The 120,000-nt window shown below is 28.3% G+C and overlaps 22 protein-coding genes across 24 annotated transcripts; 13 read left to right on the plus strand and 9 right to left on the minus strand.

Moving 5' to 3' along the window:
• Positions 1-20,061: 20,061 nt before the first annotated feature.
• On the minus strand, positions 20,062-22,517 carry LOC128960763 (N-acetylgalactosaminyltransferase 7-like). Its single transcript, XM_054306896.1, has 6 exons — positions 22,078-22,517; positions 21,639-22,013; positions 21,179-21,550; positions 20,666-21,102; positions 20,286-20,612; positions 20,062-20,221 (listed from the first exon to the last, which is right to left on the minus strand). The coding sequence occupies exons 1-6, from the start codon at positions 22,355-22,357 to the stop codon at positions 20,081-20,083; spliced, it is 1,932 nt and encodes a 643-aa protein (XP_054162871.1). The 5' UTR covers positions 22,358-22,517; the 3' UTR covers positions 20,062-20,080.
• A 337-nt stretch (positions 22,518-22,854) lies between these two features.
• LOC128960756 (Krueppel-like factor 7) lies at positions 22,855-24,258 on the minus strand. The gene is made up of 2 exons (XM_054306886.1): positions 23,361-24,258; positions 22,855-23,280 (listed from the first exon to the last, which is right to left on the minus strand). Exons 1-2 carry the CDS (start codon positions 24,229-24,231, stop codon positions 22,958-22,960), a joined length of 1,194 nt encoding a protein of 397 aa, XP_054162861.1. The 5' UTR covers positions 24,232-24,258; the 3' UTR covers positions 22,855-22,957.
• Positions 24,259-25,115: 857 nt separating this feature from the next.
• Positions 25,116-26,898, plus strand: LOC128960736 (WD repeat-containing protein 86-like). The gene is made up of 5 exons (XM_054306865.1): positions 25,116-25,374; positions 25,551-25,847; positions 25,937-26,393; positions 26,486-26,589; positions 26,701-26,898. Exons 1-5 carry the CDS (start codon positions 25,144-25,146, stop codon positions 26,896-26,898), a joined length of 1,287 nt encoding a protein of 428 aa, XP_054162840.1. The 5' UTR covers positions 25,116-25,143.
• A 284-nt stretch (positions 26,899-27,182) lies between these two features.
• On the minus strand, positions 27,183-28,935 carry LOC128960754 (KICSTOR subunit 2-like). Its single transcript, XM_054306885.1, has 2 exons — positions 28,505-28,935; positions 27,183-28,413 (listed from the first exon to the last, which is right to left on the minus strand). The coding sequence occupies exons 1-2, from the start codon at positions 28,822-28,824 to the stop codon at positions 27,183-27,185; spliced, it is 1,551 nt and encodes a 516-aa protein (XP_054162860.1). The 5' UTR covers positions 28,825-28,935.
• A 2,556-nt stretch (positions 28,936-31,491) lies between these two features.
• LOC128960757 (uncharacterized) lies at positions 31,492-32,380 on the plus strand. 2 transcript variants are annotated; one of them, XM_054306888.1, is made up of 2 exons: positions 31,492-31,822; positions 31,910-32,380. In XM_054306888.1, exons 1-2 carry the CDS (start codon positions 31,610-31,612, stop codon positions 32,195-32,197), a joined length of 501 nt encoding a protein of 166 aa, XP_054162863.1. In that variant the 5' UTR covers positions 31,492-31,609; the 3' UTR covers positions 32,198-32,380. The 2 variants fall into 2 exon arrangements, with proteins under 2 accessions (XP_054162863.1, XP_054162862.1); XM_054306887.1 differs by having other exon boundaries at positions 31,498-31,822; positions 31,907-32,380.
• A 1,656-nt stretch (positions 32,381-34,036) lies between these two features.
• On the plus strand, positions 34,037-35,232 carry LOC128960737 (venom peptide isomerase heavy chain-like). Its single transcript, XM_054306866.1, has 4 exons — positions 34,037-34,055; positions 34,140-34,398; positions 34,475-34,946; positions 35,038-35,232. The coding sequence occupies exons 2-4, from the start codon at positions 34,238-34,240 to the stop codon at positions 35,230-35,232; spliced, it is 828 nt and encodes a 275-aa protein (XP_054162841.1). The 5' UTR covers positions 34,037-34,055; positions 34,140-34,237.
• Positions 35,233-36,687: 1,455 nt separating this feature from the next.
• LOC128960738 (venom peptide isomerase heavy chain-like) lies at positions 36,688-38,935 on the plus strand. The gene is made up of 3 exons (XM_054306869.1): positions 36,688-36,899; positions 36,975-37,455; positions 38,747-38,935. The coding sequence occupies exons 1-3, from the start codon at positions 36,739-36,741 to the stop codon at positions 38,933-38,935; spliced, it is 831 nt and encodes a 276-aa protein (XP_054162844.1). The 5' UTR covers positions 36,688-36,738.
• A 6,216-nt stretch (positions 38,936-45,151) lies between these two features.
• On the plus strand, positions 45,152-48,128 carry LOC128960739 (cytolytic toxin-alpha-like). The gene is made up of 7 exons (XM_054306870.1): positions 45,152-45,210; positions 45,412-47,082; positions 47,181-47,263; positions 47,326-47,607; positions 47,674-47,798; positions 47,892-47,972; positions 48,034-48,128. The coding sequence occupies exons 2-7, from the start codon at positions 45,445-45,447 to the stop codon at positions 48,126-48,128; spliced, it is 2,304 nt and encodes a 767-aa protein (XP_054162845.1). The 5' UTR covers positions 45,152-45,210; positions 45,412-45,444.
• Positions 48,129-50,586: 2,458 nt separating this feature from the next.
• LOC128960762 (DNA N6-methyl adenine demethylase-like) lies at positions 50,587-53,599 on the plus strand. Its single transcript, XM_054306895.1, has 2 exons — positions 50,587-51,501; positions 53,531-53,599. The coding sequence occupies exons 1-2, from the start codon at positions 50,700-50,702 to the stop codon at positions 53,539-53,541; spliced, it is 813 nt and encodes a 270-aa protein (XP_054162870.1). The 5' UTR covers positions 50,587-50,699; the 3' UTR covers positions 53,542-53,599.
• Positions 53,384-55,028, minus strand: LOC128960761 (integrin-linked protein kinase homolog pat-4-like). Its single transcript, XM_054306894.1, has 3 exons — positions 54,927-55,028; positions 53,953-54,844; positions 53,384-53,882 (listed from the first exon to the last, which is right to left on the minus strand). The coding sequence occupies exons 1-3, from the start codon at positions 55,013-55,015 to the stop codon at positions 53,502-53,504; spliced, it is 1,362 nt and encodes a 453-aa protein (XP_054162869.1). The 5' UTR covers positions 55,016-55,028; the 3' UTR covers positions 53,384-53,501.
• Positions 55,029-55,798: 770 nt separating this feature from the next.
• On the plus strand, positions 55,799-57,175 carry LOC128960740 (zinc finger protein 813-like). Its single transcript, XM_054306871.1, has 2 exons — positions 55,799-56,932; positions 57,164-57,175. Exons 1-2 carry the CDS (start codon positions 55,799-55,801, stop codon positions 57,173-57,175), a joined length of 1,146 nt encoding a protein of 381 aa, XP_054162846.1.
• Positions 57,176-57,309: 134 nt separating this feature from the next.
• Positions 57,310-57,902, minus strand: LOC128960732 (ubiquitin-conjugating enzyme E2 G2). Its single transcript, XM_054306862.1, has one exon. The coding sequence runs from the start codon at positions 57,808-57,810 to the stop codon at positions 57,310-57,312; it is 501 nt and encodes a 166-aa protein (XP_054162837.1). The 5' UTR covers positions 57,811-57,902.
• An 811-nt stretch (positions 57,903-58,713) lies between these two features.
• On the plus strand, positions 58,714-63,096 carry LOC128960758 (protein diaphanous homolog 2-like). Of its 2 annotated transcripts, none has more exons than XM_054306890.1 (10): positions 58,714-58,798; positions 58,880-59,254; positions 59,325-59,720; positions 59,791-60,464; positions 60,535-61,165; positions 61,242-61,461; positions 61,527-61,723; positions 61,824-62,193; positions 62,262-62,783; positions 62,855-63,096. In XM_054306890.1, exons 1-10 carry the CDS (start codon positions 58,751-58,753, stop codon positions 62,986-62,988), a joined length of 3,567 nt encoding a protein of 1,188 aa, XP_054162865.1. In that variant the 5' UTR covers positions 58,714-58,750; the 3' UTR covers positions 62,989-63,096. The 2 variants fall into 2 exon arrangements, with proteins under 2 accessions (XP_054162865.1, XP_054162866.1); XM_054306891.1 differs by having other exon boundaries at positions 58,883-59,254.
• Positions 63,097-63,829: 733 nt separating this feature from the next.
• On the minus strand, positions 63,830-65,814 carry LOC128960759 (casein kinase I). The gene is made up of 3 exons (XM_054306892.1): positions 65,183-65,814; positions 64,737-65,086; positions 63,830-64,662 (listed from the first exon to the last, which is right to left on the minus strand). Exons 1-3 carry the CDS (start codon positions 65,416-65,418, stop codon positions 64,256-64,258), a joined length of 993 nt encoding a protein of 330 aa, XP_054162867.1. The 5' UTR covers positions 65,419-65,814; the 3' UTR covers positions 63,830-64,255.
• Positions 65,815-66,635: 821 nt separating this feature from the next.
• Positions 66,636-67,621, minus strand: LOC128960731 (ribulose-phosphate 3-epimerase-like). The gene is made up of 2 exons (XM_054306861.1): positions 66,963-67,621; positions 66,636-66,880 (listed from the first exon to the last, which is right to left on the minus strand). The coding sequence occupies exons 1-2, from the start codon at positions 67,456-67,458 to the stop codon at positions 66,636-66,638; spliced, it is 741 nt and encodes a 246-aa protein (XP_054162836.1). The 5' UTR covers positions 67,459-67,621.
• An 812-nt stretch (positions 67,622-68,433) lies between these two features.
• On the plus strand, positions 68,434-71,138 carry LOC128960766 (ubiquitin carboxyl-terminal hydrolase 33-like). The gene is made up of 3 exons (XM_054306898.1): positions 68,434-69,050; positions 69,116-70,447; positions 70,524-71,138. The coding sequence occupies exons 1-3, from the start codon at positions 68,561-68,563 to the stop codon at positions 71,117-71,119; spliced, it is 2,418 nt and encodes an 805-aa protein (XP_054162873.1). The 5' UTR covers positions 68,434-68,560; the 3' UTR covers positions 71,120-71,138.
• A 2,672-nt stretch (positions 71,139-73,810) lies between these two features.
• Positions 73,811-75,462, plus strand: LOC128960741 (uncharacterized). The gene is made up of 5 exons (XM_054306872.1): positions 73,811-74,057; positions 74,551-74,619; positions 74,723-75,004; positions 75,141-75,150; positions 75,258-75,462. The coding sequence occupies exons 1-5, from the start codon at positions 73,811-73,813 to the stop codon at positions 75,460-75,462; spliced, it is 813 nt and encodes a 270-aa protein (XP_054162847.1).
• A 1,040-nt stretch (positions 75,463-76,502) lies between these two features.
• LOC128960742 (kinesin-like protein KIF3A) lies at positions 76,503-79,284 on the minus strand. The gene is made up of 10 exons (XM_054306873.1): positions 79,198-79,284; positions 78,992-79,133; positions 78,712-78,887; positions 78,224-78,633; positions 78,048-78,121; positions 77,490-77,717; positions 77,138-77,415; positions 76,887-77,034; positions 76,705-76,805; positions 76,503-76,583 (listed from the first exon to the last, which is right to left on the minus strand). The coding sequence occupies exons 1-10, from the start codon at positions 79,282-79,284 to the stop codon at positions 76,503-76,505; spliced, it is 1,725 nt and encodes a 574-aa protein (XP_054162848.1).
• Positions 79,285-79,968: 684 nt separating this feature from the next.
• On the plus strand, positions 79,969-82,942 carry LOC128960743 (germinal-center associated nuclear protein-like). The gene has a single exon (XM_054306874.1). It carries the CDS (start codon positions 80,063-80,065, stop codon positions 82,940-82,942), a length of 2,880 nt encoding a protein of 959 aa, XP_054162849.1. The 5' UTR covers positions 79,969-80,062.
• A 939-nt stretch (positions 82,943-83,881) lies between these two features.
• LOC128960735 (putative uncharacterized protein DDB_G0286901) lies at positions 83,882-87,755 on the plus strand. The gene is made up of 3 exons (XM_054306864.1): positions 83,882-83,940; positions 85,225-86,191; positions 86,293-87,755. The coding sequence occupies exons 2-3, from the start codon at positions 85,229-85,231 to the stop codon at positions 87,736-87,738; spliced, it is 2,409 nt and encodes an 802-aa protein (XP_054162839.1). The 5' UTR covers positions 83,882-83,940; positions 85,225-85,228; the 3' UTR covers positions 87,739-87,755.
• Positions 87,756-90,962: 3,207 nt separating this feature from the next.
• Positions 90,963-93,902, plus strand: LOC128960744 (putative uncharacterized protein DDB_G0282499). Its single transcript, XM_054306875.1, has 4 exons — positions 90,963-91,591; positions 91,697-92,470; positions 92,579-93,332; positions 93,582-93,902. Exons 1-4 carry the CDS (start codon positions 90,963-90,965, stop codon positions 93,900-93,902), a joined length of 2,478 nt encoding a protein of 825 aa, XP_054162850.1.
• A 2,391-nt stretch (positions 93,903-96,293) lies between these two features.
• On the minus strand, positions 96,294-101,683 carry LOC128960733 (multidrug resistance-associated protein 1-like). Its single transcript, XM_054306863.1, has 10 exons — positions 101,647-101,683; positions 101,393-101,530; positions 101,144-101,272; positions 100,551-101,045; positions 99,885-100,071; positions 99,547-99,818; positions 99,318-99,464; positions 98,747-99,218; positions 97,150-98,678; positions 96,294-97,073 (listed from the first exon to the last, which is right to left on the minus strand). Exons 2-10 carry the CDS (start codon positions 101,450-101,452, stop codon positions 96,294-96,296), a joined length of 4,071 nt encoding a protein of 1,356 aa, XP_054162838.1. The 5' UTR covers positions 101,453-101,530; positions 101,647-101,683.
• Positions 101,684-120,000: the final 18,317 nt, after the last annotated feature.

Raw genomic sequence — 120,000 nt, forward strand, 5'->3', positions numbered from 1 at the left:
ATCTAATTAGAGTGATCAAAATCAAGTATTTGCAGTGTTTGAGTCTTCTTAAAACCTCTTACTATATGCTTACTATATGCTTACTATATGCTTACAATATACAGCAAATTGATCGAATCTTTCATCTAATAGAGTGATCAAAATCAAGTATTTTGGCAGTGTTTGAGTCTTCTTAAAAACCTCTTACTATATGCTTACTATATGCTTACTATATGCTTACAATATACAGCAAATTGATCGAATTTTTCATCTAATTAGAGTGATCAAAATCAAGTATTTGGCAGTGTTTGAGTCTTCTTAAAACCTCTTACTATATGCTTACTATATGCTTACTATATGCTTACTATATGCTTACTATATGCTTACAATATACAGCAAATTGATCGAATCTTTTCATCTAATTAGAGTGATCAAAATCAAGTATTTGGCAGTGTTTGAGTCTTCTTAAAACCTCTTACTATATGCTTACTATATGCTTACTATATGAAAAAATAGTAAGCATATAGTAAGCATATAGTAAGAGGTTTTAAGAAGACTCAAACACTGCCAAATACTTGATTTTGATCACTCTAATTAGATGAAATTCGATCAATTTGATTATTGATCAATATAGTTGCTGTATAGTAAGCATATAGTAAGCATATAGTAAGCATATAGTAAGAGGTTTTAAGAAGACTCAAACACTGCCAAATACTTGATTTTGATCACTCTAATTAGATGAAAAGATTCGATCAATTTGCTGTATATTGTAAGCATATAGTAAGCATATAGTAAGCATATAGTAAGAGGTTTTAAGAAGACTCAAACACTGCCAAATACTTGATTTTGATCACTCTAATTAGATGAAAAGATTCGATCAATTTGCTGTATATTGTAAGCATATAGTAAGCATATAGTAAGCATATAGTAAGAGGTTTTAAGAAGACTCAAACACTGCCAAATACTTGATTTTGATCACTCTAATTAGATGATAAAGCATATTCGATCAATTTGCATATAGTATTTTGTCAAACACTGCCAAATACTTGATTTTGATCACTCTATTAGATGAAAAGATTCGATCAATTTGCTGTATATTGTAAGCATATAGTAAGCATATAGTAAGCATATAGTAAGAGGTTTTAAGAAGACTCAAACACTGCCAAATACTTGATTTTGATCACTCTAATTAGATGAAAAGATTCGATCAATTTGCTGTATATTGTAAGCATATAGTAAGCATATAGTAAGCATATAGTAAGAGGTTTTAAGAAGACTCAAACACTGCCAAATACTTGATTTTGATCACTCTAATTAGATGAAAAGATTCGATCAATTTGCTGTATATTGTAAGCATATAGTAAGCATATAGTAAGCATATAGTAAGAGGTTTTAAGAAGACTCAAACACTGCCAAATACTTGATTTTGATCACTCTAATTAGATGAAAAGATTCGATCAATTTGCTGTATATTGTAAGCATATAGTAAGCATATAGTAAGCATAAGAAGACTCAAACACTGTATGATTTTGTAAGCATATAGTAAGCATATAGTAAGCATATAGTAAGAGGTTTTAAGAAGACTCAAACACTGCCAAATACTTGATTTTGATCACTCTAATTAGATGAAAAGATTCGATCAATTTGCTGTATATTGTAAGCATATAGTAAGCATATAGTAAGCATATAGTAAGAGGTTTTAAGAAGACTCAAACACTGCCAAATACTTGATTTTGATCACTCTAATTAGATGAAAAGATTCGATCAATTTGCTGTATATTAGTAAGCATATAGTAAGCATATAGTAAGCATATAGTAAGAGGTTTTAAGAAGACTCAAACACTGCCAAATACTTGATTTTGATCACTCTAATTAGATGAAAAGATTCGATCAATTTCAATTTGCTGTATATTGTAAGCATATAGTAAGCATATAGTAAGCATATAGTAAGAGGTTTTAAGAAGACTCAAACACTGCCAAATACTTGATTTTGATCACTCTAATTAGATGAAAAGATTCGATCAATTTGCTGTATATTGTAAGCATATAGTAAGCATATAGTAAGCATATAGTAAGAGGTTTTAAGAAGACTCAAACACTGCCAAATACTTGATTTTGATCACTCTAATTAGATGAAAAGATTCGATCAATTTGCTGTATATTTGTAAGCATATAGTAAGCATATAGTAAGCATATAGTAAGAGGTTTTAAGAAGACTCAAACACTGCCAAATACTTGATTTTGATCACTCTAATTAGATGAAAAGATTCGATCAATTTGCTGTATATTGTAAGCATATAGATGAAAAGATTCGATCAATTTGCTGTATATAAGCAGTAAGCATATAGTAAGCATATAGTAAGAGGTTTTAAGAAGACTCAAACAGCCAAATACTTGATTTTGATCACTCTATTAGATGAAAAAGATCAATTTGCTGTATAGGTTTAGTAAGCATATAGTAAGCATATAGTAAGCATATAGTAAGCATATAGTAAGAGGTTTTAAGAAGACTCAAACACTGCCAAATACTTGATTTTGATCACTCTAATTAGATGAAAAGATTCGATCAATTTGCTGTATATTGTAAGCATATAGTAAGCATATAGTAAGCATATAGTAAGAGGTTTTAAGAAGACTCAAACACTGCCAAATACTTGATTTTGATCACTCTAATTAGGTGAAAAGATTCGATCAATTTGCTGTATATTGTAAGCATATAGTAAGCATATAGTAAGCATATAGTAAGCATATAGTAAGAGGTTTTAAGAAGACTCAAACACTGCCAAATACTTGATTTTGATCACTCTAATTAGATGAAAAGATTCGATCAATTTGCTGTAGTAAGCATATAGTATTCAAACACTGTAAGCATATAGTAAGCATTTGCATATAGTATAGTAAGCATATAGTAAGCATATAGTAAGAGGTTTTAAGAAGACTCAAACACTGCCAAATACTTGATTTTGATCACTCTAATTAGATGAAAAGATTCGATCAATTTGCTGTATATTGTAAGCATATAGTAAGCATATAGTAAGCATATAGTAAGAGGTTTTAAGAAGACTCAAACACTGCCAAATACTTGATTTTGATCACTCTAATTAGATGAAAAGATTCGATCAATTTGCTGTATATTGTAAGCATATAGTAAGCATATAGTAAGCATATAGTAAGAGGTTTTAAGAAGACTCAAACACTGCCAAATACTTGATTTTGATCACTCTAATTAGATGAAAAGATTCGATCAATTTGCTGCATATATATAGTAAGCATATAGTAAGCATATAGTAAGCATATAGTAAGAGGTTTTAAGAAGACTCAAACACTGCCAAATACTTGATTTTGATCACTCTAATTAGATGAAAAGATTCGATCAATTTGCTGTATATATATAGTAAGCATATAGTAAGCATATAGTAAGCATATAGTAAGCATATAGTAAGAGGTTTTAAGAAGACTCAAACACTGCCAAATACTTGATTTTGATCACTCTAATTAGATGAAAAGATTCGATCAATTTGCTGTATGCCAAATACTTGATTTTGATCATTAGTAAGATCAATTTGCTGTATATTTGTAAGCATATATATAGTAAGCATATAGTAAGCATATAGTAAGCATATAGTAAGCATATAGTAAGAGGTTTTAAGAAGACTCAAACACTGCCAAATACTTGATTTTGATCACTCTAATTAGATGAAAAGATTCGATCAATTTGCTGTATATTGTAAGCATATAGTAAGCATATAGTAAGCATATATATAGTAAGCATATAGTAAGCATATAGTAAGAGGTTTTAAGAAGACTCAAACACTGCCAAATACTTGATTTTGATCACTCTAATTAGATGATTCGATCAATTTGCTGTATATTCGAGTCAATTTGCTGTATATATAGTAAGCATATAGTAAGCATATAGTAAGCATATAGTAAGAGGTTTTAAGAAGACTCAAACACTGCCAAATACTTGATTTTGATCACTCTAATTAGATGAAAAGATTCGATCAATTTGCTGTACTTGATTTTGATCATATATAGTAAGCATATAGTAAGCATATAGTAAGCATATAGTAAGCATATAGTAAGAGGTTTTAAGAAGACTCAAACACTGCCAAATACTTGATTTTGATCACTCTAATTAGATGAAAAGATTCGATCAATTTGCTGTATATTGTAAGCATATAGTAAGCATATATAAGCATATAGTAAGCATATAGTAAGAGGTTTTAAGAAGACTCAAACACTGCCAAATACTTGATTTTGATCACTCTAATTAGATGAAAAGATTCGATCAATTTGCTGTATATTGTAAGCATATAGTATATTGTAAGCATATAGTAAGCATATAGTAAGCATATAGTAAGCATATAGTAAGAGGTTTTAAGAAGACTCAAACACTGCCAAATACTTGATTTTGATCACTCTAATTAGATGAAAAGATTCGATCAATTTGCTGTATATTGTAAGCATATTGTAAGCATATAGTAAGCATATAGTAAGCATATAGTAAGCATATAGTAAGCATATAGTAAGAGGTTTTAAGAAGACTCAAACACTGCCAAATACTTGATTTTGATCACTCTAATTAGACTCTAATTAGATGAAAAGATTCGATCAATTTGCAAATATATTTTGTATATAGTAAGCATATAGTAAGCATATAGTAAGCATATAGTAAGAGGTTTTAAGAAGACTCAAACACTGCCAAATACTTGATTTTGATCACTCTAATTAGATGAAAAGATTCGATCAATTTGCTGTATATTGTAAGCATATAGTAAGCATATAGTAAGCATATAGTAAGCATATAGTAAGCATATAGTAAGCATATAGTAAGCATATAGTAAGAGGTTTTAAGAAGACTCAAACACTGCCAAATACTTGATTTTGATCACTCTAATTAGATGAAAAGATTCGATCAATTTGCTGTATATTGTGCATATTGTAAGCATATAGTAAGCATATAGTAAGCATATAGTAAGCATATAGTAAGCATATAGTAAGAGGTTTTAAGAAGACTCAAACACTGCCAAATACTTGATTTTGATCACTCTAATTAGATGAAAAGATTCGATCAATTTGCTGTATATTTAAGCATATAGTAAGCATATAGTAAGCATATAGTAAGAGGTTTTAAGAAACACTGCCAAATACTTGATTTTGATCACTCTAATTAGATGAAAAGATATAGTAAGCAGGTTTTAAGAAGACTCAAACACTGTACTTGATTTTGCTAATAGATAGTAAGCATATAGTAAGCATATAGTAAGCATATAGTAAGCATATAGTAAGAGGTTTTAAGAAGACTCAAACACTGCCAAATACTTGATTTTGATCACTCTAATTAGATGAAAAGATTCGATCAATTTGCTGTATATATAGTAAGCATATAGTAAGCATATAGTAAGCATATAGTAAGCATATAGTAAGAGGTTTTAAGAAGACTCAAACACTGCCAAATACTTGATTTTGATCACTCTAATTAGATGAAAAGATTCGATCAATTTGCTGTATAGTAAGCATATAGTAAGCATATAGTAAGCATATAGTAAGCATATAGTAAGAGGTTTTAAGAAGACTCAAACACTGCCAAATACTTGATTTTGATCACTCTAATTAGATGAAAAGATTCGATCAATTTGCTGTATATTGTAAGCATATAGTAAGCATATAGTAAGCATATAGTAAGCATATAGTAAGAGGTTTTAAGAAGACTCAAACACTGCCAAATACTTGATTTTGATCACTCTAATTAGATGAAAAGATTCGATCAATTTGCTGTATATTTGCTGCATATATATTAGTAAGCATATAGTAAGCATATAGTAAGCATATAGTAAGAGGTTTTAAGAAGACTCAAACACTGCCAAATACTTGATTTTGATCACTCTAATTAGATGAAAAGATTCGATCAATTTGCTGTATATTGTAAGCATATAGTAAGCATATAGTAAGCATATAGTAAGAGGTTTTAAGAAGACTCAAACACTGCCAAATACTTGATTTTGATCACTCTAATTAGATGAAAAGATTCTTGATTTTGATCAATTTGCATATTTGCATATAGTAAGCATATAGTAAGCATATAGTAAGCATATAGTAAGCATATAGTAAGCATATAGTAAGAGGTTTTAAGAAGACTCAAACACTGCCAAATACTTGATTTTGATCACTCTAATTAGATGAAAAGATTCGATCAATTTGCTGATCAATTTGCTGTATATTGTAAGCATATAGTAAGCATATAGTAAGCATATAGTAAGCATATAGTAAGCATATAGTAAGAGGTTTTAAGAAGACTCAAACACTGCCAAATACTTGATTTTGATCACTCTAATTAGATGAAAAGATTCGATCAATTTGCTGTATATAGTAAGCATATAGTAAGCATATAGTAGCATATAGGTTTTAAGAAGACTCAAACATATAGTAAGCATATAGTAAGCATATAGTAAGAGGTTTTAAGAAGACTCAAACACTGCCAAATACTTGATTTTGATCACTCTAATTAGATGAAAAGATTCGATCAATTTGCTGTATATTGTAAGCATATAGTAAGCATATAGTAAGCATATAGTAAGCATATAGTAAGCATATAGTAAGCATATAGTAAGCATATAGTAAGAGGTTTTAAGAAGACTCAAACACTGCCAAATACTTGATTTTGATCACTCTAATTAGATGAAAAGATTCGATCAATTTGCTTGATTTTGATATGTAAGCATATAGTAAGCATATAGTAAGCATATAGTAAGCATATAGTAAGAGGTTTTAAGAAGACTCAAACACTGCCAAATACTTGATTTTGATCACTCTAATTAGATGAAAAGATTCGATCAATTTGCTGTATATTGTAAGCATATAGTAAGCATATAGTAAGCATATAGTAAGCATATAGTAAGAGGTTTTAAGAAGACTCAAACACTGCCAAATACTTGATTTTGATCACTCTAATTAGATGAAAAGATTCGATCAATTTGCTGTATATATAGTAAGCATATAGTAAGCATATATATAGTAAGCATATAGTAAGAGGTTTTAAGAAGACTCAAACACTGCCAAATACTTGATTTTGATCACTCTAATTAGATGAAAAGATTCGATCAATTTGCTGTATATTGTAAGCATATAGTAAGCATATAGTAAGCATATAGTAAGCATATAGTAAGCATATAGTAAGAGGTTTTAAGAAGACTCAAACACTGCCAAATACTTGATTTTGATCACTCTAATTAGATGAAAAGATTCGATCAATTTGCTGTATAATTAGTAAGCATATAGTAAGCATATAGTAAGCATATAGTAAGCATATAGTAAGCATATAGTAAGCATATAGTAAGAGGTTTTAAGAAGACTCAAACACTGCCAAATACTTGATTTTGATCACTCTAATTAGATGAAAAGATTCGATCAATTTGCTGTATATTGTAAGCATATAGTAAGCATATAGTAAGCATATAGTAAGCATATAGTAAGCATATAGTAAGAGGTTTTAAGAAGACTCAAACACTGCCAAATACTTGATTTTGATCACTCTAATTAGATGAAAAGATTCGATCAATTTGCTGTATATTGTAAGCATATTAAGCATATAGTAAGCATATAGTAAGCATATAGTAAGCATATAGTAAGCATATAGTAAGCATATAGTAAGAGGTTTTAAGAAGACTCAAACACTGCCAAATACTTGATTTTGATCACTCTAATTAGATGAAAAGATTCGATCAATTTGCTGTATATTGTAAGCATATAGTAAGCATATAGTAAGCATATAGTAAGCATATAGTAAGCATATAGTAAGAGGTTTTAAGAAGACTCAAACACTGCCAAATACTTGATTTTGATCACTCTAATTAGATGAAAAGATTCGATCAATTTGCTGTATATTGTAAGCATATAGTAAGCATATAGTAAGCATATAGTAAGCATATAGTAAGCATATAGTAAGCATATAGTAAGCATATAGTAAGAGGTTTTAAGAAGACTCAAACACTGCCAAATACTTGATTTTGATCACTCTAATTAGATGAAAAGATTCGATCAATTTGCTGTATATTGTAAGCATATAGTAAGCATATAGTGTTATAAGTAGTCAGTGCCATTGCAATGATATACTGATTAATGTTTTAAAGCTATAATTATTTCAATACAAAAGTGATTTTTGTTTGTGTTTAAATTTACTAAAGTGAATTTAACACAACGCTTAGTTTTATTTTTATTTAATTAATTATATTTGCAAACCAATGTTTGCTTAATACTAAAATCTAGAATTCACTTTTAAAAATGTATTTAAGTGTTTTACAGAAAAGTGAATAGTAAACACCTACTTTTAAGCAAAGTTTTGTTTTATTTTTATTTAGTATTTCACTGTTAAAATAATGCATTGAAATGTTATACAGAACAGTGAGTAGTAAACTCCTACTTTTAAGCAAAGTTTTATTTTATTTTTACTCTGTATTTCACAGTTAAAATAATGTATTGAAATGTTATACAGAAAAATGAATAGTTTACGCCCAGGGATTAAAGCTGACTCAATACGACCTGATTATTTCTCACGTACACTTTAGTATAAATAGAGGTGTCTTTCAGACACCAAAGTGGGTTCTCTTCTGAGATCAGTTCTCAGTTCTCTTCGGAGATCTCTTCGGAGTTTCTCTGGGAGTACTACAATGTATAACTGTTTATAAGATGAAATAAAAGTATTTGCATATTACTTTGTGTGTATTACTTACTCGTCGCGGCTGGTGGTCTTGGATTGCGTCATGGATTACACTATCGATGTTATACTGATGAAAGCTGACCGCAAGAAAGATTACATCATGGATAACATTATCGATTGAGTCATGGAAGTACACCATGGATTACGTCATGGATGGTATTATGGATCACATATGGCTTCACTACAGGCCCATTGGTCCTACAGGCTCAACAGTCCTATAGGATACAGTTAACATAAAGGATAGCAATCGAACGCCGCGTCGATGGGAGTCGTCCACTTATTACGTAAGCGAATACTATATAGAAGGGAACTCCGGTACTGTGTCCGCTACACGGTAGGATCTGACTGGTCCGACCAAAGACAAGTGTTGACACGTGATGACGTTGAGTAAACCTTATCATTGAGTAACCTATTATAAGCTATGCAAAAGTAAGCGCTATGATAGGTTAACTCAGATATAGTAATAAGTCACAAGACAAACTGGTCAACTGTTATACTGACCACCTGGTCCACTGACCAAGGTCGAAGGTCGAAGGTCAGAGGTCAGAGGTCAGAGGTCAGAGGTCAGAGGTCAGAGGTCAGAGGTCAGAGGTCAGAGGTCAGAGGTCAGAGGTCAGAGGTCAGAGGTCAAGGTCACATGTCCAAGGTCAAGGTCACTCGTCCAAGGTCAAGGTCACACGTCCAAGGTCAAGGTCACATGTCCAAGGTCAAGGTCACATGTCCAAGGTCAAGGTCACCTATACAAGGTCAAGGTCATCGAGATCTGGAAATCGGGTTTTATGTACTGATACCAATGGTACTTGTTGGAGACCAGTATGACAAGTAGTTATGGAGATATCAAGGAAAACATGTTTACTAAACAGACCTTAAAACTAGACTTTGTACCAATCAGTTGGATATCCGTACGGTAGTATTATACGGATAGTTTATGCAAGAAACAGCATAAACTAAAACAGTCGGTCGACTAAATACTACACAAAACAACACATAGCTTTGTACACAACCAGTGATAGGAGATCCGCTCGCTCCTTAAGCCACACACCGATAGAGATGATAATGCTGGTACGTACAAGGCACAGTAAGGGCTTAGTCTTAAGCAATAGTAGGGTTTACATCACGGGTTAGTGGACACTCATAGTGTTCACATATAAAATAGACCCGTGATAACCCCACTTCCCTTGCATTTGGTGGCAGCGTTGGAGGATTTCGAATACCCAAAAGAAACAATACGTATATACCAAATGTCCCTTACATTTGGTTTCAGCGATGGTGGGATGCGATATTCCACAAAAAAAAACACAACACGCTTAACCACATGTTCCTTACACTTGGTTACATCGTTGGAGGATACGAAATCCTAAAAGAAACAAAATACGTTTTAACCTAATGTTGCTTACATTTGGTGGAAGCAGTGGAGGATGCAAATTTCCACAAAATACAAATTTATGGATTCACCGATATGTTATACAAACTACTGAAATGAACTAACCAAATATCCGAATAATACGTAATTACTAGAGACGTATAAACCAAAAGTCACTCGCATTTGGTGACAGTACTAAAGAATTTGAATAAAAGAGATTAACATAACCAGACTGGCGCTGAGTCCGAGCCATATGGCTTTGGGCGTAGCTGGTATATACATACATTGAATTTCAACCTTTCGTCGTGGATCGAATATACTGATTAAAGCACATTGGTAATTATTAAACCGTTTACATAATTTGGTTAAATCAGTATAGCTATACATTTGGTATATCGGTTATACATTCACGTATGTTATCGGACACATAGTTTATGACAAAACGCTAGTCTATGGGACGTGAGGCATAGTTCTATTGCACTCCCAAAATACAAAGCAAAGTAATCATAAACTATAGAACTCTATTGTAGTGGCCGATAGCGCTGTGTATACATGTATCACTGCTTATATTCAATACATTATACTGAACTGATAAACCATTTTATGTACACAATGCTCATTTAAACGCATGAGCATCAAGATGAAGCCAACACCTAACAACCACACTACGTTAAAACATAAGTAATTATTTTAATAATGGCTGACGATAACGATACCATACAACTTGTCATGAGAATAGTAAATGTAAACACGAATGCTACGAAGCCATCTACTGGTACATCAACGCAAACTACATTTCACGTACTAGTTAATTTGGACCTGCTCTTATTTGGACTTGATGTTGGTATACGACTTGGTTTAACTGTAAACTTCAGCAGTCGTAACGTTACCGCTCGCATTATGTAAACATAGACGTGTTTTCACACAGCACGACACAGACATTTGAAGAATTCTAGTTGTTAAGCACAAGATTATTACGGTTTCGCAATTTGACTCAGTCCTTACCGCTGACATTAAAATGAATACGACGTGATTGTAAAAATGATTCGAGAGAAGGCAAAGGACGTAAAATTAAGAATAGCCAGTATGCTTTCCTGGTTATTATGGTATCAAAGAAAGACGGTGGAGAACAATTAAGCATAAATTATAGAAGACAACGATATTGCTATAGATGACAAATTGCGGATGACGAATCACTGAAGTGTTAGACCGCCTTAAGGCGCTCGTTATTTTAAAACACTTGATGTGACTTGGGGTTACTGGCATATCGAAATGGTTCAGACGACTTAACAGATTTTGGCACACATGAAAACCATAATGAATATCTGCTGACATATTAGATACTAAGATACGTGAAGAAAAACTAACATTAAAGAAAAAAGCTAAACATTTTACAGCATTAACAAAGAAAGTTTTACATTTCTTTGGGGATCAAAACACGAAAAAACATTCAGAATACAATGAATGGGATTCAAAAGTGAAATAAAAGAAGCTTCATCAGACGAGATTTAATAGAAGAAGATAATCATGATTATTAAGAGATTTTAAAAGACAAATCCTAAAAGATTAACATGACAATGAGCAATCCGGAACTCAATTAGGATTTTATGACATGGAAAATTAAAAAGTTTTGAACTCACTGTGTAGACAATCATAAGTTATTAAATAACTGAGTCATGTCAGTTAAATGAAGAACTGCTGCAGCTGATGGATACCACTTATTATTTGAAATAATCGGAGCTGACATATTGGGCCGTTCCTCCGAAATAGAATTTCAAAATAAAAGATTTTAATGATTGACCTAATTTATTAAAAATGAAGACATAGTGAGAAAGAGTGCAAACCTAGTAAAGTAAAATGGTTTGTTGATGAAGTTCTGACGTGATATGGCGCCATAACGAAATAAAGTTGGTCAGATACTTCATTGAAGATTTCATTAGAAATCTTAGTTCCTCCATTTGCATACACCATATAATCAACAGTAAAATAAATTTGCGGAAAAAAATTTGAAACTGTACATCGCAATTTTATCGATATATGGATGTGAAGACTAGTACCAATAGACGTATTTTAATAAAGTCCGCGTGTATTTGCTTTTGGTATTATTATTTGGAGGATGGAAGATAATTGGTTCAAAGAAATATAATGAATGCGTTTAACGATGATAAATCCCGTTATAGCGCTGACATCGCGATGTTACACACAAGGAGTAGATTTGGTGTCTCTACACAATCCTTCGGAGTAGGGTCTTAATACCCATTTATGGAACCAATTGGTAGGCCCATACATGATTAAGAAGCGGCAAATTTATACACCATCGAGATGACAATTAAGAAAAAATGTAATTGTGTCGATCGACGAGTTTTACAATGCAATTACAAATCATTGAGAAAAATAGATCGCCGATAGAGGCAATTCAATGAGATTTAACTTTCACGTGATAAAAATGACAATTGTAAAAATAATTGTGTTGTTCGACGAGACTTGAAATGGAATAACAAAACAGTGAGAAAATAGATCGCCGATAGAGGCAATTCAATAAGATATAGATTTCACATGGCTTAGAGACCATGATGATGATTAAGAAAATAAGTTAATTTCACTCGTCGAGTTTTGCAATGAAATTACATAACATTGAGAGAATAGATCGCCGATAGAGGCAATTCAATGAGATATAATGAGAATAAACAAGTGATCACTATTTAGAATTCTAAGTTATATAAGATGAGTAAAAAAGATTTTAATAAATGAATTTGTTATAGGAATCATAAGTTAAAGAATTCGTACATTAGAACATTTATAGGCCTATTAAAATGTATAATCGTACGCAATTTAAACCATTTGATTTGTTAAAACTATAACGTCATTAGTAAAATTTATATTTAGATTTTTAATAATTAAATTTAAAGATAGAGAAAGAGATAATTGTTAACATTAGTTGTTAATTAATAAATGTTATAAAGAAATAATAAATAATAATGGTCAACCAAACGACAACCTTGGCAGATATGGGTCAAGAATCAAGCACAAGAAGCCAACGGTTAATTAAAAATCGTATTACAGATGATTTCTGTTATTTGGCTAAACCATTTAAAGCAAATGAAATGAAAAGTTGGATAATCCAAGTATACATGTTAATTGAAACTTAAAAATTAATTAATTTCGTAAAATAAGTGGATAAAGATTTTATAATTATAATAAATTCTGAAAAATAAACTGGTGAATATGTAATAATCGATGACTTGAAGATGACTGCAATATTGTTTCAAGACATTCGCAATCGAAAGAAATTGGTATTAAATACCGAATATAGAGTCGATTTATTATGGATAACGATACGAAGACCACTACAAAATAATTTATCAACATAGTCCACTTTTATAAACTGATTGAAGCATAATTTAAGGAATCCTATGAAAAACAAGTTTATTATAAATAAGAAAAAACAAGATGACATTGGTGAATTTATCAAATATAGTTGGTTTATTATAAAATGAATAAACCGATACGAAGCTGAGTAAGAAATCGAATATTATATTGGTTGATAATGGGTATGAAGATGTTGACTAGAAATTACAAATAAAATGAATAATGAAAAAGACGATAACAAACAAACGGACAGATTGTACGTCATTAATTAAAATAGCTTAAATTTATTTATGTAATGCTTGAAATTTTGAAATTTGTAATTAGTTTATAAAAATTAATTGTAAACTATTGTGTACATGAGGGGTAGTTATGAACCAGACGTAATTTCTTAATTACGCATCTGAGGACAGATGCAGACTTGAAGGGGCGGAAGTGTTATAAGTAGTCAGTGCCATTGCAATGATATACTGATTAATGTTTTAAAGCTATAATTATTTCAATACAAAAGTGATTTTTGTTTGTGTTTAAATTTACTAAAGTGAATTTAACACAACGCTTAGTTTTATTTTTATTTAATTAATTATATTTGCAAACCAATGTTTGCTTAATACTAAAATCTAGAATTCACTTTTAAAAATGTATTTAAGTGTTTTACAGAAAAGTGAATAGTAAACACCTACTTTTAAGCAAAGTTTTGTTTTATTTTTATTTAGTATTTCACTGTTAAAATAATGCATTGAAATGTTATACAGAACAGTGAGTAGTAAACTCCTACTTTTAAGCAAAGTTTTATTTTATTTTTACTCTGTATTTCACAGTTAAAATAATGTATTGAAATGTTATACAGAAAAATGAATAGTTTACGCCCAGGGATTAAAGCTGACTCAATACGACCTGATTATTTCTCACGTACACTTTAGTATAAATAGAGGTGTCTTTCAGACACCAAAGTGGGTTCTCTTCTGAGATCAGTTCTCAGTTCTCTTCGGAGATCTCTTCGGAGTTTCTCTGGGAGTACTACAATGTATAACTGTTTATAAGATGAAATAAAAGTATTTGCATATTACTTTGTGTGTATTACTTACTCGTCGCGGCTGGTGGTCTTGGATTGCGTCATGGATTACACTATCGATGTTATACTGATGAAAGCTGACCGCAAGAAAGATTACATCATGGATAACATTATCGATTGAGTCATGGAAGTACACCATGGATTACGTCATGGATGGTATTATGGATCACATATGGCTTCACTACAGGCCCATTGGTCCTACAGGCTCAACAGTCCTATAGGATACAGTTAACATAAAGGATAGCAATCGAACGCCGCGTCGATGGGAGTCGTCCACTTATTACGTAAGCGAATACTATATAGAAGGGAACTCCGGTACTGTGTCCGCTACACGGTAGGATCTGACTGGTCCGACCAAAGACAAGTGTTGACACGTGATGACGTTGAGTAAACCTTATCATTGAGTAACCTATTATAAGCTATGCAAAAGTAAGCGCTATGATAGGTTAACTCAGATATAGTAATAAGTCACAAGACAAACTGGTCAACTGTTATACTGACCACCTGGTCCACTGACCAAGGTCGAAGGTCGAAGGTCAGAGGTCAGAGGTCAGAGGTCAGAGGTCAGAGGTCAGAGGTCAGAGGTCAGAGGTCAGAGGTCAGAGGTCAGAGGTCAGAGGTCAGAGGTCAAGGTCACATGTCCAAGGTCAAGGTCACTCGTCCAAGGTCAAGGTCACACGTCCAAGGTCAAGGTCACATGTCCAAGGTCAAGGTCACATGTCCAAGGTCAAGGTCACCTATACAAGGTCAAGGTCATCGAGATCTGGAAATCGGGTTTTATGTACTGATACCAATGGTACTTGTTGGAGACCAGTATGACAAGTAGTTATGGAGATATCAAGGAAAACATGTTTACTAAACAGACCTTAAAACTAGACTTTGTACCAATCAGTTGGATATCCGTACGGTAGTATTATACGGATAGTTTATGCAAGAAACAGCATAAACTAAAACAGTCGGTCGACTAAATACACAAATCAACACATATAGCTTTGTACACAACCAGTGATAGGAGATCCGCTCGCTCCTTAAGCCACATACCGTTACAGTTAATAATGCTGGTACGTGCAGGGCAAAGTAAGGGCTTAATCTTTAAGTAATAGTAGGGTTTACATCACGGGTTAGTGGACACTCATAGTGTTCACATATAAAATAGACTGTATATTGTAAGCATATAGTAAGCATATAGTAAGCATATAGTAAGAGGTGACTCAAACATACTTGATTTTGATCACTCTCGATCAATTTGCTGTATATTGTAAGCATATAGTAAGCAAATAGTAAGCATATATATTGTAAGCATATAGTAAGCATATAGTAAGAGGTTTTAAGAAGACTCAAACACTGCCAAATACTTGATTTTGATCACTCTAATTAGATGAAAAGATTCGATCAATTTGCTGTATATTGTAAGCATATAGTAAGCATATAGTAAGCATATAGTAAGCATATAGTAAGCATATAGTAAGAGGTTTTAAGAAGACTCAAACACTGCCAAATACTTGATTTTGATCACTCTAATTAGATGAAAAGATTCGATCAATTTGCTGTATATTGTAAGCATATAGTAAGCATATAGTAAGCATATAGTAAGAGGTTTTAAGAAGTTTTAAGAAGACTCAAACACTGCCAAATACTTGATTTTGATCACTCTAATTAGATGAAAAGATTCGATCAATTTGCTGTATATTGTAAGCATATAGTAAGCATATAGTAAGCATATATAAGCATATAGTAAGCATATAGTAAGCATATAGTAAGAGGTTTTAAGAAGACTCAAACACTGCCAAATACTTGATTTTGATCACTCTAATTAGATGAAAAGATTCGATCAATTTGCTGTATATTGTAAGCATATAGTAAGCATATAGTAAGCATAAATAGTAAGCATATAGTAAGCATATAGTAAGCATATAGTAAGCATATAGTAAGAGGTTTTAAGAAGACTCAAACACTGCCAAATACTTGATTTTGATCACTCTAATTAGATGAAAAGATTCGATCAATTTGCTGTATATTGTAAGCATATAGTAAGCATATAGTAAGCATATAGTAAGCATATAGCATATAGTAAGCATATAAGCATATAGTAAGCATATAGTAAGCATATAGTAAGAGGTTTTAAGAAGACTCAAACACTGCCAAATACTTGATTTTGATCACTCTAATTAGATGAAAAGATTCGATCAATTTGCTGTATATAGTAAGCATATAGTAAGCATATAGTAAGCATATAGTAAGCATATAGTAAGCATATAGTAAGAGGTTTTAAGAAGACTCAAACACTGCCAAATACTTGATTTTGATCACTCTAATTAGATGAAAAGATTCGATCAATTTGCTGTATATTGTATATAGTAAGCATATAGTAAGCATATAGTAAGCATATAGTAAGAGGTTTTAGAAGACTCAAACACTGCCAAATACTTGATTTTGATCACTCTAATTAGATGAAAAGATTCGATCAATTTGCTGTATATTGTAAGCATATAGTAAGCATATAGTAAGTAAGCATATAGTAAGCATATAGTAAGCATATAGTAAGCATATAGTAAGCATATATAAGCATATAAGCATATAGGTCAAACACTGCCAAATACTTGATTTTGATCACTCTAATTAGATGAAAAGAGATCAATTTGCTGTATATTGTAAGCATATAGTAAGCATATAGTAAGCATATAGTAAGAGGTTTTAGACTCAAACACTGCCAAATACTTGATTTTGATCATATTAGTAAGCAATTTGCTGTATATAAGCATATAGTAAGCATATAGTAAGCATATAGTAAGAGGTTTTAAGAAGACTCAAACACTGCCAAATACTTGATTTTGATCACTCTAATTAGATGAAAAGATTCGATAATTTGCTGTATATAAGCATATAGTAAGCATATAGTAAGCATATAGTAAGCATATAGTAAGCATATAGTAAGAGGTTTTAAGAAGACTCAAACACTGCCAAATACTTGATTTTGATCACTCTAATTAGATGAAAAGATTCGATCAATTTGCTGTATATTGTAAGCATAAGCATATAGTAAGCATATAGTAAGCATATAGTAAGCATATAGTAAGCATATAGTAAGAGGTTTTAAGAAGACTCAAACACTGCCAAATACTTGATTTTGATCACTCTAATTAGATGAAAAGATTCGATCAATTTGCTGTATATTGTAAGCATATAGTAAGCATATAGTAAGCATATAGTAAGCATATAGTAAGCATATAGTAAGAGGTTTTAAGAAGACTCAAACACTGCCAAATACTTGATTTTGATCACTCTAATTAGATGAAAAGATTCGATCAATTTGCTGTATTGTAAGCATATAGTAAGCATATAGTAAGCATATAGTAAGCATATAGTAAGCATATAGTAAGAGGTTTTAAGAAGACTCAAACACTGCCAAATACTTGATTTTGATCACTCTAATTAGATGAAAAGATTCGATCAATTTGCTGTATATTGTAAGCATATAGTAAGCATATAGTAAGCATATAGTAAGAGGTTTTAAGAAGACTCAAACACTGCCAAATACTTGATTTTGATCACTCTAATTAGATGAAAAGATTCGATCAATTTGCTGTATATTGTAAATATAGTGCATATAGTAAGCATATAGTAAGCATATAGTAAGCATATAGTAAGCATATAGTAAGCATATAGTAAGCATATAGTAAGAGGTTTTAAGAAGACTCAAACACTGCCAAATACTTGATTTTGATCACTCTAATTAGATGAAAAGATTCGATCAATTTGCTGTATATTGTAAGCATATAGTAAGCATATAGTAAGCATATAGTAAGCATATAGTAAGCATATAGTAAGAGGTTTTAAGAAGACTCAAACACTGCCAAATACTTGATTTTGATCACTCTAATTAGATGAAAAGATTCGATCAATTTGCTGTATATTGTAAGCATATAGTAAGCATATAGTAAGCATATAGTAAGCATATAGTAAGCATATAGTAAGCATATAGTAAGAGGTTTTAAGAAGACTCAAACACTGCCAAATACTTGATTTTGATCACTCTAATTAGATGAAAAGATTCGATCAATTTGCTGTATATTGTAAGCATATAGTAAGCATATAGTAAGCATATAGTAAGCATATAGTAAGCATATAGTAAGCATATAGTAAGAGGTTTTAAGAAGACTCAAACACTGCCAAATACTTGATTTTGATCACTCTAATTAGATGAAAAGATTCGATCAATTTGCTGTATATTGTAAGCATATAGTAAGCATATAGTAAGCATATAGTAAGCATATAGTAAGCATATAGTAAGCATATAGTAAGCATATAGTAAGCATATAGTAAGAGGTTTTAAGAAGACTCAAACACTGCCAAATACTTGATTTTGATCACTCTAATTAGATGAAAAGATTCGATCAATTTGCTGTATATTGTAAGCATATAGTAAGCATATAGTAAGCATATAGTAAGCATATAGTAAGCATATAGTAAGAGGTTTTAAGAAGACTCAAACACTGCCAAATACTTGATTTTGATCACTCTAATTAGATGAAAAGATTCGATCAATTTGCTGTATATTGTAAGCATATAGTAAGCATATAGTAAGCATATAGTAAGCATATAGTAAGCATATAGTAAGCATATAGTAAGCATATAGTAAGCATATAATAAGCATATAGTAAGCATATAGTAAGAGGTTTTAAGAAGACTCAAACACTGCCAAATACTTGATTTTGATCACTCTAATTAGATGAAAAGATTCGATCAATTTGCTGTATATTGTAAGCATATAGTAAGCATATAGTAAGCATATAGTAAGCATATAGTAAGCATATAGTAAGCATATAGTAAGCATATAATAAGCATATAGTAAGCATATAGTAAGAGGTTTTAAGAAGACTCAAACACTGCCAAATACTTGATTTTGATCACTCTAATTAGATGAAAAGATTCGATCAATTTGCTGTATATTGTAAGCATATAGTAAGCATATAATAAGCATATAGTAAGCATATAGTAAGAGGTTTTAAGAAGACTCAAACACTGCCAAATACTTGATTTTGATCACTCTAATTAGATGAAAAGATTCGATCAATTTGCTGTATATTGTAAGCATATAGTAAGCATATAGTAAGCATATAGTAAGCATATAGTAAGCATATAGTAAGCATATAGTAAGCATATAGTAAGCATATAGTAAGCATATAGTAAGCATATAATAAGCATATAGTAAGCATATAGTAAGAGGTTTTAAGAAGACTCAAACACTGCCAAATACTTGATTTTGATCACTCTAATTAGATGAAAAGATTCGATCAATTTGCTGTATATTGTAAGCATATAGTAAGCATATACTCTAATTAGCCACTGACACGAATTTATATAAATAAATGTATTTTCATGTCATTTTTCATATGTACTGTAGAGTAAACACAATATAACTATAATTAATTTTCTTTTTTAATTTTTTAGTTCAATTTAATTAATTAAATTTTTAATTACAAAATTACAAATATTTTATTTAACAATTTAAAAATGTAATGTTTTTTCTATAAATAAATATATTAATGAATATTTATTAAAAATTTAGTTTAAAATATTAGTTTCTGGGTTTCAGTTGTTTCCATATCCAGTGTTGTGACTCATCATCGGTACGACACTCTTGGAGGTGAACTTTGCCGACTTCGGCGTCAAATGTTAGGCACAAACTTCTGTTTTTGTATCGCATTTGTTGTGTTTCCTAATAACATAATTTCCATATATTATTATTATAAGTACCGGTAACCCAATTGACTATTAACTACCTGATCATATGTCCATGGTCCATTAACAGTGCCTAACTTACAATAAATTAGTGTCATTTTATCTCGATTGGCGTCCACACACCTCTCCCCGAGACCTAACTGTCCCTTTTGGTTCAATCGGAACAATTGGTTGCCTCCGTGTCCGTGACAATGGGATAATGATATGGTTGACGGCGGTTGTGATCCGCCTGAGTCCAGACAAGTACCACTCCGAACGTGTCTGACTTCACCCCACTTAACATTCATCGGAAGTCTTGGAAAGTTTTTGAACACATCCGAGGCGTGAGATTTGACGAACCAATCAAATGATTTACAATTAAGTCGAGTCTATAATCATAAGTATTGTTAGATTTATTGGGAAAAAACAAAGCAAAGCCTACTTTGATCTCCAACTGCTTTGTTATATCTCCCGCATCGTAGAACTGGGCCATCGGTTCGCGAGCATAGAAATACTCTTTATATATGTCATCGAACCAAACTTCGATGACTCGCTTATAATTTGTCAAAACCAACGGTCCTTTTCGTTGGTTAGCCAGCGATCCGAAACTGTAAGGCATGAATGGTCTGTATATATGGCCGACCCGTGAACAGGGAACCCATTGTAGTCGTCCACCGCATTGCCATACTTTGAATGACAATTCAAAGTTTTCTCCGCCCCAAACCAATAATCCCGGATCATATCCACCCAATTCTGTGAAAAACTTCTTGGAAATAGCAAACAGTCCGCCCGCGTGTGTGGGCGAGTCGTACGGTTCGGACACTCTATGAGATATCGTATGATTCTTCATATCCAACTCTATCTCTTTGTAAAGCATTCCTATAACAAACAAAATAAATTATTAATTATTTTTCATTCAATTTTTTTTATTGTTAATTATAGTCTCATAACAAACCCCACTCCCAAATGCCTCGAAAGTGTTGATCATTTCGTGAATATACAGGTTTGTACTCGAAATGATTGGAATCAATGCCATCAATGATGGGTACAGTCATTGTGCGTTCATCGATAGCTATGGGTGCCAACAACGGCACCAACCAATTGGCGTTAACCTCGCAGTGAGCGTCCAAAAACACTATCACTTGACCTAATGCTTCTTCAGCTCCTTTAGCTCGACTTCTGATGAGTCCAGACCTCTCTTTGTTGCGAACGAGTCTCACTTTACCGGACCTATCATTCAATGACTCGAAGTCAAGGTTTTCATTGTTTGGCGACCAGTTGTACTCAAAAGCACCGAAGTGTTGCATTATATAGTCATCCAATTGTCCTAATTATCACATCATAAGACATTCAATTTTATCTATAAATATATACTGTATTTACAGTATATTGTAAAACATGTAATTGAGTCCAACCTTTAAGTGGTTCCCTATCACTGAAATCGTCGACCAAAAGAACTTCTCGTAAAAACTTTTTGGGCGAACGCAACAAAACCGAGTGAACAGTTCTCAACAACGTTGAGAAGCCTTCGTTATGGAAGACAATGACCACTGAAGCCGACGGTAAGTCTGTCGAGTAGTGCCAGTATTTGCACTCTTCGTGTCTTAAGTCGGGTACCAATCGATCCATTGGAATGCGATCGGAGGCAACAATATTCATGCCGTACTCGTTCTTCTTGGAGTTCACTTCATTCCAATCGATACCTTCGCCTTCCAACAGATATTTGTGTCCCTCATCTCCCGGTCGACGATTAGCCGGTTGTCCCGCAATAGACTTGGGCTCATAATTGCCTACAAATTGTGAAAATAATAATAATAATAATAGTTGTCATCAATAGATAAACCAATTACTAACCTAATACTCCATCTCTATAAACGGTACCTCTTGTCGACCGATCATTGACTTGAGGTCTGACCACTTGATCACCACTTTTGTCAGCACTATCATCGACTAATGGCAGAGCGTTGTTAATCAAACTATCATCACTTGACGGTTGATGATTATCACCGCCAAAGTGTGTGATTAATAACAATACAATCACTACTAAGACAATCATAGCCACCATTGGAGCCGATGGTCGCCGTAAGGCTACCATTCGTAGCCGTAGTCGACGTGGAAATAGTTTTTGAACCATTGGTTTAAATTTATGAATAGTTTTAATACAATTTTAAAAATATTTAATACTTTGTTTTTTGTATTAAATAATTGCCATAAAAAATATCACATATTATATCATAATTGTCACTAAAAATCAACAATTAATACATTCAAACATTCAAACAATTGATTTTAAACAATAAATACAGTATTATTACAAATACAGTACAATATTATTATTATTATCTAATGTTTTATTGCATTCAATTCAATACATAATGAGTTGTCATCACTTGTTTACTATTATTATTAGTACCGTATTATTGTAAACGTAATCTATTGATACATTACATTATGTCATATAATTTAATACTCTATAAACTTATTTTATTCAAATTTAATTAATTAATGTATTAATAATCAACTAATTATATAATTATATTTTATTAATATTTTATATTTGATATAAATTAATAAAAATGCATCAATACATACATAACGGGTAATATAAACATATTTCATGATATACTGTACATTACATGTCATTTACGGTAATAATAATAAATTACCGGTAATTATGATAAGCTATTAATTGAAAATATAGTTTAAATATTTGTTTTAAAGATTATAACTGTTGTTATATGTGTGTATCGGGAGAAGTAGTGGTCACCACAACATTGTCCATAGTTGAGGTTACGGTCAATGAATGTATTTTTTGATGTGATTTCAAATCTTCGGGTCGGGAAAACCTTTTGCCACAATCAACTGATTCACAAATGTATGGTTTCTCTCCAGTGTGTGTCAACATATGGCGCTTTAAATGATAGTTATCGTTGAACTGTCGGTTACACGCCGGCCATAAACAACTGTATGGCCGCTGACCAGTATGCGAATACATGTGCCGATTGAGCCGATAGGCTGATCCAAACGGTTTGTTACAGATGTCACAATTGAAGCCATCTATCAAAACATTTATACAATACAATTGATTGAGATTTTACTGTAAAATAAATATAACATTTACCAAAACTATTGGTTACCATTGGCTTTGAGGTCAACTTTGATGTCCAACTGGCTATCATTGGACTCATTATCTTTATTCATGGCTCTCTTGATTGAATTGTTAGTCATCCTCTTATGTCCGCCTGTTTTGGTCCCAATAACGACATCTCTTTTAGTTAATAATTGTTTTTCTTTATTCATTTTAATGATATTTCTTTGCAAATCAATTATCTTTAGTCTCAATCGTTTGACCTCTTGTTGTAAATCTAGACATTCATCTGTGGGTACTTTGTTATCCACTTTCTCCACATTAATGGCATTCTGAAGAACTGATAACAAATGTTTTTTATTGACTTTGATGGGTGCGAGCCATGGATCCAATTCAGACAAACAAATCCACGCCAACTCCAACATCATCTTATGCTCCGTTAGACATATCCTTTGTTTATACATAATATTCAATACCAATAGAGCCAAAGTCCACCATCTGTTCTCATCTAATGTCGACAACTCTGACTCCGATGTCACTGATGTCAACCAAACTATCAATTGATGTGAACAGTAATTGTTGAGAAGCCATAGTCGGATCGATTGTAATGTCTTTAGTATCAATTGTACATCCATTTGATTGTTGTCAATATGTTGACTGATATCACTATTATTATCCTCATTACTATTATCGTCAATGTAATTGAGTTGTTTGTGGTAATAGTGGATCAATTGAATCAATGCTAATAATATCTTGTGGTCGATATGTGGTTCTTGTTTTGCGTTCACATGATTTGATGTCTTAACTGAATCAATGCCACAGTTTGTCATACAAGACATCAGTTTATTGATTGCCTGTTTGTGATGACATCGTATTTGATGACAATATGTTTGATCCAATTGGTTGTTCATTATTATCATTGATTTACTCTTACTATTGTATTCATCGATTGTATTATAATTTATAAATAGGAATATATTTTCATATAATCACTACATATGTGTGATAACAGGTGTCACTCATACTGTTTATAACAATATAAAGAATTAATTCTATTATAATTATTCTACAATTATTCTACAAAATTAAATCATTATGACATATGATATTTAAACTAAATTTTTAATAATACTTAAATTAAACTATATAATAAAATAATTTATTTTTAAATATCTATAATTCATATTTGCAAGATTATTAAATATACAAATTTAAACTATAAGATTTTATTTATTTACTGAAAACGATTAATTTAAAGTTATTTTTATTGATATCTAAAATTATTTAAATTTATATGGAAAATAAAATATTTAATTTTATATTATAAAAATACAGTAAATTTTGTTTATTTTAAGTTATGAGTACTTTTATATAATTTTTTACTGCATTGAAATAAAGTACATTAATTAGCGGATAAATAGTATAAATCTCTAAAAATATGTTATATGTTTGTGTTACATATAATTGTTAAACAATGACCTAATTAATATATAAAAAAATCAATTTGATTTTTTTATAACTTTAATAAAATATCCAAATAAAAATATTTACATATTAAATAAATGAGTTGTTTAGTACTAAATTTATAATATATTTCATAATTGTTATAATAAATATTGGGAATAAATAATTATCATAATTCTTGATAAATAAAATGATAATTTATACACAAAAAATAATTTGTGATTAATAATTATCACAATCACTCATCTCTATGGAAATGACACTAAAGTCAACAAAAAATATGTTTCAAAGAGAAATATCACTAATAAAAGGGTGACTAATAATGAGGACACAGATTCAAGTGAATTGCTATACAATTATGAGAACTAATGGGTTGTATGCCATCAAAGTCTTGTCCTATAATACAAGTGATGAACAATACAGAAGATAAACCACAATATCTTTTGCAGACAATTCTTGATCACAATTCTGGAGTCAATTGTATTGATATTAGTGAAGACCGATCTCTGTTGATAAGTGGTGGCGAAGATTGTATGGCAAGACTGTGGAGCACACAATCACATCCCTGTGAATGTATTGGAGTTCTTGATGGACATCAAGTGAGTTAGCAATCAATTTACTTAAATAAGTAATACATATAACAAATATAGTAATATTCAAATTACTGTACTATATATACCATTCAATATGAGACTCAACTTAAATATTTAATATAATTTTAATTAAGAAGACAATTAGATAATATATTATTGTACATAAAAAATATGATATTTAGAGTTATATAACATGTTGTGCCGTTTACAAGCACCTGGTTGTGACCGGATCTGCTGACAATACAATCAAAGTTTGGACTATAGAAGAGGCACAATGTATTGCAACATTCATAGGACACCAATCAGTTGTCAATCATGTGATATGTGAGGGACAGTTGATATTATCGACATCCTATGATAAAACTGCCAGAATTTGGTCTCTTTATAATAATTTCTACAAAAACTCTTCTAATGTTATAACTAATCCAATCGGTGACAATCATCAATGCGATCAACAATATTGTGTAAAAATTTTAGAGGTAATAATAATACAATTTTTAATACACTTATATAGAATTTTTGTATATATAACCTTATATATAATAATTGATAATCAATTGAATGGTAGGGTCACGACAAAGCTGTAACTCAAGTGGCTATCATTTGTAATGATGAGTATAGGTTACAAAATGGATTGATTCATGAATTAGATCTAGTAGTGACTGCATCTACTGATACAACTGTGCGAATCTGGACATTGATTACCGGTGAGTGTCATAAAGTATTGGTTGGACACAAAGGTCCGGTCAATTGTGTTGTCTCTGATTCTAATAATAAGCGACACGTATATACCGGTGGAGCTGATGCTGTCATCAAGTGTTGGGATGTAATAACGGGTGATTTGATACGCGATCTTAAAGGACACGAATCAGCTATACTTTGTTTAACATCTCATAACAGAATCCTATATTCTGGAAGTGCTGACCAAACTGCTAGAGCCTGGGCTATGGAGTACGGAGAGTGTACTCGTGTTTATTGGAGAAATACTAATGCCGTCACTTGTGTTCAATATTATGATGGAATCGGTATTAATATTATTATTATAATAGTATATATTTATCTGATATTAACAGATAATTAAGTTATATTACATAACTGTTTTGATTTATGTCTTTAGTTTACACTGCAAGCGGCGATTGTACGGCCAGATTGTATGACGCAAACTCTGGCGCTCTTAAAAGGACGTGTTTAGGACATAATTTAGGTGTCGGTTCACTTAAGGTACAGTACTATTATTAGTAGTGTATATTATTTTATACATTCAGTAAATTTATAATTTATACAATAGAATAATACCTGTAAGTATAGTATATTTATAAAATAATTAAAAAGGTGTCGCCGGGAAAAATGTTTACCGGATCTTATGACGGAAAGGTATGTGTTTGGGACTGCACTGGTATTGTAGCCGACACTGTGTTTGGAAACAATGTGGCCAATGATGATGACAACAGTGACCAAACTTATGAGGACAGCGCTAATGTCCAAAATGCAGTCAAAGCACTCGATTGTTATATTAGGAGCTTTCGATAACATATGTAATACAGTATTAATAGACAATACATATACTGTATATATAATAGTAAAGTATATTTCAATTTTAATCAATCAAAAGTGCCTAACAATAACTAGATTTTATTGTTATTGTTTTTAATATAAATATTTATAATAGTACTGTAAATATAAAATTTCAAACAATTATCTCAGGAATTAAAAATGATAATTATTTTATAACAATATATAAATTATATTTATTATATATTTATTTTACAAATCAATAAAAATGTGATATATTATATGTATTTGTTTTTTATAAATTATTTAACTCCTGGTTTAAGACTAGCAAAGGCTTTATAACCCTTTAATTGAAGACACAAATCAAGAAGAAAACTGATTATATAATTATCTTTTTCTGATTTTCTCATTGAAAATATGGTTATAATTGTAACCCTAGGATCGGGTCGTATAAGAAAATATGTGTAATTAAGATGTGAATCATATAGAGATACCACAGAATCAGTGGCATTCAGTTCCTTAATCTTATTGTTGATAATCATAATAATCGACGGAAACAATGTCTTAGGAATGTCTGACGGATAGCTAAACATTACGGGAAAAGAGTCGATACCTTTCGGTGTTTTAAAAGCCTTGTATATGGAATGGTAACCAAAACCGGTATAACAATTATCACCAGTAATATCATACACGAGACAAATCATATGGGCATCAGTTTTGCCGTGAAATGCAATTAATTTGTTAATATAATCAACCATTTGTTTGGAACAAACAGTTTTCAAATCATTTGGACAATTATCTGACATTTGAGTACTCAATGTATTAAAAAAATATAAACTATATTTCGATATAAGACTAGATTTGAGTCGAGACATCCATTGATAAAGAGGTGGTGGAGATGGCGGCCAACCTTTGAATGTAGAGTTGCGTCTCTGAGACGGCAACTCCTTATTAAATGTTTGCTGAGACCAAGTCTGCAGTTTTGTCTGCGATTGTTGCAAATAAAATAAACTATCGATAAAAATCAAATCCTGTATCGATTGGTTGGCCATAAGCAGCGATAAGACAATATGACATTCAGTGTTAAAACTTATTTTGATTGGCATTAGTATCGGGTGATGAAAACAATTAGCATTTAATTTGATGATATCATTCAAACTGTTGATGCATTCGTGAAATAAGCAAAACTTGTTTCCAGATATTACTACTATCTTCTCGTAAATATCAATCATCAGTAGTCGTGCCCTCACGTAATCGTTTAGTTGACCGCATATATGAGCAATCAATCGGTCCAATACATCACTGGACGACTTATTAGTTGTTGTTTCAATTGATGGTGAACTCGATGTCGTCATCAGTACAGATGATAATGAAGAAGCTATCGATAAAATAGTAGACGAATTGCTTGAATAAGAAGAACCCATTAATGAAACTGAATTGTTGTCCTCATTGGTAGCCAAACTCTGGATGGCGTAAACTCTTTGTTCAAGTCTTTCAAATTCACATTTCAATAGTTCATAGAGTCCTTTGACTCTAATGATAAAGTGTGGGAAAAAAGTGGACAAATGTTATAACAATTAGTAATTATTAATAACAATCAGTCAATGAAGTCAATAGTAATTACATGTCTTTCCTGAATAATCCTTTCTGAGTGAGAAACTGGAGGTGAGTATAGTTCCTGTCGGCCAAAGCCAACTGCGACAGTGCGGCCAACAGTGAGTACTGTTGCTGTGGTTGTTGTCTATATTGTTGTCTCAGTTGATCCCTGTGTTTGTCGACCAACTCTTTTGCTTTGTCCCATTGAAAGGCCGACATCAGTAAGAAGTACTGTTCAATCAGTGTTTCCAATGACGAGTTGGTGACCACTACTTGTGCTGCTGTAGTATCGGTGGTCGTATCGGTAGTGGTGGCCATGTTGTTGGTGTCACTTATTGTGGTTGACATTATATTTCAATAAATATTACCAATTGATCCCATTATCGTATAATAATATCATAATAATCTATACATTAATAATGATTATAAAAAAACAATTTTATTTAACATATGATCATATATTTTGTTTGTTATTCAAAAATATCATACAGTAATACAATGTACAGGTATAATAAACAGTGTATTATATATACTAGAGGGAGGAACCGAAACGGTTCGGTTTCATAAAACCGAATGAAACCGGAACCGAAACGGTTTTGGTTTTTGTGTTTCGGTTCCGGTTCGGTTTCGGTTCCTGTTTTTCAGGTCCGGTTTGGTTGCGGTTCTTGATTTTAGCTTTCGGTTTTAAAACGGTTCCGGTTTTAGTGACGGTTTCGGTTTTAAAAACGGTTTAGATTTAAAACGGTTTTAATTAAAAACCGATTTGAGTTTAAATTAATAGCACAAATAATATTATCTGTAGAAATACTTTTGTTAATATAATTAAATATTTTTATTTAACTATTATTGCTTTATAATAATATAATAATAGGCTATTATTAATAGCATTTAAAAATAATTATTTATAACTTTTAATTATTATTACTTTTAATTATTATTACTTTTAATTATTATTACTTTTAATTATTATTACTTTTAATTATTTATTAACTAAATTTTTTCTATTTTTAATTAATTTAGTTATAAAATTATATTTATAAGTTTATATGTTATAATAAATATAATAATTATAACCGTATATTATAACAATAAATAAAAATATGAAAATCAATTTTTTAAATTTTAAGCCCACTTTTTACCCCTTTAATATTATTAACGTAATTTATGTAAGATTACGGTTCGGTTCCGGTTTCATTCGGTTCCTAAGTTTTAGTTACGGTTCGGTTGCGGTTCCTAAAAACTCTTCGGTTCCCCCTCTAATATATACTATGATGACTATATTCAAAATTATTTGCTCCTTTACATGTGTTAAAATGATTTATAATTTTTGTTGAAATTAAATTTCTAACTAATTAATTTATAGATATACTATATTATATATTATTAATAGAATATAAAAATGTAAAAAATTTATATTTTTAAATATCAAAGTAGCAGGGGCGGTTAAGGAAATTTTTGAAATTAATATTTTAATTGATATATTTTAATATATAATATAATTTTACACATATATATTGAATTTTATACCAATCGGATCAATATTTTTAAAGTTATTAAATAAAATAAATTTTCATTATAATGGGAGGTATACAAAAAAAGTCAAACTTTGAACCCCCAAAAAACACCCGTCCCTGGGATCAATTGTTATGAATTTTTTTTGTTGACATTATAATTATCAATAGATGTTTTTAGGAAAGTGTGGATCTGCTCCTCAAAAATAATCTTAAAATTATCAATAATTAAATTATTTATATTGAGACCGCCGGAAAGTTTAAAATTTATAAAAATTATTTTACATCACATGACAAATTAATTGACACAAAAATTAGTTTACAATATGTTACTTAACTGTACTTTATCAATAATTATTATCAAAATATAAATTACTGATTTTATTAATTATTGTTTTAATAAAAATGATTTTTAATAATTTAATGTTGCTCAACTTTGTGCAATTAAAATCTAATTTAAAAAATAATTTATATATAAGTATTATAATTTTAAAAATTATAATATTATGTTATTAAAAATCATTTTTATTAAAACAATAATTAATAAAATCTGCAATTTATATTTTGATAATAATTATTGATAGAGTACAGTTGTAAACTATATTGTAAACATATTGTAAACTAATTTTTGTGTCAATTAATTTGTCATGTGATGTAAAATAATTTTTATAAATTTTAAACTTTCCGGCGGTCTCAATATAAATAATTTAATTATTGATAATTTTAAGATTATTTTTTAGGAGCAGATCCACACTTTCCTAAAAACATCTATTGATAATTATAATGTCAACAAAAAAAATTCATAACAATTGATCCCAGGGACGGGTGTTTTTTGGGGGTTCAAAGTTTGACTTTTTTTGTATACCTCCCATTATAATGAAAATTTATTTTATTTAATAACATTAAAAATATTGATCCGATTGGTATAAAATTTAATATATATGTGTAAAATTATATTATATATTAAAATATATCAATAAAAATGTGAATTTCCAAAATTTGCTTAACCGCCCCTGCTACTTTAATTATTATAAATAGTTGGACACTCTTAAAAATACTGTACTGTACTTTACTTTACTGTAGAGTGTTGAGGCAAAATATACCTCATTGTTTTATTTTCTTGTTCCCAGTAAATTTCCAGTAAATTTCCAGTAAATTTCCACTAAATCTATTTTTATGTAATACCACCAAATGACGCACACAACTATACTGTAGTTTAATATAATTTTTGTTAAAACACATGTACAGTATTAAGTGTTATTCATAATTATCATTAAATTTATTACTAAATTTATTTTATTTATATTTGATTTTATATATTTCAATAAAAAATGTATTTTAGTATTTGAGTTTTGATTTTTTTAAATATATCCATTTTCTTATGTGAAGAAAAAGAAAAAAATAAAATTTTCTGTAAAAATTGGAGGGAATTTATTTTTTTATAAATATTCCTTCCTTTTTTTGTTAGTCTCAACTCTAATAAATATTAAGTTTTTTCCTTTAATACAAATACAATACAAATATGATATCCATATAAATATTTATGATATTATTATTGAATAGTTATTTGCTTTATATTAATAATAATTAATAATAATATTTATTGTCCATATATAACAATTATGATCAAATTGGTGACATTGGTGGTGGCCGTCATATCGGTAATGTTGGTCAATGGTGTGTCCGCTCAAAATGCTTGGGATCAGATCAAGAACGCAGTGGTCGGAACCGCTTGTCTCACAACAATCACACCCAAACTCAGCAGTGATTGTGTACAGGCTTTCAATGAAGAAGTGGATAACAGAAAGTCGACGGATAAAGACAGTGATAACAAAGTATATTATATCTGATGACTATTGATAACAATTGATTGGTTTATATATATATGATTTGATTAATAATTATATGAATACAAACAGCAGGTGTTTTGTTGCGCTTATCTATCACTTCAGTCGTGTGTATTGAAAATTGCGGAAAAGGAGTGCAAAGAAGAGGGCGAATCTGTGGCCAAAGCTTTCCTTAAGACAATCAATCGGGGAATCACTTCGGATGACTGTATAGACTATGGATATATTACATGCATTACATTGACTCAGATTATAATCGCTGCTATCATTAGTTTGCTTGTAATCGGTGTCCTATCGTGTGTTTGTTGTTGTCTTTGTCGATGTCTGTGTGGATCAAACAAACGCAGAGGTCGTGTCGTTTAAATCATAAATTGTTTTAAACAATTGAATTAGTTTTAATTACCGTATAAAACAAAATGCTCTCTAATTTTGCTATTTAACAATATAATTGTTTTATATTCAATATATTTTTTTATTTTTAAAAATAATTGAAACTAATTTATATTACACAAAGTTTTTGCCAAAATTGAAGTGATAATTGCAAAGTTATAAATTACCGTATAATACATACCGTATCTCATATATTGTATTATATTTGCAATAATTATCTTTTTTAAATTAATTTTAAACTTTGAATTATTTTTTGACTAATTAAACAAAAAAAAATATATGAATTTTATTTTATTATACTATATAGGAGTATAACATTTAGTATAATGTTAGATAATCTCTTTTTTGTACTTTAACTGCATTTTTATTCATATTATAGTAATCATAAATTTTATCATAAATTTCTATGAAAATTACAGTAATTATGATTTTTTAGGATATTTAAACAATACTATATTTTGAAGGACATTAAAATCTCTTAAATCTGAAATATAAAATTATAATAATTATAATTATGTAAATACTTTTAAATCAAATAATAACCGGTAATATTGTAATATAATAATATTATTAACTAGACATACAGTTTAGGTCATAATTGATCAGGGACAGGCAATGGTTTAGACATTCATAAATTGTATGTCTAATTAATATTATTATTATACAATTTTTATTAGTATTTGCCTTACAATAAATTTTGGCACTAATTTGTTTTTATATATAATATATTTTTAATAAAATGAATTATTAAAATATAAATTAATATAAAATTTGATAAATCATCTAAAACTTAATTACCGATAATATAATATACAAAAATAAATGTTTTAATACTCTAAATAAGTAAAATTATGAATTCATGATAATTGCAATTATTTATTGTTTTAAAACTAATGTTTGATATTTTTTCTGAAAATCCTTTATTTTTTTACTGTAATTATCTTACGATTACTTAATTATTTTATGGATAGCAAAACCAATAATACTTTTTTATTAATTTGATTAAAAAATTTGATTTTTCTATTTTAGTAAATTTATTGTTAATATTTTTTATTATATTAATTATTAATAAATACAAAAATGCTATAAAAAATTTCTAAAACTTGTAATAGCATTAGGTCTGTATATCCATGGCCTGGCCTGCAATCAGCGGGTGAGTGAGTGAGTGATAAATAATTAAAATTGATTGACTCGGATAAGTATTAATCGTATACAACAAACAACATTCTCTATATTCATGTATTGTATAAATAAATTACACTAACAGTAAGTTATGAAAATATTTGAAAAAATTATTATAACTTGCGTTCACTTTAGATTTTAGTTAATTTCTGATATAAAATTAATTCAATTAATAAAGTTTTATAACTAAATTAGTTTTTTTTACTAAGTAACTAAGTAAATTTTAATAAACATAAATGATATTATACTTAACTTATTTATTAATATTAACAAAATAATTTATTGTAAAATTATATGTAGAAAATAATATATCAAATTATATATTTGATATTTAAAAATTATATTTTATTATACAATAAATAATGATATAGTTTGTCTTAAATATGATCATGATGTTATAAATATGATATTTGTATATTATTTAATATTATTTAAGCACATACTATTATATATATTGTATTAATAAAAGTTATTTTTTGATAATAATTGAAAAAATTATAGCTCTATATAGTATTAATAAAATAAAACACAACTGATTTTAAATAAGTTTATTGTAATAAACAATAGACTAAATTAGTTGAACAAATCATCAAAAACTTCAATTAAAGTTTATTTCTATTAAATATGTTTTACTTCATAATTATTTTATGTAAATATTAGTTAATATTTATATAACTAATAGAAGTATACAATCAATAAATATTTACTATTTATTTTGTTGTATATCTTAAAGCACTTTTGGATGTTTGTTATGGCGTTGGCCTACAAATTGCTAAATACCCGAACATAACAAACACTACTGAGTGCGGTATCGGTCGTGAGTCACAACTTATGAACGACCGGTTCTTTGAATGGCATACAAGTCGTGATTTGATGTCTTCATCTATAGTCAACGGTAGAGAAGCAAAGAGGGCTGAGTTTCCATACATTGTGTACATCGAGAGATGGGACAGAAAGGATACGAATGGGAAGATCGAGGAAAAGAAAAAAGGGTTAATTCTTTGCATTTGTAATCACTTTGACCACACAGTTAGCTATGTTTTATGATTAATATATTGCTTACTATAGTCACTGTACGGGAAGTGTTATTAACGAGGACTGGATATTAACGGCAGCGCATTGTTTCAAAAGTAATACTATTAAATGTGAGGGCGTTTGCATTTATAAGGTATACGCGGGTATTATAGACAAAACACAACCGGGCGTTGATTACGGACACCAATTGATTATTCTTCACCCAAACTATACGTCACAAAACGCTGAGTATGACATCGCGTTAATCAAAGTTAAAATACCAATGATTTTCAGTGCAAACAGTGGTTATTATCGGCAGATAAACAGCATTTGTTTGCCTCCTATTGGTCACTACAACACCGACAATGAGTATGCAGTGATCGCCGGCTTCGGTGATATTTATGGAGCAAAAGATGTCAATAGACTGCTAATGGGTTGGACTCGTATACCACCGCAACAGTCAAACAGTTTAGTACTTGTTATTGACAAACAATATCCATATCCCGATGGATCGTATGTGTGTTTTGTTAGTATTTTATTTTTTATATAAATATATAATGTATGTCCCATCTGTGTGACCAAAAAAAAAAATCAAAATTTTCTAATTTTACATTTAGGGTGATTCTGGTGGTCCCCTAATACAGTATGTTAACAATAGAGCAGTGATTATAGGTGTGGCGGCTAAAGCACTTGTAAATGTATTTTACTGCACCCAATACAATGCTACCACACCTGTGATTATCACTTATGTGAGAGTGTCCGACAAAATCAATTGGATTCAAACAGAAATCAATACAAAATCAGTTAAATAATTATTAAATTTATTATAAAAAGACTATTTTTAATGTTTTTAAAAGATTTTTTTATAATACTAATTATATAAAATTTATTTATAATTAATTATAAAAACTTAATTATTTTATAATTTAAAAATATAATAAATATAAGTTTTTATTAAAATGATTTTTTTATTTAATTATAAATATAATTAATGTTTATTTACTTAATTTAGTTTATAATATATTAAAAATCATGTAAAATAAATTAAATAGCATTTAACAATTAAATACATTTAATTAGTCGACAAAATATGAACATATTTTTATTCATTATTTTTTATATTAAATTACATTAATAGTTATCAAAATATTTGAAAAGATAATTATAACTTAAGTTCATTTTAGATTTTAGTTAATTTTTGATATAAAATATTTCTGTCTTAAATATGATCTAAAATAAAAAATAATACAATTTATATATTATCATATCGTATAATATAATGCTGTATTTTAATATTAAACAATTTACAATATCAAATTATATATTTAATATTTTAAATTTATAACTTATTATACAATAACTAATAATATAGTTTGTTTTAAATATGATACAATAAATTATAATTTATTGTATAATACTATTTAAGCACATACTATATACTGTATTAATAAAACTTATTTTTTATAATAATTGAAAACATATTTATAGAGATAAAAATAGATATTTATAATGATTACTATTATAATTTTAATAAACATAAATGATATTATACTGATCTTATTTATTAATATTAACATTATAATTTTTTGTAATATTATATGTAGAAAATAATATATCAAATTATATATTTAATATTTTGAAATTATAACTTATTATACAATAACTAATAATATAGTTTGTCTTAAATATGATCCAAAATATTATAATTTATTGTATAATACTATTTAAGCACATACTAATTTATATACTGTATTAATAAAACTTATTTTTGATAACAATTGAAAACATTATACGGTTATACTCTATTAATAAAGTAAAACACAACTGATTTTAAATAAGTTTATTGTAATAAACAAAAGAAAAAATTAGGTGAAAAAATTCATCGAAAAATTTAATTAAAGTTTATTACTAATAAATATGTTTTACTTCATAATTATTTTATGTAAATATTAGTTAATATTTATATAACTAATAGAAGTATACAATCTATAAATATTTATTATTTTGTTGTATATCTTAAAGCACTTTTGGATGTTTGTTTATTAGTTTATTATATTAAACAATAGACTAAATTTGTTGAAAAAATCATTGAAAAAATTCAATTAAAGTTTATTTCTATTAAATATGTTGTATTTCATAATTATTTTATGTAATTATTAATTAAAATTTATATAAATAACAGAAGAATATTTACTATTTATTTTGTTGTATATCTTAAAGCACTTTTGGATGTTTGTTATGGCGTTGGCCTACAAATTGCTAAATACCCGAACATAACAAACACTACTGAGTGCGGTATCGGTCGTGAGTCGCAACTTATGAACGACCGGTGCTTTGAATGGCATACCAGTCGTGATTTGATGTCTTCATCTATAGTCAACGGTAGAGAAGCAAAGAGGGCTGAGTTTCCATACATTGTGTACATCGAGAGATGGGACAGAAAGGATACGAACGGGAAGATCGAGGAAAAGAAAATGGGGTCAGACTTTGTATTTGTAATCACTTTGACCGCACAGTTAGCTATGTTTTATGCTTAATATATTACTTTCAATAGTCACTGTACGGGAAGTGTTATTAACGAGAACTGGATATTAACGGCAGCCCATTGTTTCAAAAGTTATCAAATCATATGTAATGACGTTTGCTTTTATAAGGTATACGCGGGTATTATAGATATAACACAACCGGGCATTGATTACGGACACCAATTGATTATTCTTCACCCAAACTATACATATCATAACTTTCTTCACTTTGAATATGATATCGCGTTAATCAAAGTTAAGACACCAATGAGTTTCAGTGCAAACAGTGGTTACTATCGGCAGATAAACAGTATTTGTTTGCCTCCTATTGATTACTACAACACCGGCAATGAATACGCAGTGATAGCTGGTTTCGGTAAAATTAATGGGGCATACAATGTCAATAGATTGATGATGGGTTGGAATCGTATACCACCCCAACAGTCAAACAGTCTAACAATTGTTGTTAACACTCAATATCCATATCCCGGTGGAGCGTATATATGTTTTGTAAGTATTTTTACTTTTTAATACAACATTTAAACTACGAATTTATTTACTGTATGTGTATGTGTATGTGTATGTATATGTATATGTATATGTATATGTATATGTATATGTATATGTATATGTATATGTATATGTATATGTATATGTATATGTATATGTATATGTATATGTATATGTATATGTATATGTATATGTATATGTATATGTATATGTATATGTATATGTATATGTATATGTATATGTATATGTATATGTATATGTATATGTATATGTATATGTATATGTATATGTATATGTATATGTATATGTATATGTATATGTATATGTATATGTATATGTATATGTATATGTATATGTATATGTATATGTATATGTATATGTATATGTATATGTATATGTATATGTATATGTATATGTATATGTATATGTATATGTATATGTATATGTATATGTATATGTATATGTATATGTATATGTATATGTATATGTATATGTATATGTATATGTATATGTATATGTATATGTATATGTATATGTATATGTATATGTATATGTATATGTATATGTATATGTATATGTATATGTATATGTATATGTATATGTATATGTATATGTATATGTATATGTATATGTATATGTATATGTATATGTATATGTATATGTATATGTATATGTATATGTATGTGTATGTGTATGTGTATGTGTATGTGTATGTGTATGTGTATGTGTATGTGTATGTGTATGTGTATGTGTATGTGTATGTGTATGTGTATGTGTATGTGTATGTGTATGTGTATGTGTATGTGTATGTGTATGTGTATGTGTATGTGTATGTGTATGTGTATGTGTATGTGTATGTGTATGTGTATGTGTATGTGTATGTGTATGTGTATGTGTATGTGTATGTGTATGTGTATGTGTATGTGTATGTGTATGTGTATGTGTATGTGTATGTGTATGTGTATGTGTATGTGTATGTGTATGTGTATGTGTATGTGTATGTGTATGTGTATGTGTATGTGTATGTGTATGTGTATGTGTATGTGTATGTGTATGTGTATGTGTATGTGTATGTGTATGTGTATGTGTATGTGTATGTGTATGTGTATGTGTATGTGTATGTGTATGTGTATGTGTATGTGTATGTGTATGTGTATGTGTATGTGTATGTGTATGTGTATGTGTATGTGTATGTGTATGTGTATGTGTATGTGTATGTGTATGTGTATGTGTATGTGTATGTAATTATTCTGCATTTTAAATATGAATATTCTTATATTCAAACATTTAGGGTGATTCTGGTGGTCCTTTAATTCAGTATATCAATGGTAGAGCTGTGTTAATAGGTGTGACCAGTAGAATGGGTAATATGAATCTAATCTATTGTTCCCCATATGATGCTACCAAACCTGTAGAGTCAACTTATGTGAGAGTGTCCGACAAAATCAATTGGATTCTAACGCAAATCAATACAAACTAATAAAAAAATACAATAATCATTAAATTACATATAATTTTAATTATTTTGTATATACATAAAATTTTATGTTTTTAGTGTATTTTTATAATTATATTAATCATACTAAATTACTTATAAAAATTTATCTATTTAGTAGAAATATTAATAGAATATATTATAGTTATTATTAGTTTAACTAATTTTTTAAATTTTAATTATTTCTATAATGTAATAATATAATAGATATTGAGTCTGTAATTTGAAATGTTTTTAAAATACTTTTTTAGTGATATAACATGATATAAATTAGCTAATTTTAATTAATGTTTATTTGCGTAATTTTATTTATAGTATATTAAAAATCATAGCATTAATTATACAAAATATATGCATTTTGTTATTTTGTAACTTTTATTAATTATAACTATCAATAATTTATAAATTTTGTAATATTTAGCATTAAAAATATAATTTACATAAAATTATTATTTGATTTAATTAAGGCGTAAAGTCATAAATGTTATAATAATAATATTTGTTTAATAATATGAAATAACAGTATTTGTTATATTAATTTTTGTTTATAATTGTAAAATAATACTTCAGTTTATTTCACTTATTATCTTTTTAGTTTATATTATAGCAAAACATTTATTATACATTTTATTATTAAAACCAGTTGAGAATGCTAGAAAGCATTTCCACACGAATTCCTAATCATAAGTAAAAATTAAATTCAGTATGATAAAATAAAATCAACTATAGTTATGTAGGGTATCAAACGATTTAGTATGACAAAATAAACTACTATTTTCATAAAAAATAAACTTAAAAACGAAAAAAATCAAAAATCAATATTCAAAAAAATTCAAAAAAAAAATTCAAAATTTTTTTAATTAATTTTTGGACACCATTTTCTTCAATTTCCTAAAAAATACTCAAATAAGAAAAAAAACAAAAAAAATTCAAAAAAAATTTGTAGCGGATAGTGGATTCGAACCTATGTCCTCGTGGGACAGACAGACAGACCGACTTATAGAATGCATATACGTATTCCTTTCAGGATTCGTGATAATTATTTATTACTATTTTTATATAAAATTAGATTTATAATTAATGTAACTAAATATAAATAAACATTATAATTCAGAAATGTATTTTATTTTTTAAATCTAAATATTTTTTGTCTACAGTATAGCATATATTGTACAGTACATATTTGGCCTTATATCCTGTTATACTTATATAAGTGAGAGATATATTGCGCATGTGTATTATTAGCTCCAATAAAATCTCACTTATTATTTTGTGCAATAATTAAAACACGTTTTGTTTTATTAATAAATAATATTAATATAAATCTTATTATGTTTTTGTTTGTTTTGGCCATTTATTCAATTTAGTTTTTCATTTCAATGATTATTATTGTTGACGTCTATTGAAGCGATGAAACGTGTGGTTATCTTCCAAAACGGCACCGCACACAACGGCAAAGTAAGTGATAGAGATATCCATCGACTCATCCATCCATTGATTTGTTGTTTTCTTATTGATAGGCCTTTCTGGTGACCGACTCGTTGGATGAGTTGTTGGTTTCGGTGTCGGATAAGTTTGGAGTTCAATATAAACGTATTTTCACCAAAGAGGGCGGAGAGATTGATGACATTAAACTCATTAAAGACGACGATATACTATATGTATCGGACGGTCAGGACTTCGTCAAACCGACGGATACTGAGGCCAACAAAGAAAATAAAAAGTAATTTAATTGATATTTAGTAAATAATTATTAGTTATTAATGTATTATTTATTTTATTTATTTATATAAAATAGTGAAACTAATTTCAAGAGAAAAATTAATTGTAAACAATCCAAACAAACAAATACTTTAAAAGTTATCAATAGTTTGTCTACAAATGTCTCACAATTAACATCAACAATACCGACGAAAAGATCAATGGGACCACAAACTCAACAGATATTATGGCCACACAATCAATCGGTTATGACTGTTAACAATGGACTGACGGCACCTAATATATCAGTGAGTGAATCAAATGCTGGGATACTCAACATGTTTACGGGACAGACAACCAATATGTCTAAACAGGCGACCACACAATCACCACAACCTCAGACTATTGTGATACCAAATAATTCGACTTCTGTGACGAGTGCAGCGCCAGGAATGGTGATGTCTAATGCCAACAGATCGGCGCCAAACATCATATTTACACGACAACAGCCATCAATCATAGGAACACCATATCATACACAACATACTGGACAACAGTATTTTCAATTACAGACAGTCAATGGACCCGTTTTAGTGGCAATTCAAACACAACAGCAGCTCTTAACACAGACTAAGACACAACCAACACATGGTCCTAAATTTGGTAATACAATACCAATTAATGCACCGCATCTATCATCACATCTAACACCAAACCTCACAAGTATGCAAACCGCTGCACATCCAGCACTTCACGCACTTTTAACACAAACCAATAACACGAGGGGCCAAACAGTTATTCAAACTTCAGTGTCATCTGTGGCAACATCTAATACAGTGATACTAACATCTCAGCCGAAGACAATATCGCGGTCACAACTACCGATCTTTCAATGTCACGAATTGAAGGGTTCGGCGCCATCACACAATTTGGCCGTATTGCTTAAAGATCCCGAGTCGAGTCCTCCCTCTTCGCCGACCAATAACACAGACTTATCTACAGATGTTCTTCATCCCGAACTGATTCATGCGAACCCTCCCTCACAACAAAGTGTATTAATGGTACCGAATGGTCCGAATCAACCACCGAATATAATAACCCAAAGCCCTGTCGCACCCAAAGCGCCGCTTCAACTCAGACTACCCTTAAGTCCTGATGGAAATGTTATACTTCAGCCACATATAACCGCAACTACAGGTGGAATAGGTTCACAATTACAGTCACAATTCATAACCAATTCTAATAACTTAAAGTTTAATGACTCGTCTAAAGACACGGATGGATTGAGTTCTTCACAACAATCGTTTGATTCAATCACTCCTAACATTGATGCGACGTCTACTCCATCGATGACCACAACTGTTCGGCAAACATTGTCTCAAAACAGTGGTACGTCAGCCATATTGGACCCAACCGGGGTGATTCATTTGAGTCCTAATGACCAGGAGTTTCTAAAACACCTCGAATCAAAATATAAAAGTCTATTAGCGCTTAAGACACCCACTATTCAACAACAAAAATTGTTACAAGAATTGTTAACATTAAAACAGAAAATGAATATCGCAAGAAACCAAACGACAGCCGTAGATTTGCAAATCACACAAAAACAAAAGAAAAAACTTACAACAACAATAACAAAAGTTGAAGATAATGAGACAAATGATTTAAATTTATCAAACAATGAAATTATTGGTATAACTGAAGATGACTCAAACTATTCACTATTTGAACGAACGCAAATGGTTTCATTATATTATAAATATCAAAGTTATAAAAAAGCTGAACAAGCGTATAAAGAAATGTTTTTAAATAATATCAACCATCCAACAAGTATGACAATATATAGACATGTTAAGGCATTTGAACAAAGAGGCTCAGTACATAATAAAGCAAGAGTTCGTTCTAAAACAGCTACTAATTCAAACATGTCAACAGCTATAATTGCTGATTATAATACAAATCCTATTCAAGCGCCATCTAAAGTTGCTGCAAAATATGGTATATCAAGAACATCTGTAAGAAGAATATTGCGTCGCGAAAAATATCATCCGTACAAAATAAGAAACGTACAAAAGCTGTCTGAAGATGATTATGAAAAACGAGTTGAATTTGCAAATAATATGTTATCGTTTATTGAAGATGATGCAAAAGACAACAAGAATTTTTTTCAAAAACTGGCCATATTTGATGAGAAAGACTTTAAAATTAATGAAAAGCCAAATCGACAAAAATTTCGATACTACGGAAAATATGGATCAAATCCTGAATTTTTGCGTGAATCAAATTTTAGAACTGATTTAGGAGTAATGGTGTTAGCTGGTATTTGGCACGATAAGCTCTTAGGTCCATATTTTTTTACTAAACATGTGACAGGTGATTCATTTGTTGATATGCTTGAAAATCAGGTCTGGCCAGATATTATTGATAATGAAAATCATAATAATGTTATCTTCATGCTCGACGGAGCACCAGCTCATTTCTCGATGAAAGCAAGAGATTGGCTTAATGAAAAGTTGCCAAACAGATGGATTGGAAGAAATGGGCCATTTGCTAAATGGCCGCCAAGATCTCCCGACTTAACTTGTTTGGATTTTTTTCTTTGGGGTTATATACATGATATCGTATCTGAAAGAGTTATTGATACCGTTGAAGATTTGAAAAATGCAATTTGTTATGCATTTACTTTAGTTAAAAAAGAAATGTTAATAAAATGTCAAGAATCTGCAATTAGAAGATATCAATATATTATTACTGAAGATGGCCGTCATATTGAACATTTATTATAATAAGTAATTTTTTTTATAAAAAATATCAAATATTAATACAATTTTTTTTGTGCCCACAGGTGTTGTGTTTCCAAATTGACAAGAATTTCTTGCAAAAGGAGAGGTCATCGATGTCTTATTTGGTCTTATATTTGATGAATTGCTATTCATTTGTAACCGTTGTCCGCTAAACACAGAACCAGTTGTCATATTTGGCTGATTCGTGATCTTATCAAATGTTTTGTTGAAACTATAGCCAACTTTATTTGTGCCTAAATAATGATTTGATTGTCTGCCGTCAAATCGTTGATAATTTTTGTGGTAATCTATGAAATGGACTCAATTATCATATCAATGATGAAACTAAGTCCATTATAATACTTACAATGATTAGTGTTATTAGTGTTATTATTTGTGACTAAACTATCAAAAAAGTGGTCAATATTTGTGTTAATCTAACAGTTAAAGTATATAATGACCTACAAAATGGTCACCCGATGTCATACAAATCAATTGTTGTCTAAATGATAGGTCAGTGGACTATACCAACAGACATCTGGTTTTCATACAAGCAGTCGATTGGATGTCTAAAACTTTTTATACTCCCAAACAAAAGGGGTATTTTGAACACCCGATACTACCGAAGTCATTGCTTGAAAAAGAGTTTGATTATCCTGTCTTTAGGGACACATTGTTTATCTGATGGCCCGGCTATAGGTTTAAAGGAAAGTTTGTTTATGTCAAGGAAATGGAGCCACAAATAATTGTTCCCGATTTACAAGACTTATCTCAAACCATATGTGTCCTATCGATGTCCAGACATAACACAGTCTGCATTTACGGCCAGAGATCTATTTAATGCAACGCTTGCCGACAGTATAATTGAAAAGTTTAAGAATGGAGAAGATATTGACAACAATGTGACCGATGAAGACATACAAAAGGCTAAAATCAAAGCAAAACAGACGGGCGCCGACCTATTTAGTGATACAAACTTTTTTGGCATTCAATGATGTTTTGTTAAAATATAAATTACAATTTCATTTAATATTTTCTTTATTAATATATTTTGTTACTAAAATTTAAAATCTAGTCTAAATTATTTGTATTAATTTAAAAAATACAAATTTAGTCATTTAATTAAAAATTATTATTATTAATATATAAATTATTATTATATAAATTATTATTTTATAAAAATTATTATTATAACATTTATTATAATTATTATTATTATTATAACATTTATTATAATTATTATTATGACAATTATTATTATTATTATTAACTTAATTGTGATAAATATAGTCATTTTAAAGATATATTTCGTTATATTTTTTATATTTGACAATTACAAATGCAATAATTATAATTAAAAAAATTACTTTAAATTATTTCCTAAAATTATTATTTTATATAAATTATATATATTATTATTATTATTATTAAACTTAATTTATATTTATAAGTAAATAAACGTTTTATGTAATTATGTGTTACTGTATTAATAAGCGATCTGCACGCCTCTATATCTAGAAACGAGAACAATACTGTATATATATTGCATGTATTGTACATATACTGTATTTATTCTAATAAATTAAAACATTTTAATGAGTTGTAATAATTTTAATACAATATAGTTAAAATTAAGATATGGATTACAATTGATAAAAATTTGTTACTTTCATTTAAAGTTTAAAATATTTTTTAATCAATATGTATTATTACAAAATTTTAATAAAATGTGTATTAATTATTGCAACGAATTTCGGCTTAAATTTAGCTCAAGAAGTATAGCTTATAATTTAAATATCACTTTTTTATTATTATTACTATTAATTTTATAATCTTAACATTATTAAAATTAATTTTCAAAATTTAATAATAAATATTATTTTTACAATTATTATTAATAACAATCAATAATTAATTATATAAACCAATGTTTATATATTAATATAAAATATATTTATTTAATTTTCATATAAATAGTCAATCGAAGTGGACTCCATAAAGCTATCATCAATGGGTCGGGTCAAACATATTGGGGACTTCTATAACGCCCGCACCGATAGCTTCAATAATATCAATCTATTTAAGCAACAAATTCCTGAATCTGTGCTCCTTATCGATGAAACTCCTTTCACTGACCTCAAGTACACGTGCGCTACAAACATGAATGACAAGTTTGACCATGTTAATGTACAGGCACAATTGAAACTTAGTTTTATAGGCGGGTTGGTTACGGTTGAAGGTTCTGCTAAATATTTAAAAGATGAGAAAAAAAGTAGCAAAAGTGCCAGACTTTCAGTTATACAATCCGTCAAAACCCGTTACGAGTCTATAAACATATTGGACGTCTCATTCAAAGATATAATCAATTTGGATGCCCTGAAAGTCATCGATGTAACTCATATAGTGGTTGGCGTACAATATGGCGGGAGAGTAATCGCGACGTTTGAAGACAACAATGAGTTAGAAGAAAGTAAGATAAGTATTGAAGGCAATCTTAAGGCACAGATTAAAGGTATAGCTGATCAGTTGGCAGCGGCATCGGGTGCCGCTGGTGCTGGTATACAAAGCATAAATGCATCAAATGTGGCCAAGTTTAGTTTGGAAATTTTTGGTGATATATTACCCAAAAGCTTACCGCAAACTATTCCGCAAGCGATGCATTTAATTCAAATGTTGCCAACAATGCTGACTGCGGCCAACAATGGTATCGGCAGACAAATTGAGTACACATTGATATCTATTGATATTTTGAAACATTTGTGGAAACTGGAGATGAAAGCCAACACTTTTGTGAACAATATTGACAATGAAGTGATCGACAGATGTATACAACTGTTTGACGATATGAATGATATTCAGCAACAACTTAACGATTATAATGAATACTTTCAAAGACAACAACAATATATCGGCAATCAATTGATTAATGATATGAAAAACTTGAAACAAAACTATGACTACTATCGGACAAACAAAACAAAGACTTTAAATACTTTTCTCCGCAAAGTTAAGGCCGGCAATGAAACTGCAGATAAATTGATAGACGTTTTATTAGATGATATCAACAGTACCTACTCATTAGAGTCAATGAAATCAGCAATAAATAGGTTAAAACAATATAAGCAACAAAAGGTAATCGTCGATATGGTCTATAATGTCAGTGCCCTACAGGTCATCACCAAAGAGACAAATGTTTTGGATATATTGATACAAAGCGAGAAAAAAGATGTTTATGTCCTATACTATAGTTGGTACTATAGATCTCAGCACAGCATCAATGCTATCAATGCATTTAAAATGTTTATCAATGAGACGGATGTTGGCGATAACCGGTCATCAAAATACTACTTTGCCGTCAATTATGAGATCATGGAGTCGATGGACAACACGTTTATACATTCAAATCAAACAGATTATACACCACAAGTGGGACACTTTAGAAATGGTCAACTCGTTAGACTTATATCACCATTTAATATAAATTCCGGCTATATATTTGTTTGTGATAGTTATTATTCAAATGAATGTGAAAAATATAATATTCATACCAATGTCTGGCAATCAATTGCATCCATGTCCACTAAACGATATATGTTTAATTTGGTTACATTCAATCAAAAACTCTACGCTATTGGTGGTGGGAGTCCGGTAAATTAATTTTATTATTTTTTAAAAAAAAAATCATTAAAAACTAAGATATATATCTATACTAAAATATACTATTTATAAATTTTATTAAATTCAAGGACACTTCGACAAATTTTGTTGAAATCTATGACCCGCTTATTGATCAATGGATGCAAGTTTCGACACTCAATCAAAAAAGATTGTATGTTATAATACTATAACAGATATGTAATATAATGTAATATTTTTTAATACTTTAATCAGTTTATCTGCTTCGTCGACAACAAACAAAACAATCTATGTTTGCGGCGGTTTAGATGAAAATGAAAGTCCATTGGATTCGTGTGAATATTATGATTACCGAAACAATGTATGGATAACAGCAACTACACCGATGTTGACACCGCGCGACAGCTTTGTAATGGTATCTAATGAAAAGTATATCTACGTTATGGGCGGTCGGGATAATGACACTGGAAATACATTGGACCGGTTTGATTACCACAACAACAATTGGACACAAATGGATAATATGTCATACGCTAAGTATTTATCTATTTATAAAAATAATTAATAATTAATATTATTTTATTTAATGAAAATAATCAATAGATTTCAATTTGGAGGTGTCTTATTTGAAAATTATATCTATGTGTGCGGTGGACGTGATAATGATGGCAATTATTTTGATAATTGTGAAAAATATGACATAACAAACAACTTGTGGTCACCAATGGGTATCTTAAACTAATTTTTTTTTATACTAAATATTTAAATTATTAGCTTATAATTAAATAATATATTAATATAACTATAAATTTTTTCTATAGCATCAATGAATAACAAAAGATCTTGTTTTCAACTTGTTGTTTATGCTAATCATATCTATGCCATTGGAAGTTATGATTATTGTAATAATTTTTTTATTTATAAATTTATAATTAATTAAAAAACTAATTAATTTTATATTAGCTGACAAAACTATTGAGCTTTATGATATCGATACGGACAAATGGAAGTACCATACCACAATTTTATATTATCAATATGCTACAGTGGTAAATTAATTAATTATTTAATTTTCACATAGTATTAAATTTAAAAATATTATTTTCAAACAAATTTTTTTAAATTTGTTTAATGAATTCTATATATATATATATGTGTGTGTGTGTGTGTGTGTGTGTGTGTGTGTGTGTGTGTTTTGTGAATTTTGAAATTCTGATTTCAGATTCGGTTAGATCATCGAAAATAAGGTATAGGGGATCAGCATTAAAATTTTGATATCTCTTCGGGAACATAGAGAAAATGGCGGCCAAAGTAAAAAAAATTTTAGAAATTTTTTTATTAAGTATAGATTTAAATAAAGCATCAAAAACAAGCTGAAGAAATATGCATTAAAATTTTGATATCTCTTTGGGAACATAGAGAAAATGGCGGCCAAAGTAAAAAAAATTTTAGAAATTTTTTTATTAAGTATAGATTTAAATAAAGCATCAAAAACAAGCTGAAGAAATATGCATTAAAATTTTGATATCTCTTTGGGAACATAGAGAAAATGGCGGCCAAAGTAAAAAAAAATTTTAGAAATTTTTTTATTAAGTTTAGATTTGAATGAAGCATTATAAGAAAGGTATATGAATCAGAATTAAAATTTTAATATCTCTTCCGAAACAAAATGGCGACTAAAGTATAAAAAATTTTGGTTAAAAATTTTAATTTTGATTTAATTAAGTATCAAAAGTAAGGTATAGAAATCAGAATTAAAATTTTTATCTCTTCAGGAACAAAGAAAATGGTCGATAAATTTAAAATATGAGTTTGTTGTTAAAATTTAAGTTAAACATATAAATAGTTAATTCTAACAATAAATTAATATATTATAAAATGATCTATAAATCATTATAAATATACAATTACATCATCAGAAATATTGCATTACCAAAAAATCAAATATATTGTTTCAATATAAATACTTTGTCATGAAAATTGTCAATTAACGCGTTTATATATATAATATAATATAATGACTCATATGGACTAATGGTTATTAGGAATAAATATATTGTTTATAATATGACGAAAACAAGTAATTTACGGAATAAAAATTTGTTTTTGGTAATGCTTTCTAGCATTCTCAACTGGTTTTATATTAAAGGCCTCAGTTTTGTCAACTGATTAGTAATTGAATAGAAACAATGGAAAATCTATTATAATTTTTTTTATATATATATTCACTATAATTTACTGTAAATCACAATGTTTAGTATGTCTAAACAATTTTTTAATTATAATTAAGATTTGATTTTTAATTAAAATAATAATTATACATTATATACAATGTATTGCACATATTGCACTTACTATATGTATTGTATTTTTTATTCAATTTTTATTACCGTAATTTAGTTGATATTATTTTGATTCACAATAGTATCTTTATACTGTTACATATACAGGTATATTACTGTATAAAGATATCTACTGTATATTATTTAATGCACTTAATTAATAATATATTTAATTCACTTAACAATCATGTTTCAAATATGCAAAATATAAATGTAATTAAATGTATTATTTTTTATTAAATAAAAATTTTAACATTTAATTAATAACAACATTTTGGCTTTAATTTTTTAATACTATACCATAATTAATTGGACAATTTAAATAGTCTAATTTTTACTTATTTTATTAAACTTAATTAACGATAATTTAATATTTCAATAAATATTGTTTTAGTATTTTTAAAAAATACTCTATATTTCAATTGAAATTATTTTGATTAAAATATTTTACGTCTAACAAAAAATAACTTTTTTAAGTCATTTGATTACTTTATCATTTTATTGATAGTAATTTTTTGTATTAAAAAAATAATAATTAATAGTTTATATAAATTTTGTTTATATAGATATTTCATAGAAAAATTAAAAATCTAAAATATATGATTAGTTTTTTTTCTATAAATGAGTTTTATTTATAATTAATATTATTTTAATTAAAATATAATATATGTTTAGAATATGAGCTAATAATATAAAATAATTAATACTTTCTATATTTAAAAACATTTACAGTATATTTAATGTTCAAATAGTGGCGGTAATAGTATTAATAGTACAGTAAATTTATATGCAATGCATTTTTCATATCACAACTCATAAAAAACGTTACATAATATTTTTATGTATTATTACTGTTAGTGTACAGGGGGTGGTGGGGTGGGGTTATTACTACAGTATTATTATTGTTATAACTTTATTCAATAAAATGTTATTATATATGTGAACAACAAAAATCTCATTAATGATAATGACATAAAAATGACACATTAGTCTAAGTATATGCGCGTAATATTATTAAATATAATGCTTAGGGGGCGGAGTTTATAAAAAAACATATTATGTATTTTTGTCTGTATATATTAAGTGTAATCTATGTGTTTGTGGTGCGTTTGCTATTGTTTTTTATATAATATACATTACATATACACTAGTATTGCACACATTGTTTAGTACAGTATTTATCTATCAATGATTATGTAATCCATTAACAAATCATTACTTATTTATACATTAGTTATAGTTTATTGTTATTTAAGACACAATGTCTAACAGTTTTACATAAATATAATGTCAAACAAACAGTGTGTTTGTAAAGGCATCAGAAGTTGTGGCCGATGTGATGACCGAAAACCAATTGAAACCAATACTACTAATCAATTGTATGTCTATTGCGGTAAATGTCGGGACAAAGCATTTGTTCAATCACTTGTTGATCACAATCAACATCAACAACACTGTATGAAATCGTTGACCATTGATGTCGATTATGTCCGCATCGATGGTCTATATGTTGTAAATGATATAATAAGTGCCGAACAAGAGTTAGGATTAGTTGATGTCATCGATGGCATCGAGTGGTGTGACTCACAGTCCGGTCGACGCAAACAAGATTTTGGACCAAAAGTAAACTTTAAGAAACAAAAAGTACGGATCAATCAATTCACTGGTTTACCACACTTTGATGTTGAGCTCATGTCTCAAATGAAACAATCGGTAACCGATAAGACTGTACTCAACGACTTTGTTGCCGTCGAAGTCTGTCATTTGGAGTATTGTCCCGAAAATGGTTCGTCAATTGATATGCATTTCGACGACACCTGGCTATGGGGTCCGAGACTGGTCACTGTTAATCTGCTATCACCGACAGTGTTGACACTATCCAAGCCATCATACGACAACATCACGACAGATCAGTTTGTTATACGTGTAGATCTACCGCAACGGTCATTGGTGGTGGTGTCGGGCGATGCCCGCTATGTATACCAACACGCTATTGCCCGTCAAGACATTACTAGCCGCAGGATTGCCATTACGTACAGAGAGTTAAGTCAAGAGTTTCTCGCCGGAGGACAGTTGTACGACAGTGTCGGTAGAGATATAATTGAACGCTCATTGAATTCACTCGTATTTTAAATATAAATTGTTATTTATTTTGTTTTAATTTATCATAATTTAATAGGTTTTAACATAATTGTTTTGATACAGTAAAATATTATTAATAAGTTAATGATTAATAATACCGTATAGACCCGCATATAGCCCCCCCTGACGGTTTTTTAAAATTTTAAAATCAAAATTTGGTAGGGGGCTATTTTTCACATATAGCCCCCCTACTGGGGCTATATGTGAAGTCGTGGGGGAAGGAACGATTGGGGAAAGGGTTATATATATAAGATCGGTCTAATAAATAAAAAAATATGTAATGATGTGTAATAAGCTATGATTGTTATACGGATTATGTATTAAATAAATAAAATAAAACATTTATTAATCAAATAATTTTAAATATTTATAAATCAAATAATTTTAAATAATATAGAAAAAAATATTTTTAAATGTATTGCATAAATTATTAATAATGAAAAAAATATGAATTATCGGGAAATTATTTATTACAAGTATTGTACGGTAAGTATCAGTTAATAATACCGATTTCTGAACTTAAAACAAATTCTTGAAATGTTGGCCGTAATGACCGGTCTGTTGGCGTTTATAAAATCGTTGACTTGAGGACCGGCTGTCTGTAGAAGATCGGCAAATGCTGATTGACGGACACGACTAACAATAAGATCATGGCGTCACGAAAGCTGTTTTGTTTCTCAAACGGTTATCCGGGTAGTTAACAAGAACTAAATCCATGGCTATTATGGCCGCATAAATAAATAACGATGTCATCGATTTGATTGGTGTCAGCAATTGACGTGCCATCGATCTGATTTGTGGCATCATTTTACGAGTCAGCCATCTTATTGATGTCTTCATATGGCGGGCCATCGATCTGATAGATGTCTTCATTTGACGGGTCATCGATCTGTATGATTGCTTCATTTGACGGGCCGGCGGGCTGTTCAGCCAATTCAATTGTTTGATTGGGATTTTCAGTGGCCACCTGTCGATCTTCAATTTCTTTAGCTATCCGTGCTTGTTCCAACAAAAATATCAGTGGTGAACAGGGAACTCATTAATCGAAAACTTGAAGCGCTCACAGAGAACTGATCCACAAATGGCCAAATGTAATGACCGGTCTATTAATGGGAACCCCGCACCACATCCATAATCACATTTTATAACCAGTGATGAGATAATGTTGACAATTGTGGGAATTGATGTGTTCAGCACTTACGACATAATTCGACCGATCAGATGAATCAAAGTATTTGATTTGTTCAGTCATTGCTCACGTGAAGTGGTAATAACTTTGATGACAACAACAATGGAGTGCCTGAATGTATAACAGGAAAAGGAATCGTTTCTATAGTCATACATATAGTAATGCAGTCATACATGAGGTCATACATAGTTACGTAGGCATACAGTCGTGTAGTCATACAGTCATACAGTCATACAGTCATACATAGTGATGATGTCATACATAGTCATGTAGTCATACAGTCATACAGTCATACAGTCATTTAGTCATACATATATATCGGTCATAACATAAATAATGTTAACAACATTTATTAAACAAAGCATTTAAATACACTATAATAGCATTGAATTGAAAAATTATTTTAAAAAACTTAAAATTTACAGTTTATTATAATTAATAGTTTTAGTTTAGACATGACCGGTCAATAGATGGCATGAGGGGGTATATACACATTCAAAAAAAACTACAATATTTTCGATAGTGGGGCTATTTGTGATTTTATTCAAATCAACTTTTGGTGGGGGGCTATTTTTCACTTATTGCCCACATTTCCACATATAGCCCCATATGGCCATGGGGGGCTATTTGCGGGTTTATACGGTAATTATATTTTTTCAATTAAAATAACATAATATATAAAATGATTAGTTTTTTGATTATTATTTTAAAATGTCAATTATAACTAGTGGTTTGGTTTGGTTGGCACACAATATAGCTCAAGACTGTTTCATTTTGTCTAATATAGGGATCACCTGATCAAATGATGGCCGTTTGCCCGGCTCTTCATTCATACAAATTCTGATAAGTCTTGACATTTGCGGTGATATACCGGGAGGTATAGTAACCCTGAGTGCTTCGAGTGCCACTTTCATTCCCATTTCCATTGGCGACATATCGGCGAACGGCACCTGACGTGTGGACAGTTCCCATAGTAGTACAGCGAACGACCACATATCGGCCGTCTTGACATTGATGTCGGTATGTTTTTTCTGTAGGGCTTCGGGTGCCATCCAGGCAGGATTATAGACTTTGTTGCGCTCCTGAAACGAGAACTTGGCGTCGGCCATATTGATACGGGCCGTCATGTCTTCGTCAATCTAATCCGTTTGAATCATTAGATTACAATTAATAAAACTCTTACAATTAAATGTCTTGTAAATAGCATACCATAACGTGTTTGGATGATAAATAAAGGCGAGGAATGAGTGGATTAAGTGTGTGCAAGAATGCCATTCCTCTGGCAATATCGATGGCAAACTTGAGTGCTTTATGTGTGTCGACAACAATACCTGTGCCCTCATGTAATACTTGATAAAGGCTTCCGTATTGCATATATTGATTGACAACAACCAAATTGGGCGGTGAATTGACACAACCGATGACTGGCAGTACATTTGGATGAGAAAAGATACGAAGTCTTGGATACTCTTCAGAGAAATCTCTGGGTATTCTGGCAGCCATTTCGCCGACGACGGCCACAAATTTGGCACATATTTCGCTATTATTTCGCTGCCAAACACCTTTCCACGTCTCTCCCGATGGACTGTTCGATATCTTGTGCTGTAAATGCAATTCATTGAGACTGAGTCCCGAATAGCGGGATAGAGTGGCGTCACGCGATCGCGACTTAGTGCCCAACCAGGACTGCGACTTATACGGTATTTTTTTGGTCAATTCTTGTCCCAATTCAGTGGCCAATTCGTGCAGTCTCTGATGCATCTGACCCTTGCACTTGTCTAACGGTGTTTCGCCATACTTGTTGGTAATGTTGGTGAGAGCACCGGCAGTGATCAATTGTTCAGCAATGTGTTGGTAGCCCCAGAAGCAGGCGTAGTGTAGCGGTGTGTTTCCGTGTTCATTGACCGCATTCACGTCGGCCTTGTGTCGCAACAACAGATGGACCACATCCTTGTGTCCGTGAGCTCCGGCCAAATGAAGTGCCGTATCGTCGCCCATATTAGTGGCGTTAATACGGGCGCCTTTCGTTATCAACAGATCAACTAAAGCCACCCGACCGGCAAAAGCCGACCAATGAAGCGGACTAAAGCCGTGATCATCACTGATGTTAATTAAAATGACAAATACTTTAGCAATTATCAGATAAATTGGTCGACAAATAACTAAAACAGTTGAGGTCTTACCCCTGGTTCATGTCATGGGTGGTGTCGTCCAACCAAACTCTTACTTGAAATGTATTACCATCTCTACACCAATTGAATATATCATCCATAGTTATATATATATTGAACACAATTAGGTGATTATAATACTAATAATTTTTAAATATATATATATAAATATAATTAAATTTATAATATTTACTAAAAATAATTTAATAACTTTTTTTTAAAATAAAGTATTTTCAAAGACTTTCTTAAAACAGTTATTTAGATTACAATCCAAATAAGGCATTCACTTGTTATGCACTTATTTGGCACAACACTAGTAAACACACAATAACTATAGCATTAGAAAAATCATATACAATGTAATAATACATTCAATGTATAGTACAGTAGTAACAACTGTTTGTTTATGTTTTGCCATATGATTGGTGTTAACATAGAAAATACATTAATGTTTTTGAAAAGTACATTGAATTTTAAATTAATAATTTTTGTTTTTTTATATATCCTTATAAATTAATAATTATATCGCATATATTATAATATAATTTTATATAAAAAAAAATGTTTTTATTCATATAATAATTATATGAATAATTTTTATTTAAAAGTATTAATATTTAGATGTATTTCTCATATTTCAATAATATTTCATTCATTCATTATTATTATTTTTTATATAAAAGTTTTAATATAATGTGTTTTAATATTTAATAAAAATGACATTTTCTTAATACAGTGTAATAATTGTCATTACATATGCTGTAATGTATTGTTAACCTATAAATAATTGATACATTTAATCATAACATATATATACAGATAACAATATATTATAATTTATTATAATTTTTCAATTTATTATATATGATATATATTAATAAATGATGGCTACAAGTGATGCCATGGTTTGCATTTATATCAACGATCTGTTTGATGAACTGATCACTGAAAATACAAGACTAACTAATGAGTTAATGTTTGTCCATAAATATCTTAAACTTTTCAATGATATGCAAAAACATTTGACTTCAATATACAGCAAATATGAAACACTTATTGCCAGAGAAGATATAAAAGTGTGGAAAACATTAGAGCAATTAGTAGACAACAAAACTATTGATAATATCGATGAAAAACAATCATTGATACACAACATGACGATTGACAATCAAGAGTCAACAAGAAATAGTTGTACAGATTTAGTTGATTGTCGATCACAATATAATGACCAATTGGTCGATGAGTTATCATCGATGGACAGTCCGACGACTGACAAGTCATCGACTAAACAGTTGCCCAAAACCACAAGTCATAGGATAAAGAAATCAATGATAACAACTAGAAAATCGACAAAACGTTTCGATAAGATCTTAAGCGATGATAGATGTGACAAATCAGACGATCAATCAAATGGTAATCACAATTATAAATCACAACTGAAGACTAAGAAAAACAAATGCTATTTGTGTCCCATTGGCGACTGTGGCCGACAATTCACAGCCGAAGGTCGACTTAAAAAACATTTAGTTATCTCTCATTATAATCCAAAACTATACGTTTGTCGATATTCTGGTTGCGGAAAGACGTTCAACAAAAAGTTTTCATACGATAGACATACCATAATTCATACAGAAAATCGTCAGACATACCAGTGCTCTGAATGCAACAAATCGTATACCACTGAGAGAGTACTTGTCATACATAAGATGGCTATGCATTCAATGATTAAAACATTTAAATGTGGTTTCGATGGATGCGATCAATGGTTTTTCAAACCAAATCAACGTATATTCCATAGAAAGACTGTCCATAATATCATATATAGACAAACATATAGGAGCTGTCAATGGCCCGGTTGTGACTATCAGACCAATCGTAAGGGTGAATATGTGGCCCATCAGCGTATACATACCGGTGAACTACCGTTTGAGTGCCAGTGGCCGGACTGTGGTAAAAGATTTCGTAGAAAACTTGATTACCAAAAACATCGCGATTGCCATTTGAATAGTAAACGATGGGTTTGCCATTGGCCCGGATGTGACTATAGGGGCAACAGTTCGGGTAATTTGTCGACACATAAAAAGATACATCAAAGACAACAATCACAACAACAACTAATAACTAATGATAACATCAATGCAAACAAAATTTGAGAAAATACTGTATTTTGTAATATATTGATAAAACGATAAAATTAAAAAAATATTAAAAATTTATATAAATATTATATTGAATACATATTATTATAGATAAATACCTAAATAAAATGGTATATCATATACAATATATATATATAATTAACATATAATCTAAATTATTATTATAACTTATATATACTAAACATATAAATCTTAAAGAAAAACATATCAAATATGATATTTAAAAAAACAATCAATCAATTGATTTGCAGTGATTTTCTGACCAATTGTTGAGCTATGCGTTCAAATTGTGTCCGATCTTCGCGCCACATTTTGGCCGCGTCTACATTAGCCCCGCTTTCGTCGTTAGGTTCGGCCAACATCGACACCACCGACAACAATACCTTTTCGACCGATTGAACCGGTGACCAACGTTCGGCACTTGATTCGTAGCCCATCGGGTCGTCGCCGGGCGCATGTAGTATCGATATGCATACCCGACCGTCCGGATAGATATTCGGATGAAACATATCGCACGTAAACTGCATCTTCGGCGGCGATAATGGATAGTCATTGGGAAAGGTTAGCCGCGCAGCGAAAACTCCGCCATCAAAACAGGTACCCTCTGGACCAGTGATCAGTGCTTCCCATTCAAAGAAGTTTTCCTCATCTATTGGACCGGCAATTATGCCTTCCGGCGGATTAAGTGTAAGCTGTTTGTATTCGGCCATTAGTCGCCGTAGAGCTGATCCGGCCATTGATACGATAATACGATGATATGATATGATTTATGCAAATAAAAGTCAAGTCATATATTGCATACAAACTGTATATGAAATGTCAGTTTAAGTAATAATAATAATATAATAATAATAATCACAACAATCAGTGCCACATATCGTATATCAAAGTTATTACTATTTTAAATACTATTCAATAAACACTATACTATCATATATGTGACAGCATTTGCCAAAAAAATATTTTGTTACAATGTTTTTGTTACAAATCTCATATGCTTTTACATGTATATCATAATATCAATAGTACTTTATTCAAATAAATGTAGCAACTGACATTATGAAAATACAGTAATTGTATGACTACTATATTAAATAATATTGTATAAATAATTTTTTGTTATAATTTTTGCATGTTTATATTATTATTATTATTTGTCATATAATGAATCAATTATTTAACATTGGGTACTATTATTATTATTATTATTATTATTATTATTAAATATTGATATATCATATAAAAGATATGTATTTATATGATTAGACTGTAATCAAAATTATTAATACATGACATAATACACTGTATACAGTGTTTGACATTTATTATATACATAATCAATGCGGATATTACATGAATGACCCACTAATACAATACATACACATAATATATGATATGATATAATATCATATAATAATAATTAATTAATACTTTATTTTTCTGAAAATTCAATGTTTTTTTATATCGTCAGTTGATTTCCTAATAATAATAATATTTTTTTTATCAATTGATATATTTTTTGTTGTTTTGATACACACCTTATAAATTGTTATTACATTCAATTCAGTATAATATGTGATAAAATTTTTTTTGATATAAAAAAGATTTTAAATATTTTTAAATATTTTTTTAATGAAATTACCATAAAATCAAAATTATTGCAAAAATCAAAAAACAATGAGTGATTTCAAGTCTAAGGACAAGAAGAACAAGAAGAATAAGTTGGTAAGTGATGATTGTCTTTAGTTTTTTGTTTGTGTATATGAATTGATTGGTTATGATTGTTGTTGTCTTCATCATCACCAGCAGGATGTGTTGGCCGGTAGTGTTCAGACGGTATTCAAGTCGAAAAACAAGAACAGCAACAACAACAACAACGGTGGACATCATCATCAACACGTGTCGGCACGCGATAGCGTTAACACCACGGCTTATGACGGCTACGATAACAATGGTTTGTCAAGACTATCGGCGGCGGCGGCAATACAGACACATCATCTTCAGCCAACAGCCAACCAAAGTCATCACTCGTATCACAGCAGACCAAACAGTGAAGAGATGACACATCATTCGTACGAATCACAGTCTATGATGATGGCCAGCGATGACCGACACTTGTCGTTACCCAATTTGGATCAGCTAACCGATGATGATATTAACAGTCAATTTGAATCAATGCTTGTATGTGTTATTTTTGTTTAATTTGTCAATAAATTTATTAATTGATTCAATTTGTTTCTAACAAAAAAAGGATGACATGAATCTAAACGAAGAGAAGAAGCATCCATTGAGAGCTATGCCAATCGAACAGAAGAAAACAATGCTTGGCTCACATTTTAAACAAAAATTTGCCTCAAATACGACCAGTCGGTCGAGATTTGTGTCGCCAACCGATTACGTAAAGTATATTCAGGAGAACACCGACATCAACAGCGATAAGCTTTACCGATGTATCGAATCGTTACGTATTGAACTGACCAATAAACCCGTTTCTTGGGTCAAACAATTCGGCCAAAACCAAGGCCTTCAATGTTTGTTGTCGTTGCTGAACAACTGCTATCAGTCGCAGAGTTCGTCAATCGCACGACAGGCCAATAAAGTACAACACGAATGCATCAAATGCTTGAAGGCTTTGATGAATAATACGGTTAGTTTGTCTTTTTATGGGACAATAATTGAGATGTTTTACTAAATATATTGTATTTTTTTAATTAAAGGCCGGATTTAATCAAGTATTTGAACACAACGAAGCCCTAACAATACTGGCCCGATCTCTAGACCCTAATCTACAAACAGTGATGAGCGAAGTGGCCGAGATGTTGGCTGCACTTTGTCTCGTCAACAAAGATGGCATCAATGGTCACGACAAAGTACTGGAAGCGATGACCATTTGTTCCGAAATCAACAATAACAACGACAACCGTTTTGGACCGATTATCGAAGGGATGCGAAACACTTCCAACGTATCGTTACGGTTGGCGTGTATGCAATTGATTAACGCACTCATCACCAACAACGACGACTTTGACTTCAGAATGCATTTAAGGAACGAGTTTTTCAGAAACGGTTTCTATGATCTTTGGGATAATTCACTCTTACCATTGATTCAACCGCACAATGAGTCCGAAGAGATGCCAGTAGTGATGCTCAAGGGTTTGTTAACGAAGACTGCGAACGACAAGTTAATCGATATGATTAATGTGTTCAACAATGCCAAGGATGAGGACTTTGAAGAGTTGACACAACGTTATGAAAACATCCGATTCGAGTTAGAAGACATGGATGACTGTTACCATCTAATAAAAAATAGTGTTTCCAATACAACGGCTGATAGTCATCTGTTGTCAATTTTTCAACACCTTTTACTTATCAGAGACGATGCATATTCTCGGTAAGAGTTATTGCAATTAAATGTTAATCAAAAATAAATGTTTTAAATAGTATTGATTCTTAATTTAAAGACCTGCTTATTATCGACTAATTGAAGAATGTGTTTCGCAAATAGTGTTACACAGGAATGGAGTGGATCCCGATTTCAGACACAACAAGCGATTCAAAATAGAAGTCGATTACGTTATCGATCATATAGTAGAGCGATCAAAGGAAGAAGAGGACAAGATTAGCTCTGAACTGAACAAAAAACTTGAAGAAGCGTTGACTGCCAAAGAAGAAAGTGAAGCTAAAGTACAACAGTTGCAGACAAGACTACAACAATTGGAAAGTAATCAAAAGGATACTAAAGAAAAGCCAAAGCCTAGTGTAGGCATTCCTCCACCGCCGCCACCTCCACTACCCGGTGCTTCTAATATTCCTCCGCCTCCGCCACTACCAGGAATGGCTGGTTTTGGTATTCCGCCGCCACCTCCATTGCCAGGTGGCGGTCCACCGCCACCACCTCCACTACCTATGTCTGGAGGACCTCCACCCCCGCCTCCTTTACCAGGAATGGGTGGACCGCCGCCGCCACCACCTCCTGGAATGCCGTTTGGTTTTCAACCGATGGTCAACGCCAACCAAATTGAGTTTCCTTATGATATAAAGCGTAAAAAATATGAACCCAAGACACCGCTTAAGAAACCAAACTGGAAGAAGGTTTTTTCAATATATTTATATTTAGCATATATTAGAAAAATATTTGAAAATAATGTTATAATACTTTTTTTTACAGTTGACACCAACTAAAGTATGCGAAGACTCCATTTGGATTGAAGTCAAAAGCGATGAACAATTGGTTGGCGACGATGTCTTTGATTCATTGGCACAACAGTTTTCATCTGATCCAAAGGCAAGAATACAAAAAGAAGTATCAAATACTAGTGATAGAGTTATGACAACCAAAAAGACCAAAGAACTCAAAGTTCTCGATCACAAAACGGCACAAAATCTAAGTATTTAATTAATAAATCATGTTTTTTAAAGTCTATTACTTAACCACTATTTGCTATTGTTTTAGTGATACTCTTGAGCTCAGTTAAAATGTCTGCCGATGAACTCAAGAACCATATAATATCAGTGAATGAGGAAGACTTGAGTGAAACAATATTACAGCAAATACTTCGATATCTTCCACCACACGACCAACTGTTACGTCTTGAGGAGTCTCGCTGTGAAATCGATAGTCTTCATGAAGCAGAAAAGTTTGCACTAACTGTAAGTCTTAATTATGTTAATTATATTGTAATTATCGTAATATACAGTATATAGTGATTGATTTATTAAATTTATACTTATTATCTAATCGTATGTATAGTTGGGATCAATTAAAGGTTTAACCAAACGTCTGAACGCCATATCATTTAAGATGAAATTTGCTGAATCGGTTAATGACATCAAACCAGATGTGGTCAACGGTACGACTGCCTGTGAAGAGCTGAGAAAGTCAACAAAATTCAAACACATAGTTAAGGTAGTGCTGGCTATCGGCAACTTTATGAACGCCGGATCGCGTAACGCACAGGCGATTGGTTTTGAAATAAGTTTTCTACCGAAACTCAGTTCAACCAAAGCGGCCGATAATAAGACAACATTATTACACTTTTTAGCACAAGTTGTCGATGAAAAACATACCGATTGTCAAAACTTTTGGGAAGAAATTATTCACACCGATAAAGCTGCCAGAGGTTTGACATTCAATTTAATTGGATTTCAATTGTTTTTATTTATTTATTATTGTTTTTATTATATTTAGTATCACCCGAACAAATACAAAAAAATTTGAATGCAATGAGAAAAAGTATAAACGACTTGGAATTGGATCTAAAAATCTTTAAGCCATTGAACACTGAAGACAAATTCGGAGATATTATGTCCAAGTTTTTGATTGAAGCCAAAGAAAAGTTTCAGTTATTGGAACAGATGTTCAACAAAATGGATAGACTTTATAAAGAGTTGGCCCGTTATTATTCGTTTGACCAGAAAAAGTACACAATGGATGAGTTCTTCAATGATATCAAGTCGTTTAAGGATCAGTTCATCGAAGCCAAGAATGAAAACTTAAAGAAGAGAGAGATCGAAGAGAAGATGAGACGAGCCGTCAAAGCTAAAGAAATGGCCGAACGAGAGAAACTGGAGAGACAATCAAAACGAGTCAATCTGGACATCGGTAAAGAACAAGAGGGCGTTTTGGACAGTCTTTTAGAGCGACTCCAGACGGGCTCGGCTTTTGCACAACCAAAACGAAAACGACAACAACGACCTATTAATCCAAGTGGTAATTAATATGACTTTTGTTTTACCGTAATGTTTAGCCATTTAACTATAAATTATCATTAAATTTATTAGATCGACGCCAAGTATTGAATCGGACCCGATCTCGTAATTCATTTGAAACGTCGTCGACATCATTCACACCATTGTCCTCCAGTAACGTCAACAACAACAACAACAACAACACTAGAAAAATGAATTATTACTAAACCTAACGATACTTACGATACTATTTTCATTATATTGCCGTTAATTTGTTTTTGTTTTTTAAATTAATGCCTTTATTTCATCATAAAATTGGTGCCTTTTTTATTATAATTCACTTCAAATCATAGTAAAATCTTAATGAATAATATATATATATATATATATATATACCATATTGTAGTTTATTCAATGTTTATAAAATATTGTTAACCATTTAATTAATTAATTGTAAGTTTGTTTTTATAATATTTATTTATACATTAGAATACAGTATACTGTATATATATATATATTTTTTTTAAATGAATAATAAATTATTTTTCCACTTGTCATTCAACAACAAAAACAATTTGTTATTTTATTTTTTTTTAGGTAATTATTTAGTACCACTTATTTATTAGTATTATGCAATATGTATCACATTTTTACGGTAAAATATCTTATTTATACATCAATTTGATAATTTAATTGTTATTTTTCATCGATTACCGCATACACCTTATCTATAATAGACGCAAATTTACCGATAAAAACAGTACCGATATATGCAATTCATTTGATACAATTATTAGGGGCAATGATATTGATATTACCATTAAATGGCTTCAATAATCAACTATTATAAGATTTTATACAATAGTTATATCACTTTAAATACCGTTAGTAGTAATAAAAATCAGTTAATGTTTTTTTAAAGATCTTTTTATAATTACCTTAATTATATATATATATATTGCGATTAATTACATTTGTTTTTTTTGTTTAAAAAATAATATTCATTTAACTAAAATTAGTTGTTTATAATTAAATGAAGAAAATTTAATATTTTTTGTTTGTTATAATAATAATAATTAATTAATTAATAATAATAATGGCTTATTCATGTAGTTTAATAATGAGTGACTTTTATAACAACTATTTGAACAAAAAAAAAATAATAATAATTATAATCATAGAAATGTGTGGTAAAATCATGTCATTATTTGATTGGACTTCTGGTGTTCAAATAATGGCAATAATCTGTTATTTTAATTGAGTCTTAAAACGCAGAAAATAGACAACCAATACTTGAAAAAAAGATAATTATTTTAACGACAAATATCTATATATAATATATATAAGTTAATATATAATTAATAGTGAATTATAGATACAATAGAAGATACTGAGAGAAAGAGAGAGAGAGAAAGAAAGAAAAAAGAAAGATAAAGAACCAATCAATTGGTGGTCTCAATCAATTGGTTAGTGTGTTTGTGTGTGTGTGTGTGTTCAACGAGTGCCAGCGGGTCCCGTCTGAGTTAAGTTCTGTGAGGAGGAGCCGCCAGACTGTGCGGCCGATTGGGCGGCCTTTTGCTTCAACATTGTCCAGTCAAAGATATAATCGTATTGATGGTTAAGCGTTCGGAACAATATTCTGAACAATTGTCTTAAATACATGTAATCGGGCGCCTCTTCGAAGCGCAAACCTCGACAATAGTTCAGATACATTGAAAACTCTGCGGGATATCCCTTACATAACACCTCAATAGGTGTCGACATTTTCTTTTCCGATATCTTTTCATACTTTTGCTTTTTGGTGGCAGCTTTCAGTCCCTGCCAGGGAAGCGATCCGCGATTGAAGTACATCAAGACATAGCCGAGCGATTCCATGTCGTCTCGACGAGATTGTTCAATGCCTAAACAAATTGGTAGAACATATTGCTAGAAATTATGGTATCAATTACAACAACAACAATAAAAAAAACTATACCTAAATGTGCATTAATCGATGCGTATCGAGCAGTTCCAGTCAGGTTCTTGTCCTCCCTGTAGGGTATGTGTTGTCTGGTTCTGTTATCCCTATACTTCTTTGCCAAACCAAAGTCAATGAGAAACAATTTATTGCAATGTCTGCCGATTCCCATCAAAAAGTTATCTGGTTTTATGTCTCGATGAATGAAATTCTTGTTGTGGACAAACTCGATTCGGCCGATCATCTGGTCGGCCAACATCAGTACAGTTTTCATAGTGAATCGTCGGGAACAAAAATTGAAAAGATCTTCGAGCGACGGACCCAACAGATCCATTACCAGTACGTTGTAGTCACGCTCCTGACCGTACCTATTGGGAGGACAATCAATAAAATTAATCAATCAATCAAAACAAATCATTAATTCAATCTATTATCTAATATGTATATATCAATTGGGATCTAACCATCTGATGTGTGGAATACCGACGCCTCCGTGCAATAGCTTATAGAGCTTTGATTCGTAGAGCAGCTGCGGATGACGGGCTTTGATTGACTCCAATTTGACGCCCACTTCTTCGCCATTTGTAATATTAATACCCAAATAGATATCACCGAAACTACCCGAACCAATCTTCCTGACCAATCGATATTTGGTGCCAACAATAAACTCGGATCGCGACGACACAGAGCTCGACGCCATCACTGGTTTGTTATTAGTGTTTAGTTTTTGAGACCAAATTGAATGCGTCACTACTTATAATGCTTTTCTTTCTCTCTCTCTCTCTAAACGTATGGATCAGTTTAACCACTAAAGACAAAGTGTATGAACACTCTTAACACTATTGATTGATATAATCAATTGGCTGATCATATATTGGGTCTTTTTTGGACATCCAATTGATCTGTTATTGATATTAAAAGTGTTTGATTACTGTATACCCAAACACTTCAATGGTCTTTGTTATGGTTAAGATGGCGTTCAATAGTACAGTAATACTGACGACTCGTATTTTATTATTATTATATATTATATGTATTTTACTGTATATTATGGTTGTATTGAGTGAGAGATAGACATACAGACAGAGAGAGAGAGAGAGAGAGCAGACATACATATAGTGTGTGTAAACATATATACTGTACAATACTATAGAGTATTATACTATAGTATTATTACTGCAATAGTCAGCCAAATACAGGATACTTAATATACTGTATATTAAAAAAAAAAACATACAATACGTTTGATACAGTTGTAGGTTATACACAGTTTTGGGGGACAAATGTAATTATATTTTTTTATACATTACTTGTGTATTAGTAATGATGTGGGAGAGGGGAGACGGGGGACTAACTACTTATAGCAAACGTTATTTAATATGTATTATTACATATACTGACATCTACTGTGTATTAATACTATGAATATCTATACTTATTCAATATACAGTACATAATATTAATAGTAATAATACCTTTACTATTGATATTTATAATTAACTTATTTATTAGTAATACTAAAATTAAAAAAAACTAATATTAATAATACCGGTAATAACTAGACATACAATTAATACCAGTGTATAGATAGTTAGTGCAAAACTAAATAATTAACATTAAATTTGATTTTTTTTTTGTTATTTTATTTTAATTTCAATTGATAACAAACTATTTTATTTATTTATTAGAAACCTATATATCATATTAAAAAATAATTATCATTACATCAACAGATCATTATTGAAATTTAACACAATTTTTAAAAAAATAAATGCATTTATATATATCATATATCATTGAAAGACTATTACCTTAATTTATATTTTAATTACATAATTATAATTAAAAAAAACTATAAAAATAATTTGATATACAAATCTATATAAAAAAAACTAAATTTGTTTTATATAAACTCTATTAACGATCTAATTGTGACCTTTCGATGGCCTCATTGACCACATCTCTCATTTGTCTAATCACTTGCTGAGGATTTGGTGCATTGATAATACCAGTTCCCGAAACAATCCAATTGGCACCGGCATCGGCGCACTGGCCAACCGTATCGAGCGAAACGCCACCATCGACCTCAATGTCCAATTGGCGATACCGTTGTCTCAATGTCTCCACTTTGGTCATCATATCGGTCATAAACTTTTGTCCACCTGTTGTTATACAAGAGTTATATAGAAATGTCAGAAATCATAGTTCATGTAAATATCATCATTAAAATTGATTGTCAATTACCGAATCCCGGTTCTACAGTCATGACAAGTACAAGATCTAACTCTTCGATAAACGGGAACAACTTATCGACTGGAGTGTTAGGTTTGATACCGAGTCCGACCCGCATGTTGGCCTCGCGTACCCGTCTAATACAGTCAAACACTTGCTGGTCATCATCGCCGCAGGCCTCGTAGTGAAACGTGTATTGATTGGCACCGGCGTCACTCATGGCCTGTACCCACTTAAGCGGTTCGCTAACCATCATATGCATGTCGAACAAGGCTACGGGCACCGATCGACGCAACGAGGCCACCATCGGATGACCAAATGTCAGATTGGGTACAAAGTGGCCGTCCATTACATCCAAATGCAGATAATCGGCGCCGCAGCCCAACAATCGATGACATTCATTGGCCAGCGATGACAGGTCGGCATTCAAAATGGACGGTCCGATTTGGGCTTTCAATTGGCCGCTAGTTGTCGTCATTGCTTGATTACCACCTACGGGTCCACTCATTTTATTTAATATTATTTTTTGTTGTTGTAATTATATCATAGGATATACACAAAGTTATAATAATAATTATGATTTAATTTTGTAAAACTAAACAATTGTTTTGATGTTTATTGAAGTTTAGTTATTATCATATATTAACTTATTATTAAAAACATTAACAATAATTATCATATGATTTTCAATAACCGTATGTAAATGTCATACATATATACAGTTTAAATATACACTACTGTTATATAAAGTACGCTAATAAATATAAATTAATCAATCAATCAAAAAATATTATCAATAAATTAGTTTTTTTAAAATAATTTTTTTTAAAAAAAATAATTATTTGATATTATAAATGTAAATATTATACAGATTAATTATCAGGGTTAAAGATCATGGTCATATATGTATGATAGACACTAAATTGTAATCATATTTGTTGATCAAATCAAATCAACACATTATTAAATTATTAAATTAAAGTATTTAATAAATAAATTAATAATAATAATAATAATAATATACTGAAAAAATATATGGGATTTTTTTTTGCATAAATATACGGTACATATAGTATGACGTAATAATAATACAGGTATAATATACAGTGTATAAATTATTATTTAACTTGGTTAAAAAACTTGTTTTTTTTATTATAATTTAAATAAATAAATAAAAAAATTATGAAAAAATAGCATGTACATTTTTAATTGAAAAATTAACAAAATATATATAATTTATTTAAAATATACAATTAGATGGCATAACATATACTATTAATATATTGGGATTTTTTTTTAAGCATACATTCAATTAGACAGTACTGTACTTCAATTGACAACACATTATATACAGTATATTATATGTACATAAATATTGTATACATTTATTAGGTGTACAGTAATAGTAGTGTAAATTTAATGTTGTTATGTATGTGTGTGTTATGTAATAATAATAATAATAATAATAATAATAATAATAATAATAAACAATAATACAGTAAATGTGTTGTCATTTTTTGTTTGTTTGTTTGTTTAGTTAGTTAATTGTTGTGTGTATTTGTTACCCGATAGTGATAGTTGCGGTTAAAGATATATCGGTGAAGAAGAATATGTCTTATTGTCCACACAGACAACAATTATCACATTTCACACCTCAAGACATATTAGTGCGCAACTCGTGTCACGTTTGTCGCCAAAGCGGACCTAATCTATGGGTTTGCGTCAGCCGTGGTTGCCATCTGTTTACCGGCTGTGGCGAAGCAGTTGCCGACCATTCGACCGATCATTATCGACAAAATCCTGATCATCGGCTAACACTTAATTCAAGTACATTCAGGATCTGGTGCTATGAATGTCAAAAGGAAGTGATAGTCGACGACGATGTTGACAACATTGAAGACAATATCATCAAATCTAACGATATGATCGCCGCCACAGCCGATTCAGTCAACGATATAACAACCGATTTACACAATGGTATGATCAATGGACCGATGATTTCCGGTGATATCACGAATGAGTCAACGATTCTATCGAATGAAGTATATGTGGCCGATATTACCGATGAAGACACTACTGACGATGAGGAGCCACTAATGGGTAAATTGTTGAATTGGGAAGCGATAACAGTGATAATTGATTGATTGATTTAATGTATTAAACAGATAGCCAAACCCGACCCCGAGGACTGACCGGTTTGCAGAACTTAGGAAACTCGTGTTATATGAATGCAGCCCTTCAATCGTTGTCCAATTGTCCACAATTGAGCCGATATATGCTTGACTGTCACTTGAATGTACGCAAACCGGGAATCGCCAAAAGCTATAGTTGTCTAATGAAAGAAATTTGGGACAATCGTAAAGCTAGTTATGTTGTGCCAACCGGTATCTCTCACGGAATCAAATCAATGTTTCCGTTGTTTCGCGGTTACACACAACAGGACGCCCAGGAATTTTTGCGCTGTTTTCTGGATCAGTTGCACGAAGAACTGAAAGACCAACATTTCAGTGATGCCGAATGTGTGGCACACGGATACAAGTTTTGCAATTATTCACCGACAAATAATAATAATAATACTGCCATCGATGTTAGCAATAATGACAACAATAATGAGTGTAGTGATTCCGAGAGCAACTCGGATGCCGATTACGAAACTTGTGATTCAGGTCTTAGTTCAGAGAAGAGTACGTTTGGCGGTGACTGCGATTGCGAGACCACTGACCATAGAGATGATGATAATAATATGTTAGATCAACAACATTCGTGTGACCATCAGTTAGACGAAACAAATACTATTATTGTCGATGAAGTTGATAATGATGTCGATGTCCAGAGTGGTGGGTCGTCATCGCTAACTAGTGCAATGATGAGCGGCGGTTCTTCATCCATGAGTTTTCATATATCAGTTGGCAATCAAACGGATAGTCAAACAAATCAATCAGTTTGCGATAAGAAGATAAAACATATTAATAAATATCATAGTATTATATCAGATATATTTGACGGAAGAATTCTTAGTTCAGTACAATGTCTTAAATGTGATAACATATCGACAACTAGAGAAACATTTCAGGATCTGTCTCTACCGATTCCAAGCAGAGAACAAATAATTATGATTAGACAACAACAACAACAACACAACCAATTCAATAATATTAATCAAACGCTAAATGCATCAAACATTTCATTGTTGGACTTAACGAAAGACAATGTTTCGGGTATTTATAGTTGGATATGGGATTGGTTTGACTGGTTTGTCGGCTGGATTCTGGGACCAACTGTTACATTACAGGACTGTTTAAGTGCATTCTTCTCAGCCGATGAACTCCGAGGCGATAATATGTATTCGTGTGAAAAGTGTAATAAATTAAGAAATGGTGTCAAATATTCAAAAGTGTTAGAATTGCCGGAAATTTTGAGTATTCATCTCAAAAGATTTAGACACGAATTAATGTATTCGTCGAAGATATCAACACATGTGACCTTTCCTTTAGATGGTATAATAATTTTTTTTTAAATCTAATATTAAGACATCGATTGTTACTTAAATGATTTTTTCTCTATCTATAATAGGCTTAGATTTATCTTCATATATGGCGTGCGACAACAATTCGCCGACAACTTACGATTTGGTAGCAGTTATCTGCCATTTAGGAACAGCTGCTTCCGGTCATTATACGGCTTACGCTCTCAATCAGCACAACCAGGTGTGGTACGAGTTTGACGACCAATATGTGACATCCGTTGAACCTCAACAGGTGGCTAATTGTGACGCTTATGTATTGTTTTATCGTAAATCATCCGATGAGATGAATAAGCGCCGTATGCGGGCACTGGAGCTGATGAGACTATCCCGTAACGAACCGTCACCCCAGCAGTTCTATGTATCAAAACAATGGGTTAACCGATTCAATACATTCTCAAATCCCGGACCAATAACTAACTGTGATTTTCTTTGTCAACACAACTCTGTCGATCCCCGCAAAGCAGCCATCGTTCATGATTTGTGTACAATATTTTCGGCCTCTGTTTGGGAATATTTTGTGATGACATTCGGTGGCGGACCTGTCTGTACGCAACTAAATGTTTGTCCCATTTGTTTAAGAGATCAACAAAAACCAACACAAAAGCGAGTCAAATATAAATCCTTTTCAAATGAATCGCTTTAATTAATTAATTAAATAATTAAATAGTAATATACAATATAAATACAGTTTATATATATTTCATCATTTATTTATTGAAATCCTATTTTATTAAAAACAACCGAGTTTATTATCTAATTTTTAATTTAAATTTTATTTAATTACTTTCTATTAGTCAATTAGTTTAATTTACAGAAAAAAAATAATTGTCATTTATTTGATAAATAGTTATATGAAATATGTTTATTACTTGAGTTGATATATACTGTGACTTAGTAACAGTAAATAATTTAATTTAATTATTTGTCTATACAGTAATAAAATGTATTGTTTTAATTTGTTAATAAAAATAAAACAAAATTAAATAACCTTGTTGATAAAATTGTTGGCATTTTAATTTTTATATAATTTTTAATTTAATTATACAATTACAAATTGATGCAATTAGTTATATTTAAATTAGTTTATTTGGTTTTTTAATTGTGCTTATATGAAAAATATATATTTTTTTAAAATTATCTTAAGCAAAAATAATTATAAAATAATAGTATCCAATAAACAATAATATTGTTTAATTAAATAATATATGAATTATTATTTATATGAATAAATTATAAAAATTATTTTTGTTGTTGTATTTGTAATATTATTTGTAAAACTACTTTATATTGAATATTGATATTTATTTAATTTTGAGATAACATTATAGATTTATTGCTATATTTAAAATTTTTCATAATATATTACATATTTGGTAATTACATTGAGTATCATAATGATTATCATTCAATAATAAATGAAATATAATTTCAAAATTACTACTATATAAAGTTATATAAAGTTTTTAATTATGTCTATTAATTTATAAATATTAATATGTATTTTTTTAGTCAACTATAATTTATATTACAGTAATAACTAGTATATATTTTCCAATACTAAATATTGGACCTAAAAAAGTGATTTTTAATCATTGTAAATAATTTATTAAATATTATTTTTTTTTATTATAGTTTGAATTTAATAACTTGATTACTATAATATAAATTATTTAAATTTATAAACATTTAGTATAAACACTGTATACACAAATTTAGTAATTAAGAAAACATTGAACTCAGGGGCGAGTATTTTATTTTAAGATTTACTTATTATTATTAATTTTTATATTACCTTAAGTACAGGTATTTTATATTATAACAATAAAAAATTGTTAGTTAACTCTATATAAAATTTTGTTTGCATAAATAAATTAACAACAATAAAAAAAAGTAATGCAAATATAAAAATATTAAAGCAAATCATATATATTTATATAATCAACTTTCTTTCAAAAGATTTTATGAATACTTGTATTACAACAACTACTTTACATTAATTTATTGTACTGTAAATACAGTACTACTACTACTAAACAGTATGTATTATACAACAAAAAAATTTTGTGTTAAAAAAATCTATTTCTGTATTTTTTTAGGTCATCTTAACAATAATTTTTCTTAATTCAAATGAGTTTCCAGTTTTGTAAAACTTTTTTTAATATTTAAACTTTTTTTTATAACAACAACAACACAACAACAAAAAATATACATACAATTGAAATATAAAATAATGTTTAGTTTATAAATAGCAATCTATTTCTTATATATTATTATTATTTTATTAATTTATTATATTTAGTATAATTTTATACTATTGTTTCTATCAATAGTTTTTTTTGGTTGTTGTTGTAAATTTGACGAATTATTATTAAAATATTATAATATTGATTAGCATTGATAATAAATGATTAAATGATGACATTGTATTTCTAGAAGAAAAAAATTAAAAATACAATTTTCTATCTAAATTGACATACAATATAAATTAATATTATAATATATAACTTAATTAAATAGTTAATATACAGTTTAATTAATAAACAAAAAAAAATATTTTCTTTGAGTAAATAAAGTTTTTTTTTTAAAAAACTAAATATGATTAACTGTCAAATTGTGCTAATATTAGTAAATACAGTATAATAAATCTTTAACACTTAACACTATACAAATATCAATACTGTTATATAACTTGTTATTTATTATATAATAAAAAAATGTTATTATAATTTTGTATATATATATAATTATAAGATTTATTATTTAAATTGTATTTATATATATATATATATATATTGAGATCATTTGGATAACACTTTTGAATCTAATGGGATGTCTTTGTGATGACTTTTTATATATATTTTGATTGCCATTCGTTGAGAAAAAGGGCGAAACCATTGTATGGACGGCTTTTGATTGCATTTTCACAAAATAAATATAATTTGTTATAAAAGTTGTTATATAACATGTTTTTACAACAATAATAATAATAGTTATATAAATAGCTGTTTTGAGCCTCAAATTTGACCAATTATTTACTGGTTTTTAACTCTCTTTTTATTATTATTATAAAATATTACAAAATTAAATTTTAAAAACTTTTAAGTTTCCAAATGTTATTTATATTTAAACATCAATAAGTTGAATTTCTATTGGTTTATTATCAATTATATATTTATCATCATTATCATTAAATATTTGTTTTTTTAATATTTTGATAAAATAGGTAAATTTAATAATGATATTATAAATTTAAATTAATTAATTAATATATGTAATAATTTTAATGATGCCAAAAAAATGTATTTATTAGTTATATGTATATTTTTTAATAGATATGTTCTATAAAATACATTTATGGCTAACATGTTTATCAGTAATTATAATAACTGTGAATGGACTGGGAGGTGGAAGTGGCGGAACAGGAGGCGGGGGTAATGGTTATGTTAGTTCAAGTGGCGGTGGAAATTCAAAGAGATCGTCGTATAAAGTATTATATTTGCCAGTAATTCCAGTTAAATCAACAACAAAAGGAGGCTCTGCTGGAGGAGGTTATCCAAATGGGGGTTCAAATGGTGGTTATGGTAGTGGTGGTCAACAACAACAACAACAACAACAAGGTTTGATATTTTTTTTTAAATTTTACAACTAATAATAATAATAATTTTACAAATATTGATTTACAAATATTTTTATTATATTATAATTATAACTATACTAAACTATACTATTAGTGAAATTGAAATATAATCTAAACTTTCTTTTTTTTTAATTTAAAATCAATTTATTTATTTTAAACTATCACATATTATTAACACATGTTATGAATAGAAATTATTGTAATTTTTTTTTGTAAATTTCCAACAATTTTAAATATTATTTCTATAAAGTAATATTATTATAAATTTTACAAAAATACTATATTGTAGATAATACAGTATAAAATATTAACATTAATTAGTAAAAGTTAAAACATTATTAAAGTAAAATAACCTTAATTTTTTTAAAAAATATATTTTATTAAAATAAGTTAGTTATTAAATAAAATTTATTTATTTTTAATTTTATAAATTTTAGCTAATGATATAGGATATAATGGCAATAATGAATTTAATGGAGGCAACCAAGGTTCAGCCAGGTATAGTGGTATGTATTAAAATTTAATTTATTAAATTAATCAAGCACATATTATAAATGATTTTTTTAAAACTAAATAATTTATAATTGTTTTTAAACAAAAAATAATTAGCAAGTGATGACTCTCCTGTTATTCCGGTAATAATAATACAAAAAAGCGATGAATACAGTAGTGGATCGCCCGGTGCTGCAACCAATTTAGCCAATGCCCCTAATAATAATAATAATAATAATAACGGTAACAATGATGGCTATAATAATAATAATAATAATAGAGGATTTGACGATGGTGATAACAATTCAAATCAAGATTTCGATACATATAATACTGGATCCTCATCAGCAAGAGGACCGGGATTTAGAGATAACGGATCGGGAGGTGGTATAGGAGCAAGTGATGGCTATAATAATAATAATAATGGAGGATTGGCAACTGGAGGCCAAACAACAAATAGCCAGACAATTAAATCTAGTGGAAGAAAAGATAAACATTTTAATAATAACAACTATAATAATAATAATTTTAATAGTGATGGTGGTGTAAGTGGTGGTACACCATATAATAATGGACTATCGGGAGGAAGTGGTTCATCATTTACTAATAATTTTAATAATAATAATAACTTTAATAATAATAATAACGGAAGGTTCAGTGATTCAATTTATGGTGGTGGTGGTGGTGGTGGAAATGTTGGTGCCAATTATCATCCTCATCATCATAATATGAGAAGCTCGGCCACTATGGGTCACGGTATTGCCATTGCTGGAGGAATAGGAGGACATACTAATCGAGAACCTATAGGCTATGGTTCGGGTAATTTTATGACCAATGGTTTTTATCCGAGCTATTAATTAAAATAAATAGTTGCAACTATTATATATATATATATATGTAAATTGATTTCTAAATCAACAACAATAACAAATGATAAATTTTGTTATAATATAATTTTTTTTGGTATATAAAATAATAGCCAATGTTTAAAAAAAATTTGCCAACAATTATTATATATATCAAATGTAAAAAAATATAATGTAAATAATTAAATATTTTTGTTATGAACTATACTATTATGTAATGAAAAAATTAAATGTACTTTTTTAAAAACATTTTTATGTAGAAATGCTAAAAAAAATTATATTTAATAAATATTTTTAATTAAAGTTATATGAATAACATTGTATAATATTATTATTATATATGATATATTAAACTAATCTAATTATTTTAATTATTAGTTAAATTAAATTGAATAATTTGCATTATACTAATATGGTATATCATATTTTTGATGTCATCAAATAATAGATATTTATATTATTGTATTTGTTTATTAACAATCAATATCTAATAATAATTACCCACTTATTTAAATTTAAATAACCGGTTATTATTATTAATAATTAATTAAATTTTAGTTGATTATTTTAATATAATAATTGTAAGTATAAATTAGATATTTATATCGTAAATGTCATAAAAAACATAAATTATACAAATAAATTATTTTATTTGCACAAAAATAATATTTTTAATTATAATTTTTATATATTATATATTTAGCATTAATGAAATTGAATCCTAAAATTAATTATAAAAATAAATTACAACTTCTGAATAATAATAATAATAAATAATATTAAATATTTTTTATTAGAAATTCTAGTACTGGTAATTAAAATACATATTATATAAATACTATAAATATATTAATTTTGTTATATAGTTACAATAAATATTATCTATAATTATATATATATATTTTTGTAAATTAATAATTTGCATAATTAATAAACTTATATAAAACTTTATAAATATAATGAAATATATATATATATATATCGATATAGTATATAATTTTATTAATAATAGATTTTTTAATAAAACAAAATTAATATTTATTATATGTTAGATAAACATTTTGCAGATCCAAATTAGTTTGCGATTGTGAAACACTTTGATCAATTGATTTCTATATTTATAATTTTTTTAGAAAAAAAATATTAAATTAATAATCAATTTAGATTAGAAAATAAAAAAAAATAAATTATAATTTTTAACAACAAAATAAATAATACAATCAAATCAAATACCTGTTGCATATTATTACCGGTATATGCAATACACCTGAGCTGCCACTCGCCCACCAAATCATTATAGGCGACAGAGTTGTGTATTATTTCTAGTTTTGAATCTAAAAAATTAATTTAATTAATTAATTATCAATAATTTTTATTTGTTTTTATGTATATATTAAACTAAAAAATCCCCGAACCAGGTATATAATGATTGATTAGACAATTAGTTAATTTGATTTCCTTATTAGCCGTACGTATTGAATCCAATAGATCTTCGTGTAGTTTTTCATAATCACATTGTGTATCACTTAATTCACTTTTTGCATCTTTTAAAAAATAAAATGCCTATATATTTGTAAATTTTTTTAAAAAGATAAAACACATTAATTAATTAAACAATTAATAAAAAAATATATAATTATAAATTTTTTATATATTAAAATCAAACTTTTTTAAGTTTTTTATTTAATGCCATCACTTCCTCCTGAAGTGTTCCGTAAGTCTCTTCAATTCTGAGAAATTCTTGTTGTCTTAGCTCAAGAGTTAGCTGTAGTTGTCTTTCTTTTTCACGTCTTTCTTGTAATTCAGTTTCACTTTCGGCAATCAATCGTTGTTGTAGTTCAGCCTTTTCGATGAGATTTTCGCCGCCAAAACAAATCTTATTCTCCAAACTCTTGAGTTTCTCCAGAATCTCGTTCGGTATCATTGGCTTACCATTTGATTCACCTTTAAATATAGATATTATTTAGTTATTAAATAATAAATTGTAGATATAATCCAAACTATAGGTATATCCAAACCATTTTTATCATCATTATTATTATTAGCATCATTGGTATCATTGTTATCCATATCGACATCACCTTCCAGTTCCAGTTGATGTTTGAGTTCATCGATTTGTTTTTGAAATCTTCTTAATAGAGCATCTTTGGTGTCCTCATTAATAATGGCTTTATTTTTGATATGTTTTGTATTACTTGCAAACCTAAGTGTACTTAAACTTTCGTCGATATTCATCTTTGCCGGACCTAATAAAATGTATTTAAATTTTTTTATATAAAAAATATATTAAAACAAAAATATTAAATATTATTGATTTACTTTAGTATTTCAATTAACATTTATCAACAAAAAAATTACAATTTTTTAAAGATATAGTAAAATTAATAGCAAACAAAAAATTTATTTAAAAAAATAATATAATAAATAAATTAGTAAAAAAATAATTATAAAATAAACTATGATTTTAAAATACTAAGCAAAAAACAATTATTAGTATATATATTATATTTTATAATTATAGTTATAAATACTAATTTTTAATTAAAATTATTTAATTAGTTATTTAGATTTCATACCAATGCAAGCAATTAGTAATGTCTTTGAGTTTCCTCCCAATGAATCCGATAAAATACGGGTTAACTTTGAATTTCTTTTTAAAAATTAAAACATTTATATCATACAAATTATTTACATAAAATGGGTTTCAATTAAATTAAAATGTTTTTAAAAAATAAATAAATCAAATGAAAACCTGTAGGGAATATGTGTTGCTTTACTATCGGTAAGAGCGGCGATAACTAGCGATAATGATGTCAACGATAGGTTGATTTTGGCCGCTTCTCTCAGCCGATCGCCAGATGTACCCGTTTTGGACTGTCTCTCAGATCCGGCCAAATCGACTAAATTGAATTTACCGACTCTTAGCGATGATGTTTTCGAATCGTTTCCGATAATCATTTCGACGGTTATCGTAAAGATGGTGTGCGACCGACTCGACTCTCTATTCATATTAGTTGCGGCCACTGATCGCTGTTTTTCGCCCAATTGTCTTAGTTTTGTCAAATCCGAGACACTGTTGACCACATAACACGACAAATCTTTTACATAAACACCGCATTGTGTCGACTCTTTCAGCTCCAGTGGTTTTAAATTGTTTTTGCACTGAAATTGCAATTATTTTTTTTATATATAATTAAAAACTTTTGTTAAAACAAAAATAATTGTCGGGTAAGTAATCACCAGTAGGTCTCTGATCTCTTCATTGTATATCTCATAAAACGAAGCTCTGACCAGAAATTTGGTGTCGTTTGCACTTTTGGATATATAATCAAATATGTGATCAAAACTATTCAATAGTATAGCCGATGCTGTATATGTTTTGCCGGTTCCTGTCTGGCCGTAAGCAAAGATAGTGCCTAATCATTGAAGAATAAAAAAAAATTAATTAATAATTTTAGACTAAAATTTATAGATTATAATATAATTATATTATTTTATATATATATATATATAAACTAACCATTATATCCCTGAACAACACAGTCGACTATATACTGAGCCGATTCACGAAATACTTGAGCCTGTGTTGAGTCCAAACCGAAAATACGGTCAAATGTAAACTCACGGGAAGCCAACCGAATGGTACGGCCGTCGCTATTCAACTATTTAATTCAATTAATTAATTAATTATTTTGAAAAAAAATATTTTTTTAATATTATAAATACATCGACACATATATCTTGATCGGCCTCTAATTCAGTGGACAGCGGTCTACATCTGACCACTACTCGTACATTGTCTTCGCTGGACATTATCATCAGCAGTAGTAGTGTCCGTCCGGTTGTCTTAAAAAATATTAATACATATATTTAATATAATACTCTAATCGCTATATTAATGATCGGCTTCACTGCTATATTGAACGGATGATGATATGTGTGAATCATCCGCTGGTTTTGTATTACAATGACTGGACATATGAGTTTCCATGACAACACATTTAACTTTTTATTTTTATTATCTAATATTAAATAATAATTATTTAGTAATTTAAAAAATTAATTTAATTAAATATTTTTTATATAATTTAATTCTAATAAATTTATTTATTATAATTATAAATGTATTAATTTTTTTTGTTAAAAATTTTAGTTTATTCTACTGTTGTGTACAATATGTTACAATTATTGTATATACAATATATATTTTTAATAAATAAATAAATATATATAAATTATAAAATAGAAATTAATAGAAATAATTTGAACTAGTTAATTTTTTTTTAAATATAAAAAATATTTACAATTTTTTTTCTCATTGAAAATTTCTAATTAATAAAAATTAAATAAACACGTTATCTATGAATGTAATGTAATTAAGTTTTGGTCCTTTTTTATACTAACTAATAGTATAGTTTGTTATTGTATATCTTATAACTTAAAAGAATAGTTTTATTGCTAATAAATGCATTCAACTATTTATTATTAATAATAATATAACAGTATTTGTGAACAGCTATTGCATTGAATCACGTGTTTATTTTAATACAATTACTTAATTAATCGGTCGGACTGTCCGCACACCAGTGTTATGGACGCCGAAGAAAGTGAATATCGGGTAAAACTCGGTCAGACGGCCCAAACACTGACCGAACGGATAGCTGTGTTGGAGGCCAGAGACAAACTGATGCGATTGAAACGGTTGAGACAAACCGATTTGGCCACCGCTGTGGCCATTGTCGGCACCTGTCCGGACATGTGTCCCGAATTTGAACGATACTTTCGCGAAGATACCAATCAGATGTCCAGTTTTGAATTGGACGCGGACGGCAAACCCGATGAGTATCGGATGGTCAAAGAGTATCGGCGTTCGGGCGCTGACCAGGAAGAACCATTGGCTCACGAACTGCGACCCGTACCAGTCCTGGACGTAACAATGGACTATCTGTGTACTAATATTATGGACGCTTTCGATGTGAACGATTCAGACTCGACGTGCGGCGATTGGTACGACTTTGTCTGGTCGCGTACCCGATCCATACGCAAAGACATTACTCAACAACATCTTTGCGATGTCCAGTCGGTATCGCTGATGGAAAGATGCGCCCGCTTTCACATACATTGTTCGGCCACACTGTGCCAACAGGACGCCCGTGACTTTGACGCCCGTATTAACGAAGAAAATCTGTCCAATTGTTTGCAATCGTTGAAAGACTCGTACTATGATCTGTCTTTGCGCGATATCTACTGTCCAAATGAACCCGAGTTCAGGTGCTATGAAATTCTTCTGCATTTAAACGATACGGCAATCCTGAGAGACATACAGAACTATCGGCAATCGATTCGCGAGTCAAATGAGATCAAGTTTGCGGTCAAAGTGTTGATTGCTTTTCATAGCAATAATTACATTGATTTCTTCAAACTGTTGAATCAGAGCTCGTATCTGATGGCATGTCTTTTGCACCGATATTTTAATCCAATGCGACTGAAAGCCATCAAAATATTTCGAAAATCCTATACAAGCAATAATACATCAGTAGTTGAATATCCATCCGATTTGTTAATCAATTGTCTTGGATTCGATGATTTGGATGATTTGAATCAATTTTGTCTAGAAGTCGGTCTTGAATGTTGCCAACAATTTGTTTACTTAATTCGTGGCCAAAACAAGGTATCGGTTATGAAAGCTAAACGATCTGTACGTCTGGTTGAAAGCAAGAGAACCGTTTCTGTGGGACAGATAGTCAATGGAAATGTTTTGCCATCGAATCCATATAATTCAAGACCAGTTCACAACAGTTTCGATATGAATAACAAACTTAAATCCGATTCGTTTGATGCCATCGATCAGCAATTGAAAGCCAACAATAATGGTTCCAATAGTAGTTTGTATACTATCGGTAATCAATCAATAAATATGCCGCCAATTGAAGCATCTATTGTACGTCCAATTCATATGACTCATGCATTTCAATCCGTGCCTTATTTGCGACAACAAAAAGCACCACAACCTACGGGATTATCACCGAAATTGATTGACGAGTTGTGTCTATCAATTACTAATGATTTATTAGATTCAATGACTGAACAAAATGTTTCAGAGATCTGTAGCCAACAATTTAAAATATATCATAATCTGGTTGTCGACGATGTTGTTACTCAATTGTTTTGCGATCTAATACACGATGTAATCTATGATATGGTCAATGAAACGGCGTCTAACGTTATCCAAGAAGCACTTAAAACAAAAGAATCCCGAAGATTGGAACAACTGTTTAATGATAGTAATCAAGTGTTTGATGAATTAATAACCAATGAAATAATATGTGTCAGCAGTGATGTCCTAAATAAATGCTTAGAAGAAGTTAAAGACAAACAAAATGAATTGCTATCGAAAACAATATTCAATGATTTTGTTGACGATATGGTCGTCAATATTGCTGGCAATGTCCTGAATAATGCATTACATGATAGACGAGAAGTGATTGAATTTATTTTTAAGCAAAGAATATCGCGTTTAGAGAGAAAATATTTTAATCTCTGGAAGACATTGTACTTAAAACGAAAGCGAATCAATTTCTTAAGAGAGACGTTTCCAGCGGCACCCAAATGGTCGTCAACTGATTTGTCTAATCTAAGACACGATTTAAATGATGACAATCAACTGATACGTCACTTGAAACAATCGTTTTCAGATACCGCTGATGATAATGAAAATGAAATTAAAACACAACTATTATCTAAGTTTATACTAAACTATTTGATTGATGATTACGTCCGAGAAATTGCTCGCCATTTGTTAGACGTGAAAATCAGCGGTAATGAAGATATTGTCGATTATATTAGCGATAAACATATCAATACTTTGATGAGTAAATATTTTAATAAATGGAAATCAAATTGTAAGAAAAGGATGAGTAATTTAGCCATTAAAAGATCATTTCCTGCGGCACCCAATTGGTCGCTAACTAAATCAAAGTCCAGTTCAAACATGAAATCTCTAAAGACTTCCATATTAGACATGGATTGCGATAATTATATGAAAGTATCGCCGAAAAGGAAACGAATTAGCGATGGTTTAAGTGGACATCATATGAGAGCTAATCAATCAGATTCATCAAATTTAAAGACATTGATCGACGAAGAGATAATGCAATCAAAATTATTTACCAAAAAACTTAAGGAATCGTTGAGTGATACGTCTGCTGATGACTTAAATGATACTAACGCTAGTATTATAGGAGTACACGATATCAACACTGATGATGATGATGGTGTCAATGATGATGAAGAGGAAGTAAATGGCGAACAAATGAATTCAAAAAAAGAAGAGACAAAAGTGGTTGACTTGTGTGAGTCGGCGACCGATAAAATGAATCGTTTGAAGAGATTGTTAGCCGAAGAAAAAGATTATTTTTCTTATCATAATTTTGTTGACTACTTATCTAAATCATCGCCTGATTCTCATTGATTTAATTAATTGATTTAATTATCGAAATTATTATATATATATATTTATTTAACTAAAAAAACAAACAAATATTTTCATCCAATATATCGTATATAGTATTTATAGCGGATTAAACTGTAAATATTTGAACAAAAATTATTGTTAATTTTATTTTTAAAAAATTAATTAATTATAATTAAATTTTGATTGTAATTATTACCGGTAATTACTTTTTTTTACTTTTTATAAATACTTTTATGTTTATGATATATATTTATTTAATTAACTAAACGAAAAACAATCAAATTTTTTCATCCAATATATCGTATTTTTTTAACGATTAAACTGTAAATATTCAATGAAAAAAATTATTATTAATTTATTTATTTTTCAATGAATTAATTATAATTAAAATTAAGATTTTAATTATTATTATTACAGTGTATTATATAGCGTAATGTACTGTATATGTAATACTAGACGTTATTTAAAAAATGGTTACGTTATTTATGGACAGTCCATATCTTTGTGCCATTAAAATTGAGTCAATGTTTTGATTACATTATAGTATAAAAACATTTTAAAAACATTTAGTAAACAATAATAACAAAACAATTAATAATAATAAACAATCAATTGATTGATATTTTTTTAACAATTATTATTATTAATAACAATAATAATAAACAGTTATTTAAATGAAAATATAATTTACATTAGTTTCTATCAATTAGTTTATATATAGTTTTTAAGTAAAAAAAAAATAATTGTCAATAATTTTTATAATTGTTTTTTGTTTTAATGATATTATTATAAAATACATTGTAATGTAAAATGTTTTAAATAATAACAACAACAACAACACAATTATAATTGAAAATCGTTATCAATATATATATATAATTAAATTAAAATTAATTTATAAATATATAGTTATATATAAAATTGAAATCAAATTGTAATTTTGAAAAATTTGTTGTTAAAAAAAATAATTTTTTTATCACACAATTATCCGACAGGTATTTATTTATTTGGATTTATTTATTATTAATTTTTTTTAAATGATATTTTATTAATTAATTGATTGAAACAAAATTTTTTAAAATTATTAATTATTTAAAAAATTTAAAAAAATAACGACAAATAAATTTAGTTAGTATTTAGAAAAATGTATTGTTTTTTTAAAAGTTAAGTTTAGTATAGATATTAAGGTTAGTTTAGACATAAATTAAATGATTTTTTTAAAAAAAAAGTAAAATTAGATTATTTTAATCAAACAAAAATGTTTTTTTTTGCAAAATATTATGATTACATTGAAAACGGATAAAATGTTTTTTTTTTTAAATATATTTAATTGTTTTTTGTTGTAAAAAAATTATATACAAATTATTTAAACTAATAATTTGTTTTTTTTAATATTTATATAAATTAAAACCAAATAATTGTAAAGCCATTCAAATTGAAAGCTATTTGTTAAAAAAGTTTTTATTGTTTTGTTTATTAAATTTATTGATATTTTATAAGTTATAATAAAATATATATAGCTTTTTGTTTTTTTTTAATATTCACAATGAAGTATATAATACTTAATTGTGTTTTTAATTATTATTTTTTAAACAATAAAATTAACAATACTTTCATATTGAATGTGCATTTATTAAAATTGTTATCAATTTGTTTAATTGGGCAATTAAGTTGATAATTAATTAATTAATTAAATTGTAAAATGTGTTTAAATTAAGATATTATTGAAAAAAAATAATTGAAATTACAATTAATATGACAGCTGTTGTGTCCAGTATTAGTGATAGTAATATATAGATAGCTATTGATAGTTAATAGTTAATTAATTAATAGATTTAATTAAAATAATAATAATTATGATACAAATTTATTTATAACCAATAGTTTTATTTATTGTCAGTCATTGAAAAACTTATTATTATAATTATTATAACTTTTTTTTAAATCAAACATAACAGACATAACAGCTATTTTTATATTATTTGGAAATAATATAATCAAATGATTTATATAATGATTTTTATATAAATTTATGCGATTATTAATAATGTAATTAAATTATTGTATTTTTTATATATATATATAGATTTAAATTATTTTTTTATTTTAGGGTTAGAAAAAAAATATTTAAATTGATTCAAACGCCTAACTAATTAATTAAATGTAGTGATTGTATCGTTTGAATCAATCAATCAGTAGTCACTCACTCACTCTCTAAGCCATAGAGTGGGTGACTGATAGATAGATAGCCTATAATATTATTTAATCCAAAAAAATAGTGTTATGGAAGATGAAGACGTTCTCCAACTGCTTACCGGCGATGACGAGTTTGACGCTGACATCGATGAAGACGCAGAGGAAGCACTACTCAGAGATGATATCAACAATCAGGAAACAAAACAACAACAACTGATTCAGTTGAACACACAATCAACTGATAAAAAACTTATGGATACTAACGAATCAATTGATGATGAAGACGATGATGACAGGGATGATGACGCGGGCAGAAGAGGAAAGTTTAAATCTGAACGTATTATGTCGTTAGTGGCCATAAATAGTCGTCGTCGGGAAATACCCGAAAGTTTGGATTCGGTTAAAGTGAATCATCACCACTCGAATCAGCAGCCAAGAGGTCATCAACAAAACAATAATAATAATCGACGATATCATCACCAGTCAAACAGACAAAAGTATCACCAATCGGTCAATGAATCTAATGATCGACAAAATCGATACACTGGTAATCAGCGGAATATGGGTTTATTGCCATTACCACCGCCACAACTTTCAGCGATAGCGGAACCATTTGTAGGACAGTCACAACCGCCTCATTCGCAACAACCAAACAATCCCAATATAAACCCATTGTCTGCCAATACGATTCATATAAATCCACACTTTATAGCCCGTAATGCCAATCCATTTGAGCAACAGTTGCAACAAATTCAACATCAGCAACAACAACAACCTCATCATCATCATCCTCAGCAACAACAACAACAGCCATCAAGATTTGTTGAGCCACAATTCAGGCCACCACTAGCTTCTCATGTAGTTAATCAAAATTTTCAATATCCTAATCAAATGATTAACAACAACAATAATAACACACCTATGTTTGATCAGCCATTAAATCATCCGAGACATCCATTTATGCCAAATAACTTTAATAATAATGACACCCAAAATCGACCCCCATTTAGACAACCACCACCACCACCTCATCATCATATGCCTCAACAGGTATTTAAATTAATATATATATATATATATATATATATGCATACATTATATATTAATTACCGTAATGTATATTTACCGATACTTTTTTTTTAAAAAAATAGATTGATAATCAATGGACTAATAATGGCACTAACACTAACCAAATGTATGGTCCGCCGCCGCCGCCATCGCATATTAACCAACAAATACCTCCATTTCCCCAACAAATGCCAGTAAATAGACCAATGAATAATATGAATCCAAATCCAATACCACCGCAACATAACTTTTTGCCCAATAATGGATATAATAATAATAATGATAACAATCATAATAATAATAATAATATCCAATCAAATCAACCAATGTTTGATGGATTCAATAATGTCTATCATCCACACCAACCAATGCAAATGTCTAATAATAATTTTCAACAATTTCCTACTAATCATCAAACATCACCACAACAACACCAACATCATCATCAACCACCGCTAAATAGATTTCCAGTCCATAATAATTACCAACAGTTACCTACAGGTCATCGTCATCCTAATCTACCGGTGCAAGCATTTCATTCACCAAATAACCAGCCGATGTTTAACCAATCAAACAATATAAATGTTAATACCGTACAGCAATTGTCGCCACCGAAAAGGAAAAATCTAAATCTAAATAATAATAATAACAATAAAAGACCTAATTTTGTGCCGAAAGGACAGCAAATAATAAACACAAATAAGTCAATGAATAATCCATCATTGGATCATCAAAATAGGTCAGACAGTATGAAAGCGGCTCAGCAAAGGACCAAACGAGCCAAACAGCTATTGACTAAAAAACAACACAATATCGTTAAGGAAGTGCCGATTGTCAACGATATAGATCTGGCCAAAAGTCAAGTGAATAAAAGTGTTCAAAAAGAAATCGAAGCCTCGGTTGGTGTCGATGAAGAGTATAAGAAAAAACTAGAAGAACAGAAACGACGTCGAGAAGAGATAGTGAAAATGAAAGAACAAAATCGGAAAGCAATGGCTGCTCAACGTCTTAAGACATCGTCATCATCGTCACAGTCACCACCGGTAGCTAATGTTTCACCAATAAAAAGTCTATCTAAACCACAACAACAACAACCATCATCATCATCACAAAGACAACCACAAAAACAACAACAAATAGCCACACTTGTCAACCGTTCGGCACAATTACCACAAATAAGACAAGTTGTTAAACCAGCAGCAGTTGTTGTCGCTAAGAATAATGATAACAACAACAACAACAATGGGAAACAACAGTTAGTTACTAACAGAGTGGTAATCAATACAAACCAGAAGCGATCGTCGGTTCTGATCAAAGGTTTGGCCACTGCGACCAACGAGTTTACAATACGTAAACTTTGTAAAGCCGTGGGCGGCGGCGCCGTTGTCGAGTCAATCAATTTGATGACCAATGGTGGCCAAAAAAGTGCGACCGTAACGTTCAGCCGCAGACAGGATGCCGTAGCTTTTACTACCAAATATGAACGCTCGTTGGTTGACCTATCGGTCATTCAAGTGTCACTAATCTAATCGCATGATATTTTTATTCCACAAAATAATAATAATAATTCATATTTAAAATTATCAATTATTTTATTAAATCTTTGATTTTCTCTAAATTAATTAATTATGTTTCATTACCTAATCAAACAAAACCAATTTTTTTTGTTGATGATATTAACCTGAAATTATTTTAGAAACTAAAATTGATTTTTAAAAAAAACAAAATAATTATAAATAAAACATTATTATCATTATTAATATTATTACCAATAATTATTTATTTGATTTGTGTTTAAAAAAAAAACATTTCATCTAAAGTTTGTTTATTATTCAAATAATTGACAACTTGTTTGTGATCCAAACACATCAATTGAAATCCCAGTTTCCGAAGTAGACGTATTTGAAGACCTTTAGACAATCGTAGTCTAGTCCTATCATCGGTTGAATAGTCTCTATAGTTTATTATGACAATTACCGTATAATTTTGAAATCCCAGGGGTTTTGAATGTCGGATTTTTTGAATGTCATCACTACTGATAACAATAAACGGTAGTGAAGTAAAGTCAAACATATGCCACAAATGGACAATCATCGATGAATTGTTTGTTGTAATCAGTCGCTGATAGAGACTATTAGTTAATTCAATTGATTGTGTGTTATGTTTAAATAGGAGCTCCTTTTTGATGGCTTCATGATTTAAATAATCGACAATATTATTATCGTTTAATAATATTTGGGAAAATTGTTGAGATTTTTCAATAGTTAACAAAGTATTCAATTTTAATAGCGATATCTTTGGCTCCAATATAGTTGAATCTAAAAAAACAAAATTTAATTCAAATAAAAAAAATTAAAATTAATTTTAGTTTTCTTTTTAACGGTAAGTTAGAGCTTACTTGTAATAAAATTGATAAACTTTAAACTAAAACAATGTTTGATGAGATTTTCGGGATAATAATTGATTAAACAAAAATTTAGTAAAATATTTGGCAAATATTGTGATAATTGATAATTTTTCCAAATATAATCAGCAATTTGTTTCAATAGATTTGTATCATTAATATGAATTGAATGATTAAAATCAATAGCTGATGAAAGTAGTCGATCAATATATTTGTCGGTAAACTCATGAGGATTTGATTGAAATGTTTGAAATACTTTATCAATAAATTTCTGATCATAAACTTTAACCACATTTAATAGTCGGATCAATTGGATTAATGTATAACTATTATTGTTGTCGAGTTGTTTGTATTGATTAATCAAATTAATGATTTCTCGTTTGTAAATGAAATCATAGGATAAGTAAATGGCTTTTAAGATATCTGTTTTGGCGAAACTGTTTGTCTGATTGTCGATCAATTGACTGGTCTTATGGATAACGGTTTTCAACAATTGATGGCTTAGTTTGGTTTTGGTTTTAGCAAATGTCATACAAACTATCGATATCTCATCCAAATCCATATCATCAATGAGTCGCTCGCTTTGTTCAATGATATAGTCGTAATGGTATCTCTTGTCCATTGATCGGCAGATATTCAAATAATATAAGAGTTGAATCAATTGGTATTTGTTTAGCGGTTGTCGTGAATCGCACAGAAATCGTGTCAAAGTCTTGTTATAATTGATATATTGGCCGACATTTAGTTTGCAAAACAATGTCAATGCCGTCAACTTCTGGGATAATCGATGTCCGATAAATGGTTTGTCGCAACAAAACTTTAATCTATCGGTAAGTTCATTATCAATACGAGACCACAAACTCTTTACCAATGGTTTCAGATTATCGGTAGTCATCGGCCACAATGTCATCGATTGCAATATTAACATCAGATGCTTGTCGGACATGTTCGGCAAGTCGGCCACCAGTGACTTGATTATCGGCGGCAATTGACACCCGTAATACTGGGGACAAATGCAAACAAAACTCAAGTATCGATTCAATAGGTTTGTATCGCCGGCGATATACAGATCGTGAGGCCATTCACTATCATCGTTACCATCGATAGTCTTCTTACCGATGATAATGTTTAGTGCATTTAAATTGTGATTCAATGAAGTGGTTGATGAAGAAGATGGTGATGAAGAAGTGTTTGTTTGTATGAATCTGTTGGCCGCCGCCGACACAGACCGCGACCAAAAACCCAGTGTTGTTGCTGTTGTTAAGTGTTTGAATGGACACAATCGGGTAGCGGACCACCACATGATGTCAACATCTTTATCATCAAATGGTGATTACAACTACTTTTAATATATTTGATCACCAATTGGATCAGTTTTTTGTTGTTATTGTCTAACAGTTGTAATAAATAAAAAGTCTATTAATAGTGTATTAAAAAATATATAAATAAAATAAACAAATAATATAACAAACAAATGATGCAATCATTTAAAGTATTATAAACTATTCGATTATATTCAAAACCAAAACAATAATGGCCGCCCACTAATACAGTAGTGTATGTATAATAGGCGCTAAATATTACTGTTTAATACTTAGAGGGGGCGGAGTTTTTTTTTAAATAAAACATATATATATGTTACATAGTTATTATGCACCCACTATTTAAATTTGTATGTATATATTAAGTGTAATCTATGTGCTTGTGGTGCGTCTACTATTTGTTTTGGTTTTGTATATAATCGGACAGTTTTTTAATAACTATTAATATAAATACAATACAGACAATAGAGACAAATAAATAACGTTTTGTTTATTGGGAACTAGTTTTGGTGATAATTTTTGTTTGTTGTCTTAAACAGTGTATTATTATTAACTAATTATTTGATAAAACAAAAAGTTATATAAAAGAAAAATTAAACAAAAAAAAATAATAATAAATTAAATATAATATTATTATCTAAACTATATTATAAACTTTTAATATTTTTATAGACAATGTTTCAAGTAAAACAATAATAACAATAAATACAGTAATAAATTAATAATATGTACACAATATTGATGAATGTTATTATAATATTATTATAATTTATAAAGTATTACATTATTATTATTAATAATATTATTAATAATAATATGATTATTATTATTACATTACTATTGAATACTGTACTGTATTTACAGTGTATTTACAGTGTATTTACGTTTAATATAATATAATATCATTTGATTGTCTAATAATGTATAACAACAACAACAACAATAGTGACACTGTTTATGACATTAAATAATTAATAGCTGAAGTATCACCTAATTTGGACCTATAATATATCATATATTATCAACTATGTCGACGGCGGCGGCGGCGGTGGCGGCGACCACGGCAACGACCAGCGATTGCGAATCGGCTAAACTGGTTATTGGCCAACGAGTAACAGCTATGGCCACTGCAAGACAAAGTATCGATTATCTGTTGAAAGAGATCGAGAAGACACATAAAAATCAGTTGGAAGTGAAGAAATTGATGCGATTGGTTAGGAATGAAAAGGATGTACTATTGTTTGAGATGAAGAAATACGAACAGCTGTTCCAGACATACAATCAATTGCAAAGTCGATTGACTCAATTGGCTAACAAAAACCAAGAACTATCGCATCTGAAGCTATTTATATTGTCAACGCTTAGCGATGTCTATAAACAACAGAAACCATCGCAAACTGTTGTTGACACAGACCAATGTCAACAACAACAACAACAGCTTGTTGTGGTCAATGATGGCCAGACTGATGATGATGATGGCAAACAAAGTCAAGATAATAATAATAACAATAACAAGTCTATGCAATCCATTAACGATTCCAGTGAATCCAATCAACAAACTAATCAATCAAAAGTTGTTCCTAAATGTCTGCAAAAGCTTCCGCTAAAACCGATTAGTCTACCAAAACCATTGCCAAACACTATCTATCCGTCGGAGTTGATATCAATTAAAGACTTGACACCAATCAATAGATATCATTTGATGAATAATAACAATAATAGTCCACAAAAGAAATATAATAATAATATTAATTTTAATAGTCCACAGAAGAAATATAATAATAATATTAATTTTAATAGTCCACAGAAGAAATATAATAATAATAATAATAATTTCAAGTCTAGTCAAGAAAGTGGACAACAAAACCATATGAAGCCAATAAAGATGATTAACTTTGTCTATAAATCAACACTTATGGATACAAACAGTATTCACGCAAATCAAGTATCGAAACAACAACAACAACCAATCGATGGTAATAAAGATAATAATAATGTTAATAAAGAAGATAATTGTTTGCCTAATAATCGACAATCACCTCAAAATGATGGTACAAAAAATTGTGAGACAATTGTTATGCCATCAACGGTCAGTGATAAAATTGATGGACCACCAGTTGTTCAAAGACCTAGTAGATGGAAAACATTGTCATCGCCAGAACTTTCTGGTAATGACAAATGCAAACTTGATAATAATAATACAGTTAACAGTAATTATGTTATTAAACCAGATCTACAAATACACGATAAAAATGTTACTAAAGATACGAATAATAATAATAATAGCAAAGAGTTGGCTAAAGAAACTGAATTAACCATCACTGAAGAAATGGATTATGAATTAAGAGAAGAAAATATGAAAAATGATAAGAAGAAGAAAGTGTCATCAAATAAGACAATTAATGTTTCCAATAGTGATAGAAAAGAGGAGAAAAATACTAATAATAATAACAATAAACATATTAAGACATTAAGACAGAGTCTGATGAAACACGAAGACAACGAATTGAAAGCTGATGTCGTCATCACTGAAAAGTCTGCTAAAAGATCTTATCATGAATTAGACAAATGTGATAATAATGATAATAATAATAAACAAATCGGAAAATACTTGAAAAAACAAAAACATCCGACACATCGTAGTCGTAGAAGAGATCAGTCGTCGTCGTCGGAAATTAAGGACAAATTCAGATCATCAACAAAAATGGATGAAAAAAGTCAACAACAAAATAATAGAGAACGAAGAGAAACCAAGAAAACAAAGAGTTATAGCAAAAGTAGTAGTAGTAGTAGTAAAAGGAAGAGTAGTAGCAAAGAGTCTAAAAATGAAAGAAAACATAGAAATAAAGATAAAAATGACACGAAAAATGAAAACAAGAGGAAGAAGAAGAAGAAGGAGAAGAAGAAGAAAGAGAAGAAGAAGAGGATTGACTCAGACAATGACAAAAAGAAATTATTAGATAATGAGTCCAAAAACAAAACAACTGAAGATATTAGAGACTGTGAGATAAAGCCTGTTTTGCCAACTGTTATGATGACTACTACTACTACTACTACTACTACTACTGTAAAGACTGTTGAGGAGGACAAAGACTGTAGTGATAAATGTCGACAAAAACAAGAATCAATTGTAAAAACTAAAACAAATAGTGAATCAATTGTTGGCGACAATAAACACATCAATAATGAAACAATTGATCAGAAACCTGACGACAAAGCAAGTGTTGTTAGTATTAGTGGTAACATTAGTGGTGTCAACAGTAATGAAGACAACATTAAAGCTAAAACAGCTACTGTACAGATGATTAATACTGCAAAAGTTGATGTCCAATCCAGTGTCAAATCAATTGTTAACAATAGCAATCAAAATGAAGACTTACGCCAAATGGTGCCAAAAGTCAGACGAAATAAATTAAAATTTAAAATTGAAAGAAACAATTTGTTAACTCATAATATAATTAAAAATAATGATATAAAATCTGATTATCAATTGAATAGTAATAATAATAATAATACTATCGATGACTATAATAGTCGAAAGTTGTTATTACAGCAAAAGCTATGCGAAGAGTTGTTGAGAAATAAGGAAATGAAAAGAAGTGGTCAACAAATTAATTCAAGCAATTCATTGATTAAAACAAATAAGACAACAACAACAGATCCGCTACCGAATGTCAAGACAACAACAACAACAGCTACTAAGCTATCATCAAAAGCCATCGATGGCGTCGTCGTTGTGAATCAATTGAAAGTTTGCGAAGCAAATAGTTTTCCAAATAAGTCTACCGTTATATCATCAACAACAACAACAACAAAGCCATCATCATTGGTAGTGTACAGAAGTGGTAATAGCATAGCTGCTGCTGATAATAATGATGATAAATACAAGCCATCTTCCAGTGTCATAGTTGTGGCGTCAAATCGATTGCAAACTAGTAATCGAAGAAAATTTGTGCTAAAAAGATAAAAAAAAAATCAATTTCTTAATAATCAAACAATTAATTAATTAATTAATTTTTAAAATTCATGATATTATTGTAAATAACTATTTTTTTTTAAATACAGTACCTGTACTTTGAATTGCTTTTATTGATTATATTTTGTTGAAAAATTAATTTTAATTACTTAATTACTTACCCCCTCCCCTCCTCTACTGTATAGTATAAATTTTATACGGGTGTAAATACGGTTAATAATCATTACTGGTATATAAATTTTTGTGATTATTATTATCGACGATTTAATTAATATATACAGAGCCTATCAAAAATGTTTTTTTTTATAAAATTTTTTAAATTCAAATGTAAATTATTATTAGTATTTGTAAAGATATTGAATGTTTTTATTTGTGGCAATTTTTAACTGTATTATTATTATTATTACTTAATATGATAAGAGCTCAAATAGTAATTATATTCAATTAATATATTGAATTTGTTTTTTGATCACAAATAAATAAATAAAATTATTTTCTAAAACTATTTTCCATTATTTATAATTTCCTATTACTTTTAATTATTCAATTATAATATTTGTTATCATTTTTTTTAAATTATTGAATTTGTGTTGAAAATTAGTTATTAGGAAACATAAGTTGAAATTTTTGTCTAATTTTATTTCTTATATATGAAAAAAATATTTATTTTATTATAAAAGTTTAACATTAAATTACACTATTATAGCCTATAAGTAGTTATAAATAAATATTTAGCAATATATATATTTTTAAAAATTATAAATTAAGTAAAATTATGGAAAAGTTTAGTAACTTTTTAATTCATAATTAAAATGATATCATATTTATTTTTATTTGGTTATAAAATTTAGTCAATAATCACATTATTATAATAATTTTATGACATTTGTCTTACATTAGGCATTGACTGTGATATTCATTAATAATTTTTTTTTAATAAAAATATATATAAAATAAATAATTGATTTATTAATAATTTAATGATTTAGCGACTAATTAGTTGATTAAATAAACTTATTGACACAAACTGACTGACCGACCGACCGACCGAATAGAAATGGCCGACAATTCAATAAAAGTACCGAACCTTTCGGCAAAATTAGAGCGTCTCAGATGCGGACTAGTATCGGACACAATAAGACTGTCGGGCCGTAGTTTTCCGAGTCTGAAATCGTCTCAGCTGCGATACGGTCTGAAAAGTGGCCACTTCGGTGCCTACGATCCGCTACGTAAACGTAGTAAACTGTTTCGCCAGGCGGTCAGCCGATACGCACCGCCCTATTATTTCTGGCACAAAGAGTTTCTCAACCGAATGAAACAGAAACAGATGATGTCGGCCTTTACGGCCGCCACTGGGATGCCCGTCGGCGATGAATCAATGGACGTTGACTCCGATGGCTATCGACTGTGCATTTGGTGTCAGCAAAAGGTGTCTACCGCTGACATTGATCACCATATGACCAGCCGATGCAAACAACGATTCGACTTTCTCGGTCAGGGCTTCTTCCAGTGTCAGTCATGCAAACAAGGATTTCTTGATCGTCAAGAATATTGCGAACATTCGGCTCTACACTTCCCGACCGTTCAGACCGTCAAGAAGGAGATGATGGATGAAAGTTGTTGGATGACGACGACGACGACGACGACAGCCGACAACGACAACAACGACAACTACTCGCAGACAAGATCTCAATCGCAGTCAAGATCTCAATCACAGCATCCGATCGTATGCAGAGATCAGGCGAAGCGTAAGAAATGGCTTTAAATTTGTTATTATTATTGTTATTGTTATTTAATTATCTTAAAAAAATTTTGATATTTGTTATAATTATTTTATTTTAAAACTATTAGTTTATATATATATTTAATGACATTTTTTTTAAATAATCATATTTTTTAAACATATTCTACATTATAAGTTATAATTTTATTTTATTTTTAAATATTCATATATGAAAGTTTCAATTTGTTAACTATACTGTATATTAAGCTATTTGACATATTTTTAAAAAAAGTTATTATTTTTATCTAATTTTTATTACATAACTAATTTTCATTATAAGCTACTGATTGATTGAATGACTTACAATTTAATAGTATTATAAATTAATAACTAAAGTATATTATTATTATGATTGTATAGATTAAAAAAAACAACAATTAGATTAAATCATTTTTTTTATTATTCAATATTATAGAGATGCTTGACATTAGATTAGTATTATTATTATTAATTTTTTTAATGCATTGTATAAAAAAACATAATTAATAAATAAATTATTTCTATAAAACAAAACAAAAATAAGCATGATAATTTTATATATATTTTTCTCAATGATAATGATTATGAACTTTGAACTTTGATATATATATATATATATATCAAGCATGTCCCGAGTCTTTAGCCATTGAATAAAAGATAGATCTATTATCGTTGAGCAATACTTGGGGCGAGTCATACTCGGCTACCGTTCCCCTATCCATTACCAGTACCCGATCGTAGTCGAGTATTGTATTCAATCGGTGGGCAATCGTAACGATAGTACAATCGCCGAACTCTGTCCGTATGGTCTTCTGGATCAGTTCATCGGTTTCGATGTCAACAGCGGCAGTGGCCTCGTCCAGTACGATAATCTTTGACTTACGTAGCAAAGCTCTGGCCAAACATATCAGTTGTTTTTGGCCAACACTCAGATTGTCGCCGCCTTCGATAACTTCGTGACTCAAGCCGTTATCCAGCGACTGGACAAACGTTTTCAGATGTGCCAACTCAAGGGCTGTCCATAGCTGTGAATCGGAATGCTTTTCAAACGGATCCAAATTCAGTCTCAATGTTCCCGTAAATAGGACCGGATCTTGCGGTATGATTGTCAGTCGCGATCGTAGATCGTAGAGACCAATAGTACCGGTATCGACGCCATCGATATCGATGCTGCCGTTAGTCGACTCAATGATACGAAACAGAGCCAACGTAAGCGACGACTTTCCGGCACCAGTTCGGCCAACAACACCAACCCTATAGCCCGGATTAATTGTAAACGATATCTCACGAAGAACTAAATCCAAGCCATCCCTATATCGTGTACTATAATTTTGAAATTTTATGCAACCTTTTTCTGGCCACTCGGACGGCGGCTGACATTCAGGTTTGTGCCACAAAGCCTTTTGCAAATCAAAATAAATTTGACAGAAATTATAATTAAAATTATTATACAATTAAATAACAATATATTAATACTTCTTGAGGTGTTTCCGTATACTCCAGACATCGTTCAACCGAAACAATATTGGTCTCCAATTGAGTGGTCGCACGGATCAAATTGTTTAACGTTCGGGTAATAGTCATGGCGTAGCTGAGCGTCAGACCGGCCACACCGGGACTCAATGTACGGCGAGCTATGACAGCGTACAGGGCGTTGATGAATATGATTGTATAGCCCAACAGTTCCAGTCGTATCGATAGCCAACAGCTGGTGATAGTGGCGGCAAAAGTGCTCATATTGTTCATGTCTACCCTTTTGTTTGATTCGTCGACAAACTTGTCTACCGATCCGTAAGCCCTAATACTTGTGGCACCGGTCAGTGTTTCGGAAAAGTGTATGTAAATTGGCGACCGAGTAGTCGACTCTATACGTCTCAATTGACGCGATGTCGGTATGTATAAGCGCTGAACAAACAGATAGACGAGTCCGATCGGCAACAGAAAGGCCAGTATAAGCGGCGTTTCGATGGCCATCACAGCGAATGCCGATATGGCACGAAATGCCTGAACCATTGTCATCCTGATGTTCATATTGAGCAGTGTATCGCAGACATCGACGTCCCGGGAGAAGCGATTCAATATCCGGCCCATTGGTGTCGTATCGAAGAAGGACATCGGCGCCCGAAATATATGGTGAAGCATATCGTTATGCAGGATACGGGCGCCTTTCAAGGTGGCCAAGTTTAACATGATTGTCGATATCAACAAAAATATGGCTTCACCCGAACCGAACACGGCATAGACGCCCAGTCGTATATTTCGCCAGCGAATATCGTCGACAAGTTCGGGATCTTCGGAGTCATCGCTCCACATGGACAGCCACTGGCTGGCCGCTATGTTGAATGCACTGGAACCGACATAGGATAGCAATACGGCAATGGATCCAATGTAGCCGACACGCCGAAAATATTCCAAATAGACTGTCCATTTAACTGATCCGGTTTCCGATTTTTCCGATTCTATTAGTCGACCAATTTTCTTATTATTATTATCCTTCTTCTTGTTGTTGTTGTCTTCCTGTTTGTTGGCAGCCTTTGATGTATTGCTAAGTGTTCGGCGTCTTATTTGCGATGATGTCTGGGAACCGCTTTCCGATAGCTTAGTCTGCGATCGTTGTCTGCCCTCAACTAAACTGTCTGCTCGGACATACGTATCAATCATTTGAAGCTCTTCTTCGTCCATATCTTCGTCATCTGTTTCATTGATATGCGTTAGAAGAAAGTCGGCAAAATCGCCTCTGTTTTCCAATAGTTGCCTATAAGTGCCAGACTCTGATATAAAGCCATCTTTCATGACTAGGATTTGATCGCATTTCGACAAAACCGATATCTTGTGTGTCACCAGAACTCGGGTCTTAGTTTTAAGCATACCATTAGGTCCGATAACTTTGTCAAAGATATGTTTGCCAACATTGGCGTCCAGTGCCGACAATGGATCATCTAATAGATATATATCGGCTGACGAATAGCAAGCTCTGGCCATCGATACTCTTTGTTTTTGACCGCCTAATCAAATCAACCAACCAATCAGTCAATAGGTATTCAACACAAAAAAACACAAAATGATAGCAAACCTGATAAGTTGATGCCTTTTTCGCCGATTTCGGTGGTCTGTCCTCCGGGCAGTATCTGAATGTCCTGAACCAGAGCACAGTTTTCGATGATGGTATTGAGTTTTTTTTCATCCATCGGATTGGTATAAATAATGTTTTGCTGGAGGGATGCGTTTTGGATCCATGCCTGTTGAGGTACGTACGCAATACTGCCATTGATATTGATCTGACCTTTTTGTTTGAACATATCGCCCAACATTGCGTGCAATAGCGACGACTTACCAGAGCCTACCTGACCGACAATGGCTATCAATTTGTTTTTCGGTACAGTTAGCGATATATCCGTAAGTGATTGGGCATCAGTTTTGGTCCACGAAAACGATGCCTTATCCACAACGATGGCATTGTCGCTGTCCTTAGCGTGTGTTATGGATTGGCTATCGATTTCATCGCCAGACATATACTTATTGATACGTTTGATTGATACTGAAAACTGATTGATTTTTTTTTTGTTAATCATTAGTTGTTTATAAATAATTTAATCAATTATTAATATCAATTATCAATAATCAAGTATTTTTTTTATATATACCATAGCGTAAAATGAGATCAGCCGGGGAAATAGGTTAAGTGGAAATCGCATTTGATTGAATAGGGATAGGGATACAAATGCTTTTTGTGGGGTCAATATATTGGATGAATCCATCAATACATAAGTGGCAAAACTGGTGATTGATACCTATGTGTATTAGATAATAATAATACATGTATTTACCAGTAATAATAATTAAAAAAAAATATATAATTAAAAAAAATCATACAAAAAATGGTGCTGAATTAAATATGTAGACCATAGCACCCTGAAAATAGGCTCTGGTAGTCAACTGTTTGATTTCGTGATCTCTTTTTGTCATCACTTGTTCATCAAATGATGACTCCCAGGCATACAATTTCAATACTTTAATACCGCTTAGTATTTCGTTCATTAATTTAATACGTTTGTCCTTATGTTTCATTAGACGACTGGTTACGTAACGTATTTTGCCGATTATGTAGCCATTGATCGGCATTATCAGTACCATTGCACCCAAACCTATATAATAGTTATTATTAGTTATCATTATCGGTAATTAACAAACTATTATATTATGTTATTTACCGGCTAACGATGCTACACCCAATTGTTGCCACAATAGATACATAGCAATGGCAATTTGTAAAGGGGATGACCAGGTATCGTTAATTATTTGGACAAAATCAATGATCCTCGATGTATCGATGGCCATCAGATTGACAATTTCGCCGATTGTAAAATCTTTACGTCCAGTACTCGATAGTTGAAGACTCTGGTGAATAATAATTTTTATAAAAAATAATGTAAAAAAATGTGATTTAATATTTTTTTGTTGTTGTTATTGTTGTCGATGTCGATGTCAGAGCAGATAATTATAAAACTTTTTTTTGTGTTGATTTATTTATTTACCACAATTGATAAAAATCAATGGACACCCGTATAACACATGTCTTAAGATCCATGTGTCCTCATCCATGTCCTCTTAAGATACCTGTGTGTGTGTGTGTGTGTGTGTGTGTGTGTGTGTGTGTGTGTGTGTGTGTGTGTGTGTGTGTGTGTGTGTGTGTGTGTGTGTGTGTGTGTGTGTGTGTGTGTGTTACGGGTGTTCATTGATTTTATCAAATTGTGGTAAATCAATAAAAGCGTTTTATAATTGATATTAACTAATTAAATAAAGTTATAACAACCACAACAACAACAAAAATAAAAACTTTTTAAACAAACAAACAAAAAGTAAAGTAAAAGTCTAACTTTTTTGTAGATAGCATTTGTCAAACAGGATCGCATCCTAAGTATGATAATACCGACACCCAACTCGTACTGACCGGTTAGTATAGACTCGAGCATTGGGGAAAAAAACATAAGACACGCGTACAGATAGCCCCGCCATACGGGTTCATCATTGTTTTTATCCATATAGGATATCAGCCAATTAAGTATTATCGGATTGACATACGGCAGAAAACTAAGGGCCAACTTCAATATGGACATCAAAAACATATAAAACCAATAGGTTTTCATTAGCGCCCATAGGATACCGTTATAGGTATTTCCCGTTAATTGTTTGGCATTTGGTTTTAAATTATTGGTAAACAGATCTGAATTATGTTTTGTTATGTTTTCGTGGCTTAGTTTCCATAGATCTTGTTTAGTAAGCGGTCTCTTATAGCCAATCAATATGAGAGCATTGGCCCACCAGAAGGTTAATACAGATAATACCGGTGCCATTGGCTCAGGGCTTTCATTCTGATTTAAATACAAGAAAAATAATATTTAATTATAATTATGGTTTTCATTATAACAATTGATATAATTGTTTTGTAAAATATAATTGATTTTAATACTTTAGATTTCTTAAAAGAGTATGACTTAAAGTCGGTAATACACGATAACAGCAACTGTAGAAAAACAATGGGAATGAATGCCAGTTTAGTGCCAAATCTAAAATCATCGACCAGTCCATCGTATGGTTCCTGATTTAAGTGATAATAATAATTATTATTTAAAAAAAAACTAATTATTGTAATTATTGATTAATGAATTTGTTTTATGTTATTAAATATTATATATATATATATATATAATATTCTTACCGATGTGTGGGTCATCAAAAATAATGACCGATAAGTGATAATACCGGTCACAGACATCATTAGCCAAAACAAAAATAAGACAAACGATCGGATCAGTCCATTGGCACGACTGTAATATTGTAGACATGTTACCAGAATCTATAAAATTAAATATATATATATATATATATATAGAAATTAATCAATATTTAAAAAATTAATTTGTTTTTTTTGTTGTTAATTAAATATATCAAAATAATAATAATAATAATTACAAATGTTATGATTTTGATAATTGGTGTGATGTAGACAACAGGATATATCAATTGTGGCCAATGATATAGTTTGACAAAACCATCGATTAAGTCACACAAACTTATTATTATCAATAGATTTGATAATAACTATAATAACAATTTATTTAAAAAAAAGTTTAAAATATAATTAAATTAAACTGATTTGATAGTTGATAATTAAAAAACTTTATTAAAAAAATAAATAAGATTAAACTAGAAATCATTTCATAGATTAAATTTTTTTTATCCTAATATACATATATAAAGTATATAAATGTATAAACTTTATACTGTATTTGTATTTATTTTTTTTAAAACTTACAATTTTGGTAATATTCAATAGATTCCAGGGTAGAGATGATTTGTATTTAGATTTATATATTGAATTGATTTCATATAATGAAAAAATCCATAAGAAAACTGATGGCAACCATACAAGTGCTGTGTCTTGAAAGCAAACAGTAAAGTCAGGTGTATTTGAATGCCAGGTTAGGTTGACATCCTATTCAATAATAATAATAATAATATTTAATAATAATAATATTTAATAATAATAATATTTAATAATAATAATATTTAATAATAATAATATTTACTAATAATAATATTTAATAATAATAATATTTACTAATAATAATATTTAATAATAATAATATTTAATAATAATAATATTTACTAATAATAATATTTGATAATAATAATAATATTTAATAATAATAATAATATTTGATAATAATAATAATATTTAATAATAATAATTGTTAGAATAATTAGTTAGAATATTTGATTTTTTTAAATATTGAAAATATTGTTTTGTTAAAATTATATTTAATTAAATGTTTTATTTTTCTCAATTAATAATATCACCAAAAAAATAAAAATAAATATTACCCAAACTTTTTCTCCACAAATTTTTCGGGAAAAACTATCCATTTTTTGTTGTTGAGATAAATCCTATATATTTTTTTTGGTTAATAATTAAAAAAATTTTTTTTTAGTAAATGATGATTAAAACATTTTTTTTGGTCACATTTAGATATAAAAGCAAATGTTATATATGCATATATTCAATTGATTCACAATATATTTATACCAATCAAATTTATATATATAAAAAATATAGATGGTCGGGTACAAATAACTTAATAATTAATTAAGTTATTAATAAAGAGTTATAACAAAATAAACAATTGATTATACCAATATAATAAATCAACTATATTTTAAACATATTAGGGTACATTGTATCTTAATTAAAATATATAAATTATATATAAATTACACACACGTTTGTTAGCAAAATATAATAATACAATATTAATTAAAAAAAACTTTTTTTGCAGAAATAAAAACGTTTTGCTGTTGTTTATCATACAGTATGATATGATATAAAGATATTGTATATTATTGTATCCCATAAAACAATATAATAAAATTAATAACAATAATAAAATATTTTTTAATATAATGCTAATAAATATATTTTTTATATAATGAAAAATATGATTAATTACTGTATTAATATTATTGTATTTTTTTTGGTGAAATTATTATTATTAGAAATATTTAGTCAACTTTATATATACTGTATATATATATAACTTTATACTGTTATCACCATTTATACTGTACTTTACTTTAACTTTGAGATTATCTCATACATTAGAAACACAATTAAAAGAAAAAAATATATAATTAACAGTAGAAACAAATTTCAATTTTATTTATTCATTTTTATTATTATTATTATACAGTATATATTATAATACCTGTATAATGTAATTAATAATTATTGCATTATAAATTGTTTATTATTATTATTATTATTATTATCATATTATATTATAATCATATTTAGTATTTGTCTTATTTTTTATGATGTATGGGCAATAAGTGCAAATAATACTGTAATAATAATAATAATAAAACACATGTATTAATACTGTATAGTTAATGTTAGGGTATAGTTGCACTGTACTCATCATATATATATATATATATATTTAATATTTAAATTATTATTTATTTAGATATACCAATGGTATCATCAATTTATGACACTATGTTTAAACAATATGTACTTAAACTAATAAATATTGGTATTTATAACTATTCAATACAATATATATATTATTTAATAAAGTATCAGATATATAACTAAATATTTGCATTAAAAAAACGTATTTTTATTATATATATTATTATACTATTGTTTAGAAATTATTCAAACATTTATAATAATTTAGTAAATAAAACCATAAAACAAGTTAATTCAATTATATATAAATTAATATTACCTTCAGTTAATAAACTTTTATAATAATACAAATAATTTTTTTTAAAAATAATTTATCTGATATTTTATTTGTTTAGTTAGTTGCTTAATATAACTTCAAAAAAATTAATAATAAAAATCTAAAAACAATTAATTATAATTGAAATATTAAACATTTTAAATATTATATTTTAATCAATTTTTAAAAATATTAGTTTCATTAGAGTTTATTAAAAGTTTATATATATATATATTACTCAACTTTTTATTTATTAAAGTTATTATTAAAGTTACTAAAAATTATAACCTTAATAAAACCACTACAAATATATATAGATAAAACTAGATTTATATAATTTTAATTTCATAACACATAACAAATTAATTTAATATTATTTTTTTTATAAAAAAAAAGTTATTTATGTAAACTAAAATAAAATTTATCAAATTAATAATTTATTTGTAAACTACTGTAAATTCTATGGGTTTTAAACTGTTTAAAAAAATAATAATATTAAATACTAAGTTTATAACACACACAAAAAAAACAATTTTAATAATATAAGTACCGATAATAAAGTTTATAATTTATCTGATATATTATATTACTGTCAAAACTATTTGACTACTTGTACTATACTGTGAAATGCTTAAAAAAAATATTCATGAAAATAGCAAATAAAAACTAAAAACTAATTTTTAAAAAAAATTTTATATAAATATTAGTATTTTATAATAAAACTAATTAACTAGAAAAAATAATAATAAACTAATGTTTTTTAATAATAATAATAATTAGTATTATTATTATTAGTAGTAAATTCAATGATAATCAACGAGTGATGGCTGATGTGTAGCAGCAAAATGATGGGCAAACCCATTGGATTGCATAATAAAACAGTGGGCACTGTGTCTGACTTTAGTTATTTTGGTGATAAACCATGAATAGTGATCATTATAATCGGTATTTCGATGATGATGTCTATTATTAATATTATTAGTATTAGTATTATTAGCTGATGGTGTCTCAACACTTGAAGTCATCATCAGTTTGGCATCGAAGGTAATCCTATCGTCCAAATGCATGAACACATTGATACCGATTTCGTTGATTAGTTTACCAAATATTTCCGTACAATTCATATTGATATTGAAGACAATATCTTTTAAGGGGTCGACATCATCTACTCGTGACATAACTATTGCTGAATGATCTTCGATGCTATGGACGCGACCAATCATTTGTGTAATTTGTGGACCAAATTTATAAAGTAATTGAAAGTTTAGATACATTTCTGTAGTCAATAGGTTAGGATTGATATCAATATAGGTATCGCCTGAAGAAGTATTTTGTTTGGATTCTTCGTCTTCGTTGTCGTTGGTGTTGTCGTTGTTGTTGTTGTGGTCATAGTCTCGTCGGACACAGTTTACCGTAAATATCATTGGATTTGAATCAATAAAATCAATCAATCGATAAGAAGTTTTCTCCGAAAACAATACTTTAAACAAGTAGTTATGGTCTCTGACGAGTCTAATCTCGATGTCGTCAATCAGTTTGCGGCCGTATTTCTGTAGTTGAACTGTCAAAAAGTTTTTGAAAACAGTTATCAAACTGTCGCTAATCATTTGGTCGACACATTGAATCCAGTCATCATCGGTCAAATGGCCATCAATTGGCGAAAAACTTAGTGCAATGGTTTGTTTCAGTCGGTCGACGGCTAATATCTTTGAACCGATAAAATCGTTGATCAGATTGTTTAATATAAGTCCATAGCTGTTGAGTTCATCATCAGTTTGTTGGCCGCCGCCGCTGCCATTAATAACGCTATTCGGTGACCAATTGGCCGATGATTGGCAGTTATGATCGCAAATCGATAGCAACTCTTTGTTCATATGTTTCTTAATAATGATATACAAATGTTTTACCGGTAAACTTCTTGAATAGTTTAGATTGTTTTTCAATATATTAAATATGAATACAATTAACTCGATTGCCGATAATTTTTGGCCATTTGTTAGACAAAGATTAACTGTTGAATCACTGTTGATGTCCTCCAAGTGATACAGAATCGCTGGTTTCGATACAAACGGCGGCATTTTTGTCAATGGATATACACAGACACACAAAAATTGAGACCAAATTAAATTAAAACTGATATAATATATCTGATGTCATAAATGTATAGATGATGAGATGATATGACAAAATCAAAAAAAAAAATTCAAATAGAAATTCAACAATAATTATATAATTAATTTACAGTAATAGGCAATAAAAATACTGTATTTTATAAACTGTTATATTATTTTATTAATAGTGAAATTCTAGTGAAATATACAATCATTATATTTGAATGCAATTAATAATAATGAAATTCATGAACTTGTTTGCAGTCTTGAAGATTGCGATAATAACAATAAAAATAAATATATTTTGAAAATAAATAAATTAATCATTATTTCTGATCAATTGATTTAATAGTTGTTTTTTTTAAATTTATTAATAGTTTAGATTTTATTGGTTTATTTATATTTATAATTTACTATTATATTTGATTATATTTATTACATTACATTATTGTAATTTATTTATAGTATAAAAATTTTCTTAAAAGTCATTTAAGTTTGTTTTATTAATTTAATAAAAAAAAGTTACTGATTCATCAAATATTAATATTAATAATATTAATTTTTATTACTTATTATTAATATATTATTACTATAGTAAATACTATGAAAGTTATTTTTATAATATTTTAATACAAACAACTAAATTATTGATAAATATAAAAATAAATAAATTTATAGAGAATATAATCAATATTTTGATTAAAAGTTAATTAAAATTTTGTTGTTGTTGTTGAATACTAATATTATTTTTACTTGTTTATATAATAAATGATATATTGTTATAATTAATTAGCAATAAACAATTTATACTGTATATACTATACTATATTATTTTTTGATGAACTCTTTATTTAATGAGAGTACAAATACAGTAATATATATATGATATATAAAAAAATAAAGAGAAACTAATAATGAATGTAATACATCATTGAATGATTAGTATTCAGAAACTCGTTGCCATACTTTAAAAGACTATTATTTATAAAACAAAATTTCATTCATTAATTAGTTTGAATTGTATGCCTCTCTCTCTCTCTCTCTCTCTCTCTCTCTCTCTCTCTTTGATAGTAAAATACATGCACTTGAAAGTCATTAGATGTTTCAGAGAGTTTTATATATCGATATATATATTATATATATAGTCTTTTTTCGCTAACACTCAATGAAAATGCAAACTTATTATGCAATATACTATTAAACTTAAAGTTATACCCGAAGTTTAATATTGTTATACAGTATGCATACCCTGTATGCCCATACTATACCATAATATAACAGTTTATACTTCAAATTGTTAAAATATATATTATTTTATATATATATATATATATATATAAGATATACAGTATATACAATACTGGTATTTAGTTAATAGGTTTATTATATAATATGATATAAAACTCAATCTATATTCAAAATACTCGATAGTTTTTCTTTTGTTAAACATTTTAAAATTTTTAACCCGTTTTAAAAAATGTTATTTTATTTCAATATAAATCAATACTACTGTACATTCTGTAATGTTATGCATATTTTTTTGTTGTACAAAAAAAAATTAAATTTTTAATACATTAAATACAAATATTCATAATAAAACTTATATATATATAATATATATAATATTATAATATTATATATATGTTATATGTTTTATTTTTTTAACAAACATAACAATATCATATGCTTAACAACATTATGTTTAATATGATATAATAATAGATTGGTTTTACTTCAGCAAACAATTTGTTTAAATAAAAAAAGATGTTTTGTTTGTGATAACTAAGAAAATCAATAATATATTGAATTTTTAAATAAATAATAATTTTTTTATTATTGTTTTGTATTCAAAAGTAAAAAAAATTTGATAAATTTTTTGTTGTTGTTGAAATTGTTGTTTAAAAATTCATACAAATGTCAATAATAAAGCACACATACAAAAAAAATATTTATTATACATTCAATTCAATGATATATCAGTATTTTTTTATCAGCAAACAAACAGTTGTTGTTGTTTTAAATAAATTTATTATTATTATTGTAAAAAAATTATTCATTATTCAGTTATTTGTTTATTTATAATATAAATTTAATTATTTTTAATATCTTATAGTTTATATTTGGAAATGTATTTTATATTATTAAAAATAATTAATTAATTAAATAAACAAAACAAAAATAATTTAGTATGCTTAAAAAAATCTAAAATATTTTAGATTTTTTTTATAATTAATTTGCAATTATTATGACTCTTTGTAATAAAAATATATACAGTACTGTATAAAATATGTTATTAAAAAATAAAATAATTATAAACATATAAACATTAAAGTTATTATTAACAAAGATTTTTTGTTTTCCAGTTAATGTTATCAATATATTTTGATTTGTCATAACTTTTTTTTTAAGAAAAAAAAATCTTTTTCAATTACTTTATGAAACACATATAATAATAATATAAAAAATTTCAACAAATTGTTTGGTATTGTATTTTTTTCACAGATATTAAACTAACTCATTATTCCCATGAATATTATGAGTGAAAAAAAATAAGACAAACAAATGTGTTTTTATTATTATTATTATTGTTGTACAGAATATTCTTGCAAATAGTATATATATATACAGTATATACTAACAAATAAAAACATGTGAAACAACTTTATTGTTGGGAAATATATATATATATATATATATATAATATCTAAACAGATATTGGAGTCCAGAGACATAACTTTTATCGCAACCATAACATTGCAATTGCAATATATATATATATATACTGTAGAAATGGTTGGCTTTATTTTTTTTAAGTGTCATACATATACAGTATACACACTATGACAACCCAATTGTCAATCCCTATCATAAATAGTCTATTATTTATAACTATGCACACAATCATCAAAACTAGAGGATTACATAATATATATAAATAATATTGTATGATATATAATATAAATTTAATGTATACTATATAAAAATAAATCAATGTTGATAATAATAATAATAATAATTTTGTTAAATACAAAAATAAATATTTAAATAATTGTAATAAATATTACTAAATTTTTATTTTGAATGATTTTCAACAAACAAACATCAATTGTTAAGTAATTTTTTTTAAAAACTACTTATTTTTAAAATTGTTGTCATACTTTTTGTTGTTGTTGTATTGATATATTATATTAAATATTGTATTACTATATATATATATATATCATTTTACTTTTTATATAGTAACCACCAACAAAAAAAACAATATAATTATGTGATTGAATTAGCAAATAAGTGTCACATAGTTTATCGATAAGGATATGACAATAACTCAATTTAAAACATTTTGTTTGTATATATATATATATATATATATATATATACAAAAAAAAGTTTATACCCATAACTCTCAGCGGACATTATCTATCTATAGTATCTATACGGAGACTGATAGAGATGCTGTATCTAACTGTATGTGTTTGTTGTTGTTGTCGATCACTAAATAATAATAATAATTGGACAGTCATTTGATGGTTTGCTTTTTATAGACTATATATCATCAGAAAGTATTTGTTAAACTTTTTTTTAAGCAACAACAACACCAACAAAAAACTAAAATATAATTTATTAAACATAAATATCAATAAAGTTTTTAGATGATGGTATACCGTATATGACATAAATATATATATATATATATATAGTTTATATGAGTATCACATTTACATTGAATTTACAAGACATTGGGATCAATATTTGGATGCAATACTACTACTACTACTACTACTACTACTACTATAACAACAATACTTGTTTGAGAAACTGTTGGAAGATTAAGATAAATTTGATGTCACTTTGCTTTTTTAACAGTATATTATATAATATAAATTTACTATACACTGACAAATTGATTATACATACATATATACATACATAGAGAGAGAGAGAGAGAGAGAGAGAGAGAGAGAGAGAATACTATTTTTTATTTTTAAAAATATATATATTATTATTTAGTATACAATAGTATATTAATATTATCACATAATTTAATGTAACCAAAAAAACATGTTTATTATTATTATTATTATTATTATTTATATCATTTTAAAATTTAAATTCCCTGTTCTGTGTTTTAACATTGATATATTGTTTTTTTGTTGTTAAGGATTTTGTAAACCTAAAAATATTTATTATTACTTTTTTTGGGGTTTAGATTTTAATTTATTGTAGATTATTTGTATTTGTGAATTAATAAGATTAATTGTTTTACACAAATATATATATATATATATATAGATAAATGATTCAATTATTGAAAATAGAGTACAATTTAATTGTCTAAAAATAAAATAAATATATATATTTAGTTTTGGCGAAATTGAATTGTTTTGTTCAATTAATTATAATTTATAATTCAAATATATATATATTTAAATGCTATGTTTTAGATAAATAAAGTGAAAAATTGACTCTACATTATATATATATATATATATATATAGAGAGAGAGAGAGTATTATTGAATGTATATTTTGGAAATTTAGTTTAATTTAATCAAGTTTTTAATATACTTATTATTTTTATATGACCAAAATTAATGTTTATATTAATAAAATAAGTATTATCATTATTACTTGAGACTTACCCACATTACATGTATTATAATTTTTATATTTGTATATTAGATATTATTAATAATTAATCACTAGATATCATAAAAATAATAACATTAAATTCAAAAAATAACACTATTGTAATTGTAATATTTATTACATAACGATTAACTATTAAAACAATTAGAAATCTAAATATATACAGTATATGACAACTTATTATATTTTATAATGGTTAAAAAAATATATTTACTGTATATACTGTATCTATGATTTTTTTTAATATATATAGAGACTTAAATATTAATAAAAATAAGTTATTTTTTCTCACTTTATATATATATATATATATGATTACAATCTTATACATCATAGATATACAGAATATATCCTATGATTTTCTAAACTAAAAAAAAAATTTCCCCGACATCTAGTAAAATGTATTATAAAATGCATAAAGTATTACAGTATATACAGTATATACTATATACACACAAAAAAAATTATTGAGAAAAAAATGTAATCATATAATCATTTATTTATGACCAAGTTCATATATATTATATATATGACATAACATGTACAGTGTATGAATATGACTGTATTAATAATTAAAATTATATATATATATTTTTTGGTGGATGCAAATAGAATATAAATTAGCAATGTTATCTTGAAATTAAATTTTATTTTTTTATATTATTATTATTATTATTACTAAAAAAATCTTAGTTATTTATTTATTTATTTAGTTTTTTATTCAATAATATAAATATACGTGAATTGAGTGTTTAGATTAACCAACAAAAAAAGTGATGACACAAAGCAACAAAAAAACTATAAATTTTAAATCTACTAAATAATTACTTTAATAATAATAATAATAATTTTATAGTAAACTTTATAATAATACTGTATATAATAATTTTATATGATATTAAATTTTTCTGAGATAAAATATTTCTAGTTTATTAAATGTGTGTATGTATTTAAAGTTTATAAATACATAGTCATCATATACAAACATAAAATATGGTTTATACATGTAATTTTGTTATACAACATACTTAAGCTAAACTAAACTAAAAATAATGTAATAATAATATATTATATTAAACAACATCATTTTACGACAAAAATTTAATTAATCAAAAAAGAGAGAGAGAGAGAGAGAGAGAGAGAGAGAGTATTATAAAAATTAATTTGAATAACTCATCAGTGAAAAAATGTTTTATATATTATATATATATATTCAGTAAATACTGTATATTTATAGCATAGAAACTATTAATATTTTATACTCCAATTATCCCATTATTTACAATTCATAGATCTATTTGTGTGTGTGTTTAGCAACCAAATGGTTTAATACAATAGATAGTTATTGTGTGTATATATATACTGAGATTTTTGTTGTTATATTTCAAAAGAGAGAGAGAAAGAGAGATTTTTACCAAACTATTAAACAATTATATTATATAATATAATATACAATATTAAGTTGACTATGAAAAAGACAACAACAACAACAAAAAACCCATAAACTGAATGTTAATTAATTGTTTGTAAATGTATGTATAGTATTAATATGTATGTATGGATGGATAATAACAATAATAACAATAAAAACCAAAAGTGAATACTTAGTATTAATAGTTTAATAGTTCAAAGTGGATGTTATTATGTTTTTTAAACAATATCTATAGTATAACATTATATACACACTATATACTGTATATATATATCTATTGAAAGCATCTTTTATTATATAAATGTTTTATTTGTTTGCTTCAGGAGATATCACTCATCAAAAATATTAAGACACAGAAACACACAATAAAGACAATGCTATAAAACATTGAAGAGAGAGAGAGAGAGAGAGAGAGAGAGAGAGAGAGAGAGAGAGAGAGAGAGAGAGAGAGAGAGAGATAAGGATATTATATTAGAGACACTTATTTGGTCTCATTATAGCATTTGATTGCCAAAAGATATGGATAAGAGAGTTAAGAGATATCAACAAACAAACAAAAAACATTAAATATGTTATTGTTGTCTACACTTAAATAATATGATAACAAATATATATATGGTTTACTATATTGACCACTCAGTCAGTCAGTCAGTTATTACAAAGAGATCCCTGTCCCTATCCATATACCATACTGTCCATTCATATCATAGTTTTAGTTGAGAGAGAGAGAGAGAGAGAGAGAGAGTCCTAAATAAAAATTAAGAGTTTTGCATCAATGATAGCAATTTCCTCTCATATCATATATAATAATATTATATTAAATAATATTTTAAGTTAATAACAACAACAACAATAACTTAACTTATTTTTTGTGGATAATCTACAGTAAAATATATTACAATAATTGTAATTTTTTTCACTAAAGATTAGTTTTTTATATTTATTGTTTTAATTATTTAAAAAAATAATAATAATACATGAAAATTATAATATAAATATAATAACTTATTTTGTTGTAATTTATTATTATTTATTTGCATTTCTTTTTTTTAAAAAAAAGTTTATATTATTATTATTATTAGTTCTATATATAGTAAGTTATAATTATTTTAGTGTAAACATTATTTTTTCAATTTGTATTGTAATCACAAATAAGAGAGAGAGAGAGAGAGAGAGAGAGAGAGAGAGAGAGATTTGTTATAATTTAAAGAAAATTTATCCCAACATTTAGTATGTTATCATTGCTATAATAAACAAAACACCTAAAAAATTTTATAAATTACAAAATTGTAATTGAAATGAAACTTTTTATAGCTTTAAATAATTTAAATGATTTTTTTTCATAGGAATCATAATACTTTTGTAGTGATATTATTATTATTATATATAAATTTCTAAATATATAAATGTTTTACATTGAAAACTATATATAAAGCATTTGGTTTATATAATATAAATGGCAAACAATTGCATAGTTGTATAGTTTTATATGTGTGTTAATGTAGCGCAAAGAGAGTGGCAAACAATATAAGAGTTTAGTAATAGTTATTTGAGATGAAAATAGTGATACAAAAACAACAACGAGAGGTCAAACAATAATGGCATACATAATATGACACTAGTATTATATGTTTATATATATTTTACATTAAAATATGATATTTATATCTACTGTATATATGTATAGCAAATTGTTTAGTTTGTTTGGCAAATACATTGATTGAAAATAAAAACTTTGATTTTTTTACGGAGCAATTGTAAGTATTATTGTATACAATGTATGGATATTATTAGTATTAATTTAAATTGACTACAATTGATTATTGTCTATTTGAAATTATTATTATTATTATGAAATTTTTAATTGTGTAAAATGATTGTTTTTTAAAAAATATTAAATTTGTTTATTAATATAAAAAAATTATTTTTACAATTATTAATTATAATTATATAGTATATAAATAATAAAATTTATTAAATTATTATTTTTTTAAAATAAATAAATACAATACATTAATATTATAATATTGAAATTATATGCTATATGGTATTCACTGCTATACACTGTAATATAAAAATTATTTTTACAATTATTAATTATAATTATATAGTATATAAATAATAAAATTTATTAAATTATTATTTTTTTAAAATAAATAAATACAATACATTAATATTATAATATTGAAATTATATGCTATATGGTATTCACTGCTATACACTGTAATATTTTTGAAACCAATATCATTTTGTATGGGTTAAAATAAATATTATTGATTTCAATTTAATATGTTATATATGGTATATGGTATGTATGTATGCAAAAAAATATTTTTTTTTATTGTTGAGACACAATTCTCCTGTTTTTTCAAATATTTTATTTTATTTTATAGCTGTATGTGTAATGTATATGATATATATAAATCAAATATAATTTGTCATTCAATTCATAAGTTGCATTAGTATGTCTGAATCACTTTAGATAAAAGTTAAACATTTTTTTTAAAAAATGCAAATAATAAAAAAATTTTAATAAATATAATGCATATTTAAATAATATGATATTTTATTATATATATATAGTGTATATAAATTTATATATATATATTTATATGAATTTTTAATAATTTATAAATATATTTTGATGATCAAATAAATACTGTACAATGATGATTGCTTTAAGTAATAAAATGATAAAAAATATATTTATTTAAACATTAAAGTATATGTTATGTGCAGTGTATGTATGCTAATAATATTGAATAATATTTAAACCTATTTAGTTATGTTTAGTGAATTAATCATTAAAAAAATAAACTGAAAACATTATTTAAATTAATTATTCAATAATAACAATAATATAATTATTTAACTAACTTATATACATATTAATATGAATGCCTAATTAAAATCAATATAATATAATTTTAAATAAAAAAATCTTATTTTAAATGTTTAAATAATATTAAATAAAAACAAATTAATTATTATAGAATAATAAATATAATAATCACACAAAACAAATGTTAAATAATTTCATTTTGAAATTCTGTGGTTTTGCTATTGTATAGTAGCGTACAGTAAGTACTGTATTATAATAATAATAATAATTGTCATAATAGTGAATATTGTTTTTAGTTATGGTATGTCTTGATATATATATATATATATACTGTACTGTATATGAGGAAAGGGATCCCAGATTGTGATGTGTGTGTGTCTGTCTGTGTATGAGAGACAACATTAGCAGTGAGAGAATCTGGGAGTTTGTGTGTGTGTGTGTGTCTATGTGTGTGTGTATGTATGTGTGTGTGTGTGTGTGTGTGTGTGTGTGTGTGTCTGTGTGTATGTTAAGAGTGTGCACATGCTTTGCACATAAAATGCTTACAATGGCTTTCATAAAAATATAGTCTATAAGTATTACCCATTGAATACATTGCCAGTGATATACTGTAGCTCTCATGGCTTAAGTAAAGATCAAAGTTATATATAACAAACTTGTGTGAGAAATGTGTGCTCAAAATAAAACAAAATAAAAGTTAGACACAAAACTTATAGACACTATACGGTGAAAAAAATACTAACTAACTCTCAAAACCATTTGATGATAAGCTATATTACATATACGGCATAACGAGAACCTATATCTTAAATAATATTGTATTAGGTTATCAACAACAACACCAACAACAACAACAACAAAATAATTTATTTAAATTATATATATTTTTAAAATAAATTTTAAAAAATAAAATATACAAATGTATTGGTGTCAAAACAATTTTATATTATTTATCATTATCATTATCATCATCATATTTATCAACATTCAAGCATCTCATGGTGAGTTAATTTATTTTTTTTTATAAATATTATAAACAATTTATTTTAACATTTAAAATTACATTTGTATATAATATTATTTTTTAAAAACTTAAATATCATAAAAATTATTTTAACAATATATTAATATTATTTACTATTTTTAAAAATAAAAACATGAGTTATGAATATATGTTAATATCCAGTAGTAATGAATATTAAATAAAAACATTTTGATAGTAATGAATGCATTTTTATTATTAAATAATAAATTTTTTATTATTATTGTTTAAATCATACATCAAATTATAATTTTTAATTAACATAACATAAAACTTTTTTTTTACATATTTGTTGTTGTCGTTGTTGGTTACATTGATATTGGATTTATTTTTTGTTTATACACTATTTGGTTTATACTGTATATATATATAATATTAGATATATATAATAAATTAGATATATATATATAAATATTATTAATAAGTTTGTTTGTATGCATCAAATGTTATAATCAATTAGTGTTTGTGTCATTTAAAGTGCCACTTAATTCACAAACGTTTTTTTGCATTTGTTTAGTATAAGTGATGTGTAAATTAATTTATATATACAAAATGATGCATAGGATTGATATATTAATATAACATTGCAAACAAATATAAGGTTTTTTTTTGTTCATTTAAATAAAACAAAATAATTTTATTAAAATGTGAAACTTTTTAAATAACAATAACAATAATTAGTAATTTTATTGTAAATTTTATATTTAAAACTATTTATTAATTATATTACTATTTATAATTATTTACAATAATCTTAATTTATAAATAATAAACTCAAATTATTAGTATATTAATAATATATACCTTTATAGATATATATAAATTTAAGTTTAACATTAATTAGCAAATACTAGTATAAGTTATAAACTTTTCAAGTAATAAGTCATCTATATATATTTAATTGACTTTTAAAAAAAATTATAATAAATTAATTTTTTTTAAATTAATAATTAACTTGAAGTGGATTCTGTTTTTTAAAAAATTTATCAAAAAAAACAAAATTATGCATTATTTTATTTTAATAATATTATTATCATATAATACATATACAATTATTTATTTATTTTATAAAAATGTTAACTATATATATTTGATATATATATATATAAAGATTTAGTAGATTATAAAAAATAATACTAACAAAAAAATTGTGTGCAAATATTGAATGCTTTATTTGAGAATAAAAGTAAAACCTCTAAAACCACTTGTTTTTCTCTCTCTCTCTCTCTCTCTCTCTCTCTCTCTCTCTCTCTCTCTTAAACTTTGATTTTTGTTGTTATTTTTGCTTTCAATGCTTTTTATTTGAGAGTATATACTGTATATACTTTCATAGCTTTCATAGTGATTAAAAGTGAGGCCAAACAGAGAGAGAGAGAGAGAGAGAGTATACAGTAGTTTAATATGAAATAAACACGCAATCACTACAATCATTGCCATCATCTCTCTCTCTCTCTCTCTCTCTCTCTCTCTCTCTCTCTGTCTCTCCTTTTTCATCTCCCGGTTCCTTAACTAGTGTTGAGAGAGAGAGAGAGAGAAACCTATATAGGAATGGACGACAAGATTAAATGCTCTTAGATTTGAAATAAAAGCAAACATCGGTTCACAAATAAAACAACAACTTTCTCTCTTTCTTTCTCTCTCTCTCTCTCTCTCTCTCTCTCTACTACTACTACTACTACTACTACTACTACTACTACTACTACTACTACTACTACTACTACTACTACTACTACTACTACTACTACTCTACTTATAGTTTATGGCATCAAAAGAGTTTTAGGAGTCTCTCATCGGATTCATTGTTGCGATCAAATAGAAAGAGAGAAAGAAAGAGTCAAAAAATTATTGTAAGCCTAGACTATAGACTGAATCAAACCAAATGCCCTAAACTCTATGGCACTTATTTTATTTTTACCGATCACTACATATTATTATTATTATTATTATTAAATGAAAATATATATTATTATATGACAAACAGCTTTTAGTCATAATTGATTCCCTCTATCATACATACATACAATATATATACTGTATATACAATGTATACCGATATATAATATACAGTGTTATACCCGCTACCGTATACTTACTTTTATTAACTTTGGAAAATATGAAAGTTATTGTAGGTTTCATTATATATATATACAATATATATATAAAAAAAATTAGTATATATTGTTTTAACCAAAAAAATATATCTAATATTTGTTTCAAAAACAAACACAAAAGTTTCATTTTAATTTCTTTTACATTAGTTTATCAACAAAAAAAATTGTAATAAACTTTTGACTAAAAAAATATTTTTAAAAATGCACTAAAATATTGTTTATTTTAAAATAAATTTATTAATTAATATCATACATTGGTATTATTATTATTATTATCAAATAAGATATAATAACAAAAATTAAATGTTTAATTTATTGCTAAAATAAATCACTTTATTTATCGAAAATTTCTATAATTATTAAATTAATTTACTTATAAAAAAACACATTTACCGATGTTATATATAACAACAGATAAATATTATATATATATATATATATATATCTAAACAATAATTAGATAAAGATATATGAGTTTACTATTTGTTTTTTTAAGTTAAAAGTTTGTATACTTTAAAGTAATATATATTATATAGTTTTCAATAAATAAAATTCAGACAAACAAAACAAAAGTAATCGATACAGTGTTTTATATATATATATATATATATATAAATAATAGTGTTTTTGCAAAATTAATGAATAAAAGAGGAAAAATAATGATAATTACAATGAAATTCTTGACACGTTTTGTAAAACTGTTTGATACATACATACAAACAAACAAACCATTGAATGAATCGGTATTGTAAATGAATGTCACTTAACATTGTATTTTGAGTTTAATCTTATGTATTGGCCTTTCAATTGATAGATAAGACTAACGTAAATAAGAGTCACAAAAATAATAGTTAAACTAATTTTTATCGCAATGTTTGTATCTGTTTGTCTGTCTATTTATTTATGTTATAATATTAGCAATAATTTAATATTATTTATATGTTAATAGTTTGATGCATACATACACTGTACTACTATTTGATTAGATTATTATTTGTAACTTTATTTAATAATATATATATTTAATGCTTTATAATTATTGAGATAATTAGGTTATTGATGTTAAAAGTTTTTAATAATATTAAACTAATTTACTAAATATTCATATCATTATTTTATAATAATCTTTATATAACTTTTAGATAACTTAAACATTATGCTTTAAATAATAAAATTTTAGACAATTATAATACAATAAATGTATTGATATTATATATATATATATATATATATATATATATTCTATAAAGTTATAGAAATTTTCATAATAAACAGTATTATTATTAGTAATAATTTATTAAAGTAAATAGTCTTAAATAAAAATAAACTTTGAAAATATTTATTTATTATTAATAATAAAATTTAAAAATTTTATAAATATTTAAATTAAAATCAGATTTTATATTTATAAATTTGGTTGACTAAGCTTATTAAATGTTTGTTATTATTATATAATGTTAATTAATTTTATGAATATTATAAATTTTACTAACTATAATAATAATAATACTAATGTAAACATTGAATATATATATAAAACCTAAAATAATTAAACTAAACAAAAAAAAACCATAATTTTTTTCTCGAAATTTTATCTGAATTAATTAAAACCCAGATAATATTATTATTGAAAATATATTAACAAAATTAAAATCTAAAAACAATTTAATTATAAACTGTATTGACATTAAATAAGTGGTCATATAATAAAAAAAAATACAATATAATTATAGTATAGTATAAAATAGATAACAACAAACAACTTTGATAATAATATAATATTAAATAGTTGTAAATTTGATTTAATAGTTAGATAACTCTCTCTCTCTCTCTCTCTCTCTCTCTCTCTCTC

Source organism: Oppia nitens, unplaced genomic scaffold, assembly GCF_028296485.1.
Source record: "Oppia nitens isolate AA-2021 unplaced genomic scaffold, nextdenovo-longstitch-racon4-pilon3 scaffold52_pilon_pilon_pilon, whole genome shotgun sequence".
NCBI classification, from domain to species: Eukaryota; Metazoa; Arthropoda; class Arachnida; order Sarcoptiformes; family Oppiidae; genus Oppia; species Oppia nitens.

Bases quoted from the DNA above. Each gene is read 5' to 3' on its own strand.
- LOC128960744 (XM_054306875.1), top strand. From the start codon at position 90,963: ATGTCGACGGCGGCGGCGGCGGTGGCGGCGACCACGGCAACGACCAGC. The intron at 91,592-91,696 runs GTTGATATCAAT...TAATTTTAATAG, and splicing joins AACACTATCTATCCGTCGGA to TCCACAGAAGAAATATAATA. The intron at 92,471-92,578 runs GTCTGCTAAAAG...GACACATCGTAG, and splicing joins GATGTCGTCATCACTGAAAA to TCGTAGAAGAGATCAGTCGT.
- LOC128960757 (XM_054306887.1), top strand. From the start codon at position 31,610: ATGATCAAATTGGTGACATTGGTGGTGGCCGTCATATCGGTAATGTTG. The intron at 31,823-31,906 runs GTATATTATATC...GAATACAAACAG, and splicing joins ATAAAGACAGTGATAACAAA to CAGGTGTTTTGTTGCGCTTA.
- LOC128960742 (XM_054306873.1), bottom strand. From the start codon at position 79,284: ATGTCCAGCGAAGACAATGTACGAGTAGTGGTCAGATGTAGACCGCTG. The intron at 77,416-77,489 runs GTTTGGATATAC...CTATATTTAAAG, and splicing joins TAATAATGATGATAAAAATG to GTGAATCAAATGGTAAGCCA. The intron at 77,035-77,137 runs GTTTGATTTTAA...ACAAATATATAG, and splicing joins TAAATAAAAAACTTAAAAAA to GCATTTTATTTTTTAAAAGA.
- LOC128960731 (XM_054306861.1), bottom strand. From the start codon at position 67,458: ATGAGTGGACCCGTAGGTGGTAATCAAGCAATGACGACAACTAGCGGC. The intron at 66,881-66,962 runs GTAATTGACAAT...GTATAACAACAG, and splicing joins GACTGTAGAACCGGGATTCG to GTGGACAAAAGTTTATGACC.
- LOC128960766 (XM_054306898.1), top strand. From the start codon at position 68,561: ATGTCTTATTGTCCACACAGACAACAATTATCACATTTCACACCTCAA. The intron at 69,051-69,115 runs GTAAATTGTTGA...TGTATTAAACAG, and splicing joins CGATGAGGAGCCACTAATGG to ATAGCCAAACCCGACCCCGA. The intron at 70,448-70,523 runs GTATAATAATTT...TATCTATAATAG, and splicing joins TGTGACCTTTCCTTTAGATG to GCTTAGATTTATCTTCATAT.
- LOC128960735 (XM_054306864.1), top strand. From the start codon at position 85,229: ATGGAAGATGAAGACGTTCTCCAACTGCTTACCGGCGATGACGAGTTT. The intron at 86,192-86,292 runs GTATTTAAATTA...TTAAAAAAATAG, and splicing joins ATCATCATATGCCTCAACAG to ATTGATAATCAATGGACTAA.
- LOC128960733 (XM_054306863.1), bottom strand. From the start codon at position 101,452: ATGATGTCTGTGACCGGTATTATCACTTATCGGTCATTATTTTTGATG. The intron at 99,819-99,884 runs GTAAATAACATA...ACTATTATATAG, and splicing joins GGGTGTAGCATCGTTAGCCG to GTTTGGGTGCAATGGTACTG. The intron at 97,074-97,149 runs GTATTAATATAT...GATTTGCAAAAG, and splicing joins ATACGGAAACACCTCAAGAA to GCTTTGTGGCACAAACCTGA.
- LOC128960758 (XM_054306890.1), top strand. From the start codon at position 58,751: ATGAGTGATTTCAAGTCTAAGGACAAGAAGAACAAGAAGAATAAGTTG. The intron at 61,166-61,241 runs GTTTTTTCAATA...TTTTTTTTACAG, and splicing joins AGAAACCAAACTGGAAGAAG to TTGACACCAACTAAAGTATG. The intron at 61,724-61,823 runs GTAAGTCTTAAT...TCGTATGTATAG, and splicing joins CAGAAAAGTTTGCACTAACT to TTGGGATCAATTAAAGGTTT.
- LOC128960756 (XM_054306886.1), bottom strand. From the start codon at position 24,231: ATGATAATAATGAACAACCAATTGGATCAAACATATTGTCATCAAATA. The intron at 23,281-23,360 runs GTAACCAATAGT...ATGTTTTGATAG, and splicing joins AGTTGACCTCAAAGCCAATG to ATGGCTTCAATTGTGACATC.
- LOC128960762 (XM_054306895.1), top strand. From the start codon at position 50,700: ATGTCAAACAAACAGTGTGTTTGTAAAGGCATCAGAAGTTGTGGCCGA.
- LOC128960761 (XM_054306894.1), bottom strand. From the start codon at position 55,015: ATGGATGATATATTCAATTGGTGTAGAGATGGTAATACATTTCAAGTA. The intron at 54,845-54,926 runs GTAAGACCTCAA...AATTAACATCAG, and splicing joins ACCCATGACATGAACCAGGG to TGATGATCACGGCTTTAGTC. The intron at 53,883-53,952 runs GTATGCTATTTA...CAAACGGATTAG, and splicing joins TATCATCCAAACACGTTATG to ATTGACGAAGACATGACGGC.
- LOC128960759 (XM_054306892.1), bottom strand. From the start codon at position 65,418: ATGGCGTCGAGCTCTGTGTCGTCGCGATCCGAGTTTATTGTTGGCACC. The intron at 65,087-65,182 runs GTTAGATCCCAA...TCCTCCCAATAG, and splicing joins GGTATTCCACACATCAGATG to GTACGGTCAGGAGCGTGACT. The intron at 64,663-64,736 runs GTATAGTTTTTT...CAATTTGTTTAG, and splicing joins ATCGATTAATGCACATTTAG to GCATTGAACAATCTCGTCGA.
- LOC128960736 (XM_054306865.1), top strand. From the start codon at position 25,144: ATGGGTTGTATGCCATCAAAGTCTTGTCCTATAATACAAGTGATGAAC. The intron at 25,375-25,550 runs GTGAGTTAGCAA...TATGATATTTAG, and splicing joins GAGTTCTTGATGGACATCAA to AGTTATATAACATGTTGTGC. The intron at 26,394-26,485 runs GTATTAATATTA...TTATGTCTTTAG, and splicing joins TCAATATTATGATGGAATCG to TTTACACTGCAAGCGGCGAT.
- LOC128960754 (XM_054306885.1), bottom strand. From the start codon at position 28,824: ATGTCAACCACAATAAGTGACACCAACAACATGGCCACCACTACCGAT. The intron at 28,414-28,504 runs GTAATTACTATT...CTTTATCATTAG, and splicing joins GGATTATTCAGGAAAGACAT to AGTCAAAGGACTCTATGAAC.
- LOC128960732 (XM_054306862.1), bottom strand. From the start codon at position 57,810: ATGGCCGGATCAGCTCTACGGCGACTAATGGCCGAATACAAACAGCTT.
- LOC128960737 (XM_054306866.1), top strand. From the start codon at position 34,238: ATGAACGACCGGTTCTTTGAATGGCATACAAGTCGTGATTTGATGTCT. The intron at 34,399-34,474 runs GTTAATTCTTTG...TGCTTACTATAG, and splicing joins ATCGAGGAAAAGAAAAAAGG to TCACTGTACGGGAAGTGTTA. The intron at 34,947-35,037 runs GTTAGTATTTTA...TTTTACATTTAG, and splicing joins ATGGATCGTATGTGTGTTTT to GGTGATTCTGGTGGTCCCCT.
- LOC128960740 (XM_054306871.1), top strand. From the start codon at position 55,799: ATGGCTACAAGTGATGCCATGGTTTGCATTTATATCAACGATCTGTTT.
- LOC128960739 (XM_054306870.1), top strand. From the start codon at position 45,445: ATGGGTCGGGTCAAACATATTGGGGACTTCTATAACGCCCGCACCGAT. The intron at 47,608-47,673 runs GTATTTATCTAT...AATAATCAATAG, and splicing joins GATAATATGTCATACGCTAA to ATTTCAATTTGGAGGTGTCT. The intron at 47,799-47,891 runs GTATCTTAAACT...TTTTTTCTATAG, and splicing joins CAACTTGTGGTCACCAATGG to CATCAATGAATAACAAAAGA.
- LOC128960741 (XM_054306872.1), top strand. From the start codon at position 73,811: ATGTTCTATAAAATACATTTATGGCTAACATGTTTATCAGTAATTATA. The intron at 74,058-74,550 runs GTAGTGGTGGTC...TATAAATTTTAG, and splicing joins GGGTTCAAATGGTGGTTATG to CTAATGATATAGGATATAAT. The intron at 74,620-74,722 runs GTATGTATTAAA...AAAAATAATTAG, and splicing joins AGGTTCAGCCAGGTATAGTG to CAAGTGATGACTCTCCTGTT.
- LOC128960763 (XM_054306896.1), bottom strand. From the start codon at position 22,357: ATGGTTCAAAAACTATTTCCACGTCGACTACGGCTACGAATGGTAGCC. The intron at 22,014-22,077 runs GTTAGTAATTGG...CACAATTTGTAG, and splicing joins TTATAGAGATGGAGTATTAG to GCAATTATGAGCCCAAGTCT. The intron at 21,103-21,178 runs GTTTGTTATGAG...TGTTTGTTATAG, and splicing joins TCGAGGCATTTGGGAGTGGG to GAATGCTTTACAAAGAGATA.
- LOC128960738 (XM_054306869.1), top strand. From the start codon at position 36,739: ATGAACGACCGGTGCTTTGAATGGCATACCAGTCGTGATTTGATGTCT. The intron at 36,900-36,974 runs GTCAGACTTTGT...TACTTTCAATAG, and splicing joins ATCGAGGAAAAGAAAATGGG to TCACTGTACGGGAAGTGTTA. The intron at 37,456-38,746 runs GTAAGTATTTTT...TCAAACATTTAG, and splicing joins GTGGAGCGTATATATGTTTT to GGTGATTCTGGTGGTCCTTT.
- LOC128960743 (XM_054306874.1), top strand. From the start codon at position 80,063: ATGGACGCCGAAGAAAGTGAATATCGGGTAAAACTCGGTCAGACGGCC.